General features: G+C 37.6%; 1 protein-coding gene across 1 annotated transcript; it reads left to right on the top strand.

The window, feature by feature from the left end:
* The first annotated feature begins 41,605 nt into the window (after positions 1-41,605).
* Positions 41,606-82,995, top strand: LOC135619296 (UPF0613 protein PB24D3.06c-like). Its single transcript, XM_065121184.1, has 9 exons — positions 41,606-41,946; positions 51,848-51,924; positions 52,990-53,095; positions 57,805-57,897; positions 57,984-58,049; positions 69,055-69,200; positions 80,675-80,783; positions 82,449-82,513; positions 82,619-82,995. Exons 1-9 carry the CDS (start codon positions 41,740-41,742, stop codon positions 82,764-82,766), a joined length of 1,017 nt encoding a protein of 338 aa, XP_064977256.1. The 5' UTR covers positions 41,606-41,739; the 3' UTR covers positions 82,767-82,995.
* Positions 82,996-144,179: the final 61,184 nt, after the last annotated feature.

The raw sequence follows: 144,179 nt of genomic DNA, 5'->3' as shown, positions 1-144,179 counted from the left end.
GGTGCACGATGACCGTCTGTAACATTCTCCACCACTTAATCTATCGACGCCCTCATCGACGCTTGTTGCTAGTTGTTGATGATTGCTTCTTCATGTCGTAGGGCATCTTTAGGCTCCCAACTGGCTTCAGTTTGGGGAAGCTTTCGCCACTTCACCAAGTACTCTATATGCTCAGCTCTATTGGGTAGCTTTATCTTGCGATCTGCTAGAATGGTTTCAACTCGCTTCTCGTAAGAGGCTGTGGTGTAGGGTAGCCGAGTTGAAACACTTCAGGAAATATCTTGCGGATCTGAGTGGTAGGCTTTTAGGTTGCTGGCATGAAGAATATTGTGAATTTTGAACCACGTCGGTTGCTGCAATTTGTAGGAGACGTTGCTTGCCCTGCTGATAATTGGGAAGGGCCCTTCATACTTGCGCACCAATCCTTTGTGGACTTTGTTCCTAAAGAATTGGAGTGATACTGGTTGGAGCTTTACCAACACCAAATCGCCGACCTTGAACTCTTGTGGTCGCCTTCCCAAGTCTGCCCACTTCTTCATCCGTTTTGCCACCTTCTCCAAGTAAGTCCACGCAATATCTGCATTTTGGTGCCACTCCTTTGTGAAGTGGTAGGCTGACGAACTACTCCCAGTATACCCAATTGTCAGGGTGTGAGGAGTTGATGGTTGTTGTACTGTAATGATCTCGAAGGGGCTCTTATTGGATGCAGAGCTCTATTGCAAGTTGTAGGAGAATTGGGCAATATCCAACAATTTCACCCAATCTCGTTGGTTGGCACTCACATAGTACTAAAGATATTGCTCCAAGAGCGAATTTATCCTCTCAGTTTGGCCATCCATCTAGGGGTGGAGACTTGTAGAGAAGTATAACTTGGATCCCAACAGTTTGAATAGCTCGGTCCAGAATCATCCCAGGAACTAAGCATCTCGATCACTTATGATATAGTGTGAGACTCCCCAATATTTCACCACATCCTTCATCATCAGCTTGGCCGCCTCCTTTGCTGAATAATGTAGGGGAGCAGCAATGAAAGTTGCATACTTTGAAAATCGATCGACTACCGTGAGTATTGATCTGAGTCTCCCTACTAGTGGCAAGCTTGATATGAAGTCTAAGGAAATGCTCTCCCATGACCTTTCTGGTATGGGCAACGGCTCCAAAAGTCCCACTGGCTTCCGCTACTCTACCTTGTCTTATTAGCAAGTGAGGCATGTTTGAACATATTCCTCCACATCAGTCCCCATCTTCGGCTAATAGAAGGCCCTCTCTACGAGAGCCAACATTCGATGAATACTTGGGTGTCTAGCCTAAAGGGAATCGTGACACTCTCTTAAGAGTTCACGCCTCAAATTGTTTACTCGAGGAATATAAACCATATTCTCCTTTGTGTACACGAGTCCCTCCTGGACCCAAAATCATCGTGTCTTGCCTTCTTTTATGAGCTGTATCAGGATGACTGCCTGGGGGTCACTATACAGTACATCCCTAATCTTGGAAAGGAAGTTGGAGTGTAACTGACTCACTTGGCCTCCGCCCTCCAATTATATGGCATTCACGTGTCCACCTTCCGACTTAATGCATCGGCCATGACATTTGCCTTTCCAGGCTTGTACTCCATTGCCATATCAAATTCAGCCAGGAAGTCCTGCTATCGTGCTTGCTTTGGGGAAAGTTTCTTCTGTGTTTGGAAATAGCTCAGAGTGATGTTATCTATCCTCAGCACAAATCATGATCCGAGAAGGTAGTGTCGCCAAACTTATAGGCAGTGGATCACCATTGTCATCTCCTTCTCATGCACTGGATACCGTCGCTCGGTCTCATTGAGCTTGCGGCTCTCGTAGGCCACCGGATGACCCTCCTGCATGAGTACTCCCCCAATAGTGAAGTCTGAAGCATTTGTATGGACTTTAAAAGGCTCCCCATAGTCTGGCAATTTGAGCATCGGTTCTTCCATAACAGTAGCATTCATGTCTTAGAATGCTATTTCACATTTGTCAGACCACTTCCAAGGCTACTCCTTCTTCAACAACTCTATCAGTGGAGTTGCACACTTCGAATACCCCGCTATGAAGCATCGATAGTAGTTGACGAAACCAAGGAAGGATCTCAACTCTAGCATCTTCTTTGGAGTTCACCATTCCACAACCACTTGCACTTTTGATTTGTCCATCCGAATGGAACCATCACCGATTCGATGCCCCAAGAATAAGATCTTCGTTTGGGCAAAGTAGCATTTCTCCCTTTTCATGAACAAAGTGTTCTCCTTGAGAACCTTGAAAATTATTCGAAGGTGCTTGACATGCTCCTCAAGCGTTTGACTATAGACGACGATATCATCCAAGTAGACGACCACGAACTTATCCAAATACTCCTTGAATAGCTGATTCATGAGAATGTAGAACGTGGCCGGAGCATTAGTTAAGCCGAAAGGCATCACCAAGAACTCAAACACTCCATACCTGGTCACACAAGTAGTCTTCGCTTCATCGCCTTCAGCAATATGCACTTGCCAATACCCCGACCTAAGGTCGAGTTTTGAGAAATACTTGCTTTGCATAACTAGTCGAACAAGTCCGCGATGAGCGGGATAGGATACTTGTTCTTCACTATCACTTTGTTGAGGGCTCGGTAATCAATGCATAGTCGGAGGCTCCCATCTTGTTTCTTCTAGAAGAGAACAGGAGCTCTAAATGGTGCTTTAGAGCTGCAGATAAGACCACCACTTAGCAGTTCACCTAATTGCTTCTTGAGTTCTGCCAACTCTGGCAGGGACATGCGGTAGGGTAGTCTCACTAGAGGCTTCACTCCTGGTTCTAGCTCGATGTTGTGATCCACGCCCTTGCGTGGTGGAAGAGTCTTCGGCAACTCGGGTGGCATAACATCATTGAACTCTTTCAGGATGTTCACCACCACTACAGGTTCTTGAATAGCCTTCTCGTTAAGTGGCTCTAGCTTCATAGTAGCCACGAATGTTAATTCACCTTTTTGCACTCCTTTCTTCAGTTACAATGTCGCTATATGTTGGGGTTCTTTGGTTCCTCTCCGAGAGATGGGAAGCACGCAGGGGTCTTCACCTCCCATCATACATAGGGAGTTTAGGAATGGCATAGGCACCAACTTCACCGTGTGCATGAACTCCATTCCAAGAATCACATAGAAGTTGTCCAATGGCACCGCCATCATGTTGGTGTTCCCGCTCCATGTTCCGATCTTGATGGGAACTCCCTTTGCCAACCCGAAGATTCGCTTGGCCTCCAAGTTCACTGCCTTCATTCGACTTGGGCTCTTCTCCAAGATCAACCCAAGTCGCTTTGCTTCTCGATCGATAATAAAGTTGTGGGTAGCGTCCGTGTCCACCATTGCACAAGTTGTTTGGCCATTAAGCTTGATGTCTACATACATCAGCTTGCCACTTCCTTCTTTTTGTTGCCTTGTCTTCAGGTTCTCCACCACTTGACCCCGCATGGCATTCAACAAACACATGGCTCCCATTTGGGGTCCTTGCGACTCCTCATCGTTGTTGCTGGCTTCATAACTACTCGAACTAAGAGTGATAGCCTTGCCCTTGTCCGATTTGAGAGGGTGGATGGAAACTGTTAAAGCATTGAGTGCCTATTTTTGTGGGCACTCCCTCACCATGTGTCACCCTCCGCACAAGAAGCATCCGCCAGGTTTCGAGGCCTTGCCTTTCGGGCTTGGCCCTTTGTGGGAACTCTTCTTCTTTTGTTTGCCCTCGAGCTCCTTCCCTCGAGAATATTTTGGAGGGTGATTACTTGAAGATTGTTTCCTTCTTCTCGGGTCTTCGGAGGAAACGAAGTCGGTGAGCCTTTCTACGGCAGCAATTGCCCCGACCAAATCGGTGACATTCCTTCGATGTTGTTCTTGTTGCGCCCATGGCTTCAAACCATCAAGGAAGCTAAACAGCTTATCCTTCTCGGACATGTCTTGGATGTCCAGCATTAGCGCAGAAAATTACTTCACGTAGTCTCGGATAGAAGTATTTTGGCGGAGTTGTCTCAACTTCCTTCTTGCGACGAACTTGGTGTTCTCTAGTAGGAACTAAGTTCTCAACTCCCACTTCAAGTCCTCCCATGTGTCAACTCGACACCGACCTTGTTGGATCTCCTCCCAATGGGTTCTCTACCAAAGTTTTGCATCTCTGTTCAGATACACTGTTACTATAGAAACTTTGGTATCTTTAGAATCAGGCCTCGTAGCTCGAAAGTATTATTCCATGTTGAATAGAAAATTCTCGAGCTCTTTAGCATCTCTAGTCCCTCCATAACCATGAGGCTCGGGTGCCCTCAAGTTTTGTGGCAGTGCAATGCGGGTTTTGCTTCCTCCCGCATTCAGCGCCCTTGTGAGCACGGTCACTCTCGAAGTGAGTTCCGCCACAACTTCTTGCAAGTGTTGTACGGAGTCTTTGGTGTCATCTGACAATCGATCGACTAGGGCCTCCACCTTGTCGATCTTGGACTCCGCTTCCTCTTGCGAGCTCTCTACCATAACAAGCCTTTGTTGGCCATGGCAGAGTTCCTCTACGCTCACTTCAAGAACATCCAAGCAGGTTTCCGCCATTGTGAGTCTCTCCTTGTGACTCTTTTTCCAAGTTGGCGCTCCAGATTGTGCCTCCTCTGCTCGTAGAGAGTAGCCAACTTCTTGCTCATCATGATTGTTGTCGCGCTCCTCTTGAGCGGCTACAATAACATAAGAGCGAGTGTGCACATGCAGCTCACCTACGGCTACTTGGGGCAAGGGTCCGGCTTGCCCCGCCTTACTTGATTCGCCATGATGCTTTACCATGGCGAAGTTGCGAAGTGTTGGGAAATCTTGGGGGCGACATCATATATGCAGCGGAAGAACAAGAAAACAAAATCCCTGCTTCCCAAAGAGATGTTTGCCGTCGTGCGAAGATTGGTGTGCAAAATTCGTAAAACTTAAAACTGGGTATAGAGTAGATCGTGTTACCTAGCGAGATCGTATATCCCTGTTTCCTTGCAGATCTTTAGGAGAGGGTGAAGAAGGTCAAGCGTCCTCCTCAATACTCCAAACGAGGTGGAGAGGGGAAGGAGAATAGGAGAGGCAAGCAAAGGCTCTAGCCTATGAGACTCTGAATCCCTCCTATTTATAGAGGTCCCTTGTCAAACCCTAATGGATTCTTGCCTAGTGGGTATTGGATCTACATCCAATAACCCAAGCCTTTTAGATTAGTGGATCTCTATCCAATAATCTCTCATGGGCTCTTATTGAATCTCGTCCATAGGATCCAATAATTCAGGGGCTTATTGGATATCTGATAAGACAAGGGCTCAGTAGGATATCTCATATCTGAACCTTTACTCATCGCAATGCCTACCATATGTGTGTGACCCTCTAGGCCCAACATCGAGCTGGCCATGAGTCATACCTATCAGAGCCCCTTCTAACTTAGTAAATTATTATCTCTGTAATAATTCACTTGACTCATCGACTACGGACGTACTAGGCCACTACGCCATAATCCCCAGACGATATAGGAAAATCCAATCTATTGGACATGTCTGTCCTCAGTTACCATGTACCTATAGCCCCTCATCCATCTAATATCCTAGAGACCGTATATCGAGCATGGTGCTGTCAGACCTATATGGTTTCTACTCGAGTCTCACTCTAATCGGATTCTCCCAGAGAACTCTTTCTCTCTCAACCCGAATGACCCTGGCCAGGGATTTGTCTGAGCAAGAACACATGGGATATTTCTCTCATGACGCCGAGAGTGGATGATCCTCTATCGACACTCAATAGCCCTCGTAAGGTCGACTACCACTCACAATGACCAGTTGTACTAGATCTGGGACAACCAAACCTATAAGTCTGGTATCAAAGAGTGGAGCACTCATCAACCATCCAACATTCCATAAGAGGATCAATCAGTGAACTCATTCTCCAATGAACACCTATACTGTATCCTTAGTGTCCCTACATGAGCAGCTATGAGACCAACTGCATCAATCATATGGACAGGTATATAGCACACCAGTCTGTCTGGTTATCACGATGTCCCTCTCGAGTAACCTATGACCGGGATTATTTAGGATCTGTGTTTAAAGGTGAATCGATCTCATTATCGTGATCTCATCACGATTCGATTCCCATTGCACAAATCCATGGACATCACAATATATATATGCATATATGCAATAATTATAAAGTGATATATGCCAAAATATAGTAAGCAAAAGGATTTTGTATCAAGTCATACGTGTCATCACTCACGTGATTGGCTTACTGGGCACCTATGACTAGTAATCTCCCACTTGACCTAAAGCCAATCACCTATGTGTCCGATCCCCATCAGACCCTTGTGACGCTCAAAGACAATATGAGACAACGACTTTGTCAGTGGATCTATAATGTTATCTTCAGATAGAACTCTTTCCACTGCTACATCTCCTCGGGTTACGATCTCTCTGATAAGGTGGAACCTCCTCAGAACATGTTTAGATTTCTGATGAGACCTAGGTTCCTTCGCTTGAGCAATCACCCCGTTGTTGTCGTAATAAAAGGAGATCGGCTCCTCGCTACTCGGCACGACTCCCAATTCTATGATGAACTTCTTCACCCAAACTCCCTCCTTTGCTGCATCTGATGTAGCAATGTACTCTGCCTCTATGGTCGAGTCAGCAGTAGTATCTTGCTTGGAACTCTTCCAGCACACTGCTCCTCCATTCCAGGTGTACCCATACCCTGAATTCGACTTGCTATCATTGACATCAGATTGAAAACTTGAGCCTGTGTAGCCTTCAACCTTAAGGTTATTACCTCCATATACTAGTAAAAGATCCTTAGTCCTTCTCAAGTATATAAGGATACACTTTACTGCTTTCCAATGCTCCAAGCCTGGATCCGCCTGATACCTGCTCGTGACACTCGGAGCATGCGCTATATCAGGCCTAGTACATAGCATGACATACATGATAGACCCTATTGCTAAGGCATAAGGTATCATATACATGTTTGCCCTTTCTTCAGGAGTCTTTGGGGACATACTCGTAGAAAGCCATATCCCATATCTCATCGGTATGAGATCTCTCTTGGAATTTTTCATGCCAAACCTTTTGACAATAGTTTCTATATACCTGGACTGGGATAAGCCAAGCATCCTTTTGGATCTATCTCTATAGATTCGAATCCCCAAGATATAGGATGCTTCCCCTAAGTCCTTCATAGAGATGTATCTAGATAACCAAGCCTTTACTATGGATAGCATTTCTACGTCATTCCCAATGATCAGGATGTCATCCATATATAACACCAAAAAGGTGATAGCACTCCCACTTACCTTCCTGTACACACAAGGCTCATCTTCGTTCTTAACGAAGTCATAAGATCTGATTGCCTCATTAAATCTTATGTTCCAACTTCGGGAAACTTGCTTTAGTCCATAAATGGATCTAAGCAACCTATACACCTTATCTGGGCAGTTCTTAGACACGAATCCCTCAGGTTGCATCATATATACCTCCTCCTCGAGGTTCACATTGAGGAATGCGGTTTTCACATCCATCTACCAGATCTCATAATCAGTGTGCTGTAATAGCCAATAGAATTCTGATGGATTTTAGCATTGCTACGGGTAAGAAGGTTTCGTCATAGTCAACACCTTGCCTTTGACGATACCCCTTAGCCATTAGCCTTGCTTTATAGTCTCTAACTTTCAATCTACTCTGATCTTTTTCTTAAAGATACACTTGCAATCGATGGGTACAATACCTTCAGGCGCATCAACTAGGTTCTAAACCTTGTTGGAGTACATAGAATCCATCTCAGAATTCATGGCTTTTTGCCACTTCCCGGAGTCTATACTCATAATAGCCTCCTCGTAGGTCTGAGAATCAATATCCTCAACATTCTCTCCTCTAATATGTCCCACATATCTCTCAAAAGGATGGGATACTCTATCAGACCTACGTAAAGTTGAAACTTGTGTATTAGGTACCTGAACAGACTCGGGCTGTAGAGTGATGCTTGAGCTCGGTTCTCCAATCTCGCTCAACTCTATCATTCTCCCACTATCTCCACCAAAAATGTGTTCTTTCTCAAGGAACACTGCTCTCTTAGCTACAAAGACCTTTTGGTCCTCGAGATGAAAGAAATAATACCCACAAGTTTCCTTGGGGTATCCCACAAATTTACATTGCTCTGTCCTTGATTCTAATTTATCAGGGTTGTGTCTTTTAACGTGGGCAGGGCAGCCCCAAATCTTAACAACCTTAAGATCAAGCTTCTTCCATTTCCATATCTCATATGGTGTAGACACTACCGACTTAGTTGGAACTCTGTTCAAAAGGTAAGCTGCGGTCTCTAGGGCATATCCCTAGAATAAGATGGGTAGGTCAGCGAAACTCATCATGGACCGTACCATATCTAATAGCGTACGATTCCTCCTTCCAGAGACACCATTGAGTTGAGGTGTAGAAGGAGGTGTCCATTGGGATAATATCCCATGGTCCTTGAGGAATTGAGTAAATTTTGTACTTAAGTACTCACCTTCTCGATCTGATCGAAGAGTTTTGATACTCTTTCCAGTCTGGTTCTCCACCTCATTCTTATACTTTCTGAATTTCTCAAAGGCCTCAGACATGTACTTCATTAAGTATACATATCCATACCTTGAGAAATCATCAGTAAAGGTAATGAAGTAGGAGTAACCACCAATGGCATGAGTTGACATGGGTCCACAGACATCACTATGTATGAGTTCCAATAGCTCAATGGCTCTCTCTCCAATTCGACTAAATGGAGAGTTGGTCAGTTTTTTCACGAAGGCAAGGCTCGCAAGTTGAATATGACTCATATCCATCATGTAGCAACTTTTGAATCATTCCCTCATGGATGTGACCTAGCCTACAATGTCATAGGTATGCACTGTTCACCTCATCTCGTTTCCTCTTAGACACACTTACATTCATGATATGTGGAGTAGTGTCTAGCATAAACAAAGCTTTATGCAATATTCCTTTCATCAATCTCCCCTCGACTTTACTAGAATTTATATTAAATTGTAGATGTGATAAGCAATACTAGTATCCAATACCAATGCACTATCACAAAAATCTGACAATTAGAGATTGATCATGAATGTACCTGAAGCTTCTCCAAGCTTCTATTTCACCCTCTCTGTAAGGTACTCTTTGCAGTTCCTCTTCCAATGTCCATCTTTGCCATAGTGGAAGCACTGGCCTTTGTCCTTTGCTGGGTCTTTCTTAACAACTTTTACTTTACCTGGTATGTCCTTGCCCTTTCCCTTCTTAAAGGACCTTTCTGCTTTCCTTTTCTTTCTGGTCTCACTAGTATAGAGAATTGGCTTCTCTTTCTTCATAGTACTTTCTGCCTCCCTCAATATATTGAGGAGCTCTGGGAGAGTCACCTTAAACTTGTTCATATTAAAATTCATTATGAACTATGAAAAGGAATCTAGTAGGGACTTAAGCACAATGTCCATACACAAGTTATCCTCTAGGACCATTCCTAGACCAGTAAGTTTCTCTATCCACTCAATCATCTTTAGGATATGATTCTGAACCGGTGTCCCCTCAGTCATCCTTGTGCGGAAGAGGCTCTTAGATATCTCATATCGCTGAGTCCTTCCCTGTTCCTCAAACAATTTACGGACATGTAGGAGAATGGATCTGGCATCCATCTTTTCATGTTGTCTCTGTAACTCAAGAGTCATAGAGCCCAACATATAGCACTGAGCAAGAGTGGAGTCATCAATGTACTTCACGTAGCGAGCGATCTCATCCTCGTTTGCCCCTTCTTCGGGCGCATGCATCACTGTATCAAGGACGTACATGATTTTCTCCGCTGTGAGAACAATTCTCAAGTTACAGAGCCAATCCGTATAATTTGGACTAGTGAGGCGGTTGACATCAAGTATGCCACGTAAGGGATTTGAAAGCGACATTTTCTGAAAATAAAGATGTAGCAGAAATGAATAACATGCAGAATTTGTAAAAAATAAACTATCAAGATATGGACTTCTATCTTAATATGCTCCCACTATTTTACTAACGAGTCATGCGACACCCTCAGCACGTGAAACGGAAGTCTCCGACAGACTTCTAGTGGGGATCAGGATCCAATCAGCATCTTAGTGTAACCTCGAGGGACTCGACCAATCACACTAAGCCTAAAAGGTAGGCAACTTTTGTCGATCACAACTCCTTGTGATTCCCGTCCTATTCGGCCTTCGAATCACCATGGCCTCGAGGGACTCGACCAACCATGATGCTCGGTTAAGTCAACACCTTCGTTACAAGATGAGTCTGATTTGATGATATACCCTCGAGGGACTCGACCAAGCATACCATGTCCTCAGGTCACCGGTGACATCTCTATGTCATAAGTAAGATAGTGAATCGCGATATAGGTGAGTCTCGAGGGACTCGACCAACTCAACCTACATCGAGAATCGGTTCCTACTTATAACGATGGAAGGCCACGTGGGTCAATCTAATTGCCTAACGTTTACCGACTTAATATTATCGAGAGAGATGTTTCTATGATTTGGTCTCCTAATATGACATGTCACACATATACATATTTAATATATATCTACATCGCATGTAAATATATATACATATCTAGTATGTGTATAAGCAATCACATCAGATGATCATAGACCACAACATAATGTGATTAGGCCCAAGCTAGTAGGCCTAATCACTCACATCAAGATCTATGTGTGCAACGGTGCATCTCCATGCCCTGTGATCGTCCATCTCGTCCTCGTCGGTTCCGTCGACATCTTGATGCATCTTCATGCATCGCGATCGTCCGTCTCGTAGGTCCCGTTATCGCATCCATGCTCCTGCTGCGCCTCCTCATTTGATTACAACTTAATCATAGGCACGCAGGCCCGACAATAAACGAGAAATATAATGGAGGCTCGCAGACTCCAATAATAATAATCACAAGTACACATATCACACGGTCCATGATCATCCGTCTATACATCATACATCACATGTATAATTAATCATCATCATGTAGGAGTACTAGATAATGATAAAAATAATAATCAACTAAACCTTTTAATTAATTAGTATTTTATGAAATTAGGGACATATATGGAATTTCTGAATTCATAGGGGTATTTTCATAATTTAGATAAGAGATAGAAACTAAAATTTCTCAAATTCCAAGGGTCAAAACTATCTTTTGCCCAGAAAACCCTAATGCCCTACTCCCCTTTGCTGCTGCCGCCGCCACCACCCTGCTGGCGGCGGCCTGTGCGGCGGGGCGGGGGCGCCGCCCCTATAGGTGGGTGCCACCGTGGGTTGGCGCCCCTGCGGGTGGCACTGCCCCCGGGAGCACTATACCCGCAGGTGCAGTGCCCCGTCGGGCGGCCACCCCTACGGGAGGGGTTTGCCCTAGGAGCAGCGGTCGCAAGCGTCGTTACCCTGTGGCACCTCAGCCCGCGGGCGCTGCGGCTGCAGGCGCCTCGCCCCGCGGTTCCTCTGCCCGCAGGTCCAACACCCGCAGGCGTTGCCCTTGCGCGCGAGCACAGTGCCTGCACGCAGGTGGCCGCCTTGCCTGTAGCCCTACCTGCTGGCGCCGTGCGGCAACGACCGTGGGTGGGGCACCCGCAGGCTACCAGCCCCATCGGCTGCAAACCTGCTGCAAGCAGGCCGCCGGTCGGCTACTGTAGGTGCAGCCCTGTGCTGCCTACCTTCAGTTGCGCTGCATGCATGCAGATCGAGGATAACAACTATTGCTGCCCTTCCTTATTTATGTGTCCATGATTTTGACGTCAAAAGTTTCTTCAAAACACAACACACATAGTTCAAAACCAATCATTCGCACGAACAACTTGGCTCTAATACCATTGTTGGGAAATCTTGGGGGTGACATCACATGCGCAGCGGAAGAACAAGAAAACAAAATCCCTGATTCCTAAAGAGATGTTCGCCGTCGTGCAAAGATTGGTGCGCAAAATCTGCGAAACTTAAAACTGCGTATAGAGTAGATTGTGTTAACTAGGGAGATCGTATATCCCTGTTTCCTTACAGATCTTTAGGAGAGGGTGAAGAAGGTCAAGAGTCCTCCTCTCTAGCGATGATCCATATAGCAGGGCTGCGACGACGCTCCTCAAAAATCTAAGAGAGGTGGAGAGGGGAAGGAGAATAGGAGAGGCAATTAAAGGCTCTAGCCTATGAGGCTCTGAATCCCTCCTATTTATAGAGGTCCCTTGTCAAACCCTAATGGATCCTCGCCTAGTGGGTATTGTATCTGCATCCAATAACCCAAGCCTTTTAGATTTAGTGGATCTCTATCCAATAATCTCTCATGGGCTCTTATTGGATCTTGTCCATGGGATCCAATAATTTAGGGGCTTATTGGATATCCAATAAGACAAGGGCTCCGTCGGATATCTCATATTCGAACCTCTACTCATCACAATGCCTACCATATGTGTGTGACCCTCTAAGCCCAATATCGAGCTGGCCGTGAGTCATACCTGTCAGAACTCCTTCTAACTCAGTAAATTATTATCTCTGTAATAATTCACTTGACTCAACGACTACGGACATACTAGGCCACTACGCCGTAGTCCCCAAACGATACAGGAGAATCCAATCCATTAGACCTGTCTGTCCTCAGTTATCGTGTACCTATAGTCCCTCATCCATCTAATATCCCAGAGACCGTATATCAAGCATGGTGCTATCAAACCCATACGGTTTCTACTCGAGTCTCGCTCTAATCGGATTCTCCCGGATAACTCTTTCTCTCTCAACCCAAATGACCCTGGCTAGGGATTTATCTGAGCAAGAACATATGGGATATTCCTCTCATGATGTCGAGAGTGGATGATCCTCTATCGACACTCAATAGCCCTCGTAAGGTCGACTACCACTCCCAATGACCAGCTGTACTAGATATGGGACAACCAAACCTATAAGTATGGTATCAAAGAGTGGAGCACTCATACAAGACATCCTTGGTGTCTCAAGTCTAAGGACTAGATACACCACTAGGACTACGGAATCACTGTTTGAGAATAAGGCATCATCAACCATCCTGCATTCCGTAAGCGGATCAATCAGTGAACTCATTCTCCAATGAACACCTGTACTATATCCCTAGTGTCCCTACATGAGCAGCTATGAGACCAACTGCATCCATCATATGGATAGGTATACAGCACACCAGTCTGTCCGGTTATCACGATGCCCCTCTCGAGTAACCTGTGACCGGGATGATTTAGGATCTGTGTTTAAAGGTGAATCGAGCTCATTATCGTGATCTCATCACGATCCGATTCCCATTGCACAAATCCAATGACATCACAATATATATATGCACATATGTAATAGTTATAAAATGATATATGCCAAAATATAATAAGCAAAAGGATTCTGTATTAAGTCATACGTGCTGACACTCACGTGATTAGTTTGCTTGGCACCTATGACTAGCACGAAGTTCCTTCGCTGCTCGCTCGAAGTGCTTGCCCGCTCTGATACCACAATGTCATGGCCTTAGCTGGAATTGCCTAAGGTGTGAGACACCCTTACAGCCAAGACGCGAACTTAGCTTGCGTTGCTTAAGTCGCGAGGCACCCTTGCGGCAAAGATGCGAACTTAGCTTACATTGCCTAAGTCGCGCTTCGCCCTTGCGATATTGCTCCACAAAGATCAGCCCACTTGCAACCTCTCGCAGGTCCCAAAGGACCTGTAAAAGAGAAAGTTGATTAGTTCGAAAGAACGAGTCACGGACAAGTTGGGACGTCTCGCGAAAAGAGGAAGCTTTACAAGAAATTCAGTGAGCACATTGCATGCACAAGAGAAAAGAGGGAGAGGGGGAAAACAAGGACTATAGAGGGTTGAACGAACAGCTGCAAGTCCACAAACAATTGCTCATCGGGTGCCGGATGTGACAACAAGTTCCCGTTAAGGTAACGTGAGAACTTGTGAAAGGTTGTTCAACGCCCAACACTATACCGAAGCTCCATCCAGCTCTGTGCCACCCGGGGTGTTCGAAGGGACTGAGATGACTGACGTTTTGGTGAGCGGAGGCGGACTGCAGAAAACAGCCCGTGGCACACAAAAACAGAGCTGTTTTGGGTTGTTTTGGGGCTGTCTTGCTCGGTTCGATGAGCGATCGCTTGGTAACGCTGCAACTTATTCAAACTTATATTTTTACAAGAAAAATGACTTAAAACCAAGGCAAAATATGCTGCCAAGAAGCTGTACATGTGGATGTGAGCGACGAACGGTTCGTTGAATGGAGTTGTTGCGGGTGCGCGATGACCGTCTATAACAAGTTGGCACTTAACTGAGTTAGTGGGATTATCTCCCAATCCTAACTCAACTTAAGGTCTAACTATGATAATTAAAATATTTAAATAGGTAATATTTGTTCGGTATGTTGATTGTTCTCTCGACGATCTTCAGACGAACATCTTGGCAAACTTCCGACGAACTTCTGGTGAACTCTTGACAAACTCTCAGCGAACTCCTAATGAACTCTCAGCAAACTTCCGATGAACTCTTAACGAGCTCCTAACGAACTCTTGGTGAGCTTCTAGCAAACTTCCAACATATTGTCCAAATCTTCGACGTATCGTCCGATCTTTGACTCCGGCCCAAAATCTGCTTTTTGCCTTACCACTATCATAGTTAATCCTACACACTTATCTCAACATATAGATTAGATCAAACAATTTACCAATTGATTTCATCATCAAAATTCAAAATTCAACAATTACTTATCTTAAACCCTATGTTTTTACCTATAAAAGGACATGACCTCCTAGGGACTTAGTGCGAATAATTGATTATGTGGATCTATAGATATATGATATTATTGAAAGATTACAAATCTTCTCTTATATCATTTTAGTCACGTGAACCAGTCAATGAGAAATTATAGATCTTCTCTCATCTTTCCTATGTCTTTAAATTCATCGGTCATAGTAATTTTGAGAAGGATAGGAAGAGAGAGAAGATGTATCTAGTTCTCTTTATAGATCAATATCACTATATACTTTAGATGTGATGATGGTGCACCTACAAATCAGATAAAAACTTTCTAAGAACAATCAAAAGGTACGTATCATAAATTTAGATATATTATTATTTAATTTTAAATTTTGATATTAAAATTTTTTGCATAATAGCATAAGCATGATTTTTATCCTCATAATTGGTATTAGAGCCATAGTTGTGAAATGAAATACTTTATGTCTATTTGTTAGTATCTTTCACTCGCGAAAAAGTGTTAATCGATTTTTATTTACGATGCATGAACAATTCGTCTATATTGTCAATTTACTTTTTTATTCAATCCATCCTATCACCTGCTTGTAGGTAATATAACGTTTCTCGTGCTTAATTAATGGACCACTATCGATAGCCTGTTGTTGACAAGGGCAGTGGCCTTCAGTGGTTGCCAACCTAGTCATAGGTAATGATTGTGTGTGCAATGAAAGCACTGTAGATTGTGGCAACTACGGCGCATTCAACGGTTGCAGTGGCTATGTAGTGTCGCTGCGTGCGACGACTATGGCGATTGCCATTATGTGCAATGGTTGTAGTGATTATCGCTGCCTACAACAGCTATGTTGGTTGCAGCAATGCTATTGTGGTGGCGTTTATTAACCGTGGCCAGCATCACTGAATGTCGAAGGTAGACGAGGTCATTACGGGACGTGTGTGCACAATCGTGTCATGATGACCATGAGGATTGCTAGGCAGTGCGCTCGCATAACCATGCATGGGTGGGGAGGCCATGGGCAAGCGACAATTGCGATGCCTCACACATGACAACGGTTGCACCTCATGTAGCGGCCATAGAAAGGGATAATTTAGGTTTTTATAAAAAGATAATTTTACCCTCATAAATAAGATAATTGAGATATATGTCCCTAAGTTTACTTTCTAGTTCTACCCTTATAGAAGTCAAAATTTTCCTCCAAATATCCTAAGTGAAAAATTATAGTTTTACCCTTTAAAAATTATTTTTTTTAAATTATATCCTCAATTATAAAATTGACTAATTTGATTACTTGATTGGATTTAGATTCAATCAATCAAGTCTAAAATCAAATTTAGGAAAAATTAAAATTTTGATAGTTTTTTTTTATTTTGATCGATTTTAATTTTTGACTAAGTTAATTGGGTTGATATTTAGCCAGCCTACTTAATTAAATAGGATTAATTGATCTAATTTAAGTTTTCATATAGAATTTTAAAAAATATAAATTATGATTTTCTTTGATATTTTTCTCATTATTGATAACATTTTACATTTGATAAATAAAAATATAATTATTATTCTTAGATTTTTTTTTGGTTATTCCCATATATAAGTTTAATATTATGAAATAATATTTATTTTACATAAAAAACATGATTTATGGTTTATTATAATTACAATTATCATATAAGTTTTTTTATGTTGATTAATGTTTAATAATTATTATAATTAGAATTTTATTATTAAACTATTTTAACATAAATTGGATTAAAAATTTTGGTAAATATTATTTGTAACTTATAACTCTAACTTTTATCATAAAACTTTTAAACTATAATAAATCTTATAAAAATGGGATGTTAGACTTATAATTTATAATAAAACTTTTATCATTTATATAATATTTTAAACTATATTTTATATTATTGTATTAGTCTTGTGGTAGCTAAAGAATTCTAAAGCAATAACCTATGAAATTAAATTAAAGAATTAGTCCTAAATGATATTAAAAATATAATATTTATAATGACATATATAATTAAAAAATTTAGATAATTCTAAAGGAGAATTTACTTTGAATAATTATGTGATAGGGTAGGATAATGCTATTTTGGATATCCTTATAGTTTAAGGTTGTATACTCAAATATAGTAATATTATTTTATAAGAATAGTAGTAGTTCTCCCTAGATAATTTTGTGTGAACACTAAATATATCAATATTTCACTCAAAAGTGAAATAGAGATGATATTAATATTTCAATATTACTTGAAAAACTCAAAATGGCTTAAGCATATACAATTTACATTTGGTATGTTAGATCTTGATCATATCAGTTGAAAGAATAACAGACTTAATTATTAAAAAAATTGTAAAACAAATAATTAAGATAAATAAACAGAAAAGGTCTAAAAGACTTAGTATTTTGATAATTGCTAATAATATTTAGACTTTATAATAGCATACTAGAATATTTAAATATTAATTTAAATTTACTAATAAGTTATTGGCTGACATATTAATAAAAGAAATGACTAAATTTTAGTATTATAGTATTTGAGGAATTCAAGATTATATTCTTAATATAACTAACAAAGTTGTAAGCTCAAGAATATTAAGTAAGAATGTAGTTGAGTTCTTTCTCTTATAATTTATTTTTAATTCTATTTCTTCCCATTTTGACTCATTTAAAATTCACTATAATAAAATTAAGAATATGTGTAATTTTAATGAACTAACTAGTATATATATTTAGAAAAAAATAAAATTAAAATAGAAAAGACTCATAATATTTTAGGTACTACTCAAGGAGTGAGTAATAAAAAAAAAAGTTGAAGCATAAATCACTTGAATTTATAAATATTATATAAATTCATAAAAGGAATCTTCATAATAAAGTACTACTTTTTGGGCGAGGAAGGTCATGTGTAGAATAACTATAATATTTGATTTGAAAGAGAAAGACATAATTCTGACCTTTGTATGTTTCAAATCAAACATTACATAAATCTTTCTTCAATATTTAGTGGATTAATTCTAACACTTCAACATATGATACTAATAATAGATATTTAATTTAATATAAAACTAAAAAAGAATGAAATATTTATCATTATGAGGAATCATTTAAAGTGAAAGCGATAGTAATTGATACTTATCGCTTATGCCTAGAAACAATACATTTGATAGATCTTGAGGATAAATATTATGTTCTTATAATTCTAAAAAATTATTTATTTTGGTAAGTAAGAGTAATTGGATTAAGTATAAAGTATGTACAAAATAGTTGTCTACACAAACCATAGACGAAAGCTTAAAACCTCTTAGAGCAGTCTAGAAGAGTGCACCCCACCTCAAAAAGGTGGAATGGTCTCACTCCACCAAACTCATCTCCAAGAATAGTCAAGCAAAAATGTAGTCATGACTATTTTGGGAAACCTAGGAAGGCATCGCATGCATAGTGGAAATAAAATACAAAAATTAGTTTCCCAAAAGAATGATATAGAAATGTTGTGCAACAATTAAGAGTAAAAAATGTAGATTCGTGAGACGTTCTTACCTAGGGGAGATCGTATATCCCTGAAAATATAGATTCAAGTCTGTAGATGAAAGAGGTCAGATCTCTTCCTCTCTAATTGCATTTGTAGCATATTACTTGTTCTTTCTTGGGTTCAACTTTAGTTTTAGTGTTATTTTTAGATTTATTTCTTTTTATAAATTTTTTGAACTTTCTTGTCAAGAGTGTCAAGTCATCATCATAGTCCTCATCACATAAATTTTCTTTCAAGTGGTCTTCATGAGTTCTTAGTGTCATATTCTTCATGTTCTTTGAAAGGTTGTTCTTAAACTCTTCATGAGCATTATAAATCATCTCATAAATTATTAGTAACCCGATAAGTTCTTCCAGAGGGAAGTTATTCAAATTCTTGGCCTGACCGTTACTTTAGGGTCTCAACTCTTTGGAAGTGATCTCAAGATTTTATTAACAAGTTTAAAGTTCAAAAAATATTTGCCAAGAGATTTTTAAACTATTGACGACATTCGTAAAACAGGTATACATGTCAACAATAGTTTCACTTGATTTCATCTGAAACAATTCATAAGTATAAACTAAAAGATTTATCTTTGACTCCTTTACTCTACTAGTGCCTTCATGAGTAATTTCGAGTATGTGCCAAATATCAAAAGTCATTTTACAAATAGATACTCGATTGAACTCATTTTAATCTAAAGTGCAAAATAAGGCATTCATAGCCTTGGCATTTAAAGCGAAAGTCTCTCATTTTAATCTAAAGTGCAAAATAAGGCATTCATAGCCTTGGCATTTAAAGCGAAAGTCTTCTTCTCCAACTCATTCCAATCGTTCATCGGAAGAAAAGACTTTTGAAAGCCATTTTTCATAATGTTTCATAACTCAAAATCCATAGAAATTAGAAAAATCCTCATTCTAGTCTTCCAATAGGTGTAATCCATCCCATTGAACATGGGTGGACGTGTAATTGAATGACCCTCTTGGTTGCTATCAAATATCATCTCTCTTAGGTTTCAAACCAAACGAGAGTGACCTTGCTCTGATACTAATTATTAGGATCTAGAGCGACACTAAAAGGGGGGGTGAATTAGTGCAGTGGAAAAATCATCAATTTTTTACAACATTCATTCGTTAAAAACCAATTTCGAAAAGTGCTTGACTTTAGAGTAAATGAACTAGTAGTAAAAAGCAGAATGGAAATGAGCACACTGGAATCTATAGTGGTTCGGTCATTGTGACCTACATCCACTTCTGATTCCTCCTCTATCGAGATCATCGACATCCACTAATGGTCTTCCTTCAATGGTCGAAGACTAATCACCCTCTTTACAGCCCTTTCTCCCTTTCACGGGTTTAGGAGATAACCCTTACAAGGCTAACACCTCGCTTGAATGATCACAACACTAAAAAGGGTGGAGGAGGACTTTTATCACTTTTACAATACTTTTAACACCCCAAGACTTCAAGATATTGTTCACACTTTCATGCCCTTTCATGCAAAAAAGGGTGGGGTATTTATAGGTCTCAATTGCTTCAAAATTAGAGCCAATAATTATCTCATCCCGAATTTTTGGGGTATTGGCAGTACCACCGCCTAACACTCTGACGTTGAACAGTACCATCGCTTGACAGAGCTCGGAGACCAAGCTCTGGTGATACCACCACCCATACCACTTGGGAGACTGAGTCTGCAGGCGGTTCCACTGTCGGCCATGTAGTTTAGCCCTGTTAAGAAACAGTTGGCCCCTAACTGAGTTAATGAGATTACCTCTCAATCCTAACTCAACTTAAGGTCTAACTACTATAATTAAGACATTTAAATAAGTAATCTCTGTCCGGTATGTCGATTGTTCTCTCGGCGTTCTTCCGGCGAACTTCTCAGCGATCTTCCAGTGAACTTTCGACAAACTTTCAGCGAACTTTCGACAAACTCTCGGCGAGCTCCTGATGAACTCTTGGTGAGCTTCCGGCAAACTTTCGGCATATCGTTCGAATCTTTGATGTATCATCTGATCTTTGACTCCGACCTAACATCTGCTTTATGCCTTACTACTATCGTAGTTAGTCCTGCACACTTATCTCAACATATAGATTAGATCAAATAATTTACCAATTTATTTCATCATCAAAATCTGAGATTCAACAATAAGGATATTCCTTGCCTTTGCTAGTTATAATAATTTAAAGTTATTTCAAATGGATGTTAAAAGTGCTTTTCTTAATGGCTTTATTTTCGAAGAAGTTTATGTTGAACAATCACTCGGATTAGATAATGCTATTTTTCTGAATCATGTTTTTAATTTGTCTAAGGCTTTCTATAGTTTAAAACAAGCTCAAAAGGCTTGGTTTGAAAGACTTAGTTCCTTTCTAATTAAGAATAATTTTTTAAAAGGCAAGGTAGATATTGTTGAATCTTGGATTTTGATGATGAAACTAATTGATACTGTATCTGGTCTACGTTTTAAGTGACGCAGGAAGAATTATGTTGGGACGGAGTGGGACATGTCAGAAGATTAGACGTCGAGCCGGAGGATCGGTCGACGTATCGACAAAAGGCCTCGAGCCATGGGATCGGGCATCGGGCCAAGAAGAGCAGAAATTACACTAAGGAAATCAGAGTTGTGGGGGTTAACTAGCCGATTGGGCAATAGGCTACAAGAGAGGAAGATGCGCCAAAGAATCAAATGAGGCATTGATGAACCAATGACATGCTAGACAATATTTGATTAGCTTAATAATAATTATCTAGATTAAAGTAGGTTTTAAGTGCATCGGATTAACTACAATAGTGATCAAGGCATAAAGCAAAATGAAGTCTCCGAGTCAAGAATGAGATTTCGTTGGGAGTTCGATAGTTTGTCGAAAGTCTGGACGTTCATCGAAAGTTCTTCCGGAATTGACCGAGAAGTCCAGGAGCTTATCAAAGAAGGTCATCGGAACTCGCCAAGAAGATCGTCATAAAGTCCAGGAACTTACCGGGAGTCTGTTGGAACATTACCGAGAGATCGTCGGAAGTTCGCTGGAAGATCGCTAGAAGCTCGTCGGAAGAAACCTAGACTTACCGGACTTATTTAGCTTAGTATATGCCTTAAAATTTATAGTTAGCACATAATTGGGTTAGAATTAGGCCAACTCAATTAGAGGCCAATTGCGCCCAAGTTTGGGTTGTGTTGGGCCAAGTGAAATGCCTAAATAGTGACTCAACATATAGCACCATCGGTGGCTCAGTCTACGAGGTATAGTCTCCGAGATTGTATCAGGTGATGGTGCCACCAGTCTAGACAGTGGTACCTCCCAAACACAGTCTTTTAGGTAGTGGTACCGCTAGACTGGTGGGTGGTATTATCTAGTGTTAGTGCTGCAGGCGGTGGTTCCGTCAATACCTAGAAAATTGAGGATGAGACACTTTGAGGCTCCAAGTTTGAATCTACATAAGGCCTATAAAGATCCATCTCATCTTTGATTAACATACATAAGAATTGAGAGCAAAAAAGTAGAAAAATATTATTATAATCTTATGAGAACTCCTCTCAAGCTCTAAGAGTTAGTGTGGTTTAAGAGAGGAGAAAGTGAGGGTGTAAAGATTCTCTCTTGAGCTTGCAAAAGGAGAATAGAGTTGTAAGAATGTGATTGGTCTTCAACTGTTGAAGGAAGACCATTAGTGGATACCGGTGACCTCGACGGAATAGGAATCGTGAGTGGATGTAGGTCACGACGACCGAACTATTATAAAATTCAGTTTGTATTTATATTTGAGTAATTTACCTTTACTGCAAACTGCTTTACTTGCCTACTACTTTCACTACATATATGAATGAGATTTCAAGTTAAATACATTTCCAATATCGATTTTATCGAAAAGAAGATTTTTTGAACCGATATCGTTTTTATTCGCTGCACTAATTGACCCCCCTCTTAGTGTCGTTAGTGCCGACTTGATCCTAATAGATACCATATTATTTATTAAATATTTTAAAAATAATTTTCTTATAGTTCAACTTTATGTTGATGATATCATTTTCGGTTCTTCAAATGAGTCTTTGTGTGAATCTTTTGCTAATAGTATGAGCCAAGAATTCGAAATGAGTTTAATGAGTAAATTAACTTTTTTTCTTATGATTACAAATTAAGTAACTTAGTATGAAACCTTTGTTAGTCAAACTAAGTATGTGTTAGATCTATTAAAATGATTTAATATGAATAGTTCTAAGGCTATTAATATACTAATAAATACTTCCACAAAATTAGATATGGACATTGATAGAAAATATTTTGATCAAAAAACTTGTAGGGGTATGATATGTAGTTTGCTATACCTCATAGAAACTAAACTTGATATTATATTTAGTGTTGGATTATGTGCTAGATTTTAATCTAATCTCAAGTAATCTCACCTAAAAGCTATTAAGAGGATTTTCAGATATTTAAAATGATCTTTTAATTTAGGATTATAGTATCCAAAATTAAAAAAATTTAAATTAATTGCTTATGTCGATGCTGATTTTATTGGATGTAGAATAGATAAAAAAGCACATCTAGAACATGTCAACTCTTAGGTCATGCACTTATTTCTTGGTCTTCCAAGAAACAAAATTCTGTTGTATTATCTAAAATCAAGGCTGACAGTAGGTGTATATTGTGCATAAGTTATTTGGATGAAAAATACTTTAGAAGACTATGGACTTTACTTGAAAAGCATTCCTATATAAAATGTGATAACACTAGTACAATATATTTAACAAAGAATCTCATTCAATACTCTAGAACTAAACATATTAACTCTAGACATAATTTTATTAGAAATTATATTAATGATCATTACATATCTTTAGAATTTATTGGTACAAAGCATCTACTAGTATATATTTTACAAAACCATTGAAAAAGGAGCAATTTGATTTTATTACAAGAGAAATAGGCATTTTAAATCTTCCAAATGCAATGTTAAATCTTTCAAATGCATGAATGTTTATTATATATTTTTCGGATCATTATCTTGATTTCTTAGTTTTCATGTCTTAAGTTTTCTTTCAAATCAAGATCATATCCTTTAACACTTCCTTTTGCTAAAGAGAAGATTTTCTTTGGAACGAATCATGATCCTTCTCTTGATTTCTCGATGTTCTTAACTTGGAGCTTTCTCTTGAATCAAGATTGCTTACTATGATTTCTTCCTCTTACTATTTACAAAAGAATATATTTGATTCATGGATTTTTAGTATAATTGATCTTTTATGTGATGTTCATTTCCGATGAATCCTTTCTCTTTCTATTTACGGAAGTAGAACTTTGATTCATAGACTTTCGGTACTTATGACTTGATTTTTTATGTGATGAATAAGTTCCTCCCTTCTTCTTCTTCTTATTATTATATTTTTTATGATAAAGGGAGAAAAATACTTGCTAATATATCAAGAAAAGCAAAAATGCTAGCTTGCACATCTCAAGAGAACCGAAAGTGTTTGCACATCTAAAGAGAAGTGCTAGCTTGCCTATTTCAAGAAGCAAAAGTTGTTATTTTGCACATCTCAAGGAGAAAAAAATTTGCTAAACTCCACATCTTAAAACTTGCTAGTTTGCATGTTCTAACTTGCTAGCTTTTCTCCTTTTTGTTGATAACAAAGGGGGAGAAGTAATGATGAATGATTGAAAATTTTAATGTTTTGATTTCATGTATGTTATGCCAAAGTAATGTTGATTTATTTTTGGTATTATACATGAAGTGATGATGAGTCATATATGTTATGCCCAAAGTGATGTTGATTTATTTTTGGTATCATGCATGAAGTGATACTGAGTTGTAATGTTTTGAAACTATGATGTATATAATCAAAATTGTTTCACTTGAATTCAAAAGTTACTTTTTCTTTTGAATTCAAGTTTGCCTTATTTTGATATGGCATATATATAGGGGGAGTTAAGGTTAACTCCGTCATCAATTAATTGTCATAATAAAAAAGAGAGATATTATTGAATCTTGTGTTGAATCTTGGATTTTGATGATGAAATCAATTAGTGAATTGTTTGACCTAATCTATGTGTTGAGATAAGTGTGCAAGATTAATTACAATAGCAGTAAGGCATAAAGCAGATGATGGGTTGGAGTCGAAGATTCGGACGATGTACCAGAAGTCTATTGGGAGCTCGTCGAGAGTTCATTGGAAGTTCACCAAAGGCTCATCGGAAGATTGCCAAGAGTTCGTCAAAAGATCGCCGAGAGTTCATCAGAAGATTATCGAGAGTTCATTAAGAGTTCGCCAGAAGCTCATTGGAAGTTTTGCCAAGAAGTTCGCCAAAGGTTCGTCGAAAGAAAATTTGACATACCGGACTAATTGCTTGCCTTAATCTTAGTTAGAACATTAGTTGAGTTAGGATCGATAGGTAATCCCACTAACTCGGTTAGGGGCCAACTGGGCCCTTAACAAGGCTAAATTGGACCGGATTGAACAGCCCATTTAGCATTTGAAATCACGACTGGAGGTGGCACCGCTTGGCAGACCCGGTCTACCAAGTGTTCTCGGTGGTGGTGCCACCAAGACTGGGCGGTGGTACCGCCCCTTTCGAGCGATGGTACCGCCCCTGTTAGGTAGTGGTACCGCCAGAGCTCAGTCTCCGAGCTCTGTCAAGTGGTGATACCACCCGGTGTCAGGTGATGGTACCGCTAGTACCCTAAAAAATCAGGATAAGATACGTATTGGCTCCAATTTTAAAGCCATTGGGGCCTATAAATACCCCACCCTTTTTTACATGAAAGGGCACAAAAGTATTGGCATAATCTTGAGTCTTTGAGGTGTTAAAGTGTTGTAAAAGTGCTAGAGTACTCCTCCCTTTCTAAGTGTTGAGATCATTTAAGAGAGGTATGAGACTTGTAAGGTTATCTCCTAAACCCGTGAAAAGGAGAAAGTGATGTAAAGAGGTGTTTGGTCTTCGCCTATTGAAGGAAGACCATTAGTGGATGCCGGTGACCTCGATGGAGGAGGAATCAGAAGTAGATGTAGGTCATAATTACCGAACCACTCTAAATTCTAGTTTGCTTTTCTATTTGTGCAATTTACATTATTGTAAACTTCCTTAACCTTCACTTTGTACTCTTACGAAAGCTTTCAAGTTCAGTTTCTTTCCGAAATGGATTGAATCGAAATGAATATTTTTCAGAATCAATGCTTTTTTCACTACACTAATTCACCACCCCCCCCCCCCCCCTCTTAGTGCCGCTCTTGATCCTAACAATTGGTATCAGAGTAAGGTCACTCTTATTTGGTTTGAAACCCAAGAGACATGGTATTTTCCGGCAACTAAGAGAGTCATTCAATCATGTTGAATCTCAGATTTTGATGATGAAATCAATCGATATGTGTTTATATTTTAATCTTCGTTTTGAGTGACATAGGATGATTCGATCAGGATGAGATAATTAAAGCAGGAAAAATCATGTTGTGTCAGGAGAAAACATGTTAGAAGATTAGACGTCGAACCGGTGGATCGGTTGATGTATCGACAGAAGGCTTCGGGTCATGGATTCAAGCATTGAGCCAAGAAGAACAGATATTGCGCCAAGGATATTGGAGTTGCGAAGTCAAATGGCCGATTGGGTAATAGGCCGCAAGAGAGGAGAATGCGCCGAAGAATCGGACGAAGTGTCGAGGGACCAATGACATGCCAAACAACTTGATTAATTCTTAGTATTAATTGTCTAGATCGAAGTATGTTTTACATGTGCAAGATTAACTACGATAGCAAGGCATGAAGCAAAATGAAGTCCAAGAGTCAAGGACGCGACTTCGTTGGGAGTTCAAGAGTTCGTCAAAAGTCCGGATGTTCATCGGAAGTTCTGGCAAAACCAGCCGAGAAGTCTTGGAGCTTGCTAGAGAAGCTCATCGGAACTCGCCAAGAAGATCATCATGAAGTCCAAGAGCTTGCCGGGAGTCTACTGAAACATTATCGAGAGATCGTCGGAAGTTCGCCGGAAGAATAGACATAGGGACTTGTTTAGCTTAGTAAATGCCTTAGGATTTCGTAGTTAGCATGTAATTGGGCTTGGATTTTGGCCAACCCAATTAGGGGCCAGCTAGGCCTATGTAAGAACTATGTTGGGCCCAATAAGAGGCCTAAATAGTATCCCAAGAAGTCTCATCGTCGTGGCATAATCTTCGAGACTATGTCAAGTAGTGGTACCGCTAGTCTGGGTGGTTGTACCACCCTTGGCAAGGTGCCAGGCGGTGGTATTGCTAGACTGGGCAGTGGTACCGCCCAACACTACCCCCCAAGCAGTGGTACCGCCAAACCTAGGCGGTGGTACCGCCCAGGGCAGTGTTAGTGTGACTGACATTGGGCGGTGGTACCGCCCGTGCCCGGGGAACCCAGGATGGGAAAGTTTTAGGCTCCAAGTTTGAATCAACTTGAAACCTATAAATACCTCTCTCATTCCTGATTAAAGAATACAATCATATAGAGTTCAAAGTAGAAAAACGCTATAGAAATCCCTTATGAGAATCCTCCTCTAGTTTGTGTTAGAATTCTGTAAGAGGAGAGTGAGTGCTTATAAGGGTTGTCTCCTAAACCTGATAAAAGGAGAAGAGGGGTATAAGAATGAGGTTGATCTTCGCCTAGTAAAGGAAGATCATTAGTGGATGCCGGTGGCCTCGATGGAAGAGGAATTGGCGGAGTGGATGTAGGTCACGACGATCGAACCACTATAAATTTGTGTGTTCTTTGGTTTGCATTTTTGTTTAGCATATTACTTTAACTGCAAACCTTCTTACTTGCTCTTTACATCCACTACGCATCTTTCGTATGCTTTTAACCTATCTTTACGAAAATGCTTTCAAGTTAAGTTTCCGAAATCAATTTTCGTCGGAAACATTTTTTATCATACGAAGATTTTACGAAGTTGACGTGATTTTACCACTACACTAATTCACCCCCCCTTAGTGCCGACTCTTGATCCTAACAATTGGTATCAGAGGCTCGTGATTTCTCAATTGGTTTAACACCTAAGAGAAATGGTTCTTTTCGGCTTTCAAGAGGGTCACTCTCTCATTCGTCCTCCTTTTTTCGATGGGACGGACTACACTTATTGGAAAACTCGAATAAGAGTTTTCTTGCTTTCATTGAATCTCAATTTATGGCACATAGCTAAATTCGGTTTTAAAAGGTCTTCTCTTCCAATGAAATATTAGAATGATTTGGAGAAAAAGATGTTTTCTTTAAATGCTAGAGCTATGAATACTCTATTTTGCGCCTTAGATAAAAATGAATTTAATCAGGTTTCTTTGTGCGAAATGACCTTCGATATTTGGCATATTCTCAAAATCACACACGAAGGCACGAATAGAGTTAAAGATTCTAATATTAACCTTTTAATGCACGATTTTGAACTTTTTCATATAAAACTAAGCGAAACCGTTATTGACATATACACCTGTTTTATGGTTGTCGTCAATGGTTTAAAAGCTCTTGGTAAAACTTTTTCAAATTTTAAACTTGTTAGTAAAGTTTTACGCTCACTTTCTAAAACTTGGGATTCAAAAAGTAACGGCTTTACAAGAATCAAAATATTTGAACCATTTCTTTCTCGAAGAACTTACGGGTCATTGATGACCTATAAAATGATGTGCAATGCATGTGAAGAACTTGAGAACTACCTTCCAAAGAACAGGAAGGATTTCAGACATAGAACAATTGAAGACCACTCAAGCATAAGCTCAAGTGATGGTGAACTTGAAATCCTCACAAATAAATTTAAAAAGTTAATGAAGCAAAAATTAAAGAACAAAAAGAACGTAACTATTTGCTTTGAACGCAAGAAGAAGAACACAAATTGGGATGAATTGAGCTCCTCCGAAGATGAGGAGAAAATCAACAAAGGCGAAGTGGCAAACTACACTTTAACGGCTTTCGACGATAAGGTAATCGAAACCCCCTTAATTTATTTCGAAATTACATGATGCTTTTCATGATGCATTTCCTTTTTCTATTTATTTAGTTTTAAAAAAAATATGTTTTTTAAATTGTATGTTTAAAAATGTAATAAAAATACAAAAAAATGGGATCATGCTAGTAATTTCGAAAATGAAAATAAAAATTACATGTTTAATAACAAAATGATTTTGTTTGAAAATGCCTTATGCCCAATGAAACCATCATTGATGAATATGCTTTATGTTTAATGGTTTCTTTGGCTTGTTTGTCATGATGAATATTTTAAAAATAAATAAAATCATGTTTGATTTAAAGTAATGCATAATGATCATGCTTAATGAGTTTTTCTTTCGAAATGATGCATGATGATTTTTGTGATTATCAAACTTTACGATCTTTTAAAAGTTCTTTTTCGACGTTAATGAATGATGCATGGATTTGACATAAAAGAAAAAAACAATGATATATGACATCAATCAATAAGTTGAAACAAAAAGAGAGGAAAGTATTTTTCTTGAAAATTATTTTTCCTCTATCTTATTGATTTTGATGAATCCATTTGTATCATTTTTACGAATCTCTTGGACTTTGAAAATAATTTTGATGCTTTAAATTTGAATATTTTTTTATCCAAATCATGATCTTGAATCCTTGATATTTACAAATTAAGATTTATTATGAATCAAGATTTTTCATTAATTGTTCTCCTATGATTGTTGTTGGTATTTTATTTATAAGGAGATTTAATATATGAATCATGTCTTTTGGTATTTATATGATCTTATCTCTCATGATTTATTTTTGTATAACTTCTTGTTTTCATCACCTAATTAATTTTTCTTGATGAGATGAAATGAATATGATGAAATAAAAATATGCATGAAATATGGGATGTAATGTAATTTGACATCATGATTTAAAATGCTATAATTTGTTACCAAAATGATGTATCATGAATACTTTAGTATCATGTATGATATGCTCATAATGATGATTGATTTATTTTTCGGTATCGTAAATGAAAAATGAAATATAAGGTTTTAAAATTATGCATGTTTTAATTTGAATATATAATCATGCACAAATAAGATTGATACTTACCTTTGTTATAATCTGAAAATTGATGTAAAAGATTTTTCCTTCTATTTGATAATGATATAGGGGGAGCAAATTTTGCTAGCTTGCTAGCTAGCTTGCATACTTTAAGAAGAAAGCAAAAATTGTAAGGAGAAGAACTTGATATCTTGAACATCACAAAAAATTTGCTACCTTGCATGATGTAAAATTTGCTAGAATTGCTAGCTTGTGATCTAAAAAGAAGCAAAGAGTTGCTATCTCAAAAGAAGCAAAAGTGCTATCTTACGAATCTCAAGAGAAGCAATGTGTGCTAAGTTACACATTTCAAGAAGAGGCAAAAATTACTATCTTGAACATTATAAAAAATTGCTATCTTGCCTATCTTAAGAAGCAAAACATGCTAAACTTGCACACCTAGCAAAAGTTACAAACTTGCATATTTCAAGAAACAAGAGTTGCTTTCTTGAACATATCTAAATTGCTAGCTTGCATGATGTAGAACTTGCTATCTTGCACATCGTAAAGAAAAGCAAATATGCCAACTTGCACATCTTTAAATTTGCTAGATTGTATGTTGTAAAACTTGCATATCTCAAACTTAATAGCTTGAATATTCTAAGCATGATGTAACACTTGCTAAATTTTCTAGCTTCAAATTGTATGATGAGAAAACTTGATATTATGTTTTTCATGCAATGAGTTAAACTTATATTTCCAAACACATGAATAGTTGGACTTCTCTTTTTTGTTGATGACAAAGGGGGAGAAGTATGTTGATGTCAATGCATGATTTGATCATGATAAGGTTGCTTGGATTTTTAAATCCAAGTGTTTCTATCAATAAGGCATATTGATAGGGGGAGTTTGTTTAAACTCCGGGAGTTAAGGTTAATTCCATTGTCGATTAGTTGTCATCATCAAAAAGGGGGAGATTGTTGAATCTCGGATTTTGATGATGAAACCAATCGATATATGTTTATGTTTTAATCTGCGTTTTGAGTGACGTAGGATACTTCGATCAGGATGAGACAATTAAAGCAGGAAAAATCATGTTGTGCTAGGGGAAAACATGTAAGAAGATTGGACGTTAGACCGGTGGATTGGTTGACGTATCGACAGAAGGCTTCGGGCCGTGGATCTGGGCATCGGGCCAAGAATAGTGGATATTGCATCAAGGATATCGGAGTTGTGAAGTTAATTGGCCAATTGGGCAATAGGCCGTAAGAGAGGACAATGCGTTGAAGAATCGGACGAAGCGTCGAGGGATTAATGACATGCTGGACAACTTGATTAATGCTTAGTATTAATTGTCTAGATCGAAGTATGTTTTACATGTGTAGGATTAACTATAACAGCAAGGCATGAAGCAAAATGAAGTCCTAGAGTCAAGGACGCGACTTCAATGGGAGTTCGAGAGTTCGTCGGAAGTATGGACGTTCGTCGGAAGTTCTAGCGGAACCAGCCAAGAAGTCTCGGAGCTTGCCAGAGAAGCTCATCTGAACTCGCCAAGAAGATTATCGTGAAGTCTAAGAGCTTGCTAGGAGTCCGCCGGAATATTGCTGAGAGATCGTCGAAAGTTCGTCGGAAGCTCACCGGAAGAATAGACATAAGGACTTGTTTAGCTTAGCAAATGTCTTAGGATTTTGTAGTTAGCACGTAATTGGGCTTAGATTTGGGCCAACCCAATTAGGGGCTAGCTAGGCCCATGTAAGAATTGTGTTGAGCCCAATAAGAGGCTCAAATAGTGCCCCAAGAAGTCTCACCGTCGTGACATAGTCTTCGAGACTATGTCACGCGGTGGTATCGCCCCTAGTAGGGTGTCAGGTAGTGGTACTGCCAGTCTGGGAGGTGGTACCAACCAGCACTACCCCCCAAGCGGTGGTACCGCCCGTGCCCAGGGAACCCAAGATGGGAAAGTTTTAGGCTCCAAGTTTGAATTAACTTGAAGCTTACAAATACCCCTCTCATCCTTGGTTAAAGAATACAAGCACAAAGAATTCAAAAGTAGAAAAATATTGTAGAAATCTCTTGTGAGAATCCTGCTCTAGTCTAAGTGTTAGAATTCTATAAGAGGAGAGTGAGTGCTTATAAGGGTTATCTCCTAAACCCGGTAAAAGGAGAACAGGGTTATAAAAAGAAGGTTGATTTTTGCCTAGTAAAGGAAAATCATTAGTGGATGCCAATGGCCTCGATGGAAGAGGAATCGGTGGAGTGGATATAAGTCACAACGACTGAATCACTGTAAATTGGTATGTTCTCTGGTTTGCATTTCTATTTAGCATATTACTTTAACTGCAAACCTTCTTACTTGCTCTTTGCATCCATTACGCATCTTCCGTATGCTTTCAAGCTATCTTTACGAAAACGTTTTCAAGTTAAGTTTCCGAAATCGGTTTTCGTCGGGAACATTTTTTATTATACGAAGATTTTATGAAGTTGACGTGATTTTACCACTGCACTAATTCACCCCCCTGCCCCCCCCCCCCCCCCCCCCCCCGCCCTCTCTTATTACCAACTCTTGATCCTAACAAATCACACATTTGCCCATGTTCAATGGAATGGATTACACCTATTGGAAGACTAGAATGAGGATTTTTCTAATTTCAATGAATTTTGAGTTATGAAATCTTATAGAAAATGGTTTTCAAAAGTCTTCTCTTCTAATGAGCGATTGGAATGAGTTAGAGAAGAAGACTTTCACTTTAAATGCCAAGGCTATGAATGTCTTGTTTTGTGCTTTAGATATAAACGAGTTCAATCGAGTGTCCATTTGTGAAATAGCTTTTGATATTTGACACACACTCAAAGTTACTCACGAAGACACTAGTAGAGTAAAGGAGTCAAAAATTAATCTTTTAGTCTATACTTATGAGTTGTTTCAAATGAAACCAAGTGAGACCATTGGAGACATGTACACCCGATTTACGGATCTTATCAATAGTCTAAAAGGACTTGGTAAAAGTTTATTGGATTCTAAATTTGTTAATAAAATTTTAAGATCCTTTCAGTTGGGACCAAAGTAACGATCATCCAAGAGGCCAAGGACTTAAATATCTTTCCTCTCGAAGAACTAATCGGGTCACTAATGACCTATGAGATAACTTGTAATACTCATGAAGAGCTTAAGAACAACCTTCTAAAGAACAGAAAGGATATGACACTAAGAACTCAAGAAGACCACTTGAAAGAAAATACAAGTGATGAGGACTTTGATGATGACTTGGCACTCTTGACAAGAAAGTTCAAAAAATTCATAAAAAGGAATAAATTTTAAAATGACACTAAAAATAAATTTAAACCCAAGAAAGAATAAGTAATATGCTATGAATGCAAGAAGTTGGGACATTTTAAGAGCGAATGTCCCTTAGCAAAGAAAAATCAACCAAAGAAGAAGAAGGCTCTTAAAGCAAAATGGGATGACTCAAGTGCATCCAAAGAAGAGGAGCCAACCAACACCGAGTAAGTTGCTCACTACGCACTAATGGTTATCGGAGATGAGGTAAGTAGTTTATTAGATGCAAATTTATTTTTCAATGAGTTTTTAAGTGCTTTTCATGAACTATTTGATGAATGTAGAACCTCGAGTAAAATGTATAACTCTTTGAAAAAGGAGCATGCTTCTCTTGTTAGTGATTTTGATAGACTGAAAATTAAGCATGATGATAGTTTAGCTCCTTGTACAAAATGTGATGAATTAGAAACACTTAAAAAGGAAAACTTGCTACTCAAAGAAACCTTAGAAAAGTTTGAGCTTGGTAGTAAGTCCTTGAACATGATTCTTGCCAATAAGGGTTAAGTTCATAGAAGAGGCAAAATCGGATTTATGAGTAGCTCTCACCAAAATCCAACAACCTTTGTTAAAGGCCCTACCTTGCATGTATCACCCTACACTAAATGTAACTTTTGTTGTAAACTTGGATATGTTGCCTATAAATGTTCACTTAAGAGATATAGTCCACACAAATTGATTTGGGTTCCTAAAGGAACCATAAAGAACTCTATGTAAAATAATAAGTTGAGTAGATTAATTTTTGAGGTACCAAGGTCAAATGGCTACCTAAAAATCATTCTTTTTTGTAGAAATATTTTACTATCATAAGATAGGAGTAAGAGATGGTACCTTGATAGTGGATGCTCAAGGCATATGACCAAAGATCCATCTCAATTCTCTAAGCTCACTAGCCTAGACAAAAGATATGTCACATTCGAAGACAACAAGAAGGGTAAAATCAATGGCAAAAGAACCATAGATAACAAATCCAACTTTTTTATTAAAGAAGTGTTATTGGTTGATGGCTTAAAACATAACCTTTTGAGTATTAGTCAATTATGTGATAAATGATACATTATTAGATTTGAATCCAATACTTGCATTATTAAAAAACCACACAAATACACATCTATGATTGCCTTAAAATAAAATAATGTATACACTATCGACATTGATGATCTTTGTAATGAAATGTGTTTTTCGGTTTTGAATGACGATGCTTGGCTTTGGCATAGGTGATTAGGTCATGCTAATATGAAACTAATCTCTCAAATCTCATCTAAAGAACTTGTAAGAGGAATTCCTCACATTAAGTTCATTAGAGACAATGTGTGTGATGCATGTCAACTAGGAAAACAAAAAATGGTAGTTTGAAACTAAAGAACTAAATAAGCACATCTAAACCATTGCAATTGATCCACATAGACTTGTTCGGACCAATTGTACATCAAGCCTAGGAGGTAGCAAATACACCTTTGTCATCATGAATGATTATAGTAAATGCACTTGGACTTACTTTTCGGCACACAAAAGTGATTGCTTTAGGTATTTTTCTAAGTTTTGTAAACTTATTCAAAATAAAAAGGGTTTTATGATTTCACCAATTCGGAGTGATCACAGTGGTGAATTTCAAAACTATAATTTCTAAAATTGTTATGAATATAATGGATACAACCATAATTTCTCTACTCCAAGAAATCCTCAACAAAATGGAGTAGTAGAAAGAAAAAATAGAAATTTACAAGAAATGACAAGAACCATGTTTAACGAACATAGCCTACTCAAATACTTTTGGGCCGAAGCCATTTATACAGCATACTATGTAATGAATAGGGTTCTAGTAAGATCATTATTTTCCAAAACTCCTTATGAATTATGGAATAACAAAAAACCCAACGTTTCATATTTTAAAGTTTTCGGTTGTAAATGTTTTATCTTGAATGAAAAAGATGCCTTAGGAAAGTTTAATGCAAAATCTGATGAAGGAATTTTTCTTGGCTATTCTTCTATTTCTAAAGCATTTCATACTTTTAACAAAAGAACTTTGGTTATAGAAGAGTTTATTCATTTTGTTTTTAATAAAGATTTCAAAGTTAAGAAAAATAATTTTGATGATGATGTTAATTTTGATGCTTTGAATTTAAATGAAACCTTTTCTTCATTTAGCAACTTGGATGCATCTTCTTCCGAAACATCCTTACCCAAGTAATGGAAGTATATAGATGCTCATCCTAAGGAGCTAATCATAGGAGATACATCTAAAGAGGCTCAAACTCATTCTTCTCTTAAGAATTTTTATGCCAATGCCGCTTTTCTCTCCCAAATTGAACCTAAATGCATTGACGAGGCCTTGAAAGATGATTCATGGGTTATCGCAATGCAAGAAGAGTTGAATCAATTTGAGAGAAATAAGATGTAGATGCTTGTTCCAAGGCCAAATGACCATTTAGTTATTAGTACTAAATGGGTCTTTAGAAACAAGCAAGATGAATTTTGTATTATGGTTAGAAATAAGGCTCGATTAGTGGCCAAGGGTTTCAACCAAGAAAAATGTATCGATTATAAAAAAACCTTCGCTCTTGTGGAACGATTAGAAGTCATAAGGATGCTCATTACCTATGTTAGTAGTAATAATTTTAAGTTGCTTCAAATGGATGTTAAAAATGTTTTTCTTAATGGCTTTATTTCCGAAGAAGTTTATGTTAAACAACCTCCCAGATTTGAGAATAATAATTTTCCTAATCATATATTTAAATTGACTAAAACTCTCTATGGATTGAAGCAAGCCCCAAGGGCTTAGTTTGAGAGACTTAGCTCATTTCTTATCCAAAATAATTTTTCTAAAGGCAAGGTTGATATCATATTATTTATTAAATATTTTAAAAATAATTTTTTATTGTTTAAATTTATGTTGATAATATTAATTTCGATTCCATGAATGAATCTTTATGTGAATCATTTGCCAAAAGTATGAACCAAGAGTTTGAAATGAGTTTAATAGGTGAATTAACTTTCTTTTTAGGCTTGCAAATCAAATAACTTAATGATGATATTTTTATAAGTCAAACAAAATATATATTAGACTTGCTAAAATAATTTAATATGGATAGTTCAACGACTATCAATACTCCTATGAGTACCTCCACTAAGTTAGATATTGACGAAGGTGGAGAAAGCTTTGATAAAAAAACTTATAGGGGTATGATAGATAGTTTACTATACCTCACCGCAACTAGACCAGACATTATGTTTAACGTAGAACTTTATACTAGGTTTCAATCTAACCCCAAGCAATCTCATTTAAAAGCTGTAAAAAAGATTTTTAGATACCTAAAAGGAACTCCTAAACTAGGATTATAGTATCCAAAATCTAAAAATTTTGAATTGCTTGGTTATGCCGATGCTAATTTTGCTAGCTACCAAATAGATAGAAAAAACACATCCGAAATATATCAATTTTTAGGACACGCACTTGTCTCTTGGTCTTCAAAGAAACAAAACTCGATTGCATTATCCATAATCGAAGTTGAGTATATTGCAGCAGGTGCATGCTGTACTCAAGTTATATGGATGAAAAACACTTTAGAGGATTATGAAATTCACCTGAAGAATATACCTAAAAAGTGTGATAACACAAGTGCAATATGTTTAACAAAAAATCCTATTCATAACTCTAGAACTATTGACATTAAACATCACTTTATATGAGATTATGTTAATAATCATGATGTAATTTTAGAATTTATTGATATAAAACATCAATTGGCCGATATCTTTACAAAACCTATAAATGAAGAACAATTTGATTTAATTAGAAGGTAGTTAGGAATGTTAAATTGTCTAAATGCATGAATTTGTTGTATTTCTTTTCTGGACTATCCTTCTCTTAATGTATTTCATGAATGAGGCTTTCATGAATCTATTTTGTTTTTATCTTCTTTGGTATCAAGTTTACTTCATACCCTTGCTTCATTGCTTAATGATTTTTGATACACTTAATCACTTCATGGATTTCATTGACAAATACATCTTTCACGGGTTTAACTCTTGTAAATTTTTAATGAGAAACGGTTATGAATTATGAAGTTCTATTCATGAATTTCTTTTTTCATGTGATACTCCTCTCCCATGAATTCTTTTTTATTCTTCTCATGAAAGATGAATTTTATGAATTTCGATGAATATCTTAATCCTTGAAAAATGAATATTAGTGTGTGATGATTACTTGCAAGAATGACGATATGATTTCACATGATATTTTGAATCAAATCATTTCACAAATTCGATTGGATTCCCTCCTTACCTTCCTTCCTCTTCTTCATGCAAAGTTTTGATGACAAGGGAGAGAATCTATCTCTTTAATGTTGATAACTTTTAATGTTGTTGTGATCACTTTAATGTTGATAACTTTTGATGTTAAGAACTTTTGAATATTACCATGCAACGATGCAATATCGATTAGATAAATTAGTATAAAACTTGCTTGAATTTTTACCACACTTGCATTGTTGAATTATTCTCCTTTTTATTGATGACAAAGGAGGGAAATGATACCAAAATATGGCAATGGCATTATAAATATATGCAATGTATCTTATCGTAAATATGCTTGTATCTTATCATAAATGCTTGAAATATGATTGGAATTGTCAAATAAAAATACTTGAAAAATATCAAATGTTTACTTGAAATATACCGTAATGTGGCATAATTATTTATGTGGCATGATTACTTTTAAATGTTTCATTCCTAGTATCAGATTTCGTATCAAATTGTTATGATGAGGTATCATGAGCTTAATTTGCTATTTATAATTGATACCATGATGAATTGTTATTTGTATCATCTTTCAAAATTTGAAAATGGATACATGGTATCATATTTTGAATCGAATCATGAAAAGTATCATGTTGTGTATGATTGAATAATAACTTATCAGTTTGATGCTTGAATTCAAAAGTCTTGAATTCAAAAATATCTTTTCTAAAAATATGACATATAGATAGGGGGAGTTAAAGTTAACTCTACCAATTGGTTGTCATCATAAAAAACAGGAAGATTGTTAAATCTCATATTTTGATAATACAATAAATTGGTGAATTATTTGACATAATCTATGTATTGAGATAAGTGTGCATGATTAACTACGATAGCAGTAAGGCATAAAGCAGATGATAGGCCAGAGTTGAAGATTCTAATGATGTACCAGAAGTCTGTCGGGAGCTCGCTGAGAGTTCATCGGAAGTTCGCCGGAGCTCATCGAAAGATTACCAAGCGTTCGTCGGAAGATCATCGAGAGTTCGTCGAGTTTGCCGAAAGCTTGTCGGAAGTTTTGCCTAGAAGTTCGTTGGAGGTTCGCTGAAAGAAAAATTGACATACTAGACTAATTGCTTGCCTTAATCGTAGTTAAGATATTAGTTGAGTAAGGATCAGAAGATAATCTCACTAACTCAATCAGGGGCCAATTGGGCCCTTAACATGGCTGAATTGGGCTGGATTGAATAGCCCATTCAGCACTTGAAATCACGGCCGACGGTGTCAGAGCTTGGCAGACCCAGTCTCCCAAGTGTTTTGGGCGGTGGTACCACCGACAATTAATGCTACCAATAGTGGTACCGCCCCTGTCAGGCGATGGTACTGCCAGAGCTCAGTCTCAGAGCTTTATCAGGCAGTGGTATCACCTAGTGTTAGGTGTCAAGCGGTGGTACCACCCAATAATGGTGATGGTACCACTAGTACCATAGAAAATTAGGATGAGACACTTTTTGGCTCCAATTTTGAAGCCATTTGGGTCTATAAATATCCCACCCTTTTCTGCATGAAAGGGCATGAAAGTATTGGCATAATCTTGAGTCTTTGAAGTGTTAATGTGTTATAAAAGTGCTAGTATACTCCTCCTCCCTTTCTAAGTGTTGAGATCATTCAAGAGAGGTGTGAGACTTGTAAGGGTTATCTCCTAAACCCGAGAAAAAGAGAAAGCACTATAAAGAGGTGGTTGGTCTTCGCCTATTGAAGGAAGACCATTAGTGGATACCGATGACCTCGATGGAGGAGGAATGAGAAGTGGATATAGGTCACAATGACCGAACCACTCTAAATTATAGTTTTCTTTTCTATTTGTACAATTTACATTACTACAAACTTCCTTAACCTTCTCTTTGCACTCTTACAAAAGCTTTCAAGTTTAGTTTCTTTTCGAAACAGATTGAATCAAAATAAATATTTTTCGGAATCAACGCTTTTTTTTTTCTTGTACTAATTCACCCCCCCCCCCCCTTAGTGCCACTCTTAGATCCTAACATCTTGAATTTTGATAATGAAATCAATTGATTTATAATTTAATCCATGTATTTATGACTATCTATGATCATGGAAAGACAAAACAATTAAAGAATTAGATGTTAGGCTAGAGTCAAATATCGGGCATCAGGCCAAAAGAATCAAACAATATGCCAAGAACGGATGGATCGAGCATTACACCAAAGGTTTAGACGATGCACCAGAAGCTCATCGGGAGTTTGTCAAGGGTTCATCGGAAGTTCACCAGAAGTTCAGATGAACAATTGACATGCCGGATAACTAAGATTGCTTGTATTATAATTGTTTCAATCTTAATTATTATAGTTAGGTGTCAATTTGAGTTAATTTAAGAAATAATTATACTAACTCAATTAAGAGCAAATTGGGCTCGAATCAGGGTTGAATTGGGCCCGATGGATTACCTATTCAGTGACCTGGAGCCACATTAGGTGGTGGCACTACTAGGGCCGGCAGTGGAACTACTTGAAGCTTAGCCTCCCAAGTAGTTTGGGTGGTGGTACGGTCGGTAGTTAATTCTGTTAGGCGGTGATACCACCCAGGCAGAGCGGTGGTACTGCCAGAGCCCAGTCTCCGAGGTTCTATCAGATGGTCATACCACTCAAACTAGTGGTAGTACCACTAGAGCAGGGTTGTTAGGCGGTGGTACCGTTAATACCTTAGAAACCCAGGATAAAATACTTTTTAACTCCATTTTTGAAACCATTTGGGGCCTACAAATATTATAATTTTTCTTACTTACCCAAGTAAAAAAATTTAATAAAAACTTATGATCCAAGTGAGAAAACTATGAAAAGAAGAATATGATCCAAGTTAATCCTCCTCTTCTCTAAGTGTAATTTTTATTTAAGGGAGGACTGAGAAAACTATAAATATTATCTCTTAAACCTATGAAAAGAAGAATATAGTTGTAAGAGGGTAGTTGATCTTTTATCTATTTAAAGAAGATTAATAGTGGGAGCCGGTAACCTCAATGGACAAGGAATTAAGAGTTGATATAGACCATGATGATTGAACTATTATAAATTGGTATACCTTTTATTCTTTGTCTTTTTCTTTATATTACTCACTGATTTGACTGCTCGTACTTCACACTTTCTCTAAGTTCAAATGTATTTTCGATACAATTTTATCGAACAAAGTTTTCAATTTTATCGAACAAAGTTTTCAGATCTTCGACGTTTTTACGTAAGCACTAATTTACCCCCTCTTTAGTATCGATTTTGGTTATAATATAATATTCTCATTAGGTCTTACTAAATAAGAAAATTATTCATCCTTCTTTACCATAGGATAAAACTATTTCTTACATTAATTTTTTCATGAAAATATATATAAAAATAACTAATGATATTTTTATTGAATTTTTTATCATCGAATCTTTCAGATTTTGATAGCAGTTTGTTGAGAAGAGAAAAGACTTAACTATCAAAAAGTAAAATCATAAAAATCAACAAATAGATAATAAAAACCAGAAGACACAATGCAAGATTATATGGTTTGGTAACCCGTGTTTATACCTACGGAGAAAATTATATTTAAAAAAAATAAGTTTCTTTTTAGTCAACCCAAGCTGAAAATTACTTGAACACCCTCTCCCAAGTGTCCGTAGACCTTAGTACATAAAATATTAGGGGCATTCGAATTAATTTTCTCTATCTTTTTCCTACTAAAACATTGAGATTCATTTAATATTATAAAATAAATAAAATCTGGCTCACTGATCTTTATAACACTTGAAATTCAGTAATTTGAATCTTATTAAAACTGTCAAAAAAAAAAAAAAAAAACACTTGCCAACAAGAACCGTTATCCCACATCAAAGAACTAAAAGTTTGACCGAGATCAAAAGGATATTGGCTCTAAATAGGTACTTTTATTTTGTTTGCCATAATGAGAGAATAAATAGGTCTGATGATGATTAGCATAAAAAGTTGAGGTCGAGTGAATAACTTTTACAATCATCAGGTACTCATAATGTCATTAAAAATTTGATTTTGACGCACCTCGATGTAGAAACTAAACATGAAGGTTTTACATTTAATGGAACAAGTTTTGAACACTAGCGAACCAAGAGACTTTTGATGGTCATGATAACAAGCTGGATCAACGAATCGTGTGTTTTTCAGCACCAACGTTTTTGGCCTCCGTCACCCTTTTTATTGCGTCAGCAGATTGCTACGCTGCCTTTATTTATTATTGAACTCCACCACATATACTGGTGGGTGGGAGAGTCGAAGAAAGAGGAGTTTGAATCAAAAAATTAGATCAAAAAAGTGTTGGACGATTCTTATCTACTTCTAAGAGGTTAAATCGAATTAATCGGATATGCAAAAGACGGCAAACGCAAATTGAGATCTAACTGATGTTTTCTTTTAATTGCTTAATTCGGTCGGTTGAACTCCAATTTTAGTTCTGCTTGCTGGCTGATCAAATTAAATTAATAAAAATGAAAATGAAAATGAAAATATTTCTTGTCGCATTCGAATGCATGGCTCAAGTCGCATATCAGCCGGCACTTAAGTCTTCAAATTGCGGCTGCCATGTCAGTTACTCCAGACTTAAGCCGTGATGTTGAGCCAGTCAACTTCTAATTTGTCACGATATTGATTGTAATATCTCGTCAGATCCTATCCGATCCGATCCGATCCGATCCGAATAATGGTGTCTTCGATAATTCCATCGACTCAGTAAAGTCTGCAGGTAGTCATAATTAGGCAATTTCCAATCCTTTAAAAATATTAATATAATTGCCCGTTCAGAGCTCTCCTGCGCAAAGCAAGCGGCATTTAGATCCTCCATCCATCATCCCCTTCTCCTTGTATGTACCTCCAACGGTGACAGCATCGAAGAGGGGAAGATTAGATCGGGCGCGATGGATCCCTCCGTCACCTCTCCGTCTTTCTCCTCATCCGCCTCGTCTTCCTCCTGGTTCGCGGGCATTGTCCGCGGCCGCTCGATCAAGTCCAGCTCCGGCGGCGGCGCTCCCTCGATCCCCGTGTCCACCGATGGGGTTGGCCCGGGGAGTCGTAAGAACCAGCTCCGTGGTACTCTGTTCAAGTACGGCCCCAAGCCTATTCAGGTACAACAATGTTTGAGAAGTAGGATCATATGCTTATGTCCTTTATCGCATTCTTGCTTGTTGTGGATTAGAAGATAACTCTGGTTCATATCAACGATCTTCCCGTCTGTGTGGTGTTGATGTTTGAATTATTGATGCGTGAATCGAAGACTTCCTCTTTCGGTTGGGCCGCAGGCTAGTGTTGACTTAGGTTTTCTTGAACGATTTTTGAACCAATCGCCTGCATGACACTTCCTCCTTCGAAACCTAAATTATCTTCCGTAATTAGTATTATCTTTGGTTTGACTCTATTTGGAAGGAATCTTTTGAATTTCATGTAGGCATCGCAAACTTTTGATTCTTGTATCCATCTCCTTCACTGTATCTTTGGGTTTTTCTATTGAGAGGATGAAGTTTTGACGGCGATATATATGTATGTATATTCGAGGTTTCCTCCTAGTATGCCTTTAAGTTAATCTACTAGTTCACTGAAGACCCATTTAAGTCATCAAAGAAAACGTCTTTCATCTTCTTTGCCTCTTGAATTATTGTGACCCTTGGATCACAAGTATTTTCCTCATATAATTAGCATTCTAATATATTTTGTCAAGTGTCTTCAAGGAATTTTTGATGTCGGTAAATGTTGTTTATATCTTTGACAGATTCAGTTGGATCTTTCCATATTAATTTTGTGAGTGAACATGAGTTTAAATTCCTTAACTTGATTTAGTGCCATTTTGGGTCTCTTAGGAGGCCATGTATATGTGTGATGTCAAAATCCAAAAATCCTATTAAATTCATTGTAAGCATTAAAAGAACAAAGCGTCTTTTTCCATTTCCCAGGGGCTTTGATGGTCGTAATTCTGTTTTCTTGATTCTTTTCTTTATGTTGAATCCATTCTTGACATGATATGCCAAAATTCTTAGTTAATGGGAAAGAGATTTATGAGCATCCAAAGTTGGGTTCAATGTTCACGACACACTAGTAGATGATGCTTGGGTTTTCTGAAAGGCGATTCAGAACTTGTTTGCAAGAGAGAAATGGAAGTCAAGCTTGCTGACTTGATGATCTAAGAGGAGAGATCGAGAGAATAAAGCTTATGGCTTAAGATCTATAGTCAGGCACCAGAAAGATGTCACTCAAGATTCAGGATGTTACGTGATGATCACCTAATATCCAATCTCCAATTTAAGAAGACCACCTTAAGGTTGGGTAGGAAGCTTTCTTGTGGAAGCTGAGGATAAATTGAAAAATCGTGAAGTAAAATATTTAGAGAAGTTTCTGATGATGGGCTGAGGTGGAAAGAAGTTGAAGGGCATGAGAACCAATGGTTCAAGTTGGCGAAATGAAAGAGGAGTGCAGAGTTGTTGCCCAGATCATTGTAATAGAAGACCATCTTGCCATTTCCTTTGACTTTGATAGGATATTTCCCCATCCATCATGGGCCTTCTTTCTTTGAGTGAAGAAGGTGTCCTCCAAAAGATAAATTGAGAGAGAGAAGAAAAGAGAAGAAAGAAATTGAGAGAAGGCAAGAATGGGACTGAGAGGAACTGTAAAGGGTTTATTGTTGGCAATGCAATTAAAATTTTTTTTTATCCCTGTAGGGCTTGTTAGATCTTTCTGTATAGACTTTCATAACTTCCATTTCAAATTGATATGCAAAGTGGAACATAACAGGACTTACACCACACATGCTGAAAGATTCGAGGAAGCTGTTTTTGCAACCAATTTCAATTTTTTTCTCTAGCAAGGGCATTCTTGGATTGTCAATGGAATTTTTTCAAGAATTCTGCAATGACATTAAATAGGACATTCTAAGTGGATTTGTGGAATTCTATCATGCCAAGTGTAGTCTTCAACATTTTAATTATGGTTTTATCAATCTTATACTAAAGACTAAAATTGCTTCTAAATTCGTGAACTTTAAACCCAATTTTCTCCTTAATTGTTCACTAAAAATTTTCAAGTAGGTTCTTGCTTCAGGCTAGTGAATGGTTTTCCATTTTTACTCTCTACAAATGTGCCTTCATCATGGTCTAAATTCTAAAATACTACTAGATAGATACATATCATCAGTCCAACCAAGTGCTGGTTTGGAATGTGTAGCTCAGTATCACTCAATATATCAATCATTTTTCTTTTGTTATTTTGCTAAGCAATGCAGGACAGTACATGTTGATATATACCCTAGTATCTCAATTCTGTACCAATTTGACAGGTTTTTCAAATCATAAATTCTTGGCCTTCATCTATGTGATTGTTTTTGATAGGATGTTTATTTTTTTTTTCTGATTTCATGCCCCGATATTGGAATACTAATTGAATTTGATAATCCTTTTTTGACACTGTCCTTAGTGATGAGCACCATTTAGGTCTTTATTCATGAAACTCAGCTAGGATCTGCAGCACTTCGTAGGCCCTTCTTTTTATTTTTATATTCTCGTCTCTCTTCTCTTCTATGCTATATCTCTCTCTGCAATTACATCTTTAAAAGGGAAAACAACTAATTGACTTATATGACATCTAAGTTAGAGCTTCTGGACACAAATTTGACAAAGGAATCTAAAGATTTTCAGATATTGTCTTTCAAAATATAAATTAAAATACAATAATATTCCTAATTTTAGGAGTTCTTGGAGGCCATTTCCAATGGTCAATTTTATAGGAGTCCTAATTCTGACTTGACATGGATGTAGCTCAGTAATTCACAGATGGGTAAGATAATCCTGTTATCCTATGCCAACTAGGAATGACACTATTACCAAATCAAGTGGGTCTGATTGTCGTCAAATCATGAGTATAGCCGGGTAGATGATAAGGAGGATTTTCATGTCACCAAAAGGTGCTACTTAATATCCTATTAATGATTTGGTTGTTGGGATCTAGCAGAGGGCCCTCCCAAATAATTGTCATCAAATCATGAGTATAGCTGGGAAGATGATGATGAAGATTTTCATGTCAATGTCACCAAAAGGTGCTTCTGAATTTCCAATTGTTGATTGGTTGTTGGGATCTAGTAGAGGGTCCTCCCAGATAATTGTCATCAAATCATGAGTATAGCTGGGAGGATGATGATGAAAATTTTCATGTCACCAAAAGGTGCTATTGAATATCCAATTGTTGATTGGTTGTTGGGATCTATTAGAGGGCCCTCCCAGATACTATGGGTCCCAAAGCCAACTTGGTTTGGCTATTTAGATTAGGTTTCTTGACCATCTTCTAGGTTGATTTCAAGGTTAGGGAAGGTGTTATTTGGGTTAAGGAATTTTCTGAGCATCCAATACAAAGATGTAAGTCATTGCTATAAGTACATGGTCCACATCTTGACCATAGTGGCTTCTTCCTGTATCGTCAAGATGGAGCATCTGTTGTGGTTCTGAGGCTAAAATATATGTAGTACAACCTCATTGGACAAGATTTGCAATATCATGGCTTTAAGGCCACAGATAAATTGATATGTTATTCTGTCATTCACAAGCCGAACAGGTTATTGTTGAAGCTAGACTTTAAGAGGCTTTCAATACATCTCACGGAGTTTTCTTTCTATTAGATGCTTGGGTCTTTGGGTCTAAATGTTTCTCTTTGTTAAGAGATATTTTGTTCAAACAAATATTCAAGCCTTTCGATGACACTCGTAAATAGTTTTGTTTGAACAAAAGCCTTATGCAAGGAGATGCTTTGTCCTTGTTGCTCTTTATGTTGATTGAATTTCCTTTTTCAGAATGCTTTCTAAGTCAAGGGATCTGGGCCTTATTAGTGGAATTAACAATGCTCATTTTCCCAATAATAACTTTGTGTCTTCAATTTGCACATGCTACTCTTGTTTGTGCAGTTTAGTCGCAGTTTCTAAGTTAACCTAAGATTACTCCTATTCATTTGGAGCAAGGCAATCTTCCTAGGAAATCAATTTACAGTCAATTGCAAATTATCTAACCCTTCTCTTCCTTATCTAGGGCTTCCTCTTAGACTTGGGCCTTTAATCAAATGAGGCTGTAAGGTAGTTTGAGCTTAGGCTGGGTAGTTAGAATAGCCAATTTTAATAGAAGGAAGATTGATTCCTAATTCACTGCTTTAAAATTTTCTCACTTATTATCAAAAGTGGTTTATCAAAATACCAAATAGTATTAGGTCTTTCTCTCACAGAGGTGTAAAGATACAAAAAATGGATCATGTTTATCATACTGGTCAGTAATTTTCAAAGGAAAAATTAAAGTAGATATGGAATTATTATTAACGAGGGGGTTGGTTGTTGGCCAAGAAGTAGTGGCGGCGGTGGTCGCTAGCCGGGAAGCAGCGACCCTTTCTCACTGCGAGAAGGATGGGTGTGGCTGCTGGCTTTCACCTCTTTTTTTTTTTTAGATAATAGTTACAGCAAGGTGTTGTGAGAAATTATAGCGAGAATGTCGAGGATCGCCGCTCTGATACTAAATGATAAGACCCCTAGGATTTTATCGTAGAAGAAGAGGGAGAAAAGGGATGATCACATCGAGGGGATCGATCTCCTAAGGTTTGTCAAAAGACTGGATAATATTTTATTGATTGCTGAAAAGAAATAGATACATTCCTATTTATAGAGTTTTACCCAGAGTCCACCAGGACTTGGACTCTTAATAAATAAATATCAAATAAACTCCTATCCGACTCTTACTGAATTAGACCAACTCAATAAAACATTATTCAAAGCTCATAAAATAAAGGGATCCTAACACTTCCTCTTCTTTTATTGTCTCGGTAATAAAACACAAAGGACGTTGAGGATCTCTTGCCTTATCAAGCAGAGGATCCTCTTGGTTCTCTATCGCTTTGACCCACTCTAATATCGGCTCTGAATATTCGTTGTAGAAATAGAGGTTGATAGGATTAATCTCTAGTTCCTCTGGCTCTTTCTCCAGCTCGGCACATTGCAACCTTAGCTGTATGTTATAGTGGACATATACCAGTTTCTCCAAGCGTCTATACGATAGTCTGTTGCGGACTTTAGTGCGAATCAATACGAACATTGACCAATTACATTCGCAACCACTAGATGTTGTTGTTTGTGAAAGTACACAAATGACAACTTTCCTTACATTTGGTGCATTCCCTCCATATTATAGACACTATTCGATTGCAAAAAGATATAAATAAGATTTTATTAGCATAACAAATATAGTTAATAATCAATATGTGTAATTTTCCTTACTAGGATTAATAATATAATGACACGATACAACTACAATATCAGAGAATGACCAATTGAATCTCGGAATAATCGGCCCTCCATAATAGCATTGGTTGCATCAGTAGTATTTGACAAGAGTCGATATATAACACTTCTTAGTGCTGTTAGTAAATCATTTTGCGTTCCAAAAGTATATTGAAATTGAATTGTCGAGTTTAGATAATACGCTGCAAGACATAATTTTGTTAATAGGAATTTTTTATACAATAAAAATTATGAATTAAATTATACTGAATATGAATTTACCTACATTATGGATATCTAGGTCCATATGAACTTCAGCCCTACGATCAATGATCAGTAGGTATTAGTCGGTCTTAAAATCATCTTTGAATGCTTTCTTAACCTCTTCTCTTGATATGTTTAAGATAAGGCATCTATGGACGCTTGTCCATATCGACCTTACGGAGGACAACATAAAGTGGTTCCATACTTTTTATGAATTCAATCACGATCTTCCAAAATCCAGAAGAAAGAATGATCTTTTTCATTTTCTTTCGATCGCTTAATCTTGAATACCTAGAATCAGACCATTCCTATGAGGTGATCATTGCCTTGAGGCCTTGCCTCTTTTGTTGTAATGACTTTAAGATAATGAAATTGGTAGCAAACCGAGTGACTTGAAGTCGGAGTATCTCACCCGAGTGATTCCTACACCATTGCCAATGTAGTCATAATAAATATATTGTCAATGATGACGGTTCCCATCCATCTTTTAGGCATGAGCCCAAGCATCATTATATGGCTATTCCTTTAGTGTCATGTTTCTATCAAATTTAAATCAAATAAGCTATAAACATGTCAAATACCCTAATAGGTATTAAAGATGTTGAATTGACCCAATATCGATTAAATTTTGATTAAATCATCATTAAAACCACTAATCGCAGCATTAAAATTTTTTATTAAAACTTAATTAAACCTATTTTACCATAATATGTTAAATACATAAAAGCAACAGTAAATACATAATTTTGATCAATTATAGGTCAAATTACAATTGGAATCATCATTAGATATAATAATCACACAATTATCATAATTAATTACCTACTAATTATTTATCTTTGAATATTTTAAATATGTCAAACACCTTAATAGGTATTAAAGATATTGAATTGACTCAATATCGATCAAATTTCGATTAAATTATCGTTAAAACCACTCATCGTAGTATTAAAAAACTTTATTAAAACCTAATTAAACCTATTATACCATCACAAACATATGATCCAATACTTAATATGCATGAAATATAAACATTTGACCTATTAAGTATTTAATTTTAAATAAATCAATATTAAACACACTAATCACAACATTAAAGACCTTAATTACTCCCTAATTAATACTATTATACAATCAAAAGAATATCAAACAATATATTAGACATTAAGTCAGACATCATATAGAATACGCTTAATCATCTTATAAATCAATAAAAATCTAGAAAGTGAATACATATCTCTTGATTAAAAAAATTTTCCTCTTAATCCTCTTAAATTAGTTCTCTTAAATTTGATTCAATCCACAAATCATTGCTTTGTTGAGTTTAGGAGAGTGAAAATGTGAGAATAAGAGAGATTGTGAGTAAAAATTAGTTTAAGAGAGTGTGAGAGTGAAATGGATTGAAAGAGGAAGAAGGAAAGATTTTGAAAACCCTTTAGAATGCCTCCAACAGTCAAATTGACTGTTTGAAGATCGTTATCAATCGTTATCGATCGTTACCGCTCGCTACAAGTCGGTAATGGTCGAAATCAATCGATACTGCCTGGTACAGGTCGGGAACGGTCGAAATTCCAGTCATTACTGCCCGATACAACCTCGTATCGCCCGATACGAGGCCAAAAATATGATACCGCTCGGTAGCAAGTGGTCTGCATGTTGATAGGTTGGCAGGCCGATACATATTGCCCGTACCAGGCGGTATGGTACAAAATTAAAAACCCTGATATCAATCATATTGTACAAAGATAATATAGTATTAGATTACCATCATTTAACTCGTACAAAAACTGAAAACTTTTAATTTGTAGCTTGTGAGGTAATGCTGTGTCCTACATGCATAGTGTAAGATAATATAAAAAGCAAGGAAGATAAACATTTGGAACATCCTATTCCTATGATGTCTACTTTCGTTTACAGGTTCACTACTTTCTAATTCTTCTCTGTCCTCTCCCTACATTATTTTATCCAAGATATACAGTTTCGAATAATATCGTCTGGTATGGGCGGTACATACCGGTCCAACAATAAACCGGTACGCGGACCGTCCAGTATATATATATATATATATATATATATATATATATATATATATATATATATATATATATATATATATATATATATATATCGAACGGTATACTACTCAGTACATAGTACCGTATTGTATCGAGAGAAGGTCGAAATTTCGGTATGATACGATATTTTAATCCTTGATTTTATCTGTACTATAGATGATACTGAGTGAGAAATATTATGCCCAAGGTTTTTAATTTCGAATAATACCGCTCGGTACGGGTGGTATGTACCTGTTCGCCAGCAGATCGGTATGCGAACCGCTTGCTATCGGGCAGAATGTTGGATCTCACCCCGTATCGGACGATACGGGGCTATATCGAGTAGTAACAGTCGAAATTTCTATCGTACATGCCCGACACAAGTTGGTAACGATCGAAATCGACTGTTATCGACCTGTAACAGTGTTCCAATGGTCAAATTGACCAATGGAGCCCTTTCTCATGGGTTTTTAAACCCATCCTCCCCCTTATTTCATTCCATTTCACTCTCACACTCTCTTCAACTACCTCAAACTCATTTTTTCTTACATTCTCTTTCTTATTCTCACATTTGCACTCTCCTAAACTCTACAAATCAATGATTTGTGAATTCAATCGAGGCTAATTTGGAAGGATTAAAAGGAAGAACTTTTTAATCAAGAGTAGTACGACCAACAGTAGTACGATGATAGTTGGTCATACTTCTCCGAGCAATAGTATAATACGGACCATCAGATCAGTAGCGAAAGTAGAAGCTCTGACATTCACCAATATATGCCTCAGGAGTTGCCTCGGACAAATATGATTTATGATGATCAACCTATGATTATCACCACATTGATGCACTAATGGCATACGGTGTATCAATACACTATAACGTGGGATCAATTTTAGGATTGGGTCCAACAAACATATCATATTGATATGCAGATGTATAGGATCAAGGATCCCGATCCACCACCTATGGAGACCCATCGTTCGTTTTGGTGGTATAATCAGTAATCAAGTATATCTACATATGTGATTTTTTAATTCATTTGAATTTTAAAGTTTATATTATAACAAAATAATCTAATAATTCAAATGATTTTTCTGTAGATATTTCAATATTTACAGAAGGACAATTCGTAATGGATCGAAATATGAACCTTGCACAAGGCTATTCCTGAAAGCTCGAAAAGGATATGTGATACAATTCTTACCTAATTTACATTGATTTTGCTAAACTTATACTATTACTATATTTATTTCTAACTTAAAAACCCTATCCTAACTTTTTTTTTTTTTTCAAGTATTTTCAGAGGATTTTATGCCGAAATTAGGTGTACCACTTGGTACACTATACCGTATCGTATTGAGCAAAGCTTGAAACTCCGGTACGGTACGAAATTTCAATCCTTCATTATGCCGACCTACGATTTTGATTTCACATTGCCTACTTTCGGTTCAATAAGTGACTTAATGCATCTGAGGTTTGGTTCATTAATTTGCAACTTTTCTTTACATGCTTGGCATTAATCCAATACTTGAATGGCACTTGTATCAAGATTTAAGTTTATGAGATTGGTTCCACTAAATTGGGGATTAATGACTGTTATGCCTAAAACTGAGGCCTGTAGCTTTTTTAGCTTTGAATCCTAATGCATGTGCTATCCACATTCTAGATCTAATGCAAGGTGGGTAATGGAAGATCCAACGACAACTTTGGAGGACATAAATCCTTACCTGTGATGCTGTTCACATGAGCTTTTCCTTGATCAATATTTAAATACCAACTTTGGAGAGACGATGTGAACATCTGATCTTATAACTTTGTCAAACCTTCAACGCAGTCTTCTTGATTCTGAATTGAAATTTGGGCAAAGGTGGAAGTGACCTGTCTTGGATTTATCTAAATGGAATTTAGGCACATTGTGAAGCATGGTTTTGAGCTTTGGTAGGTTCTGTCCCATGCTGACCACATCCTTGCATGCCAGAATGGTATTGATGCAAGGGTCTATGCTATACCAAAATTTGTATCGATACACCTTCATGCATGTTGTTGCCTTGAGCCAGTTAGCATGGACCTGGCGGCTTGCTTTGAAGCACAGGCTGTTGTATTTTAAAATGTTGTGCATATCTGTGACTGATTATGCTTGCTTGGTGAAAGCCAAAAGTATCTAAAGATTCTAAACTGCCATGATATTATATTAGTCTAGAGAATTGATACATGTTTGCATTCTTCAGTTGAGAATGATGATTTTCATTTGGCTGAATAGTATGTTCTCAATGTTCTAATTTCCTATGCAAAATGCTAAGTTTTTTATCAATCTGATACTATGTACAATATACAACTAGAAACTGGAGAATATCAATTCATAAGTGGGTTGTGGCAAAATTTAATCCATAAGTGGATAATATTTACTCCTATTTTTGTAGGTTGCTTTCAAAACTGGTGAGTTCAACCAACAAGTCATTTTTGTTGGTGGTTTGACAGATGGATTATTGGCAACTGAGTATGTTTCTTTTAATTTAACATGCACTTTTTGTCAGAGTTTTCTTGTATCTAATAATTGTTGTACCTGGTTGTACTATGCATCTATTGGTATCAAAATCAAGTCTAAATGCTTGGCATACTTGCATTTGTAAATATCACCTACAGGAATAATTTGGTTGGATAGTATTTAAACTTTGAATTTTACTTCAGTTCTGGTCGTGTCATTCACATTGAGCAAATTAATTTGTCAATATGTAGTTTGACCTGATTATTCACAATACATAAGGTTCTTCCGTTCGGCAATTCTAGGCCTCTCTTCCTCAGCAAATTAACCCCTCATTTTCTCTAATATCCTGTGCATTGTGGCCCCTTGTTCCTCTTATGGCAGAGCTAGGAGTTATTTCTTGTTGCCTCAAGATTTAGATGATGACCAAATCATAACATATGGTATATTCGTTGATCATGTAACTGTCTCAACCAGAGCTAAAATTTAAATTCAATCCTCAGCAGATCATTTTATCAAAATTTAGTAATAAAGAAACAAATTCAATTTACTAAAACGCTTATGGCATGAATCATCATAACTGATGCAACACTCATTGCCATGCCTCCTTATTTCCTTGGTGACAGTGCTGCTGCCTCCTCTTACTTGTCCTCTGCCACCTTCTCCACCTTTTCTTTCTCCTTTTCCTCCTTTTCCTCTATCTCCTCTGCCTCGTCTGTCTCATCCTCCTCTTCTTCCTCTTGCTTTGCCTTCTCCTCCCCTGTCTTCTTGGAATCCTCTCTACTCTGGTCTGGATGATACCAACCCCCACTTCGGTTTGGTATGCCTGCTCTGTATCAGTATTCAGTACCATATTGGTTCAGCTGCCAGCTGGTATTGATATTGGAACAAGATTTTAATCCATGTCTTGAACAGGAGTGAATTAATATGAATCAATTTGAACCATAATAGGCAAATTATAATTCCCCCAAGCTTTTAGTTCTATTTTCTTTATATTGTTGAAGAAGATAATACAAGTTTCTGTATAGTGCTCTTTTATTTGTATTATGCCAAATTCAAGAAACCCCATTATTTTTGCAGATACTTGGAACCTTTATCTATTGAGTTGGAAAATGCAAAATGGTCCCTGGTGCAACCTTTGCTGTCTTCATCATATATTGGATATGGCACTTCCAGCTTAGATCAAGTATGACTTCCTAAATTTATTACTTGTGTAATTGCTATTCTTTTTTTTTGTTAAATTCGGTTTCTTTTATGTGAAACATATAAAAACCACAAAAAAGATCCTCGTTTGACTCCATACTACATGTATTTCTGCTTCATTCTCCTTAAGATGTCTCATGAACTTAGTTTAGCCCATTAAAAATAAATGTTATTAATTCCCTTGACTTAACTAAATTAAACTTGTTAAAATACAGTGTATGAGCCTATGAGGTTATAGTTGCTTATGTGTTCTCTCTCACCCATCATAGATGATGATCATAAAAAAATAGAGCATAATATTGAAATTATCTTATTGTAATGGATCATCTGGTCCAAAGTATAACTTGACAGAAGTTTATATGATCAGGGTAAGTTTATATGCGAATATTAGCACATGGGTTGATCATCACCAACATCATGTCGTTGGCACTTGGAATAATCAATGACATATAGATGCCTAACTATCAAGGTTCCCCTTCTTATGTTGCTTCATCTTGAGGGATTTCTTATCTGCCAATCTCTGACTGCATTTTTAATTTTTGTGGGGCATTTATGTATTTGGCCACATTGGGAAATCACCAACCAAAAGCATCTTCAGTATTGATATTCGCTCCACCATTGCCATTGCAATCATAATGGATGTATTGTCAATGATGATAGCTTTCTAGACGTTGAGCATGTTACCATGCCAAATCTAATCCCTAGTTGATGGTAGGATTTCTTTAAGTGCATGGTTAGTAATCATGTGTCAAAGTCTATTTTATTCTTTGGTCCATCATCTCTCTATTGCCAACATCATTCCCACAAACAATGCCAATTTTAATTGCCAAAAATTCTGGACCAACAAGATGTAGATGGTTTAGTAGAGCCATTTGCAAGGATTGAAATTTCGTACCGTATCGATGTTTTGAGCTTAGCTCGTTACAGTACGGTACTGTGTATCGAGCAGTACGCCTACACCTAATTTAGGCATAAAATCCTTCTAAAATACCTGAAAATAAAAAAAAGTTAGGATAAGGTTTTTAAGTTAGAAATAAATATAGTAATAGTATAAGTTTAGCAAAACCAATGTAAATTATGTAAGAATAGTATCATGTATCTTTTTCGGACTTTGAGAAATAGCCTTGTGCAAGGTTCGTATTTCGGTCCGTTACGGATTGCTCTTCTGTAAATATTGAAATATTTATAGAAAAATCATTTGAATTGTCAATTCATAAATCGTTGCTTTGTAGAGTTTACATGAGTATAAATATGAGAAAAAATAAGTTTAAGGTAATTTAAGTGAGTGTAAGAGTGAAATAGGGGAGAAGATGAGTTTAAAAACCCATGAGAAAGAGCTCAAACGGTCATTTTGGCCGTTGAAGCACTGTTGCAGATTGGTAATAGTTGAAATCGATTGTTACCAAGCTGTGCTGAGCGGTAACAATCGAAATTTTGATTGTTACCGTCCGATATATCCCGCATAGTCCAATACAGGGTGATATTGAGCATTCCACCTGGTAGCGGACGGTCCGCGTACCGGTACGTACTGCCCATACCGGGCAATATTATTCGAAATTAAAACCCATGGCCATTTGGATGATGATTGGGGCTTATGGTGGGACTGAGAGGGAACTTGGTCTTTCAATGTTCAAGTCAGCTTGTTGGGAGTGAAGATGCAGCAAACCAAAAGTTATAATGTTAAAGTTTGTGCACGTTGCCTTGATGTAAAAACCCCCTTTATAGGCATGGATGGTTTTCTCAGAAAAGGAGATTGCTTCCTTCTAGAGATGTCATGATAGGCAAGTAGGTAGTGATAGTACACTTTGTTCGATGGGTTTTCATTGTTGAGGATACTCCATCTGTGGGCTGAGATCAAAGAGAGTCAAAATCCATGAGCTAAAAGTGAATAGCCGAGTGCCCTCTTTCTTGGACTATATACCTAACACTATTGCAATTTGAAGTTTTGGGTTTTCAAGGTGATATGGTTAATTTATTTCAAACTTTTGGAAATTTAAAAACAGACAGTGATGAACTGATGATATTCTATGTTGCTTAAATTATATAATGATTGAACAAAATCTAAGATATGAGACAAGTAATTTTTAAGATCCATTTGGTATTATGTTTACAAGATCAACTATAGGTTGTATTCAGTGATTTAAAAAGCGTTATGCACAAAGGTCTGAAAATGCCCAAGGCGCTTGCCTAGGTGCCCGCCTGAGCGAAGCAAGGCACTTTAAAATATTAAAATAAAAAAAATAAAAAAATATAATTAACAAATAAAGATTAATAGTGCTAAAATCTAAATAGAGACTATTATATGCTAAAAGTAGTTAACAATCTACTATTAACAGTATTTAATCTATTGTTAACAATAGTTAGAGAGGAGAAAAGAGTCACTAACAGTGGAAAGTGGAAAAGGAGAGGGCGGCGGTTACGGATGAACTTTTGGATGATAGTAGTAGCGATGGAGGAAGCTGCGAATAGCATCATCAGTGGCGGAGGAAGCTTCAGATGACAGTAGCTGTGATGGAGGAAGTTGCGAATGACAATAGCAAAGACGGTGAAAGCTTCGGATGGTGATAGCGGCAATGGCAGAAGTTGTGGATGCTGACATCATGGGTGAAGGAAGCTTCAGATGTATCCGTTGGTGGTAGAGGAAGCTGTGGGTCCTCTCCGTCGACGGTGGAAGGAGCTACACACGGAAGCAACGATGGCGGAGGGAACTACACACGAAAGCTAGACCTTTGGACCCGTCCATCGATGGAAAAGGAAGCGTCAATCCTATACGTCAGTGGTGAAGGTAGTGGTAGAGGAAGCGATGGCAGTGAAAGCAATGGCTGCGCATGAAGTAGGGTTTATGGCTTGGGTCGCACGGGGGAGGGGGGGGGGGGGGACGGGGTTTACATGTGCAAATTTAGTAACATTATATTACTTGGTTCAATCGAAGTGGACGCTGACATCATGGGTGAAGGAAGCTTCAGATGTATCCGTCGGTGGTAGAGGAAGCTGTGGGTCCTCTCCATCGATGGTGGAAGGAGCTACACACGGAAGCAATGATGACAGAGGGAACTACACACGAAAGCTAGACCTTTGGACCCGTCCATCGATGGCAAAGGAAGCTTCAGTCCTATGCGTCAGCGGTGAAGGTAGTGGTAGAGGAAGCGATGGCAGCGAAAGCAATGGCTGCGCATGAAGTCGGGTTTATGGCTTGGGGTCGCGTGGGGGGGCGGGGTTTGTGTGTGCAAATTTAGTAACATTATATTACTTGGTTCAATCGAACCATCTAAGCTATTGTTCAATCGAATGCTTTGTTTCAATCGGGCTCTCGCCCGACGCGCCCTGCACCTGGGTTCAAGTGAGTGCCTTGGTGGTGTTTCATTGAAGCGCACTGTTTGGTCGAGGCTTGAGGTGCTTGGGCCTCGCCTCACCTCACCTGAGTGTCTAGGCGAGCACCCGAGCACCTATTTAAACCCACCATGGTTGTATTTACTTATTCAAAGTAAAGAGACAAATAAAGACTTGCACATGTTGTTTATTGAGTTTTTATATATTCAGTGGATTTGAAATGGGAAAATGTTATCTAGTTTTATAATGTGCTGATACTGTATATGCAAGATAGAGTTGCCTTTATTGCAGTACAAAAGAGAGTGTTTAGTGAGTTTTCTATCACATGATTATCATCAAATGTCACCTTCAAATCCTTATTTTTTTGGCATTGGTAGTGTATGAACTTTCTAGGTGTGTTTTTAATAACTTCTATCATGTGTTTTCTATTTGCTTATGTTAATATTTGCAATGATGAGAATCTAATTGTGATTAATCTTAAATTTGATCTAATATATTTTTAGAAATAAGGTATTTTACTAAGCAGAAATTAGACCATACATATGAAATATGATTTTGACCAATACCAAGGAAAAATGGTATTGTAAGAAATGAATAAACTTTGGATGGAAAAGTTTTAGGTATACTGCATTTGTTGCTTGGTATGAATGGGAGATTGATGAAGATAATATATCATAAAATTAAAATGGGTTTGGCTAAAGTGGAGACAGGTTAGAATGTTGTATGACTATCATGTGTGTGCCCTTAGAATCCAAGGAAGATTTTATTAGACAATTATAAAACTAGCTATATGGTTAGAATTTTGGGTAATTAGGAAACAATATGAGAAGAAAAAGTTATTGACTCTTAAAATGTGGATTGAGATGAATGTGTGCAGTTACTAAAAAGAGAATAAAATATAGTTAACTTCATGATTAATTAAAAATATTTTGATCAAGAATAAAATGTGATTAAAAAAAATTTAAGATGACATTGGTATAGTCAATGAAGTCTTATTTATGTAGCTTAGAAAATTATTAAGGGTAGTTTTGATAAAATGAGGGAATACCATTTAAGGTAATGGATATATCCAATGGAGACTTATAAATGCATACAGGTTGGAGGAGGTAAATTGTTTAGGATTAATGGTGTGTGGAGCATTAGAGGTAGACCAATAAAAATATTATTAGAAACAAATAAGCTGTATTTCATTATCTCTTATTTTGACTAGTGATACTTTCAACAAAGCATAATGTCAAAAAATATCCATGTAGCTGACTAAAATAACTGGGATCTTATGGCTTGTTATTTTACAGCATAAGTTATATGTATTTTCTTTTAACATTAATATGCTTTACTTTTATCTTGATTTCTATCTATCAGGACTCCTTAGAGCTGGATCAGTTAATTGGTTACTTGATAAATAAGGAAAACTCTGAGGGTGTTGTGCTGCTTGGGCACAGTACTGGTTGCCAGGTTGTAACTTGTGAATTTTATACGAAGTTTTATCTATTACATGTATGCCAGTGCAAGAAAATTTTTCACCAATTGATATGGTACAGGATATTGTGCATTACTTAAGGACAAATTTGGCATGCTCCAAAGCAGTTCGTGGAGTAATTTTGCAGGTACCTTTCTTATTTGTGCCAACTTTTTACTTGGTGTCTTGTAGGGTGTGTTTTAAGTTCAAAGAACTTTTTAAAATCATAGTTACTTTTTAATTTTTCTTACTTGGATGAAATTACTTTTATGTCTATTAGAAACAAAGCTACATGAAGCTTGATGTCCAACTTTAGCAAATAACATGTCTAACACTTCAAAATTAACTATATGTAAAGAGTAGATCTTCCCGTGTCTGAACTCAATACCCTTGTGCACTAAGTCATCTATCTATGATGAGTATAAGGGCTTCAGACATAATGTTGAGTCGTCCAAAGTTGTATTCAATATTCACGAATCACTAGAGCAGCGTTACCTGGAGTAGAAGCCATGAGATACAAATATGAGCTCAATGCTTCATCCCACTATGATCTGACAATTATATAGGACCTTTTTAGTTCAGGTGCCTTCCACTTTGGGGCATCCTAGCTGTAGAGATGCTTAGGGTTTAGGTTAGAGTGCCAGTAGAAGGCAGCATAATAACACTAAGATGGGTAGGAGTGGTAGTATGCAACATCCTTACGTCGGGGGCATTGGGATTTTCAGCTCTTGATAAAAATAAGGTTTTTATTTCTTCTTAAAGGCCAAAAACAGTATGACCCATAATGGTCGATAGTGATCCATACTGACATGTAGTATATTTCAAAATTGGGATCTTATTGGTCCGGCCAATGGCCTATACAGACTCTAGATCGAGATTTTAATCCTTGCTATAAACAATATAATAAAATGAAGAGTTAATCATTCCACAACTTGTCATGAATTTTAGAAAGTTGAAGGCAACAATTTTGGTAATCCTTACCTTGGGAAGGCCAAGAACCAAGAAAAGAAGATAATAATTAAAAAGAAAAGCCCTCAAGAGCCTCTCTCTAAAGAGGAGGGAAAAGCCTACCATTCTCATTATTAACTCGATTTTGCCTCAGAAACTATGTATGTAAATCATTCTTCTTCACATGTAAGAGATGAATAGTGATGTGACATTACAACATGTAATGAGAATAAAAAAGTATGATTATAATTGGAGGATATTTCTCCATCCCTACAACGTCAATATGCTTATCGGTTGAGAAATAATGCTGGTTGATGGAGAAACAATTAAGAATCTCTAATTGCAGATTGGCATGAGTTGGTGGTCCTCTTGGTCATCTGGAGAAGATTCTTGTTAGGCCTTTAGTGATGGCAACACTGAACATAGTCCAGATAGGTCTCGTTGGGCAGTAAACCCACACCAAGGCAAGTGGTGCCACTAGGATAGTGCCGATTTGGCTAGTGGTGCAACCGCTAGTATTCAAAGTTGTTCATTTTAGGCTTTGCTTTCCTTCTAATTAAGTATTCAATTCCAGTTTTGTGCATGTGATATATGTGTATATCAAAATATAATATTGAGCAAATTCAGCCATGTAATAACTCATGTTGGTAGAATAATTCATGTATAAGTACATCTTTTGAGTCCATTATCTGCTTGGTTTTTGGTTAAATTTTCCCTTTGCTCACCAATTGTGTCATGAGTCTTACACTAATATTGATTCTCAAACAAGTTATATCATCTAAGGTTTTTAATTTCGTACCATATTAGCGTAACGACCCTTGCTTGGTACGGTACGTACCAAGCAGTACGCCTAAAAGAGGTATACAACCCTCCGAAAATACCTGAAAAAAAAAGAGTTAGCTTACGGTTTTTAAATTAGAAATAAATATATATTTAGTATAGTTTTAGTAAAACTAACGTAAATTAGGTAAAAATAGTGCCATATATCTTTTTCGGGCTTTGAGGAGCAGCCTTATGCAAGATTTACAATTTTGATTCGTTTCGGATCGTCCTTCTGTTAATATTGAGTTATCTAAAAAATATTATTTGAATTGTTAGATTATTTTGTATATAACTTAAATTTTAAGATTAAAATGAATTAAGTAATCACATGTGTAGATATACTTGATTCTACCACCAAAACGAACGACGGGCCTCCACGAGTGGTGGATCGGGGTCCTCGATCTCGATCCTATGTATTTGTAATTTTGTATATCAGTATGATATGTTTGTCGGACCCGATCCTGAAATTGATCTTGCGACATAGTGTTTTGATACACCATATGCCATTGGTATATCAATATGATGATTGTTATAGGTTGATCGTCGTAAATCACGTGTTCGAGGCCACTCCTAAGGCATGTATTGGTGAAATAGAGCCAGAGTGAAAATTAAACTCTTAAATTTTATACAATCCACAAATCATTGTTTTGTTGAGTTTAGGAGAGTGAAAATATGAGAATAAGAGAGATTGTGAGTAAAAATGAGTTTGAGAGAGTTTAAGAGAGTGCAAGAGTGAAATAGATTGAAAAAGGGGGGAGAAAAGAGTTTAAAAACCCTTTAGGATGCCTCCAACAATCAAATTGACTGTTCGAAAACCGATATAAATCGGTAACGGTTGGTTTTGACCGTTACCACCCGATATAGGTCTGTAACAGACGAAATCGAATGGTACTGCTCGTTACAGGTCAATAATGATCGAAATCGACCGATACTGCTTGATACAGGTGGGTAACGGTTGAAATTTCGATCGTTGCTGCTCGGTACAGCCCCGTATTGCCCGATATGTGGCCAAAAATTTGGTATCGCCCGGTAGCGAGCGATCTGCGTGCCGATAAGTTGGCGGACCAATACGTACTACCCGTACCGGGCAGTATGGTACGGAATTGAAAACCTTGATATCATCCATCAACTAGGTCCTTTAAAATAAGAATGGCAAGGAGTTTTTAGTGGAACAAGAAAAAGAGGTTGAATTACAACTTCATCATTGTGGTTTGACATTGAGACAAGTGTCACTATCAGATTTTTCCTATCATCTCAATGCACCAATTGGATTGTTGAAACCATGTGTTAACTTGTTGAAAATGCATGCTAATTAATATTGATAGTTTTATTATCATCTTTATCATCATATCCTTCCCATGTTCTTCGTGAAGTTCTATCTCTTAGAAGATTGTCGATGTCTCCTACGTTGAAGACCTAATCTTGTGTAGAATCTGGCAGCTGATGTTAGTTGTTTCTAAGACTTGGTTGAAATGATATCAGATTCCATTAAAATTCAGTCAACAAAACCCCAAATTGATAAACTTTTAATGTGTCAAGTTTTAACTCGATTGTTCTTCATTTTATATCAAAACATATTAGAACTGTAGCAGAGCCTGGGTATCTGAACTTAGATTTTCAACTGAATCTGTACCAAATCGATAGGATCCTTCCTTTCTGTAATGGACCTTCCTTTTTCAAGGACTAGGAATTTCTCAATAGAGATTTTAGAAGAAAAAAAAATTTAGAGAGAGATAGACAAGAAAAGAGAGATGTAGGATAATAAGATCGCAGAGATAGAAAATAAGAGATCGATTATAGAGATTTGTATTGATAACTCTAATTCTTCTATGCCTTTAGGGCTTACAAGAGCCTTATTTATGAACTCTCTCATTCATTTTCTCGCCTATTCATATATTAAGTACAACTTAGAATGGTTAACATCACACAAGTTGACATATGGAAACTTAATCCAATCCCAACAAAATCTGCACAAAGTAACTTTCTTATATCATATGCATAATGGAACAAATAGTTGCTACTGTGACTTTAACTAAGCCTGTAGAGGCCTTCTAAAAAGAATTAAAATGGCAATATGATGATAATACCTAGTTTAAGTAGGGCACAATCAGATTTTGACTCGGGTCTTTGCTTATATCTGGTCTGGGTGGATCATCTTCATACTTAGCTTGGATGCTAATATTTGGCTCCACCCAAGTGATCTAAGACCAAGTATAATTAGAATAACTTGTTAAGGCTATTAAGTGCTGGTTTTAATGGAGTCTTCTGAACTAATAAATATGTTTTTAGGCCATTAGAATTTTGCATCATGATTGGTTTCACCTGACTGAATCCTCTTATGCTAACCTGAATCATATCTAAGTGGGGTTAGATAAACCCTAGCCACTCTTTTTATAGGATAGAGGTGGCTAGGTGGGGTTTATTACAATCTCACAGGGTTTTTATTAGCTGCTTCTTGGTTGAGTAGGACCAAACCCTGTTAGGGTCCTATTAAGCCTGTCCTCTTCAAATTAGCCTTGTCCTTAAGGCTGAGGTTCCATGAACTCAGGGAACTGGGTCTTCAGCTCCTCATATGATTTCCATATGGCGTCTTCGAGTGGTAAATTATTCCAATGTACTAGTACTTCAGTAGAGGGACGTCGACGACACATCACGATTCTGCGGTCGAGGATGGCTTGTGGTTGGGCTTGAATATCTCCATTATCACTAGTGTTGGGCAGTTGGATTTGGGTTGACTCGTGTTCTCCCAACTTGGGCTTCAGGCATGACACGTGGAAGACTGGGTGAATTTTTGGTATCGTCAGGCAATTTAAGTATGTACGCCATGGTTCTAATACGCTCTATGATCTGATAGGGCCCATAAAAACATGGGGATAGCTTTATGGAGGCTTGTGTATTGATGGAGAGTTGCTTGTATGGCTGTAGGCGAAGATAAACCCAATCTCATACTGAAAATTCTCTTTCGCTTCGTCGTGTGTCGGCTTGTTGCTTCATTCTGGCTTGAGCGGTAAAGAAATTATCCTTTAGCAACTGTAGGAGTTTGTTCCTGTCAATTAAATCTTGATCGTTATGATCTACCTTTGCCGAGCCAATTACATACTTTGGAATCACAAGGGCTGGCCGACCATACAGTGCTTCATATGGGGCACATTTTGTAGATTAATGATATGTAGTATTATACCACCATTCGGCCTAGGGAAGCCATTTCGCCCACTCCTTTGGCTGGTCACTAGCGAAACACCGAAGGTATGTCTCTAAACACCTGTTCACCATCTCTGTTTGGCCTTCAGTTTGTGAATGATATGCTGTGCTCATCTTGAGTTTGGTGTCCTGTAATTGAAATAAATTGGTCCAAAATTTACTGGTGAAGATCCTGTCATGATCACTTACAATGGACCTTGACATCCCATGCAGTTTAACAATATTTTCTATGAAAATCTGAGCAATATTAGCAGCAGTGTAGGGATTTCGTACAGCACAAAAATGAGCATATTTCGTAAGTCGATCAACTACCACGAGGATTGTGCTTTTACCTTTGGAAGGTGGCAGCCCTTCGATGAAGCCCATAGAGATGTCAGTCCACACCGAGTCCGGTATGGGTAGTGGTTGTAGCTTCCCTGGACTCGCCACTATTTCACCATTTTGTTGTTGACATACATCATATTGTGCCACATATTCAGAAATAATTGTTTTCATCTCTCTCCAATAAAAAATTTGCTTCGCTCTTTTGTAAGTTCTCATAAATCCGGAGTGCCCTATTGAAGGTGTGGAGTGCATTTCGTGTAGGATGATTTTGATACAAGGGGAGTCGGGTATAAGCACAATACGACATTTGTAGCGTAGATCCCTCGGATCCTAAGTGTAGTGGGCTATTGTGCTTGGATCCTCCTCTAATTTTTTTATGATGTTGTTGATCTCTAGATCCTTCTTCCATTCCTCCCTAATGTCCTTGAGGACGCCAATGGTAGGAAGGGCGATGGTTGAAAATTTAGCTTGCTCAGGTAGCCATGAGAGTGCATCTGCAACAATGTTTTCTTTTCATTTTTTTAAAATAATTTCATAATAAAATCCTAGAAGCAATGATTTAAAAAACGCTAGACGCCAAAAGATGTTAAGGTCCAAAAACGCCCAAGGCGCTAGGCGCTCGCCCGAGCGAAACGGGATGCTAAAATATAAAAATATATAATATAATTAATAAATATAATTATTTAAAATTTTAAATAAAAATATGCTATTAAATTAAGAAAATCTAAGATATAGTATATTAAATATATACTATTGTATATTGTTAACAGTATATAGTATACTATTAACAATATACAGAAGGAGAAGGAAGAGTGTAAGGGGGTGCTGATTGAGAAAAGAGGAAGCGACAGCGGCAGCGGGAGTGTAAGGAGGCAGCGGCAGCGGGACGAGAGTGTAAGGAGGCAGTTGCAGCGAGAGCGGGAATGTAAGGAGACAACGGCAGCGGGAGTGTAAGGAGGCAGCGGGAGCGGCGAGCAGTAGGAGCGGGAGTAGGAGCGGCGAGCAGCGGGAGCTGCGAGCGGCGACAGCGGTTGCGAGCAGCGATAGTGGCAGCGGTTGCGAGTAGCGACAGCGGCGTGATCAGGAGCAGCAGCGGCAATGAGGGTTAGGGTTGGGTTGTCGCTGATATCGGTTTTAGTTGGTTCGATTGAATCAACTAACCATCGGAGACCGAACCAGACCTAAAATCCTAGTTCGGTCACCTGGTTTAACCCAGGCGCTCGCCCGAAGTGCCCAGCGCCTAGGCTTGGGCGAGCGCCTCTTTGAAGCACGCCGCCTGGAAGTTTAGCGAGGCGCTCGGGCCTCGCCTCGCCTCGCCCGAGCGCCTAGGCGAGCGCCCGAGCACCTTTTTAAATCGCTACCTAGAAGTTTGGTTACCCCTTTTTGCTGCTCAGGGGATGATATCTTCTGCTCCAAAAAGTATTTGAGGCTTTTATGGTCAGTTTTAATTTAAAATCACCGGCCGATCAGGTAGGGTCTCGACCTCGTTACTGCGTGCACAATGGCGAGCATCCCCTTATCATATATTGATATTTTTTTATGGGAGGGAGACAACGCCTTGCTAGTGTATGCTAGTGGTCGACCATCTTGCACGAGAACTGCTCCAATTTCGACTTCGGATGCGTCGACCTCAATAATGAAGGGTCGGCTGAAATCTGGTAGCACTAGCACCGACGTCGTTGTCATGGCTGCCTTAAGATTGTCGAAGGCAGTGGAGGCTTTGTCCGACCATTGGAAGCCATCTTTTTTCAGTAGAGAAGTAAGGGGTGCACTGATCTTCCCGTAGTTCTTCACAAATTTTCGGTAGTAGCCCGTTAGTCCAAGGAAGTGAGTCTCAAGAGCAGCGCTGTAAATGAGAATTTTATCGAAAAATACCAGCATAAATTTGCGAAGAAAGTTCTGAAAAATATCATTCATGAGATTTTGGAAGGTTGAAGGAGCATTAGTGAGTCCAAAAGGCATTACCAAGGATTCATAATGGTCGTTATATGTTTGGAATGCAGTTTTTAGAATGTCATCTTCACATATCCGAATTTGGTGGTAACCAGATCGGAGGTCCGACTTCGTGAAGACTCGAGCTCCTTTTAACTCATCAAGCAGTTCATCCACCATTGGTATTGGGTACTTGTCCTTGATGGTGATGCCATTTAAAGCTCGGTAGTCGATGCACATCCGTCAAGTTTCGTCCTTCTTGCGTACAAGTAGCACCGGTGAGGAATAGAGACTGTAACTTGGCTGAATCACCCCTGTTCAAGCATCTCTTTTACAATCTTTTCAATTTTATCTTTCTGGAGGTGAGGAAAATGGTACAGGCGAGTGTTCATTGGTGGTTTGCCCGGAAGAATTGGAATCCGATGGTCATGTTGTTGGGTAGGAGGAAGACCGCACGGTTCAGCAAAAATGTCGGTAAATTTAGCAAGCAATTAGACGAGATTTTGACCTTCAATTTCTATTTTCTTCCTCTCTTGTTGCTATTGGAGATGCATTAAAAAGCCATCATTTACCTTGTGTAAAACTTTCTCCATTCGTTGGGTCGAAACGGTGGTTACGTTGCTTCCGTGCTTCCCGTGTAGGATGATCTGTTTACCTTTGCAGTAGAATTTCATAATTAATTTGGAAAAGTTCCAAGAGATGTCACCTAGGGTCGTCAGCCATTCTATGCCAAGCACGATCTCATAATCATCAATTGGTAGGAGGAAGAAGTTGGTGACAATTTCTTGGCCTTGCAGTAATAGTTTCACTTGCGGGCATCTTTGGTCGCACTCTAGGGTTCTGCCGTCGGCGACCTTTACGTTGAACTTGTTGCAACTTTCTATGTAGAGCGTCATTCGAGCAGTAACCTTACTCATTAGGAAGTTATTAGTGCTGCCTGTGTCAATGAGAACAGTGATCGGTTGTTGTTTGAGAAGGCCTCCAACTTTCATCGTTTGCGGGTTTGAGTAGCCGGCTAGCGCATGTACCATAAAGTCGGTCGGTTGTGGCTCTTCTTCCGCATCTTGTTCAATGACCTCTTCTTTTATTGGTTCAATCACAAGAATTCTCCTTTTTTTACAGCGATGCTCGCGGCACTATGGCTCGTCGCAATGCTAATATAACCCCTTCGCAGATTGCTCCCGAAGCTTTTCTCTTGTCAACTTTTTTGGTGTAGGTGCTCGGCTGACAGTAGGGGGGCTGAGGGCTTCGGTATTGTTGGTCAGGGAGCGACCCTAGTCCACCGGGCTTCATGGTTCAATCGCTCCTCTTGAAATTGTGCGAAAGAGATGGCTGCCATAAGCGTGCATAGTTGTCGCGTTTTAACTTCTCCCCGGATCTCCGGCTTCAAGCCCACAATAAAGGTCCCCAATAGCTATTTTTCAAACAAATCATGAGTTTGATTAGATAACATTTCAAACTTGGTTTAGTATTCCTGAATGGTGGAGGTTTGTCGGATCTTTGCTAGTTGTCCGTCAATGTTCTCGTAATCGGTTGGTCCGAAGCAGATCAACAGTCCTTCTTTGAATTGTCACCATGAGAGGACTCTATGAGTGTGTTCAAACCAGTCAAACCACTATATGACATCCCCTTCAAGATGTATAGCTGCAAATTCCACTATAGATGCATCCGTGGCTTTGTGGTACTGAAATTATCGCTCCGCCCGCAAGATCCAACCAATCGGGTCTCCTTCCCAACTAGGGAAGTCTACCTTCATGCGTGGATAGTAGGGATCGGTCACAGAGCCTCCCCTCTCCTAGAAGTCATCTCTTCGATTAGAGCTCTCTCCTTGATGTGATTTCTTTGGGCTTGGTGGTTGGCCCAAACTGAGTTCAGTAAAGAGAGTCCGAATCTTATCCTCCATTCGTGTCTCGAACACTTCGAATTTAGCATTGATTGTCTCCTCAGATGCCATAGTATATGCCTCAAAATCTGTAATGTTAAGATCTCTCTTTTGTTATCAGGTTAAAGACATGTATTGGCTGAGAGAAGTGGTTGTGGTTTAGGCTTGTTTTGTGGTTGTTTTGTAAGAGCAGAATTGTCGTCGAAGAAACAGCGGTTTCATGATGAAATTTCTAGCAAAAACCAAGAGATTTGAGGAGGAATTTTAACAACAAAATCTCGGTTTAGATAACAGTAATGATGACAAATTTGATGAAGAAGATTTTGACAGTATAACTGCAAGGTAATCAGTGTAAGTTACGATAGCAGAATTTTTGTCGAAAAATTCAGTTTCACAACGAAATTTTCAGCAAAAACTGAGAGATTTGAGGAGCGAATTTGATAGCAAAATCTCGGTTTAAATAACAGCAATGATGACAAATTTGATCAAGAAAATTTCGACAGTATAACAGCAAGGAAATCGGTGCAAATGGAAGCCAAGACGATCTATGAAGCGTATAAGAAATTTCGTTCAAAAATGATAGCAAAGAGATCGGTTAAAGGCAACAATATGCGACTGAAATTTTCTACAACAATCCTTTGTTCGCAATGATGATAACTTTTATGACGAAAGGAATTCGTAGCACGGGATAGATAAAAAGACTTCTTCTTGGTATTTTGAATGGAAAATTACAGCAGCAAAAGGTATTGGTGATAGGAGAATATCATATCTTTTGATGCAATTGGAGATGACGGCAGTAGATTGATTTGATCTACGGCGGAAGATGACGGTGGAGATGGCGACGTCAAGAGCAATTGTGGGAATTGCTTAGCTGGTGGTGGACGGCAGGGGTGGACGACAGGGGTGGCAACAAAAGCAGCAAGATCGCTACTCTGATACCAGATGATAGAACCCTAGAGGAATTCTATGTAGATTGATCTTTGAGGGGGATCAATCATTGGAATGCTATAGGTTTTCCACCCTCCTAGAAGTCAGCTATATAGCTACAATTGTACATAGATCTTGTTCTCAAAGAGATGGAGGCTATATGCTTATATAGGGCTCCAAACCCTAGCCCTAAGTGTTGCTTCCTAAGTGAGTTACCCCATTTGCCCTCAACCCTAGTCGATCGGCCTAGTAAAAGGGGAGGGGGGAGGGGGCGGCGACGGCGGCTAGGAAGCCCAAATGTCCAAATGTAAACCCCAGTCACTCTTCTTTATAGGATAGAGGCGGCTAGGTGGTATTTATTACAATCTCACAGGGTTTTTATTAACTGCTTCTTGGTTGAGTAGGACCCAACCCTGCTAGGGTCCTATCAATTAACAATTAACTGGTCAATAACCTCAATACGGAGGATAAAATTTGTGGCCTAAGTCTGACATCCTTCTGTTTCATGGATATTTTTATTTTCTTGGAAGCCAGCAGGGACCTTAGCAATCGTCAACCAGAATGAGGAAGCTGACTGCACTTAAAGACCTTGATGCATAGGAGCTACGGTTTCTAATTAGACAAAATTTCTTTATATTTCATCAAGGAATTCTTTTGGGGAAATTGGGACTCTTTGAATTGATTGTGAAGATTCATGAATCTGGCCTTTAAAAGATGGTTTGGATAAAATGAGCTTGCAACATGTGAATATTCTAATTAAACATTTCAGCTCTTTAATTGGTGAAAATTTGGAACTCAACTCTGTGAAGTTTGTGTCTTTTGTAAGCAGTATGTTAGGCATATTCTCATGCGAGAGGTTTCTTTCTTTTTTAGGTTGAAGATTGATTCAATTTTCTTGTGCATGTTGTTAATTATGTTCATTTGCTTTTAGAAACGAGTTAAGATTTGGTGTTTGTTGCTATTGCTTTCCTTATGACTGCATTAAAAGGGAAGTATTCAAAGATTCTTCAAGAATTTGAATCTAAATTAGTTATAGCTACCATGCTGGTTAAGATAATCACATTACTGATGAAATCTTCAAAATACTGCAAGTTATTCTAACATAATCAATGATCAGGCCCCAGTCAGTGACCGAGAATATCTAGCCACTCTGCCTGAAACTGCTGAAATGATAGATTTGGCAGCAACAATGATTGGTGAAGGTAGGGGAATGGAACTAATGCCACGGGAAGCAAATCCAGATGCGCCAATAACTTCATACAGGTGAAAGTATCTTATTGATTTAGCTTTTTTTCAATACATGTATTTGTATTCTATTGATATCTAGTGATCATACATATCTGCATAATCATGTATGAGTACAATCTTGGTGTGATGCTAAGATTGTGTTTTTTGTGAATTATAGAATGCATAATCTTACAAGGATAGACTTAGGATACATGCAATATGGTCTTTATAATCACATGGATGCAAATTATTGAATATGATAGATGACATTGATATTTAAAAGACAAGGTATCATATTATTTGAGGTAATATTGCTTATCATCAAGCTGAAAATATAGTAATCAAATTTTATGACAATGAGTTTCTTTGATTTGTGGATTTGGAAAATTGAGCCTTTTTTAAATGTGGATTAGGGATATCTCTTACAATGCTTAGATCAAGATCAATAAGTTGTACTTTTAAAAAACTAGCATCTAGGATACCTTCCTTGTAGAAAGAAAACATTCTGTAGTAGGGGATAGTCTCATCATATTCATTGTTGACCATGAATGCAAGGGCCTATTAATTCCAACTTTTGGTGATGTAATCTGACTCGTGATCATGTGATGATGTTTACTGAAGTAAAAGGCTCAGACAAATTGGTTGTGCTTCAAAATAACTTTCATGAAATTAGCACTGAGGGCAATCTTTAGCTTCTTTTCTGTATCAAGTTTGATAATAACTGGAGCTGCTAACAATTGAGAAGATCTGATGGCTGTATCAGTGGTTCTAACATGGCGATTGCTGTAATTGGGATGTTTCTTCATCTAGATTGATTTTACCTTGATCTCAATCATTGCAGGTTCGTCTGTTGATGTACGCTTAACCTTTCTATGCTCTAGTCATCCAGCATAGGAGAAAGCTACAGATCATCTTGATCTTCATCTGAATCTTTGTTCTGCTTATCTTCCTGTGAAGACTGTACTTACTTTTCTTCTCGTAATTTTCAGATTTGTCATCTTAAAATGCATGTGCTATTGCAATTGAAGTTTCTCTGAAGTTGCCTCCACTTTCTTTAAATTTTCTTCAGATATTCTTCGATTTTGAAAGCTAGCTGAAAATAACTTTTTGCAATTTAAGATTTGCTGACTTGAATGATTGATTTGCATAATCTTCATAATGTTGCTTTTCTCTGTCATAGACTGCCATTCATAGTAATAATTATCCAGCTTGTCACAACGTTTCTTCAGATTCTTTTGATGCTTGTAACATCGTTTCTGATCTGCATTGGGCTGGCCATCATGGCATCACATTTGTATCACATCATAGTGCCAACTCTAATGCCACTCATATAAAATGATATGTGGTGGTAATTAAGGAGGCAGAATAGAGGAGGAGAGAGAAATTTCAAATGGTTTGAAGAGTTTCGAAGGAAATACAACATGCATTGAACTTTGTGGCCATACATCATGTATAATCTTTAGATCAAATTATGTCCCCTAGTAGAGCCAAAACGTACTATTGTGCGTATATGGAAGCATGTAATAGCTACTTGATGTAGAAACTGAAATCACAATTTTTTTATAGTTATTATGTTTTGTTTGTAAAATTATTTTGGAAAAGATATCCTAGAACTATAATTAGCTGATGGAATCAATTCCAAATCTAATTTTAAGCTAAGATTTAACTTTTGAAGTGATCGTTGATCTATGAAGTGTCTTTGGGAAATACAAGTTCTCTGACAACTCAATGCCCTATGTGAATCATTTTTCTATTCAATGTTGTAATATCCTTCATTTAGAGCATCCCATTTGTGATTAAAACTTAGTGCATTACAAGCAAAGATTTAAAATCCAGTATCAACACGTGCTGGTTCCTCATAAGATATTGGCATCCTGCAGTATACTAGCTGGTACAGATGGAATAATGAACAAAGAAATTTTGGGTGAAGGGAAAAGGGGACAAATCTCATGGTCCTCTCTTCCTATTCTTCATGTTCTTTCCTTGTCTTGTTTTTCTCAGCTAAGGTTATGTGGTGCATGGGGAGGAATCATGAGTCACTATCTCACAATTATAATAAACCTTTTGACTGATTTTTAGTAAAAATTGGTCCCAGTCTAATGAACTGCTGGTCTGCAAACTGGTCTGTGACAAGTTCTTGATTTGAACTGGAATACAACACCTGTACCAAATGATGTACCATGATATGAAACATAAAGCATTTTATGATAGTCATATAACTGGATCCTTAGTTTCTTTGCCTTCTTAATGTACCTAATATTCTCTTTGGTTATCAAGTTATATATCTCCAAGTCTACTACTTGAATCAAATTTTAGTTAAGATACAGATTATGAACCAAAGCTTTGAATCCTAGTGTGCTAAATCATCAGTAGGAGAAAAACACACATCTAAGTACTAGACATTCAGGTTTCTAGACATGGTCAATTTGAAAAGACTAAAGATATTTCAACTAATTATATATCTTCAACTAAGTTTATAGTGCTATGAATCAAATTATGACTATAAGATTATTGCGCACTTAATGCTTTGAAAATTTATTTAACAAAAATTTGAGATCCAAAAATATGTTTGATAAATGAAGAACTTTCTAGTACTAACTTTTAAGAATAAGTGTGATATCTAAAACCAAGAACAGTCCTATCGTGGATAGGACCTGTACCAAGCAAGGGCCAAATTGGTATGTACATTGACATAGGGTACACTAATATGTATTGATTTTATGAAAATAAAGAAAAAGAAGAGGAAGGCACCATGGAGGAGGAGAAAGGAGGAAGAAAAAAGTAAAGGAAGAATAGGAAACAGTGGACGGTGAGGAAAGAGGAAGAGAAAGGAAGAAGGGGAGATAGTGTATGAAGACGATCAAGAACGAAGAAGACGAAGTGGTGAAGGAGGACAAGGAAGAAGAGAAGGAGAAAAAAAGGGTGTTCCGAGGAGATCGACAGTACCAAACAATAGTGGTGGTAACATCGAACGACAACAGTAGTGTCGATTCCACACAACTTGCGAGAAGAGGGCTCGTGTTTACAAGTCCTAATTGGTTTTTGTATTGAGTTGGATCAAATTGTTTGAAACGAGGTGGTCCATGTAAAGTTTACAATTTCAGTCCGTACCGATGTACCGACTAATGGTCGGTATGGTACAAATTGAGGTGTACCAATGGTATACCCAAAAAACCTCAAAAATAATTCTAAAAATACCTGAAAAATAGAAAAATAAAATTAGATCAAGGTTTTTTAAGTTGAAAATAAATATAAATTTAGTATAATTTTAGTGAAAATAATTTAAATTAGGAAAGAATAGTGACATATCTTTTTTGGGCTTTGAGGAGTAGCTTTGTGGTATGTTCTAAATCGTTCTTCCGTTAATATTGAATTATCTACAAAGAAATTATTTGAATTGTTAGATGTGAGTGAGAATGAGTTTGAGAGAGTTGAATAAATTGAGAGAGTGATATTGAAAGAGGGGAGATGAAAGGATTTAAAAACCCTAGCTTATGGTTCAAATGATTAATTTGACTATTTGAAATATCATAATCTTAGCTCTTGATCGGTAGTGGTCAAAATTCGACCGTTACCGACCGGTACAGGTCGGTACGATTAGATTTTGATCGGTACAAGTCGGTAACGGTTAGATTTTGATTATTACCACCCAATACAGATCTCGTATTACCCGATATGGTGTTAGGTTATGGTACGTGCCAGTAGAGGGCGATCCGAATACTAGTCCCCTGTCAAACTGATACGTATCACTCGTACCGAATGGTATGGGTTGGTACTGCAAACCATGGTCCATATACTGATCCATGTTTGTATCAGTACATATTGCTTGTTTCATATCGGTCTGAGCAAAACAAATTTCCTTATCTAAAACTATTCTAATTATAAAGGAGTTAACTTTGGGAAAGAGTGATTGAAAGTAAAAAAAAAAATAGAAACAAATATCTTCCAAAATCAGTTTGATTTTATGCTTGGAAGGTCAATTCAAGCTATTTATTTATTAAGATAACAAATGAAAAAGTATAGAGAGAGGAAGATGAACTTGCATATTGTTTTTATTTATTTTTTTTCTGAAAACATAACTATATATTACTTCAAAAGCCTATTACAAGCTACTCCTGCTTATCTAAGCACAAAATGTTCCTAACCTCTGGATACCAATCTGAAGTCCAAACACGGTCAGCCTAGGACTTCTTGGTATGACCAGCTAGCCAATGGGCACATCTATTGCCCTCTCTACAAAAGAAAAGGGAGGGCAGCAAAAAGATCCCTAATGGGATTTGTCAAAAACCAATGAGGAGGCTCTTCCTCGTTCAAAACATTTACAATCCATTCTGCATTAGTCTCTGTGAAGAGTTCTGTTACACCCAATTGAATGACAGCTTCAACACCTTTCTTGATGGCCATAAGTTCATGGGCCCAACAGCTACCTGCAGTAATTTGCCTCCAATAAGCTGAACCACAGCATCACTGGATCGAAGCACGAATCCTGCCCCTCCAAGTTCAGTTCCAGCCTCAAAAAGCACCATCAACATTTTGTTTTGTCCCACCTTCATCCGGTCTTGTCCATTTGACTTGAATAGTGCATCTCTCCCTACTAACCCCTTAAGGCTGGTCTATTGCAAGGCTATCATAAAGATATGAAACAACTCTATATGCAATACTAGAATGATTGCACTTAGTTTTTTTGAATACTAATTCATTTCTGGCCATTCATATCATCCAAAGCCTATTGGCAATAAGAGTTCTCACATATGAGTTCTCACATCGAAAGCCTATTGGCCATTCATATCATCCAAAACCTAAGGGGAAGGATCAGATCCCTCCCTAAGCCAACTACCCTCACCCCAAGAGGAAAAGTAAGAGAAATGGATGTGACAAAAAAATCCCACACTTTAAAGGAAAAAGGGCACTCAAAGAATATGTGTTGTTGGCTCTCAGGTATTTGAGCAGAAATAACAAGGGTGAGGTTCACAAATTCGGAATCTAGCCAACCTATTTGAAGTGTTAAGTCTGTGATGCAAAAGCTTCTAACAACACAAAATAATGCGAGGTAAGGCAGGAATACTCCATAGGGTTTTCCAAAGGATGGGTCTCCTTGAGGGTGAAGGGGGGGGGGGTGGGGTGGGTGGGGGAGAGTAAGAATCTATATGCTAGTTTAGTTGATGGTTGCCCTTCTATGCTCCAAAACCAACGGTCATCATTAGGGGAGGAAGAAATGCTCATGTCAAGTATGCATTTTACAATTCCTGGATCAAACAATTCAGCCAGGGTTGAGTGTACCGGCTCTGTTCCTTGTACTTAATTTGCTTGATATTTGGTCATTGAAGCAATCAAAGGCCTCTTTTGGCATTCTTGGGGGGAAATCATAGTACTCATTTCCTTAATATTAAAGAAGGCACAAATCTCAGCTTTCCTTTCTTTGGTGGTAAGCTTGGGAAAGTGAATTTCAGATTTTTGAAAGTTAATTTTCTGATTGGTAAAGGCTGCTAGTGGAAAACCCTAGCAATGGCATGACAGGACTTTTTATTGGCCCTAAAGTATAAGAGAATGTCATCGGCATACATCAAGTGAGTCAACTTGAATTTGTGTTTGAAGTGAAAAGGGGTAAGGCTAGTAGAATTGACAGTTTAACAAGTGAGAAAGAAGTTGGGCAACTAAAATATATAGATAGGATTGAAGAGGATTAATCACCATTAATGCAGCAAGTGAAAGAGGGAGATGGCGACACATTCTATAATCTAAGTAATAAATTGAGGAGGAAAATTTAAGGCTGCCAAGGCATCACCAATCACCTTCCATGATAGGCAATCATAGGCCTTTTCAAGGTCAAGTTTAGTCAAAACAAGAGGGTTCTTCCCCTTAGAACCATAGAGGGAGTGGGCCAATTCTTTCTTGAGCAACCATAATGTTATCATGGATCTTACAACCTTTCATAAAAGTCGACTGCTCAAAGGAGATTAGTTTATCTAGGAAAGGTCTGATCCTATTGGAAAGCATTTTGGCAAGAATATGATAATTGATGTTGCAAAGGGAGATAGATCGAAAATCCCTCACCAGAGGGTTCTTGCATTTAGGAATGAAAATAAGGAAAGTATTTGTCCAATCCCGATGAAGAACTGCAGAGTTATGAAACTAAGGGACTGCATTAAAGAGTCTTTCACAATATCCTAATAATATCTATAAGACTCAATGGTGAATCTGTCCATCCCCGGACTCTTTCCCTACCAAGAGAGACAATAGAAAGCCAAATTTCCTCTTAAGAGAAAGGTTTGATCAGATTAGATGCCTCATGACTCTGAATCCCACTCAAAGGAGGCCATACATGAGTGGGGTGTAAGGAATTATCATCCAGCCAAAAATTGTGGTAGTACCTAGTAAACTCAAGCATGATAGTTTTAGGGTGGTCAACGATAGCGCCACTTACCTTAAGGTGATGGATGAAAATTTTCCTATAATGCCAAGTAATAAGATTGTTACGGTCTCCCTTATTTATCCCCCTAGTTTTAGCCTTACACCACCATTTGGTATTAATCTGTCTAGTGATAACTTGGAGATGGTTGTAAAGACAGATCATCTTGGTGCTTTCAGACTCAGAAAGTCCTGAGCTGGACTCTTTATTTTCAAGCACCAAAATATGCTCGTGAAGATTAGAGGAGATATCCTCCAACTTCCTAAGGCAGCTCAAATTCCAGTTAGAAAGAATAGGTCTAAAATTCTTAAGATTCATAGACATAGGCCCACAGGGAGATAAACAAATAGATCAATAGTTTCTAACTAGGCTGTGAACCTCCTGGTTTTTATTGATTTAATGGAGGCTTATTACGGTGGATTTTAGCAAAAATTGTATATCTACTAACTATGTTGATATTATAAAAGTTGTGTGATAGTACAATCATTATGGAGTGTCCCTAATGAGTTTTCCATTAATATAGGACTACATCAAGATCTGCGTTAAGTCTTTGTCTTTTAACATTGGTAATAGATGAACTTATATTCATATTCAGCGTCAATCTCTTTAGTGCATTTTATATATGAATGATATTAGCTTAATTGATGAGAGTCTAAATAGGAATTAATTCTAAATTTAAGTTATGGAGGTAAATTTTGGAAACTAAATGTTTTAAGTTAGATAGGACTAATACTGAATATATGAGATGTAATGTAGACTTGAGGTATAATTAAGTTGAATAGCCCATAAGTTTCTATAAAGTAAAAGTTTTAGGTACCTTGGATCAATCATTCAACAAAATGAATGGATAAATAAAGACATCATTAATAAAGACTAGATATTTAAAATGGAGAGGGACATCAAGAGTTTTGTGAAACCATCATGTTCCTTTTAGATTTAATAGAAAATTCTAGAAGATCATTGTTAGACCATTATTAGACCTTTTATGGACTTTGAGCATTAGGCAGTTAAGAAACATCATATATATAAAAACTTTGTATCACTAAGAAATCTTTTTGGTAGATACATGGAGAATGTTGAGGTAGATATGTAGAGTTCAAGGGAAAGATAGGAAAAGAGATTATTTCATTTATGAACAATTATGTTTGGATATAATATATGATAAGATATAGAAGAATCATTTAAGATAGTATGGATATGTGCTAAGAAGACCTATAGATTGTTAGGATCTCTTTATTTTTTGAGCTTTGAATAATGTTTTATTGAGTTTGTCTAGTTCAGTAAGAGTTGGATAGGGGTTTATTTGATATTTATTTATTTATTAAGAGTCCAAGTTCTGATGGACTCAAGGGTGAAACTCTATAAATATGGATGTATCTGTTTTTTTTCACCTATCAATGAAATATTATTATAGTCTTTTGATAAACCCTAGGAGGCCGATCCCCTCAAAGTGATCAATGAGGCCGATCCCTTTAAAGTGATCATCTCTTTTCTCCCTCTTCTTCTACAATAAAACCCTAGAGGTCTTATTATCTGGTATCATAGCAGAGATCCTCGGCGTTCTCGTTGTAATTTCTCACAACACTTCACTGCAACCATCATCATCATAAAAAAAAAAAAAGGAAGCCGATAGTCGCCCCATCCCACTCGAGCGAGAAAGGGCCTCCGCCACTGCTCCTAAGCCTCGGCAATCTTGCTGCAGTTCCTCATCCCACCTTCCGCGTGGCTACCCTCAGTCATGCCTTATCTCGCCACAATCGCCCTCAATCGTGCCTCATCCCACCTTCAGCCGCAATAGTCCTCAGCTGCGCCTCCGCCGGAGATGGCACTACTAGTGTCTCCTTCCATCAACGCGCCTCCCAGCCCTTAATAGCCATTGCAGCCTCAGCCCTCGGCCGTGCGATCCCCGCGTCTTCCCAATCGAGCCCTTCCTTGCTCTACATCCGCTGCTAACCAACCGCGTAATCACGGTGGCTTCCTAATTTGCCCCTTCTTTCCTCCCCTTTTTCTTCCCTCCCTCCTTTGCTCTCGCTACAGACATCGCCACACAGAGGCTATGGTTTTCGCAAGGACCCTTGGCGCTTCCACAACCTTCTTCTTCCCTGCAAGCCAGCATACCACCCATTGTCGCCCTCTGCCAGGATCGCCAACGCCTATCCCAACCGCATGGTCGCCAGCGTTCCATCCCACCGTAGCTGTACGATCACCTCCCAACGACCGTAGTGAGCCCTCGGCAGCGTTGCTACTAACCGCACCACCATCACTGCCTCCTAGCCCTCAGCAATAGCGATCCCTCCACGTAGCGATCGCAACGAGCATCACTGCCTCCTAGCCCTTTGCAGCAACGACCCTCCACGCAGCAACTGCTGCGAGCCCTCGGCGATGTTGCTCCCAACTGTGCCACCATCGCTACCTCCCAGCCTCTCGGCACCTAGGGCTTCATCGACATCCTCGCAGCAACCCTTCACTCCCACAGTGCTGCCATCGACTGGCTTTACAACAACAACACTAAATAGGGCAGTGTTGATGCCCTTGACCCGACACCATAAACATGAGTTGGGGATTACAGATCTGTAGTCCAATGCAATGACTAGCCTTGGAAATTAGGATTAAGAACTGGCTGCAGGAAACCCTTAATGATTTCAAAAGGAGCCTATTTGAGAGCTTCAGCAAGTTTCAGCAATTTGAAAGTTCAAGTCTTACATTGAACCGATCTAGAGATACAGGAAAAAGGAACCAAGAACAGTACACAAGCTACCCACGCATAAAGATGGAATTCCCAAGATGGGAAGATGGAGATCCGACTAGTTGGACCTCTAGGGTAGATAAATTTTTTCGTTTTCATAGAACTCCAGAAGAATCCAAGGTGGAAATAGCTTCAATCCAACTAGATAGAGATGCAATCCAATGGTATGATTGGTACGAAACCTGCCACGGGTCCCCTCGTGGGAGCAATTCAAGAGAGGGCTTCTCATTCTCTTTGGACCATCTGAATATGAGAATGTTGATAGGCAGCTCACTAAAATTTGTCAGATTTCTATAGTACTAGAATATCAGAGCAGATTTGAACCAAGATATGCAATTTTGAATAATACCGTCCGGTACGAGCGGTATGTACTAATCCGTCAGTTTACCGGTACACGGACCGCCCATTATCGAACGGAACGAAATATATATATATATATATATATATATATATATATATATATTAATATATAAATAAATAAATATATATATATAAATTAATATATAAATATTTTATAAAAGGCGACGTCATGTCGCCTTTTTCGACGACGTCGCCTTATATATATATATATATATATATATATATATATATATATCGAACGGTATACCGTTCGGTATATAGTTTCCTACCGTACCGAGCGAATGTCGAAACTCTGGTACGGTACGAAATTGCAAACCTTGATTTGAACGATTGTCAAATCAAGCCAAAGACTGATCTGAATGACAATTGGTGGGAATATTTATTGAAGGACTTCATCCAGATATCCGGTGTGAAGTCAAAGCTCGTTAATCCCGCACTATAACAGTTGCAATTTCATTTGCACGTTTGCAAGAGGAAAAAATCAATGGGGAAAATCGTCGAAATAGAAGTGATAACAAACAGATGATCAGCAAGCCACCCGCTCTATCTATTCCCAATTGAAGCCCTAACACTCGAAAACTAACCCGAGAAGAACTCGAGGAAAGATCAGCGAAGGGTTTGTTTTGGCACTATGATAAAAGGTGGAGTAGGGAATACCAATGTAAACAAGTGCAACTTCTGATAATTGAACCAATTAGGGAGGAATCAGAAGCTGACAATGTGGACTTCGATCATGAAGGTATGGATTCTGATGAAGATGTTGGACCTTTCATGCATACAGTGCATACATTAGCCAGCTACTCTAACCCGCAAATTATAAAAGTTGGAAGAACTTTGGAACATCAGCGTATATAGTTTTGATTGAAATTGGTAGCACTAACAATTTTATGGATAGTAAGGATGCTGACCGATTGGCCTACCATACTGAAGGCTGTGACAAATTCGAAGTAAAGGTCGTTGATAGACGGATTTTAACTTGTGATAGTAAGTGTTCGAAGATAAAATCGATTATACAGGCTAGGAGTTGCTTGTGGATTTCTTTTTGCTACCCTTGGAAGACTTCGAAGTGGTGCTTGGAATTGAATGACTATCAACCCTGGGTGATGTTTCTTGGAATTTTTCTTAACTAATTATGAAGTTTTTTATTAATAGAAAGCAGATGATCCTAAAGGGAAGACGTGGAAGTAAGGTCACAACTACCACTAACCATTAGATGAGGAGGGTTCTTTAGAAGACTACAATGACTACTACACTAAAAGACCAACCTATTGCTTACATTATCAAGAAGTGGAGACCATACTTTCTTGATCAATAAGTTGTGATGCGTCATAGTATCTTGTGACTCAAGTGTTGAAAGAGAAGCTCCCAGAGTTTAATGTTGCTTAGCCTTGAGAATAAGGCTGATTTGAACGGGGAGGAATTGTTCGGATTTCTTTATTTTCTGAGCTTTGAATAATGTTTTATTGAGTTTGTCTAGTTTAGTATGAGTCGGATAAGGGTTTATTTGATATTTATTTATTTATTAAGAGTCTAAGTCCTGATAGACTCAAGGGTGGAACTCTATAAATATGGATGTATTTGTTTGTTTTCACCTATCAATGAAATATTATTCTACTCTTTTGACAAACCCTAGGAGGCCGATCTCCTCAACGTGATTAAGGAGGTCGATTCTCTCGAAGTGATAATCCCTTTTCTCCCTCTTCTTCTATGATAAAACCTTAGGGGTCTTATCATAGATGTAGTTAAAAGATATAAAATAATTAATATTAGTGATATGAGGAGAGATAGAGCGAGTTGTGAAAATTTTTTATTAAAAACTATAAATAAAGATTTATATATTTTAATTTAACTAAGAATATGATTTTTCATAAAGCTCCCTGGTGGTAAAACATCCATGTAGCTGATCTTATGGTCTTGTTGTTTGTTATTGTTATTATTTTATGGTTTTACATATGCATCATGATACTCTTGCTGACTTAATAGAATATTGTAAAGGTACCACTCCCTTTGTGCTTACATGGGAGATGATGACATGTTCAGCTCAGATCTCAGTGATGACCAGTTGAGGTTGAGACTTGGTCACATGTCAAGTACCCCGTGCCAGGTTTGTTTTCTTTCTCCTTTTACCATTTATTTAATGGTAAAGATAGACAATGCCTATCGGTCCAATTTCACCTTGCCTTGTTCGGTAGTTTATAGTTTGTTTGGGTTCTGTATTCCACTGAAGTTTAATTGCCAACTATGTATGTGATAACAATCAGTACTTTGACTCATTTGATGTATTGAATTTTGTCATTTACCAAAGAGGAAAAAAGTGTACTTTAGCTTTTAAATAATGATTTCAATCTGTAACTTGAACTTTGATCTAGTTGATCAATAAATATGAAGAAAGCATACATCTGAAAACCAATCTCACCAAGACTACTAAACTAGGGAAACATAATTTGGATCTCTACTAATACTATTAGAAGAAAACATATGAAATTATTTTTTTAATTTTTTCTGATATTTTATCAAATTAAATTTGGATATCTACTAATTCTTTTAAAGGAAAAGGCAGATGAATGCCAGCTTATTTCAGAAGAAAAAAGAGAAAAGAAAAGATTTGAAGGAGAGGAGGAAAGCCTATGTAGAAATAAAAGGTCTTGGCAGTAGGTCTCAAAACGAAAGCCACCAAGATAATATACTCATGTTCCCAGTCATCTGTTCCATTATGTCAATCAATATATGGACTGGCAGATTACACTAAGACTCCCATCCTGAATAGTTATTGATTTTCCTACAATGTAAACTTTTTGTCTATTTGCACCACCCACTAAAAAGTGATGTTGGAACATGCATTTAATAGAATAGAGATTCTACTGAGTAAGCTTGGTAAAAGATCATAAAAACAAGATCTGGCCAACAAATTCAACAGAGCATCCACCAACACAATAAGAGCATCCCCCACCTTTGTGAAAAAGAATCCTTTTAGAATATCATATAATCTCCTAACTATTCCCCTGAGGAAGATAAATCATCCAGCAATTTCCTTTTGTTGCCCTCATTTCAGACTAAAATATTTTGTTATTTTCTAGTTAACTGGTGTAGTATAATAGGCCTTATTACACTATTTTTGTTTGTAGATTACTTCTTTTAATCTAAGGCAGATTTAATAGTACACAATACTTCAAATGTGTCTTTCTACTTCAGTTATTCCTTCTTCTTTCTTTTAAGTATGAATAATTTCTTCTGATGTCCTTTCCTGTTAAATAACAGCTCCATCTGTATTTCAGTTCTCTTTATGTTATCAATCACATAAACTTGATCTATTCCTAAATCTTTGCATCCATCAAACTATTTTCATCAATAAATATTATTCAACAAGAACTACCTCATTAGATATGTTAACTGAACTTAGCTGTTATAAGTACAAAAGGTTGGGACCTGAAACTCATTAAGTCTTCATCATGATCAGGAGTTCACCAGTCTCACTGCCTAGAATCAGTATCTGTTGCACCAGATATCTCTTTTAAAATATCAATTTGTGTACTTGAAAAACTTATCTATTGAGAAACCCTTTGAATCATCTTACTTGGGAACTCTATTGTAGCCTCCTTTTTAAGTTGTTTCCATTGTCCAAAATATTGATCTCCTTTTAAGTTACTAATGATAATATGTAGTTAATTTTTTCTTTTGTTGTTTTATGTCTGAAGATGGTGGTGTCATTTTACTCATGTGCCAAAAGGATATCCTGGTGATGTTTGCTTTTCCATGACTTATGCTGCAGGTTATTTTCTCCATGGCTGATGAATATGTGCCGGACTATGTAGATAAGAAAGCACTGGTAGAACGGTAATAGTGATGTCCTTATCTAACGATTTAAGATTCCACCTGATTCTTGTGAGTAGTCCACTTCTCTTAGAGGGAAATAGATTCATTGTTTAAAAGATTTTGCAGACTCTGTCGAGCACTGGGTGGTGCAGAAAAGGTCGAAATCGATTGGGGAAATCATGGTCTCTCCAATAGAGTTCAAGAGGCTGTCCAAGCCATCATGGACTTTGTTAAGAGGGAGGGACCAAAAGGATGGGATGATCCCTGGAGCTAGCAAGCGTTTTATTCATCGTCATCTTGTTTCTTTCTTTCTTCGATTTTTTTCCCAATATGTTTTGTAACATGCTCTCCAATTTTAGAGTTCCCTGTTATAAATTATTACCGAGTTTTATAGTTAAATTGTGAATATATTTGTCATGCTGCGTGTATTTGATTGTATGACTAGAAATCTTATTCTAGTTTCAATGTATTTATGTATTTATTGGATCTTTTGGTATCAAACGAGTTTAGTTTCACTATGTATACAAATTTCGTCAACCATCTTTATTTTGCATTTTAGTGATGAAAAATCTAGAAATATGATAATACATTAGATCGTTCATCGTAAAAGAAGAGTGGCAACAAGGGGTTTCGTAAACCCGAACTAACAGTCAACACAAATATTGAAAAGGAATACCTCAGATCTTTCCCTTCATCGGTCTCCCAATAGCTAATGTGTCCCGTGGCTATGTTTCAGTCCAGAGGTCAATCCATTTTGGCTTTGCCCAGGCCAAATCCATTCCAAATGGCAGAAAATCCTATGGTTATGACGCATCGGAATGTATGTCAATCTCAAGCAAGTAGAGTACTAGGAACTAAATTATATGAATTTAACATTAGCCTACTAAATACGAGATCATGATACAAGTACAAATGGAATAACATCTTTTCTTTATGATTTGAGAATTAATAATGGATTTAAGTTAATACGATTGTGAGATTTGAGTGCAAGATAAATTTCTTTCTCAAAACCTATATAAATACACATCTATTCAATAAATAAAGACTATCCCTTTCATAACATATTTCTTAACTCAGAGTTTCTCTTGCCTCGAGAAAGACTTCCCCTTCTCCACTGATCTTTCACTATTGGTTTTCTCCTCTACTCAGCAATCCTACTCAGATCTGTGACACAGCCTCCTCAAATCAGTTTTCTCAATCGGCATTTTCTTCCTCACCCGCAAAGCGCCCTAAATCGATTCGCCATCATTAGATCAGCTCACCTCATTAATCTTGGGGATTCATCTTGTCCGTTCGGTTCCAATCACTCTTTGGGCTTCCAAATCAACTGAAGCTTGCCTCAGATCCATTGCTTCTTCTTTTCCCTTTCTGATTCCCCATGTTCCCTTGTGTTGTTGTTGTTACTGCCTACTATAGGAAAATTTTGGAGTGACTTCGTATGCACAGCAGAAAAATATTAAAAAAAAAATTGTAAAAACTCACAAAAATTAAAAACCAAATGTAAGATATTTATATTATCTAGAGAGATCATATATCCTTAAATTCCTACGGATTTGTAGGAAAGGATGGAGGAGGTCAAGCGTCCTCCTCTCTAGCGATGATTTATATGACAAGGGCTGCGAAGACACTCCTCTAATCGGTGTCCAAATCTCCACACCTGTTGTTTGAGGAGGAGACGGGGAGAGGAAAATAAGATGTGGTAACCAATAAGCCTAGCCTATGACCATTTGGTTCTTTCATATTTATAGAGACCCCTTGTCAATTTAACTATAATGGATCTTACCCTATTAGGTATTGGATCTTTATTTAACTACCCAAGTCTCTTGGATTAGTAGATCTCTATTTAATAATCTCTTATTAGCTCTTATTGGATCTCATCCATAGGATCCAACAATTCAAGGGCTTATTGGATATCCAATAAGATAGGGGCTCCGACGGATATCTCATATTTGAACATCTACTCGTCGCAACACTTACTATATGTGTGTGACCCTATAGGCACAATATCGAGCTGGTCATGAGTAATACCTATCAGAACTCCTTTTGGCTCAGTGAATTATTATCCCCATAATAATTCAGTTAACTTATTGACTACAGATGTACTAGGCCACTACACCGTAGTCCCTAGGGGAATCCAATCTTTTGGACCGATCTGTCCCCAATTACCATATACCTATAGTCCCTCATCTATCTAATATCTTAAAGACCGTATACCGGGCATGGTGCTATCAAGCTCATATGGTTTCTCATCGAGTCTCGCTTTAATCTAATTCTCCCGAAGAATTCTTTCTCTTTTAATTCGAATGACCTTGGCTAAGGATTTGTCTGAGCAAGAATACATTGGATATTCCTCTTATGATATAGAGAGCGGATGATCCTCTATCGACACTCAATAGCCCTCGTAAGGTTGGCTGTCACTCGCGATGACCAGCGGTATTAGATCTAAAACTTTCAAACCTATAAGTTCGGTATCAAAGAGTAAAGTGCTCATACAGGACATCCTTAGTATCTCAAGTTTAAGGACTAAATACACCACTAGGATGATAAAATTATTGTTTGATAATGAGGTATCATCAACCATATAGTATTCTATGAGCAAATTAATCAATGAACTCATTTTCTAATGAGCACCTACACTGTAGCCCTAGTGTCCCAACACGAGCAACTATGAGACCAACCACTTCCATCATATGGATAGGTATACAGTACACCAATATATTCGGTTATCCCGATATCCCTCTTAAGTAACCTATGACTAGGATTATTTAGGGTATATATATATATATATATATATATATATATATATATATAGCAACAAGTAATATAAAGTGAAAAAATATTATAATAAAAATAAGAAAAAATATTGCATGTCATGTCACACATGCCATCACTTACGTGATTGGCTTGTAGGGCACTTATAACTAGCAATCTTTCACTTGACATAAACCCAATCACCTACATATCTGATCCCTATCAGACCCTTGTGACACTTAAAGACAATATGAGATAAAGACTTTGTTAGTGGATCTGCAATGTTATCTTCGGATGGAACTCTTTCCACTACTACATCTCCTCGGACCACGATATCTCTAATAAGTTAGAACCTCCTCATAACACTTCTGATGAGACTTGGGTTCCCTCCTTTGAATAATCACCCTGTAGTTGTCGTAATACAAGGGAATCCCTTGTTGCCCGGCATGACTCCCAGATCTGTGATAAACTTCTTCATTCAAACTCCCTCCTTTGCTATATTTGACACAGCAATGTACTTGTTAGAACCCTTGCAGATTCTAAACTTGGGGTTGATCTCTTTAGTGGATCGGCCTCCTTGGAACTCTATAGGGGTTCCTCCCTCCAAGTTGCTGCTCAAAGGCTGCAGAAAAGATTCATCTATTGCTTATGAAAAGAGGAGGAATACAAGACTATTTATAAGGCTTCTAAACCCTAACTCCTAATAGGACTCCTACTTCTAACCAACTTCTAATAGGACTCCTACTTCTAACCAACTCCTAATAGGACTCCTACTTAAGACTCCTATTCCTTTACAACTCCTTATTCTTTTCTAAGAAACAACTTCCTAACCCTAGCCGGCCTCTTCACCTCTTTAATAGGGGTCGGCTTAGGTAGGTTTTACATGAATTTCCCTCTCAATTAGGACTCTCCAAGCTAGAGTCCTAACAGACCCGCCCTCTTTAAATCAGCCTTGTCCTTGAGGCTGATGATTCATGAATTCTGGGAATTTGATTTTTAAGTCGTTATAGTTCTCTCAAGTGACATCTTCTATTGGTAGGTTCGCCCATTGTATTAGCACTTCATTAGTGGGTCATCGTCATCGAGTCACGATCCATCGATCAATAATGACACTTGGTTGGGTCTGGAGTTCTCCTTGGGTAGTCTTATTTGGTGGGTGGCTTTGGGCTGTCTCCAAGCACCTATTTACAACATTCGTCTGGCCATCGGTTTATGGGTGATATGCCGTACTCTTTTTCAATTTAATACCCTGCATTTGGAATAACTTTGTCCAAAATCTGCTTGTGAAGATGCAAGTAGAATTTGTCATAAGCATAATGCATCCCTTATAGTATAATTCTTTTAAGTCCCAATTGTAATGAGCCACAGAGCTTGGTGCTTCCTCCAATTTTTTTATGATCTTAATGGTCTCCGAACCTTCTTGACATTCCATCTTAATATCCTCAAGGAAGTCACTAGTCGAAAGTGAAATGGCAAAAAATTCAGCTTGCTTAGGTAGTCGTAAAAGCGCATCTGCAACAACATTCTCTTTCCCCTTTTTGTAAATTATTTCATAATCATATCCAAGAACCTTTGTTACCTATTTTTGCTGCTCGGGGGAAGATATCTTCTGCTCCAAGAGATATTTTAGGCTTTTATGGTCGGTCTTGATTTGAAAGCATCGCCTGATCAAGTATGATCTCTACCTCGTTGCTGCGTACACAATGGCAAGCATCTCCTTATCATATGTTAACATGTTTTGATAGGGGGAAGACAATGCCTTGCTAATGTATGTAAGTAGTCGACCATCTTGCATGAGAACGTCTCCCATTCTGTCTCCAGATACATCGACTTCAATGATGAAGGGTCGGTTGAAATCTAGTAGCACTAGCACCGGCGTCATCGTTATGACTGCCTTAAGTTTGTCGAAGGCAGTGGCGGCTTTGTCTGACCATTGGAAGATATCTTTTTCCAGTAAAGAAGTAAGTGGTGCACTGATCTTTCTATAGTTTTTCACGAACTTACGGTAGTAGCCTGTTAAACCCAGAAAGCCATGTAACAATTTTATGTTCCTCGGGGTAGGCCAGTTTTGCATTGCTTCAATTTTGAAGGGGTCCACCATCACACCTTCCTCTGATATGATATGCCCAAGATATTCCACCTTTTGTTGAAGAAAGTAAAAATTCGTAGTGGCCATTGTGTGTTCGAAAGGCAATTTTTGGTATGACTTCTTCGTACACTCGTATTTGATAATACCCGGATAGAATGTCCAGCTTTGTGAAGATTTGTGCTCCCTTTTATCTAACAATTCATCTACTACTGGAATAGGGTATTTATCCTTGATGGTTATGCCATTGAGAGCTTGGTAATCAATGCATATTTGCCATGTTCTGTCCTTCTTGCATACAAGTAGCACCGGTGAAGAGTAGAGGTTGCAACTTGGCCGAATAACTCCTATTTTGAGCATCTCTTTTACAATCCTTTCTATTTCATCCTTCTGGAGATATAGATACTAATATGGCCGAGTATTTGCTAGAGATTTACCTGAAAGAATCATTATATAATGATCATGCCGACGGGTAAGAGGTAGGTTGTGCGGTTCGTCAAATATATCTGAAAATTCAGCAAGCAAAGGAAGTAGGTTTAGATCTTCAAATTCCATTGGCTCTCCCTTAGTTTGCTGCTCAAGTTGTACCAAAAAGCCACTGTATACTTTATGTAAAACTTTCTCTATTTGTTGTGTGCAAATCGTTGTTACGTCGCCCCCACGTTTTCCGTTTAGTATCACCTGTTTCTCCTTACTGTAAAATTTCATAATTAGTTATATAAAATTCCAAGAAATATCACCTAATATCGTCAACCATTTAATTCTGAGCATGGCCTCATGATCATCAAGAGGGAGAAGGAAGAAATATGCAATTATCTCTTGGTAAGGCCTCATGATCAGCAACAGTTTCACTTGCGGGCGCTTACGATCATACTTCAAAATCCATCCATCGGTGACCTTAACGTCAAACCTGCTACAATTCTCGATAGGTAAGGCCATCTAGATAGTAACCTTACTGTTTAGAAAGTTATTAGTAATGCCTGTGTTGATGAGAATAGTGATCGGTTGTTGTTTGAGAAGGCCTCCAACTTTCATCGTTTGCGGGTTTGAGTAGCCGGCTAGTGCATGTACCGTAACTTCGGTTGGTTGTGGCTCTTCTTCTGCATTTTTTTCTTCATGTTCAAGGCTCTCTTCTGGATGTTCAATGACCTCTTCTTCTATTGGTTCAATCATAAGAAGTCTCCCTTTACTACAGCGATGCTCACGGCTCCATGGCTTGTCACAATGCCAATATAACCCCTTCGCATATCACTCCCAAAGCTCTTCTCTTGTTAACCTCTTTGGTGTAGGGACTTGGTCGATAGTAGGGGGGGCTGAGGGCTTCAATATTACTAGTTGATGAGCGACCCTAGTCCTCCTAGCTTCATTGTTCAATTGCTCCTCTTGATGTCGTGCGAAAAAGATGGCTACCATAAGCGTATACGGTTGTCGTGCTTTAACTTCTCCTTGGATCTCCGACTTCAAGCCCTCAATGAAGGTCCTAAATAGCTATTTTTGAGACCAATCACGAGTTTGATTAGATAACCTTTCAAACCTAGTTTGGTACTCCTGAATGGTGGAGGTTTGTCGGATCTTTGCTAGTTGTCCGTCAATATTCTCGTAATCGGTTGGTTTGAAGCGGATCAGCAGTCCTTTGAATTGTCGCCATGAAAGGAATCCATAAGTATGTTCAATCTAGTTAAACCATTATATAGCATCCCCTTCAAGATGTATAGCTACAATTTTCACCATAGATGCATCCGCGATTTTGTGGTACCGAAAATATCGCTCCGCACGTAAGATCCAACCAATCGGGTCTCCTTCTTCCCATCTAGGTAAGTCCACTCTCATGCATGGATAGTTAGAGTCGGTCATAGAGCTTCCCCTCTCTTAGAAGTCATATCTTCGGGCTTAGTGCGATTGGGCAAAGCTCTCTCCTTGATGTGATTTCTTTGGGCTTAGTGGTCGACCCAATCTGAGTTCGGTAAAGAGCGTCCGAATCTTATTCTCCATTCTTGCCTCGAAGGCTTCGAATTTAGCATTGATTGCCTCCTCAGATGCCATAGTATATGCCTCTAAATATGTGATGTTAAGATCTCTCTTTTGTTGTCAGGTTAAAGGCATGTATAGGTTGAGAGAAGTGATGGTTGAAAGGGTTGGTGGATCGGTGGATGTAGGCTATGATTTAGGCTTATTTTGTGGCTATTTTGGGTGCAGTTTGAGAGTGTGGTTTAGTGAAGTTTTAGGGCTGTGGATGATATTTTGGATCTATGGTAGATGGCAACAAATGTTTGATAGAAATCAGTGGAAGTTGCAGCAAGTATGTGCTGTCTTGTAAGAGCAGAATTGTCGTAGAAGAAACAACGGTTTCTCAACGTAATTTCCATCAAAAACTTGAGAGAATTGAGGAGAGAATTAATAGCCAAATCACAGTTTATATGACAGCAAGGATGTCTAATTTAATCAAGAAAATTTCAGTAGTATAACAGCAAGGAAATTGGTGCAAGTTGCAATAGCAGAATTCTCGTCGAAAAATTTCAGCGGCTTACGATGAAAATTTGTAGCAACACAAAATCATTTTTAGAGATGAATTCTTTAATAGATCAATCTTAAATGGAAGCCAAGATGATTTATGAAGTGTATAAGAAATTTCATTGAAAAAAATTACAAATAGAGGGTTAAGGCAACAATATGCGGTTGAAAATTTCTATAGCATAGATTTTTAAGTATAGCAGATTGGATGTAAAAGATCAGTAGTTTATATTGAGAATTTTTTAATAAAAATAAAGGGAAATCCACTATTAGGAAGTGTCAAAGCTATCATAAAAATTTCTTAGATTTTTGGATAGAAACAACGTAGTATCAAGATCAAACAAACAGTGCTATGCGGCTGAAATTTTACAGTGCAGATTTTCAAGTATAGCAGATTAGACGTAAAATATCAATGGTTTATATTGAGAATTTTTTGAAAAAACTAAAGGAAATCTGCTGTTAGGAAATGTCAAAGGTGTCATAAAAATTTCGTAGAGATTTGGATAGAAAAAACATAGTAGCAAGATCAAACAGATGGTGCTATACGATTGGAATTCTGCAATATATCTTTTGTCGTAGAGGTGAAAACTTTATGACGAAAAGTTTATGCAGCAATATAGGAATAATTTTTTTTGAGATTTTTAAATAAGGATAACTAAATTTCAGCAGCAGTAAGATAGAAAACCAAAACCTATTGCAATTCACGGGGAGATCAAAGGATGATCTATGGTGGTGGAGATGACGACGGAATTTGGCGATGATCTTTTAAGCAATTCTGGGAATTACTTTGGACAGTTGTGGAGGTTGATGGATGGCTATGGAAGGGAAGTGAGATGCCAAGAATGCTGCTCTGATATCAGGTGTTAGAACCCTTGCAGATTCTAAACTTGGGGTTGATCTCTTTAGGGGATCGGCCTCCTTGGAACTCTATAGGGCTTCCTCCCTCCAAGTTGCTGCTCAAAGACTGCAGAAAAGATTCATCTATTGCTTATGAAAAGAGGAGGAATACATGACTATTTATAGGACTTCTAAACCCTAACTCCTAATAGGACTCCTACTTCTAACCAACTCCTAATAGGACTCCTACTCAAGACTCCTATTCCTTTACAATTCCTTATTCTTTCCTAAGAAACAACCTCCTAACCCTAGCTGGCCTCTTCACCTCTTTAATAGGGGTCGGCTTAGGTAGGTTTTACATGAATGTCCCTCTCAATTAGGACTCTTCAAGCTAGAGTCCTAATAGTACTCCGCCTATATGGTCTAGTCAGCAGTAGTATCTTGCTTGAAACTCTTCCAACATATTGCTCCTCTATTCATGGTGAATATATACCTTGAATTAGACTTGCTATCATCAACATATGACTAGAAGCTTGAGTCCATGTAGCTTTGAACCCTGAGGTTACTTCCTTCATATACTAGTAAAAGATCCATAGTCCTTCTCAATTATTTAAGGATACACTTTATTGCTTTATAGTGCTCCAAGCTTGCATCCACCTGATACCTGCTTGTGACACTCAGAGCATGCACTATATCATGCTTGGTATATAGCATGACATATATAATAAACCTTATCGTTAAGGCATAAGGTATCATATCCATGTTTGTTCTTTCTTTAGAAATCTTTGATGACATACTTCTAGAAAGTGATATCCCATGTCTCATCGGTATGAGACATCTCTTGAAATTTTTCATGCTAAACCTTTTGACAATGATATCTTTGTACCTGGATTAGGACAAGTCAAGCATCCTCTTAGATCTATCACTATAGATCTGAATCTCCAATATGTAGGATGCTTCCCCTAAGTCCTTCATGAAGAAATGTCTATATTGTTAGGATTGTATAGGCACTAAGAGGGTGGGGTGAATTCGTGCTTTCGAAAAATCATGTCGATTTGATAAATTACATTCGACAAAAGTTGATAATGAAAGTGAGCTTGATTTAGAGTAAGTGTAAAGTGGAGTGAGTAATAAAATCAGTAAACAATAAAGGTAAACTGTAAAGGAAAAGAGCATATCAAATTTATAGTGGTTCGGTCATCGTGACCTAGGTTCACTCTCGATTCCTCTTCACTTGAGGCCACCATCTTCTACTACTAATCTTTTTTCAACAAGTAAAGATCAACTACCCTTACAACTCTTTCTCCTTTTGACAGGCTCAGGAGACACTCCCTTTTGACAAGCTAACCCTCACATACCTCCCTTAGATCTACTTCTAAGCTCAAGGAGGAGGGAACTCAATGTTACGACAAAGTTTTCTTAGTTTTTTCCTTAAGAATTCTTGCACTTTTCTTGCTGCTCAAGTGAGATATTTATAGGCCCCAAATAGTTTCAAAAATGGAGCAAAAAATTTAAAGTTTTAGGTCTTTCGGGCATGGGTAGTACCATCGCCTGCATTGAGTGGTACCACCACCTGCCAGTTTGACACTAAGTAGTACCACCACCCAATTTGGTGGTACCATTGCTTGATACACTAACACTAGGCAGTACCACCGCTTGATAACTTGGAAAAGTGTGCTTTTGATTTTTCTAGCTCATAGGTGGTTCTACCTAACCTTGGGTCACTGAATGAGTCTTCCACTTGGTTCAAAATAGTCTTAACTCAAGCCCAATGAGCCCTTAATTGAGTTAGCATGGTTACACCTAAAACCGACTTAAGTAGACTTTAAGCTTCGACCAATACTTAATTACAATCATGAAGCATACGTTGTCCAACATGTTATTGGTACATCCGACACTTTATCCGATCCTTCGGCATATTATCCTCTCATTCGATGTATTGCCCAATCGACATATTGACTTCTCGCAACACCCAATCATCTTGGCGCAATGTCTGATTCTTGTGGCCCGATGCTCGAACTCATGGCATGAAGTCTATCCTCCGGCACATCGACCAATCATCGAACATGATGCTTTCGGCCCAACGTTAGATTTTGCTTCCATGATTCAAGTCCACGATCAAAGTTTTTCCTATGTCACTTATCTTAAATGTATATTAGTTCATAACTTCATCAATTGATTTCATCATCAAAATTTGAGATTCAACAATCTCTTCCTTTTTTATGATGATAATCAATTGATAATGGAGTTTAAACTAAACTCCCCCAATTAACATGCCATATTGAAATGAAGTATCATTCAAATAAATGATAACATTCAAATCAAAGTTGAAACAATTTTAATCATGAATCACATCATATGTAATACATTATATATATCATCATATTAAAATTATGAGTATTGTATACATAATCATAATTACAAAACATCAAAGTACACCATGCATGATTCAAAAAAAGAAAAGTTCAACTATTAAGTTTTTGAAACATGCAAGTTTTATATCACTTTAGAACATGCAAGCTAGCAAGTCTTAGAGATGTGCAAGTTTAGCAATTTTTGCTTCTCTTGAGATGTGTAAGTTTAGCAATTTTTGCTTCTCTTGAGATGTGCAAGTTTAGCAATTTTTGCTTCTCTTGAGATGTGCAAGCTAGCAATTGTTGCTTCTCTTTTGAGATGTGCAAGCTAGTAAGTTTTTCTCCTTGAAATGTGCAAGCTAGCAAGTTTTTTTCTCTTTGAAATGTGCAAGCTAGCAATACTCTCCCCCTTTGTTATTGTCAAAAAGAAGAGAAGAATACAGTTTTATAATTCTTTTCCCTTTACATCAATTTTTAAATCATGATAAAGATAAATAACGAAGTTAAATTTACATCAATATTTGAATCATAAAAAATAAAAGATCAAGTCATGAATACCAAAAGACCATGAGTCATTTTTAATAAATTTGTTATTTTGTAAATAGAAGGAATGATAGAAAATGATCTTGATTTAAAAAGAAAACTCAAGTCATAAAAATTGAGAAATCAAGATCATGATCCCAAAAATATATAAAAAGATTTTAGACATTTGGGAGATTTAACAATTTACCTAAATTTAACATTCAAGTTAGTACTTTTGGTTCTCTTGAGATGCTAGATATTTTCTTTCTCCCATTTGTCATTGAAAGAAAGAAGAAGAGGGGAATAATATAATGGTGCAATTAATTTCCCTTTACATCAATTCTCTAAGCATCACATAAGGTATACAGCCATAAATACAAAGGAATTATACATAATGAAAATCGTGAATGAAAGATATAATATCAAAGATCATGTGAATGCCAAAAGACTTGATTCATTTTGATCTCTTTTAAAAAAAATGAAAAGAAATCTTAGGAGACCGAATAGTAAGGGAAATCTTAAGTCATGAATCCTGAAATAGATATTCTAGTAAATAGCAAGAAGGAATATAGGAGAATAAAATATTTTGATTCATGTATAGGAAATCTTAAGTTGTCAAGATCATGATTCATATATTAAAAAAATTTCAAGTTATAATTCCTAGAATTTACAAGAAAAATCATAATTCATATAAAAAAAATCTCCTCTTAAATAATAAGAAGAATGATACAAGAACACATAATAAGAGATCTGGATTTATAAAAGATTTCAAGTTATAATTCTAAGGAATCAAGAGAAAAATCATCATTCATTTAGATAGTACTTCTCTTTAGTAAATAACAAAAAGAAATCTTGGTAGATTAAAGATCTTGATTCATAAGGAAAATCTCAAGCATCAAGTTCATGATTCGGATAAAACTCATTCAAATTTAATTTGTCAAATCATCAAAATCACTTTCTTAGTTCAAGAGATTCATAAAATAAATTCATCACTAAGAATCACTTGTTAAAAAATTGAAAAGCTTTAGAGATATTTTCAAGAAAAATGCGTTCACTTTTTAGTTTCAATTTATGTGATTTATTTCATACAAGCATGCCTTTGCTTTTATGCCAAATCCATGCATCATTATTTAAAATCAAAAAATAGAAAATCATCACAAAAATCATCAAGATCAATAAACCATAAATCACAAAAATCATCATGCATAATTTCAAAATATAAACTCATTAAACATGATTTCAAATCATCATTACATTATTACATCATTAAATCATCAAGCATGGTTTCAATAAACATAAAGTATCTTCAATCAAAATCATTTTGTTTCGACTAGTGAGTTTTATGAAGTGTGTTGGATCTCCAGTCATAAGTCTTGAGCATCTATTATCAAAATTTTATTTTTGCTCATAGCTTTCGATTATAGAGATGTCTATAAGAAAGGTAGGTTTCCTTTAGGTACCCATTTGACCTCGGGTCCCTCATGGTTAGATCTACCTATCTTAATTTTTGACATTTGGTCATTTATGGTTCCTTTAGGAACTCAAATCAATTTATGTAAGTAATACTTTTTAAACGAACATTTATAAGCAAAATGACTATATCTACCATGAAAATTATACTTAATCTTAGGGGTAATATGCAATGTGGGTCCTTTAATAAATAAAGTCGGTTTTTGTTAAGTGTTTCTATTCACAAAACTGATTCTTACTTTTCTATGTACATGACTCTTATCGGCAAGAATCATGTTTAATGATTTGCTACCAATTTTAAATTTTTCTAAAGTTTGTTGTAATACTACATTTTCTTTCTTAAGTAAGTCTAATTCTTCACATTTAGTGCAACAGGTTAACATGCAATTACATACTCATTTTTTAATTTATCAAAAGTACTAGAGAGAGAAGTATGATCCTTGTTTAACACTCTATATTTTTACCAACTAATTTAAAATCATCATATAAATCATGAAAAGTATTTAATAATTCATTATAAAGTAAAGGGGTTTTGGTTGAGTCATTTATCTCATCATCGAGAGCTATCAAAGTGTCACCACTTTGTCTTCGGTTTGCTCCTCGTCTTCGGATGCACTTGATTCGTCCTAAGTCATCTTGAGTGCTTTCTTTTTCTTTGGCAGCCTCTTCTTTTTAAGTTCATTTTTATTCTTAGATTCTTATTTTATAAACTTTTTAAATTTGCTTGTGAGGAGTTTAAAGTCATCATCACTTGAGCTTTCGCTCGAGTGGTCTTCTTTTGTTCTAAGTACCAAATCCTTCTTGTTCTTTAGAAGGTTGTTCTTATGTTCATCAAGTTTATCATGTGCCTTGCACATCATTTCATAGGTCATTAATGACTCAATAAGTTTTTCAAGCAAAAAATTATTTAGTCCTTTGCTTCTTGTATTATCATTACTTTTGAATTCTAATTTTTAAAAAGAGATCATAAAACTTTATTAACATGTTTAAAATTCAAAAAATATTTGCTAAGAGCTTTTAGACTATTGACAACATCCATGAAACGGGTGTACATATCAACAATAATTTCACTTGGCTTCATTCAAAATAATTCAAAATCATGTATCAAAAGATTTATTTTAGACTTTTTAACTCTACTTGTGCCTTCATGTGTAATTTCAAGAGTGTGCGAAACGTTATGTGTAATTTTACAAATCGAAATGTGATTAAACTTATTTTTGTCTAAAGTATAAAATAGAGCATTCATAGCTCTAACATTTAAAAAAAAGATTTTCTTTTTCAAATCATTTTATTTGTTCATTGAATTAGAAAACTTTTGAAAACTATTTTCAATGATATTCCATAAATCAAAATTTATTGAAAGTAAGAAAACTCTCATACGTATTTTTCAATAAGTATAGGATGTTTCATTGAATATGACGAATGATAAAGTGACCCTCAAGATTGCAGAAAAAAGCCATCTCTCTTAGGTATTAAACCAACAGAGAGAAACATGACTCTGATACCAACTGTTAAGACCATATCAACACTAAGAGGGGGGGGTGGGGTGGGGTAAATTAGTGCTTTCGAAAAATCACGTTAGTTTGAAAAATTATGTTCGACAAAAACAAATAAAGAAAATGAGCTTGACTTAAGTGTAAAGTGGAGTGAGTAAAAAAATCAGTAAGTAATAAAGGTAAATAACAAAGGAAAAGAGCACACTAGATTTACAATGGTTCGATCGTCGTGATCTACATTCACTCCCGATTCCTCTTCACTCGAGGCAACCGGCTTCCACTATCAATCTTCTTTCAATAACCGAAGATCAACTACCCTTGCAACTCTTTCTCCTTTTAACAAGCTCAGGAGAGAACCTTTATACCACCTTTTTATAAGGTAACCCTCACACACCTCCCTTAGATCTACTTCTAAGCTCAAAGAGGAGGGAACTCAATGTTTTGGCAGAATTTTCTTAGTTTTTTCCTTAGGAATTCTTGCTCTTTTCTTACTACCCAAGTGGGGTATTTATAGGCCCCAAATGATATCAAAGATGGAGCCAAAAAATTAAATTTCTAGGTCCTCCGAGTACGGGCGGTACCACCTCCTACACTGGGCGGTACCACCGCTTGCCAATATGACATTGGGTGGTACCACCACCTAGTCTGGTGATGCCACTGCTTGACACACTAACACTAGATGGTACCACCAAGCAATCTAGCGGTACCACTGCCTAATAGTCTGGAAAAGTGTACTCTTGACTTTTCCAGCTCATAGGTTATTGTACCTAACCTTTGGTTACTGAATAGGCCTTTCACTTGACCCAAAATATTTCCAACTCAAGCCCAATGGGCCCCTAATTCAGTTGGCATGGTTACACCCCAAACATGACTCAGTTAGACTCTAAACTTTAACCAAGACTTAATTGCAATCATGAAGCCTACGTTGTCTGGTATGTCATTGATACATCTAGCATTTCGTCTGATCCTTCAGCACATCATCCTCTCATTCGACGTATTACCTAATTGATATGTTGACTTCCCGCAACACCCGATCATCTTGGTGCAATGCCTGATTCTTCTGGCACGATGCTCGAACTCATGGCACGAACTTTATCCTCCGACACGTCGACTAATCATCCAGCATGATAATCTTTGGCCCAATGTTAGATTCTGCTTCTATGATTCAAGTCCATGATCAAATTTTTCCTACGTCACTTATCTTAAATTCATATTAGTTCATAACTTCATCAATTGATTTCATCATCAAAATCCAAGATTCAACATAAATAACCAAGCCTTTACCATGGAGAGCATTCCTACATCATTCCCAATTATCATGATGTCATCCATATATAATACCAAGAAGGTAATAGCGCTCCCACTTACCTTCCTATTCATATAAGACTCATCTTCGGTCTTAACAAAGTCATAAGATCTCGTTGCTTCATCAAATCTTATATTCCAAATTTGGGTAGCTTGCTTTAGTCCATAGATAGACCTAAGCAACATGCATACCTTATCTAGACTATCCTTGGGCACGAATCCCTTAAGATGTATCATATATGTTACGATCAAGTTGGTACTAAGAGAGGGGGGGGGGTTTGGGGGGGTTGGGGGGGTCGGGGGGGTTGGTGAATTAGTGCAGTGGTAAAAATATCGATTTTAAATTTTTGTTTCGATTAAATCCGATATCTGACAAATTCCATATAGGTAATATGTTTAACTTGAAAGTGTATGGAAGCGTAGTGAAAATAAAGTAGTTTGCAGTAAAGATAAATTATGTTGAATCTCGTATTTTGATGATGAAACTAATTGATATGTGTTTATGTTTTAATCTGCGTTTCGAGTGACACAAGATGCTTCGACCAGGATGAGACAATTAAAGCAGGAAAAATCATGTTGTGCTAGGGGAAAACATGTCAAAAGATTGGACGACAAGCCGAAGGATCGATCGACGTATCGACAGAAGGCTGAAAGGTCATGGATTCGGGCATCAGGCCAAGAAAAGCAGATATTGCGTCAAGGATATCGGAGTTGCAGAGTCAACTAGCCAATTGGGCAATAGGCCGCAAGAGAGGACGATGCGCCGAAGAATCGGACAAAGTGTCGAGGGACCAATGACATACTGGACAACTTGATTAATGCTTAGTATTAATTGTCTAGATCGAAGTATGTTTTACATGTGCAGGATTAATTATGATAGCAAGGCATGAAGCAAAATGAAGTCCCGGAGTCAAGGACATGACTTCGTTGGGAGTTCGAGAGTTCGTCGGAAGTCTGGATGTTCGTCGGAAGTTCTGGCGGAACCGGTCGAGAAGTCTTGGAGCTTGCTAGAGAAGCTCATCAGAACTTGCCAAGAAGATTGTCGTGAAGTCTAGGAGCTTGCTGGGAGTCCACCGTAACATTGCCAAGAGATCGTCGGAAGTTCGCTGGAAGATCGCAGGAAGCTCGCCGGAAGAATAGACGTAGCGACTTGTTTAGCTTAGCAAATGTCTTAGAATTTTGTAGTTAGTGCGTAATTAAGCTTGGATTTGGGCCAACCCAATTAGGGGCTAGCTAGGCCCATGTAAGGATTATGTTGGGCCCAATAAGAAGTCCAAACAATGCCCCAAGAAGTCTCATCGTCATGGCACAGTCTTCGAGACTATGTCAAGCGGTGGTACCGCCAGTCTAGGTGATTTTACCGCCCCTGGCAGGGTGTAAGGCGGTGGTACTATCAGTCTGGGCGATGGTACCACCCAAGGTAGTGTCAGTCAAACTGACATTAGGCGGTGGTACTGCCCGTGCCCGGGGAACCCGGGATATGAAAGTTTTAGGCTCCAAGTTTGAATCAACTTGAAGTCTATAAATACCCCTCTCGTCCCTGGTTAAAACATACAAGCACAGAGAGTTCAAAAGTAGAAAAACACTATAGAAATCCCTTGTGAGAATCCTCCTCTAGTCTAAGTGTTAGAATTCTATAAGAGGAGAGTGAGTGCTAGTAAGGTTTTTTCCTAAACCCGGTAAAAGGAGAAGAGGGGAGTAAGAAGGAGGTTGATCTTCGCCTAGTAAAGGAAGATCGCTAGTGGATACCGATGGCCTCGATGGAAGAGGAATCGGAGGAGTGGATGTAGGTCACGACGACCGAACCACTATAAACTATTGTGTTCTCTGGTTTGCATTTTAGTCTTTCCATTTACATACTGCAAACTACTTAGATAGTCACTACACTTCCTTATGCTTCCAAGTTATTAAGTTTCCGAAATCGATTTTCAACGTCGAAAATGGTTTTATCGCAACGAGGTTTTTTGAAGACATAGTTTTTACCATTGCACTAATTCACCCCCTTTTTTAGTGTCGACTCTTGATCCTAACAATTGGTATCAGAGCCTCATGATTTCTCATTTGGTTTAACACCCAAGAGAAATGGCTCATTTCAGCCTTTAAGAGGGTCACTCTCTCATTCGTCCTCCCTTTTTCAATAGGACGGACTACATTTATTGGAAAACTCGAATGAGAGTTTTCTTGCTTTCGTTAGATTTATATTTATGACACATAATTGAAAACGGATTTGAAATATCTTCTCTTCCAATGAACAATTGGAATGATTTGGAGAAGAAGTCATTTTCTTTAAATGCTAGAGCTATGAATGCTCTATTTTATGCCTTAGATAAAATGGAGTTTAATCGGATTTCTTTGTGCGAAATGACCTTCGATATTTGGCATATTCTCGAAATCATACACGAAGGCACAAGTAGTTTAAAAGATTCTAAAGTAAATTTTTTGATGCATAATTTTGAGATATTTTGTATGGAACCAAGAGTGACTATTGGAGACATATACACTCGTTTTACAGATGTTGTCAATAGTCTAAAAGCTCTTGGCAAATGTTTTTCGAACTTTGAACTTATTAGTAAAGTTTCACGATCACTTTCTAAAACTTGGGAATCGAAAGTAACGGCAATACAAGAAATAAAATATTTAAATATTTTTCCACTTGAAGAACTAATCGGTTTATTTATGACATATGAAATGGTGCACAATGCATATGATGAACAAAACCACCTTCCAAAGAATAGGAAGGATTTGATACTTAGAACAATTGAAGACCACTCGAGCATAAGCTCAAGTGATGGTGAACTTAAACTCACTAAGAAATTTAAAAAGTTAATAAAACAAAAATTAAAGAATAAAAAGAACACAACTATTTGCTTTGAATGCAAGAAGAAGAACAAAAATTGGGATGAATCGAGCTCCTCCGAAGATGAGGAAAAAATCAAGAAAGGCGAGGTGGCAAACTACGCCTTAACGACTTTTGACGATGAGGTAATCGAAACCCCATTTATTTACTTTGAAATTACATGATACTTTTCATGATGTATTTGTTTTAATTTAGTTTAGAATTAATTTTCTTGAAAAGCGCATGTTTAATAATGAAAATAAAAAAAATAGGAATCATGCTTCTCATTCTAGTAATTTTGAAAATAGTAATGAAAATTACATGTTTATGATAAATAAAATGATTTTGATTAAAAATGTCTTATGAAATCATGTTTGATGATATCATGCCTAATAAATTTATTTTTTAAAATTATGCATGAAGATTTTTGATATTTATGGATTATCAACTTCTACGGCTTTAAAAGTTCTTTTTCGGTGTTAATGTATGATATATGTTTTTATTTTACATAAATGAAAAAGGCATGTTTCTATGAAATAAATCACATGAATTGAAACAACTAAAAAGAGAAAAATATTTTTTTAAAATTTTTTTTTCTCAATCTTATCAACTTTTCACTAAGAGATTGATAATAACATTGTTTGTGTCTTTTTGAATTTCTTGAAAGTAATGTTGAGATTTTGATAATTTTGACGATTTGAATTTAAATGAGTTTTATCAAAATCATGAACTTGGTTTATTGGAATTACTTGAGATCTTCTTTATGAATCAAAATCTTATATCTCCTACGTTTCCTTTTACCATTTACTAAAGAGATCTATAAAACTAACCATGATATTGATAATTATGTTTTGAAACTTTATGTAAATCAAGATCATTCACCATGACTTCTTGCATTTTATTAAAGAAATTATTTATCAAAATGAATCATGTCTTTTGATATTTACATGATCTTTGATATTTTATCTCTCATGATATGATTTTTATGTACAAATCCTTGTTTTCATGAAATATTTATCTCATCACCGAACTAATTCTTCTTGATATTCTTTATGTGAAGATATGAATGCATGAAATATTCATGAATTTGAAAAGATACATATAACACTTATGATAATGATGTACATGATGTATTGCATATGATGTGAATCATAATTAGAATTGCATTGACTTGAACTCAATCTAAATTCAAGGTTTATCTCATCTATGACATATTGCAATAAGAATGATACTTTATTTTTGTCATAATTTGAAAATTGATAAATTACACCATTGTTTTTGTTATTCCCCTCTTTTTGCTAATGACAAAGGGGGGGAAAGAATTCCTAGCGTACAGATCACGAAAAGAGGCAAACTTGTTATCTTGATAATCTAGAAAAGGAAGCAAGAAGTTGTGCTATCTTGCAAATCTCAAGAGAAGTAATGTTTGTCAAGTTACACATTTCAAAAAGAGGCAAATAGTTCATCTTGCACATCTCAAAAGATGTAAAATTTTGCTAAATTTTTATGTAAAATTTGATAGCTTGCATACTATAAATTTGTATACCAAAAGTGTTATCTTGCCTATCTTAAGATGCAAAATATGCTAACTTGCACTTTGCAATGGAAGAAAAATTGCTAGCTCAAACATTACAAAGGAAGCAAAAATTTGCTAGCTTGCAACTTGCATATTTCAAGAAGCAAGAGTTGCTTTCTTAAACATCTCCAATTTGCTAGCTAGCATGATGTAGAAGAAGAGATATCAAATGTTTCCACTGTAATAAGCTAGGTCATATGAAGAAAGAGTATAGGTTTTGGAAGCGAGAACAGAATGAAATGAAGAAAAATGAGAAAGAGACCAAAACAGTTTCTGCTGAAGGTAATATCATTATTGTTTGTGATGACGGTTGTGTCAATCTTGTAGCTCAAGATAGTAACTGAGTAATTGACTCTAGTGGTTCATTTCATGTTACTTCTCATGGTGATTTTTTCAGATCTTACACTACTGGTGATTTTGGTAATGTTAGAATGGGAAATAATAGTACATCTAAGATTGTGGGTATTGGAGACATTTGCTTGAAGATCAGTATTGGGAGCAAATTAATACTCAAAGATGTTATGCATGTTCCAGATATTTATCTTAACTTGATATCTACAAGTAGACTTGATGATGAGGGCTTTGCATATTATTTTGGTATAAGTAAATGAAAACTCACTAAAGATTATCTAATTGTGACAAGAGGAAAAAAGCTAAACTTTTTTTATGTCATGGAAGCTAAGCTATACAAAGGAGAGATTAATACAATTTAAAAAGGTGAAAGTATAGATCTTTGGTACAAGAGACTTGGTCATATCAACGAGAAGGGACTTCAAACTCTTGCTAGAAAGCAGCTCTTATCAGAGTTACAAGGTACATCTCTTAAATCTTGTGATAATTGCTTAGTTGGAAAAACACATAGAGTTTCCTTTCATACATATCCATCATCTAGAAAATCAGATATTATTAATTTAATTCATACTGATGTTTGTACTATGCAAACTAGAACTATTGGAGGTGCTCTTTATTTTATTACTTTTATTAATGACCATTCTAGAAAAGTGTGGGCTTTTGCTTTAAAATCTAAAGACCAGGTACTGATATTTTCAAAGAGTTTCATGTCAGTGTTGAAAGAGAAACTAGCAAAAAGTTAAAGTGCGTTCGATCATATAATGGTGGCGCGTACAGGGGTCATTTTGAGAATTATTGCAGGTTCCATAGTATTAGGCTTGAGAAAATAGTTCCTAAAACTCCTCAGCAGAACTGTATGACAGAAATGATAAATAGAATCATTGAAGAAAGGATTAGGTATATGCTTTCCCATGCTAAGTTACCAAAGCCATTTTGGGGGGAGGCTTTGAGAACTATAGTTGACATGATACATCTTTCTCCATCTGTTTCTCTGAAAGGTGATGTTCCAAAGAGAGCATGGAGAGGAAAAGATACATCTGATAATCATTTGAAAGTCTTTAGGTATAAAGTATTTGTTTATATTCCCAAAGATAAAAGGTCCAAGCTTGATAATAATACAAAAGTATGTATCTTCTTGGGATATGGTCATGAAGAGTTTGAGTATAGATTATGGGATCCAGTGAATAAGAAGATTATTAGAAGCAGAGATGTTGTATTTCTTGAAGACCAATTGTTTGATGATGGTGATAATGTTGAGAAGCCAAAAACCTCTGTTTATATTCTTTGGAGTTTGGGTCTAGTTCCTTCACTTGTAGTTCATAATGATCATGGGGGAGATGAACAAGAAGATCATGGTGAGAATGTCAGTGATGAAACTCCTACAGTTGATGATGTTGAACCAACTGAACAAGTACCTCCACCACCAGTTGAGATTCCATTGAGAAGATCCACTAGAGAGCGACAACCATCTATCAGATATCCTCCACATGAGTATGTTATGCTTACTGACGGGGAGAGCCAGAAACTTACTAAGAAGCTATTCTACATGAGCATAAGAATGAGTGGGTTAAAACCATGCAAGAAGAGATGAGATCCTTACTTGAGAACCACACTTGTAACTTGGTAAAGTTGTCTAAAGAGAAGAAAGCTCTCAATAATAAATGGGTTTACAAATTGAAGACTGAAAATAATAGCTCACAATAAAGATACAAGGCATGACTAGTTGTGAAAGGATTCAGTCAAAAGAAAGGTATTGACTTTGAAGAAATATTTTATCTAGTTGTAAAAATGTCCTATATCCGAGTTGTTCTTGGTTTGGCTGCCCGTTTGAATTTAGAAGTTGAGTAACTTGATGTGAAAATAACATTTCTTCATGGTGACTTAGAAGAAGAAATTTACATGGAGCAACCAGAAGTTTTCAAAATCAAGGGAAAGGAAAATCTTGTGTGAAAACTTAGGAAAAACTTATATGGACTCAAATAGGCACCTAGATAGTAGTACAAGAAGTTTGATTCCTTTATGATGAGCTAAGGGTATGATAGAACCACATCTGATCATTGTGTGTTTATGAAGAAATTTTCAGATGATGATTTCATTATTCTCCTACTATATGTTGATGATATGCTGATCGTTAGCCATGATGATGGTAAAATTGAAAAATTTAAAAGATAGCTAAGTAAGTCTTTTGCCATGAAAGACTTAGGATTAGTGAAACAAATACTTAGCATGAAGATTCTTCGGGATAGGAAGAAAAGGAAGATTTGACTATCTCAGGAGACTTATATTGAAAAGATTCTTGAAAGATTCAACGTGAGTAAAGCCAAAGCAGTTGGTTCTCCACTTGTAGGTCATTTCAAGCTTAGTTCAAAATAATGTCCTAGAAGTGAGAAAGAAAAAAAAGAAATGTCCAAAGTGTCTTACTCATATGCAGTAGACTGTTTGATGTATATTATGGTTTATACTAGGCCAGATATAGCTCATACAGTAGGAGTTATCAACCGATTTCTCTCTAATCGCGGAAAGAAATATTGGGCAGTAGTGAAATGAATATTAAGATATCTAAGAGGTACTTTCAGGTTATGTTTATATTTTGGCAGTGATGAACCTGTGTTAGAAGATTACACAAATGCAGACATAGCAGGTGATACTGATTCTAGGAAGTCCACTTCGAGGTTCTTGATGACATTTGTAGGGGGAGCAGTCTCTTGGTAGTCAAAGTTATAGAATTATGTTGCTCTATCAACCAACCACAGAAGCAGAATATATAGCAATTACTAAAACTTATAAGGAAACTTTATGGATGACAAAGTTTATGCAGGAATTGGGCTTGAAACAAGAAGCATATATTGTTTACTATGACAGTCAAAGTACCATTCACCTCACCAAGAATTCAACATATCATTCCAGATCCAAGCATATTGATGTGAGATATCACTATATTCATGATATACTTAGAGTTAAAAGAATTACAGTTGAAAAAGGTGTATATCAATAAGAATGAATCAGATATGTTGACAAAGTCTTTACCTAAGAAGAAGCTTGAAGCATGTAGGCAAAGAGTGAGCTTAGTACAACCTACCATATGAGTTGGAGGGGGAGAATTGTTGGGTCCAACCCATATGTAGGCTTGGACAATTTGGGCTATAAGCCTAAATTAACAATTAAAAGCAAAAGAAAAGGGTTTTGAGCGATGTGCGTTCATGTAGGAGGGATAGCAGCGAGCGCACGTAGCAAGCGATGGCGACGCAGAGAGAGAGAGAGAGAAGAACAGAGAGAGAAAAAGGAGAGAGGGCAGCGTGAGTGTGTGTGCAGAGAATGGCAGCAGCAAATAGCGAGAGGAAAGAGAGAGAGAGAGAAAGAGGAGGAAGAAAAATAGGATTATGAGGTTTCTGCTTGACGATTAGGGGTTAAACTTTGTCAGTATTGACCCAAATTTTATGTGGAGAATCCTTGCAACAAGCTCTATAATTCTAATGGTGTTGATCTGCAATTTACCCTCTCTGAGATACTTTTTTGCTATACCCATTTTGTGAGACCTAGAATTCTCTTTGATGAGATCCATCATATATGATGATGATATGCTATTCTTGAGCCAAGATCTATGTTCTTGATGTTATTGTGATCCTTTGGTTATTCAAGAGAAAATTTACTGTAAACCTGCTATCATTACTATTGATAGTGAAAGTTTAAGGTAGACTACAGTCCCGTGGTTTTTCCCACATTGGGTTTTCCATGTTAAAAATTTGGTGTTACTATATGATTGATTTATTGCTCTATTTTTTAAGCTATTCTGGTTGATATTTTCATTTTGATATCAAGTTGATATTTTGATGAGAAACTCATTTTGATACATAAAGAGGGAAAAAAATTATTCCACTTTAACAGATTTTTTCCAACAAATAGTATCAGGATCTTTTGAGACTATGGTGCTATGGTGTTTGTCTGGTTAGGAAAGAAAGCTTGTCGAAGTTACAGATGAGATGCTTCTTTGTTCTACTATCATTTTTCAATCATGTAGTGCGTGTGAAGGGGTAGAATGATGTGATTTGTAGCCTCTTAAGGCCCTTAATTTGAATAAGTTTTCAGGTCATTTTATTCGGGGCTTAAGAGAAAAGCCTGGTCATTTCCTTCTCATGTTTTATATTCCTTTACCTTATTTTATTTGGGTAAATCTTAGATTGCTTGCTTTCTTGAAGTTGTTTTTTTTTTTTCAGGGTAAATGGTAATGGTGAAGATGGGATTCGAGTTAGGACTTTGCAAACTATCATATCTTTACCAACTAAGCTAGCCAGTATCTTCCTTTCTTGTCGAATTCTTTTTTAGAAACTGAGATTTCTAAGTCTGGTCAAGTTCCTGCAGACATACACAACCTTTTTCGAGTGTCTCTGCTTAGAGTCTATCAGATATACACAACCTTTTTCGAGTGTCTCTCCTTTTAAGAACTTCACTTGTATATCAAATGATGCTACTTGATCTGGTGGTCAGAGCATCTACTCATCTTTTATGTGAGCACCCATCTTCATCCCAACAAAAAAGGAAAAGGCGAGAATACTTACATATTTTATGTTTGAATATAAATTTCTGTTTTCAATTTACCACCCTCATTCATTACGGGATTATACATTTGAATGAAAAAAACCTGCAGTGATACCAGCTATATCTACCATCTTTTACGTGCTTGTTGACCAAAAACTCCATTTCTAACGATACTTCACATCTAAATATTAACGAATCTTAGTCTAAACATTTGCAAGTATAACTTACCATATCAAACGTGCATCTTCAGATAACAAAAGGCAGGGCAGCACAAGCAAAAGCAAAAAGGAAGGAATTTATCCTACTGAGTCAGCAGAATCCGCCTATCTTGGATCATCTGTGCATTGTGGTGGTCGAGATTTCTATACAACCTCTGCAGCCATCAACACTGATGTGAATCCTGAGAACGCAAGTGAGTTTCTTTACATATTAGAATAAGAAAAAGGGTTTTCCTGGTTTGCCTTGTAATGGAATAACTTCTTAACATAAATCATTTTGCCACTTTTTTCGGGAGAATTATGAGCATAAGACTTGTGGAGAGGGTGACTCCGACAACTCAAACATTGCTACAAGAGGTGAATGGTGGCAAGGTAATATATCTCTGTAAGAAGGCTTTCTTATCTAAATGGAATGCATTACTCAGGACATTTCATTAGTTTCATCCAACTATTCCTCTCTCAAGTTCGCTTTACTACTGAATTGAAGAATCTGTCCAGAGAAGTATCAGCTTGCATTTTATGAAGGAAAAGGTAATTTGAAGTTGTCGGCCTGGATTTAATTCTGCATCAACCTTACTATGATCTCCAGAAATAGAGATTTAGGATATTTGTTGTATGAGTCTACCACTGGCCACATCCTGCACACTGTAAGTAACCTCTTCAAACTAGTTCTTTGGCATTGTTTTTACTACCGTAGACATCTCCATAAAACAAAGGCTAATTCTTCACAATTTAATCCTTGTTTAACTTAATTGATAATATGTTTTTGTCATATTTTATCTTTTCGAAGCTTCCTCTCAGTTGTCAAATATTTTATCCTACTGAAGTATCGAGTTCAACTTGGTACAGTACTAGTATACCGAGCGGTACATCCTCGGTATATATACATATATACATGTGTATATATATATATATATATACATGTATATATGTATGCATATGTATACATGTATATATAAATATACATATATATAATAAAAAAATTAAAGAATAAAAAAAAAGGCAACGTCGTGTCATAGATAAAACTATAAACAATGTATTTAATATAATGCTCATATATGTTCGTGTCTTTTAGTTTGTTCATGTTTTGCACAACATGTAGAGGGATGGTCGAAGGCTTAACAGCCCCAATTTAGTTGGGTTTAGTAGTCATTTTAGGTTTGTAAATAAAGGTTGTGTCACATGGACACTTGTGGAAGATTTCAATCTGTAGTAGATCATTTTGGATCCTTTGTTGTACAACTATTCAAAGCTTGTGAAGTCTATTTGTAATTTGTATTGGTTATGATGTGTTTCCTGAAATGATTACTTATGGATCACAAGTAAGGCACTTTCTCTAACCCGTTTTATCTTTTGTAGGTCCTAAGGGACCATCGAAGGTTTCAGGGAGGTTGACCTTTACGAACGGACACGCAAAGGTGCCGTACGACTTAGGCAAAACTAGCAAAGTCCGTGATAGATGGTATCAAAGCAGGACAAGTACTCAGAGAAACACTTGGCATGCAAACGTGGGGAATCTAGCAGGGCTGTGTTGGGGGCAGCTAGCACACGTGATCATTTAGAGGGAAAACATGCATGAAGATGTAAGGAAAATGAGTCGTTCAGAGGAGTAGGCAACTGAGATTAGCATTTAGAGGAATGGCCAACCCTTCGCACAAGAGGCACCATGAGGATAAGCAAGTTGGGAAGAATGTGTAGCACACAAAAGTTGGGATGACCGAGTTTGAGTTATGGCTCAATGTTGGCAATCATACTTGATATTGCTCAAGGCAAGCGAGGCGCTTGGTAAAAGATGAGACCATGTAAGGTGGAATGAGTTGTTCAACCATCAAAAGAGTTGTGCAAAGCGAGGTGAGGGGAATTATTAACTCAAATAATTTGGTACTCATGCAAAGGCTTGTATACGAACGATGGAGTGTTCGTGGCCATCCCAAGTTGACCGAAACTCGATGCCTTGGAGCATTGAAACTTTCTCTTCAGAATGAGAATGATACCTCCATAGGAGGCTGAAGTATACAGTGAGTTCAGTATGCTGCTAGGCCTTGAGGGGTGCAGTGGGAGCTATATTGACATTAAGTCACAATCTAGTAAGTGCATTTGCAGGAGGTAGAACAATGCATAGTTTGTTCAGCAAGGCAAAGTAGTCCAAGGGGATGGTGGTCTTCGAAACTTTTGAAGTGAAGGAAGAGAAGAGATAAGTTGCTCCAATGGGACATATATCAAAAAGCGATAAGTCTCGGCTCTCTAGAGGGAGAACCATGTGCAACGAACCACACATGTTGAGGAGTACCTCAAAACAACTCCACAAAACTCAATGGACCGAGTGAGCGGCGAGGAGTCGTCGTATGATCTCGCTTGAGATAATGCATTGGGGGGATGCATTGCGAGATCAAGTGGGCGAGTGATCCAAGGCAACATAAATGAAGGCATACTTGGAGTTGATATAGAGATCGGACTTAATGGAAGGTTGATCCGTAGAATGGTGGGTGTAAGGATCATCATTAACTCAATGCAAATCGAGAAGCGAAGCAACTTTAGTGTAACTTAGCGAAGTACCCAAGCTGCATAGAAGATGGAATATGGAGCGGAGGTACATGGCTTTCCTTGGACAAAGGTCAAGGACATAAACCCTTGTAGAGGCAAGAGCGGGATCATGTCATTCCATGGGTCCCTCATTCTAATGGAGCGGGCTCATCCTGCATGGTGCCAAAGACGAAGGGAGCTTCGAGGCACATGCACCTTACCTCATAGAAGTATTTGATGGAGGAACTAAAGCGACTCAACTTGTAGAGGCGAAGTTGTTCAGAAGGCCTTAGCACGAGGCAAGAGGACTCGGAGGTGGGTACTCTTGAACAATATGCCATAATGCTGCCATTCAAGTTGCCATGAAGGGAGCGATGCACAATGGATATTATGCTGGTAGGGGTAGAGGCCTAGGATCCAAATAATGGTGCACCAATTTCAGCGAAGTCAGTGGACTTCAGGAGCTATTATGCGACAAACTATCCTAAAGCAGTGTTTCGTCTAGGTGTGACCTGAGAGCGGGTGGACGAAAATCGAATGTCAAATGAGCAAACATAATCAAATGTGGAAAAGGCCCTATGAAGTGTTGGTAAAGGCCACACATGGAGAGATCACAATCCGAGTTCATCCCACAATGATCAGAATGCAATGGAGATATCACCAAGAGGCAACATAGTGCAGCGGATCGTGGTGGAATAGTTCATGGCAATGCGATACATATGAATCTAGTCCCATGAGGGACTATATCATACAGAGGTATAATCGGGAGCTATTAGGAGCTCCACTTCGGTGAACAACACGATGACAAGAAGGGCTATGGATTCAAGGAGTGAAAACCATAGTATCGTAAAGTTGAGTCTTCTATGCATGTATTAAATTTTGTATCGGATGAAAGCCTTGGTCATCAACATATGGGGGCTATGTACCATTGAGGGAAAAGTTCGAATGCAAGTACCACTGAGTGCTATGGGAGGGACTTGATCATGCAGAGGTATGATTAGAGCGGCTAGAGATTTGGACTACTCCAGAGCCCATATTCGCTTAAAGGAGCCTAGCAAGTCAGAGGATAAACCTAAGTAAGCGAACGTTGTTACCAAGGAAGATAAGGAGAACAGAATCGGTGTGAACCCTGCAACATGATCGCAAAGGCCATATATGAGAGTTGCAGTCTATCTTTCCATCGACTAAGAGGAACTACTTGGAAAACATAGAGGTGTTGAAGTAGAGGGTCGAAAGGGGCGAGGAAGCGATGATAAGTCCAAAGGGACTTAGCTACCCCAAAACCAAGGATCGGTTAGAATAGAGGTGGACTCGGAGGAGTGCCATAGTGTCATAGAGGCAGATCTACTGATCGTGAAGAAAGGGACACAGATGCGAGACGACAGATAGTAGGGTCATGAGCATGGTGTTGAATCTCGGATTTTAATGATGAAGTCAATTGTCATTTGTTATCTAATCCATATGTTGAGATAAGTGTGTAAGATTAACTATAATGAAAGTAAGACATGCAGTAGGAGTTGCGCCGGAGTCAAGACCATGATCACATTGAGGGTTCGAGAGTTCAACGGAAGTCCGGACGGTCGTTGGAGGTTCTGCGGGAACAAATCCGAGAAGTCTAGGAGCTTGTCAAAGAAGCTCATTGGAACTCACCAAGTGGATCGTCGCAAGTCCAAGAGTTGGTTGGAAGTCCGTCGGAGCATCGCTGAGGGTTCGTCGAATGTTCGTCGGAAGTTCGCCGGAAGCTCGTTGGAAGAAGCGATTGACGCACCGGAGCAAGTTGCAATAAATATCTTAAGAAATATCACAGTTAGCATGTAGCTTAATAGCTAGGAATGGGAGGTGATCACATTAACTTAATCTGGGGGCAATTGAGCCCTTGATAGACCCAAATTAGGCCAAATGGATCAGCCTATTCAGATCTAGATTTCCTGAGCTCAATCTCCCAAGAAAGCTAGGCGGTGCAACCGCCTAGGTCAAGCGGTGGTACCACTTGGGCTCAGTCTCTGAGCGAGACTAAGCGGTGGTATTGCCCCTGTAAAGCGGTGGTACCACTTGGGCTTAGTCTCCGAGTGAGACTGGGCGGTGGTACCGCTTGAGCTCGGTCTCCGAGAGGTAGTATCGCCTAGTTATGGCGGTAGTACCGCCAGGACCCCGGAAATCCGGGAGATGATATATTTAAGCTCCAAATTCAAACCAGTTTGGGGCCTATATAAACCCCACCCTTTCCTGCATGAAAGGGCACCAAAAATCTAATCTTACTCTATAATTTTTAGAGCTCAAAAGTGTTGTATAAGCTAAAAGTTCTCCTCCCTCTTCTCTTCCAAGTTTCGATCATTCAAGAGAGGAGTGAAAATTCTGTAAGGGTTGTCTCCTAAGCCCGTCAAAAGTAGTGAAATTGTAAAAGGGTGGTTGGCCTTCACCTATTGAAGGAAGGCATCTAGTGGACGTCGGTGACCTCGTCGAAGGAGGAAGCCAAAAGTAGATGTTGGTCAAGATTGACTGAACCACTCTAAAATTACGGTGCCCTCTGGTTTGCATTTATTCTTACTGCTTGCCTTACTGCAAACCTCCACATGTGCTTTACTTCCTCATTACTTTTATTGTACTCCTATACGAACTTGCTTTCAAGTTAAGTTTTCAAAAATTATTTTTCGTCGGAAACGATTTCATCGTACGAACGTCATTTTAAATCATCGAAAGTTTTTCGCTGCACTAATTTACCCACCCCCCCCCCCCCCTCTTAGTGCTCTTGATCCTAACAATTGGTATCAGAGCTGGGTTAACTCTTAAACGGATTAAAACCCAAGAGAGATGGAATACGTTGGAAACCAGAGGGCCACTCTATTACATGTCCACCAATGTTCAATGGGACATATTACAACTATTGGAAGACCCGAATGAGGATCTTCCTTATTTCAATGGATTTTAAATTTTGGAATCTTGTCGAAAATGAATTTTCGAAGTCTTCTCTTCCAATGATCGATTGGAATGAATTGGAGAAGAAGACTTTCGTTCTTAATGCAAAGGCTATGAATGCCTTATTTTGTGCACTTGATAAAAATGAGTTCAATCATGTTTCGGTTTGTAAAATCATGTTTGATGTTTAGCATACACTCAAAGTGACTCACAAAGGCACAAGTAGAGTGAAAGAGTCAAAAATATATCTTTTGATACATTCTTTTAAACTTTTCCGAATAAAATTGAGCGAGACTATTGGCGACATGTACACCCGTTTCATAGATGTCGTCAATGGTCTAAAAGGACTCGGCAAAAGTTTTTCGGATTTTGAGCTCGTAAATAAGATTCTAAGATCCCTTCCTAAGAGTTGGGACCATAAAGTCACTGCTATTCAAGAGGCTAAAGATTTAAACAACTTCCATCTTGAAGAACTAATCAGGTCATTAATGACCTATGAAATGACTTGCAAGGCTCATAAAGTGCAAGAAGACATCCTTCCAAAGAATAGAAAGGATATGACACTTAGAACTTTAGAAGACCACTTGAGAGAAAACTCAAATGATGAGGACTGTGACGATGACTTGACACTTCTAAAAGGAAATTCAAAAAATTCATTAAGAGAAACAAGTTTAAAAATGACACAAAAGCACAAAGAGGTGTATCGGTCGACATATCGGTAGACACAAAAGCACACTTGACACTTCTAACAAGGAAATTGTGTCGGGGGAAAACATGTCAAAAGATTGGACGTCAGACCGGTGGATCGGTCGACATATCAACAGAAGGCTTCGGGCTATGGATTTTGGCATCGGGCTAAGAAGAGCGGAAATTGCACCAAGGATATCATAGTTGTGGAGTTAATTGGCCGATTGGGCAATAGGCCGCAGGAGAGGACGATGCGCCGAAGAATCGAACGAAGCATCAAGAGACCAATGACATATCAGACAACTTGATTAATGCTTAGTCTTAATTATCTAGATCAAAGTATTTTTTTACATGTGCAGGATTAACTACGATAGCAAGACATGAAGCAAAATGAAGTCTCAAAGTTAAGGACACGATCACGTTGGGAGTTCAAGAGTTTGTCGGAAGTCCGGACATTCATTAGAAGTTCTAGTGGAACCAGGCGAGAAGTCTCGGAGCTTGCCAAAGAAGCTTGTCGGAACTCGCCAAGAGGATCATCGCAAGTCCAGGAGTTTGCCGAGAGTCCGCCAGAACATTGTCGAGAGATTATCGGAAGTTCGTCGGAAGATCGTTGGAAGAATAGACTTACGGACTTAGTTTAGCTTAGAATATATCTTAGGAATCGTAGTTAGCACGTAATTGGGCTTGGATTGGGCCAACCCAATTACGGGCTAGCTAAGCCCATGTAAGAACTGTGTTGGGCCCAATAAGAAGCCCAAACAGTGCCCCAAAGAGTCTCATTGTCGTGGCACAATCTTTGAGACTGTGCTAGGTGGTGGTACCACCAATCTGGGTGGCAGTACCGCCCAGCACTGCACCCCAGGCGGTGGTACCGCCAGACCGGAGCGGTGGTACCGCCTAGGGTAGTGTCAGCCAAACTGACATTGGGCGATGGTACCGCCCGTGCCCGGGGAACCCGGGATGGGAAAGTTTTAGGCTCCAAGTTTGAATCAACTTGAAGCCTATAAATACCCCTCTCATCCTTGGGTAAAGAACACAAGCACAGAGAGATTAAAAGAGAGAAAATGCTGCTGTGATCATAAGTGTAATCCCTCCTCTAGCTTTAAACTTAGAATCTTATTTAGAGAAGAGAGAGTGCTTGTAAGGGTTATCTCCTAAACCCGGTAAAAGGAGAAGAGGGGTGTAAGAAGGAGTTGGTCTTCGCCTATTGAAGAAAGACATCTAATGGATGCCGCTGACCTCGTCGGAGGAGGAAGTTAAAAGTGGATGTAGGTCACGTTGACCGAACCACTCTAAAATTACCGTGCTCTCTGGTTTGCATTTATTTCCTATCATTTACATACTGCAAACTGAATCTTTACTTGCCTACTGCTTTCACTTTATATTCGAACGAGAATGAGATTTCAAGTTATCTTCCGAGTTCAATTTTCAAGTTAAGTTTCCAAAATCGGTCTTTCATCAGAAACAATTTTTTATCATACGAAAGTTTTAATCAAGATGTTATTTTACCACTGTACTAATTTACCCCCTGCTAGTCATAGGTGCCCAGCAAGCCAATCACGTGAGTGATGGCACGTGTGACTTAATATAGAATCTTTTTGCTTATTATATTTTGGCATATATCACTTTATAACTATTGCATAAATGCATACATATATTGTGATGTCCTTGGATTTGTGCAATGGGAATCGGATCGTGATGAGATCACGATAGTGAGAACGATTCACCTTTAAACACATATCCTAAATAATCCCGGTCATAGGTTCTCGAGAGGGATATCGTGATAACCGAACAAACTGGTGTGTTGTATACCCGTCCATATGATGGATGCAGCTCGTCTCATAGCTGCTTGTGTAGGGACACTAGGGATATAGTACATGTGCTCATTGGAGAATGAGTTCACTGATTGATCCGCTTACGGAATGTTGGATGGTTGATGATGCCTTATTGTCAAACAGCGATTCCGTAGTCTTAGTGGTGTATCTGGTCCTTAGATTTGAGACACCAAGGAAGTCCTGTATGAGTGCTCCACTCTTTGATACCAGACTTATAGGTTTGGCTGTCCCAGATCTAGTACAGCTGGTCATTGGGAGTGGTAGTCGACCTTACGAGGGCTATTGAGTGTCGATAGAGGATCATCCACTCTCGGCGTCATGAGAGGAATCTCTCATGTGTTCTTGCTCAGACAAATCTCTGGCCATGGTCATTCGGGTTGAGAGAGAAAGAGTTCTCCGGGAGAATTCGATTAGAGCGAGACTCGAGAAGAAACCGTATGGGTCTCACAACACCATGCTCGACATATAGTCTCTGGGATATTAGATGGATGAGGGACTATAGGTACACGGTAACTGAGGACAGACAGGTCCAATGGATTAGATTCCCCTGTATCGTTTGGGGACTACGGCGTAGTGGCCTAGTACGTCCGTAGTCGATGAGTCGAGTGAATTATTACAGAGATAATAATTCACTGAGTTAGAAGGAGTTATGACAGGTATGACTCACAGCCAGCTCGATATTGGGCCTAGAGGGTCACACACATATGGTAGGCATTGCGATGAATAGAGGTTCGGATATGAGATATCCGACGGAGCCCTTGTCTTATTGGATGCAGATCCAATACCCACTACGGGAGGACCCATTAGGGTTTGACAGGGGACCTCTATAAATAGGAGGGATTCAGAGCCCCATAGGCTAGAGAGCTTTTGTTTGCCTTTTCCTATTCTCCTCTCCATCTCCACCTCTGAGTAGGCCTGGAGTGTTGAGGAGCGTCGTCGCAACCCTGTTGTGTGGATCACCGCTAGAGAGGAGGACACTTGACCTCCTTCACCCTCTCCTAAGGATCTACAAGGAAACAGGGATATACGATCTCCCTAGGTAACACAATCTACTCTATACATAGTTTCATGTTTCGTAGATTTTTGCGTACCAATCTTCGTACGACGAGGAACATCTCTTTGGGAATCAGGGATTTTGTTTTCTTTTTCTTCCGCTGCGTATGTGATGTCGCCCCCAAAGGATTTCCCAATAGTGGTATCAGAGCCAGGTTGTTCGTGCGAATGATTGGTTTTGAACTGCGTGTGTTGTGTTTAGGAAGAATTTTGACGTCAAAATTGTTGACGCAAAAAAAGGAAGGGCAGCAACAGTTGCTGCCCTCGATCTGCGTGCGTGCAACACAACCGAAGGCGGGCAGCACAGGGGCTGCGTCTGCTGCAGCCGGCCCCCGGCCTGCTTGCAGCAGGCTTGCTGTCGGCGGGGCTGGCAACCCACGGCCAGAGGCGCCATAGGGCAGCGGCGCCCGCCGCCGCTGCTCCCGCGGGCGAAACCCCCCCATAGGGGCGGTCACCCGGCGGGACAGCATCGCCTGCGGAGGCGGCGGCGCCCGAAAGGGGCGCCCACCCGCAACGGCAGTGCTGCCAGCGGGCGCGCCGCCTGCACAAGCCACCGCATAGGCCGCCGCCGGCAAATTCCGAGGGGCAAAACTATCTTTTGCCAAGAAAACCCTAATGCGCTTTCCCCTTTTTGCTGCTGCCGCCGCCGGCAGGGTGGCGGCGGCGGCAGCAGCAAAAAGGGGAAAGGGCATTAGGGTTTTCTTGGCAAAAGACAGTTTTGCCCCTCGAAATTTAAGAAATTCCAATTTCTGTCTTTTGTCCAAATTATGAAAATACCCCTATGAATTCAAAAATTCCCTATAATGTCCCTGATTTCAGAAAATATTAATTAATTAAAAGGTTTAGTTGATTATTATTATTTTATTATTATTATTTAGTCGTCCTACATGATGATGATTATTTATACATATGATGTATGATGTGTGGACGGATGATCATGGGCCGTGTGATGTGTGTACCTGTGATTATTATTATTGAGGTCTGCGAGCCTCCATTATATTTCTCGTTTATTGTCGGGCCTGCGTGCCTATGATTAAGTTGTAATTACATGAGGAGGCCTAGCGGGAGCGTGGATGCGATAGCGGGACCCACGAGACGGACGATCGTGATGCATGAAGATGCATCAAGATGTTGACGGAACCTACAAGGACGAGATGGACGATCACAGGGCATGGAGATGCACCGTTGCACACATAGATATTGATGTGAGTGATTAGGCCTACTAGCTCGGGCCTAATCATATTAGGTTGTGGTCCATGATCATCTGGTGTAATTGCTTATACACATACTATATATATATATATATATATATATATATATATATATATATATATATATATATATATATATATATATATATATATATATATATATATATATATATATATATATATATATATATATTTGCATGCGATGGAGATATATATTAAATATGTATATGTATGACATGTCATATTAGGAGACCAAATCATAGAAACATCTCTCGATAATATTAAGTCGGTAAACGTGAGGCAATTAGATTGACCCATGTGGCTTTCCATCGTTATAAGTAGGAACTGATTCCGGGTGTAGGTTGAGTTGGTCGAGTCCCTCGAGACTCACCTATATCGTGATTCGTTATCTTGCTTACGACATAGAGATGTCACCGGTGATCTGAGGGCATGGTATACTTGGTCGAGTCCCTCGAGGGTATATCATCAAATCAGACTCATCTTGTAACGAAGGTGTTGACTTAACCGAGCATCATGGTTGGTCGAGTCCCTCGAGGCCATGGTGATTCGAAGGCCGAACAGGACGGGAATCACAAGGAGTTGTGATCGACAAGAGTTGCCTACCTTTTAGGCTTAGTGTGATTGGTCGAGTCCCTCGAGGTTACACTAAGATGCTGATTGGATCCTGATCCCCACTTGAAGTCTGTCGGAGACTTCCGTTTCATGTGCTGAGGGTGTCGCGTGACTCGTTAGTAAAATAGTGGGAGCATATTAAGATAGAAGTCCATATCTTGATAGTTTATTTCTTGCAAAATCTGCATGTTATTCATTTCTGCTACATCTTTATTTTCAGAAAATGTCGCTTTCAAATCCCTTACGTGGCATACTTGATGTCAACCGCCTCACTAGTCCAAATTATACGGATTGGCTCCGTAACTTGAGAATTGTTCTCACAGCAGAGAAAATCGTGTACGTCCTCGATACAATGATGCCTGCGCCCAAAGAAGGGGCAAACGAGGATGAGATCGCTCGCTACGTGAAGTACATTGATGACTCCACTCTTGCTCAGTGCTATATGTTGGGCTCTATGACTCTTGAGTTACAGAGACAACATGAAAAGATGGATGCCAGATCCATTCTCCTACATGTCCATAAATTGTTTGAGGAACAGGGAAGGACTCAGCGATATGAGATATTTAAGAGCCTCTTCCGTGTAAGGATGACTGAGGGGACACCGGTTCAGAACCATGTCCTAAAGATGATTGAGTGGATAGAGAAACTTACAGGTCTAGGAATGGTCCTAGAGGATAACTTGTGTGTGGACATTGTGCTTCAGTCCCTACCATATTCCTTTTCACAGTTCATAATGAATTTTAATATGAACAAGCTTGAAGTGACTCTCCCAGAGCTTCTCAATATGTTGAGGGAGGCAGAGAGTACTATCAAGAAAGAGAAGCTAGTTCTCTACACTGGTGAGACCAAAAGGAAAAGGAAAGCAGAAAGGTCCCTTAAGAAAGGAAAGGGCAAGTTCCATTTAGTGGAACTGGAGAGAGAGCCACTGAGTTGTTGGAACTCATACATAGTGATGTATGTGGACCCATGTCAACTCATGCCATTGGAGGTTACTCCTACTTCATTACATTTATTGATGATTTCTCAAGGTATGGATATGTGTACTTAATGAAGTACAAGTCCGATGCCTTTGAGAAATTCAGAGAGTATAAGAATGAGGTGGAGAACCAGACTGGAAAGAGTATCAAAACTCTTCGATCAGATCGAGGAGATGAGTACTTAAGTACAGAGTTCACTCAGTTCCTCAAGGACCATGGGATATTATCCCAATGGACACCTCCTTATACACCTCAACTCAATGGTGTCTCTGAAAGGAGAAATCGTACATTATTAGATATGGTACGATCCATGATGAGTTTTGCTGACCTACCCATCTCATTCTGGGGATATGCCCTAGAAACCACAGCTTACCTTCTGAACAGAGTTCCAACTAAGTCGGTAGTGTCTACACCATATGAGATATGGAAAGGGAAGAAGCCTGATCTTAAGGTTGTTAAGATTTGGGGCTACCCTGCACATGTTAAAAGACACAACCCCAATAAGTTAGAATCAAGGATAGAGCGATGCAAATTTGTGGGATACCCCAAGGAAACTTGTGGGTATTATTTCTATCATCTCGAGGACCAAAAGGTCTTTGTAGCTAAGAGAGCAGTGTTCCTTGAGAAGGAACACATTCTTGGCGGAGATAGTGGGAGAATGATAGAATTGAGCGAGGTTGGAGAACCAAGCTCAAGCACCACTCTGCAGCCCGAGTCTGTTCAGGTACCTAATACACAAGTTTCAACTTTACGTAGATCTGAGAGAGTATCCCATCCTCCTGAGAGATATGTGGGACATACTAGAGGAGAGGATGTAGAGGATATTGATCCTCAGACCTACGAGGAGGCTATTATGAGTATAGACTCCGGGAAGTGGCAAGAAGCCATGAATTCTGAGATGGATTCTATGTACTCCAATAAGGTTTGGAACCTAGTTGATGTGCTCGAAGGTATTGTACCCATCGGTTGCAAGTGGATCTTTAAGAAAAAGATCGGAGTAGATGGAAAGGTAGAGACCTATAAAGCAAGGCTAGTGGCTAAGGGGTATCGTCAAAGGCAAGGTGTTGACTATGACGAAACATTCTCACCCGTAGCAATGCTAAAATCCATCAGAATTCTATTAGCTATTGCAGCACACTATAATTATGAGATATGGCAGATGGATGTGAAAACTGCATTCCTCAATGGGAACCTCGAGGAGGAGGTGTATATGATGCAACCTGAGGGATACATGTCCAAGAACTGCCCAAATAAGGTGTGTAGGTTGCTTAGATCCATTTATGGATTAAAGCAAGCTTCCTGAAGTTGGAACATAAGATTTGATGAGGCAATCGGATCTTATGACTTCGTTAAGAACGAAGATGAGCCTTGTGTATACAAAAAGGTAAGTGGGAGCGCTATCACCTTTTTGGTGTTATATGTGGATGACATCCTGATCATTGGGAATGACGTAGGAATGCTATCCACAGTAAATGCTTGGTTATCTAGACACTTCTCCATGAAGGACTTAGGGGAAGCATCCTATATTTTGGGGATTAGAATTTATAGAGATAGATCCAAAAGGATGCTTGGCTTGTCCCAGTCCAAGTACATATAAACCATTGTCAAAAGGTTTGGCATGGAAAATTCCAAGAGAGGTCTCATACCGATGAGACATGGGATATCGCTTTCTACGAGTATGTCCCCAAAGACTCCAGAAGAAAGGGTGAACATGGATATGATACCTTATGCCTCAGCAATAGGGTCTATCATGTATGCCATGCTATGTACTAGGCCTGATATAGCGCATGCTCTGAGTGTCACGAGCAGGTATCAGGCGGATCCAGGCTTGGAGCACTAGAAAGCAGTAAAGTGTATCCTTAAGTACTTGAGAAGGACTATGGATCTTTTACTAGTATATGGAGGTAATAGCCTTAAGGTTGAAGGCTACACTGACTCAAGTTTTCAGTCTAATGTCGATGATAGCAAGTCGAATTCAGGGTATGTGTACACCTTGAATGGAGGAGCAGTGTGCTGGAAGAGTTCCAAGCAAGATACCACTACTGACTCGACCACAGAGGCGGAGTACATTGTTGCATCAGATGCAGCAAAGGAGGGAGTTTGGGTGAAGAAGTTCATCATAGATTTGGGAGTCGTGCTGGGTAGCAAAGAGTCGATCTCCCTATATTGCGACAACAACGGGGCGATTGCTCAAGCAAAGGAACCTAGGTATCATCAGAAATCTAAGCATGTTCTGAGGAGGTTCCACCTTATCAGAGAGATCGTGACCCGAGGAGATGTAGTTGTGGAAAGAGTTCTATCCAAAGATAACATTGCAGATCCACTAACAAAGCCGTTGTCTCAGATTTGTTTTGAGCATCACAGGGGTCTGATGGGGATCAGACACATAGGTGATTGGCTTTAGGTAAAGTGGGAGATTGCTAGTCATAGGTGCCCAGCAAGCCAATCACGTGAGTGATGGCACGTGTGACTTAATAAAGAATCTTTTTGCTTATTATATTTTGGCATATATCACTTTATAACTATTGCATAAATGCATACATATATTGTGATGTCCTTGGATTTGTGCAATGGGAATCGGATCGTGATGAGATCACGATAGTGAGATCGATTCACCTTTAAACACATATCCTAAATAATCCCGGTCAAAGGTTCTCGAGAGGGATATCGTGATAACCGGACAAACTGGTGTGCTGTATACCCGTCCATATGATGGATGCAGCTCGTCTCATAGCTGCTTGTGTAGGGACACTAGGGATACAGTACAGGTGCTCATTGGAGAATGAGTTCACTGATTGATCCGCTTACGGAATGTTGGATGGATGCCTTATTGTCAAACAGCGATTCTGTAGTCCTAGTGGTGTATCTGGTCCCTAGATTTGAGACACCAAGGATGTCCTGTATGAGTGCTCCACTCTTTGATACCAGACTTATAGGTTTGGCTGTCCCAGATCTAGTACAGCTGGTCATTGGGAGTGGTAGTCGACCTTACGAGGGCTATTGAGTGTCGATAGAGGATCATCCACTCTCGGCGTCATGAGAGGAATATCTCATGTGTTCTTGCTCAGACAAATCCCTGGCCAAGGCCATTCGGGTTGAGAGAGAAAGAGTTCTCCGGGAGAATCCGATTAGAGCGAGACTCGAGAAGAAACCGTATGGGTCTCACAACACCATGCTCGATATACGGTCTCTGGGATATTAGATGGATGAGGGACTATAGGTACACGGTAACTGAGGACAGACAGGTCCAATGGATTGGATTCCCCTGTATCGTTTGGGGACTACGGCGTAGTGGCCTAGTACGTCCGTAGTCGATGAGTCGAGTGAATTATTATAGAGATAATAATTCACTGAGTTAGAAGGAGTTCTGACAGGTATGACTCACGACTAACTCGATATTGGGCCTAGAGGGTCACACACATATGGTAGGCATTGCGATGAATAGAGGTTCGGATATGAGATATCCGACGGAGCCCTTGTCTTATTGGATGCAGATCCAATACCCACTAGGGGTGGACCCATTAGGGTTTGACAGGGGACCTCTATAAATAGGAGGGATTCAGAGCCCCATAGGCTAGAGAGCTTTTGTTTGCCTTTTCCTATTCTCCTCTCTATCTCCACCTCTGAGTAGGCCTGGAGTTTTGAGGAGCGTCGTCGCAACACTGCTATGTGGATCACCGCTAGAGAGGAGGACGCTTGACCTCCTTCACCCTCTCCTAAGGATCTGTAAGGAAACAGGGATATACGATCTCCCTAGGTAACATAATCTACTCTATACGCAGTTTCATGTTTCGCAGATTTTTGCATACAAATCTTCGCACGACGACGAACATCTGTTTGGGAATCGAGGATTTTGTTTTCTTGTTCTTCCGCTGTGCATGTGATGTCGCCCCCAAAGGATTTCCCAACACCCCCCCCCCCTCTTAGTGCTCTTGATCCTAACAACAATTAAGTAAAAGAAGAGTTGATGGACAAACTTTGTGGAGGAAGGACTCAAAACTTCAAAAGTTTACGAGACGATGCTCGTTAAAGCTCCAACAAGCATCCACCTAGTTCAAGCAGCATGAGACATTTGAGAGACTAGCGCATAGTAAAGATGGTCTTTTCCTTTATCCGAAGGATCCATAGGAACCAACAGGGATCAACATAACTCAACCAACCCCACATTAGAGTCAGAGTCATTGATGAGTTGAAGCAGCATGGCGGATCAATGTTAGGATCGAAGCGGCACTAAGAGGGGCGAGGTGAATTAGTGCAGCGGATTAAAACTTTGGTTTTGGAAAAATCTTTCGTACGATAGAAACCAATATCGATGAAAATCGATTTGGAAGCTTGATAACTTAGAAGCGTATGGAAGCGTAGTGACTAAGTAAAGAAGTTTGCAGTATATAAATGGTAAGAGTAGAATGCAAACCAGATAACACAGCAGTTTTAAAGTGGTTCAGTCAAAATGACCTACATCCACTTGCGAAGCCTTCTTCGAAGAGGCTCCCAACTTCCACTAGCAAAATCTCTTTGTAGGGGAAGGACTAATACCCCTCTTACAACCTTTACAAATGGTTCACACTCTTATAATTCTTTTCAACAAGATGGGAGGAGGTGAACACTCAAGCAATTTGAAAATAAAAACCTGCTAAAGACTTTGCTAAGACTTTTAGCTCACTCTCTTGCTTCTCAAAGGTTGTGATCTCAGCTGAGAATTGAGGGGTATTTATAGGCCCCAAGAGGATTCAAATTTGGGCTCTAAAATTTGAATTCTCTTGGGTTTCCGAGGCTGGCGGTGCCATCGCCTGTCGCTGGCGGTGCCACCGCCGAATCTCTTAGGTGCTGGGCGGTGCCATCGCTTAGATCTCAGGTTCTAGGCAGTGCCACCGCCTACACTATTTCAGCTCACTGGTTGGGCTCCAAACTTGGCCCAAACCAGTCTGAACTTGAGCCCAATTGGTCCATACTTGGGTTATAGGATTAATACCTAATCCTAACCCTAATTAATATGCTAACTATGAATTTAAAGACATTTCCTAAGCTATTACAAAGTCCGCAAGTCAAGACTTCTTTCGGCGAGCTTTCGGCGAACTTCCGGCGGTCTTCCAATAAACTCTCGGAAACCATTATACGGACTCTCGGCAAGCTCCTAGACTTCACGATTTGATCTTGGTGAGTTCCAACGAGCTTCTTTGGCAAGCTTCGATCTTTCTCGGTGAGCTCTGCGAACTTCAAACGAACCTTTTGGCGAGCTTCCGAAAAACCCTTCGGCAAGCTCCCTACTCATTCTTGGCTAGTTCCGGCAGCATTCCCGATGAACCTTCGAACTTCCATCGAACTCTCGAACTCCCAACAAATCCTTCACGCTTGACTCCGACACTTGTTTCACTTTATGTCTTTGTTATTATCGTAGTTATTCCTGCACACACAAGCTAAAACTCTACTCCGATCTAGACAATTATTACAACGCGAATTGACATTCTACTGCCCTGCACGTCATTGGTTGGCGCTTCGTCCGATTCTTCAGCGCATCGTCCTCTCTTACGGCTTGTTGCCCAAATGGTGGTTGACCTCCGCAACCCCGATATCCTTGGGGCAATTCCGCTCTCCTTGGCTCAATGCCCGATGTCCGAAGCCTTCTACCATCCAATATCCTGACCTGATCTCCTCCGGCGCAACGTCAATTCCTCCTGCGTCAACTATCTAATCATGATCGAGTAGACCTGCATCACTCAAAATGCAGTTAAACATTTAAACACAATCAATTAGTTTCATCATCAAAATCCGAGATTCAACAATCTCCGCCTTTTTTATGATGACAACTAATTGATGACTAACGGAGTTAACCTTAACTCCCCGGAGTTTAACCAAACTCCCCCTATCAATATGTCATTGATAGAACACTTGGATTATCCCAAATCCAAGTAACATTCATCACATGTTATGAAAAATATTTAAACCATCATGCAAATATATAAAATATTCAATTCAATGCATGAAGTCATCAATATACTTCTCCCCCTATGTCATCAACAAAAAGGAGAAGTAGCTCTAGCTATTTTAAAAGATATACAAGTTTTTGCAACTTGAAGCTAGATTTTCATCACAACATATAAGCACAAAAGCATAGCAAGATTCTTAAGTTCAATCATGGCAATTCAACACTTGAATTTTTGTGCAAGATTGCACTTTGCTTTTCTTTGCATGTTCTAACTAGCAAAAGCTTTCTCCCCTTTATTTTTGTCGAAAATAAGGGAAGAATACAACAAGCTAGCCAGCATTTGCCTTGAGCTAGCAATCTTTCTCCCCCTATGTTATTGCTGAAAAGAAGGAGAGGAACCAATGATTTAGACTTTTACATAAATTATGAATTTGCATCAATCAATATTTCAATCATCATATGATATATATAAGGCAAAGAAATCATGTCATGAAAGACATCAATTGTTAAACATGATATGATAATAGTCAAAATTTTCAATTTGCGATGCATGTAATACATTGCGATACTAAAAAATTTAATACGATGCTTTTAAGGATATCAACCTATTTTTGATACAAAGCATGGCAAGAGCAATTATATTGCAAGTTTTCTAAGATTTACATTTTTTGCTTCTTTCGAGATAGCAATTCTTTGTTTCTCTTTAGATTGCAAGATTTGTAATTCATTGGTAATGTTCATGATAGCAAGTTCTTTCAATGAAATGATCGAGCTAGGAAATTTTTACGATATACAAGTTTTACTACATGAAAGCTAGTAAAAATTTTGAAAGCAAATGCAAGATAGCTTTCTTGTGTAAGCTCATGATTCTTCCTTCCTATTGCAATATGCACGTTGCAAGTTTTGCTTCTTGAAATAGGCAAGATAGCTCATTTGCTTGAGATTACAAGATAACATTTCTTGCTTTTGAGATGAGCAAGCTAATAAGTTTTGCCCCTTTTTGCGATATGTACATTTGTAATTTTTTGCTTCTCTTGTCTAGGCAGTGCCACCGCCTACACTATTTCAACTCATTGGTTGGGCTCCAAACTTGTCCCAAACCAGTCCGAATTCGAGCCCAATTGGCTCATACTTGGGTTATAGGATTAACACCTAATCCTAACCCTAATTAATGTGCTAACTACGAATTTAAAGACATTTCCTAAGCTATTACAAAGTCCGTAAGTCAAGACTTCTTTCGGCGAGCTTTCGACGAACTTCCGATGGTCTTCCGATAAACTCTCGGAAACCATTCTGCGGACTCCCGACAAGCTCCTAGACTTCACGATTTGATCTTGGTGAGTTCCAACGAGCTTCTTCGGCAAGCTTCGATCTTTCTTGGCGAGCTCCGCGAACTTCCAACGAACCTTTTGGCGAGCTTCCGAAAAACCCTTCGGCAAGCTCCCTACTCATTCTTGGCTAGTTCCGGCAGCATTCCCGACGAACCTTCGAACTTCCGTCGAACTCTCGAACTCCCAACAAATCCTTCGCACTTGACTCCGACACTTGTTTCGCTTTATGTCTTTGTCATTATCGTAGTTATTCCTGCACACATAAACTAAAACTCTACTCCGATCTAGACAATTATTACAACGTAAATTGACATTCTACTGCCCGACACGTCATTAGTTGGTGCTTCATCCGATTCTTCAGCGCATCGTCCTCTCTTGCGGCTTGTTGCCCAAATAGTGGTTGACCTCCACAACCCCAATATCCTTGGCGCAATTCTGCTCTCCTTGGCCCGATGCCTGACGTCCAAAGCCTTCTGCTATCCAATATCCTGACGTGATCTCCTCCAACGTAACGTCAATCCTCCTGCGTCAACTGTCTAATCCTGATTGAGTAGACATGCATCACTCAAAATGTAGTTAAACATCTAAACACAATCAATTAGTTTCATCATCAAAATCCGAGATTCAACAATCAAAAGTTCGACTACTCAATAACAGTAGCGGAGAGTAGTTGGGAGCCAAAAGGCGTATTGCAGTTAGAGCAAAAGATTGAAGACTTAGCAAAGGCAAGGGGTTACAGTATTGACAAAGGCTTCGATGAGGACATTGAAGGAATAAGTGGGGGAGAATGTCATGGACAAAACTATAAATAGGGTGTTTAATATAATGCTCATGTATATCCGTGTCTTTTGATTTATTCATGCTTTGCACAACATATAGAGGGATGGTCGAAGGCTTAATAGCCCCAATTTAGTTGGGTTTGGTAGCCATTTTAGGCTTGTAAATAAAGGTTGTATCATGTGGATACTTGTGGGAGATTTCGATCTATACTGGACCATTTTGGATCATTTTTTATACGACCATTCAGAGCTTGTAAAGTTTATTTGTAATTTACATTGGTTATGAAGTGTTTCCTGAAATTATTGCTTGTGGATCCCGAGTGAGGCGTTTCTCTAACTAGTTTTTTCTTTTGTATGTCCTAAGGGACTATAGGAGGTTTCGAGACACTGACCTTTGCGGATGGACACGGAAGGGTGCCGCATGACTTAGGCAAAGCTAGCTAAGTCCGTGACAATCACCTTGTTTCTTCTCCCCACGTCGCTAAGGCTTCGTTACCTTAGATGAAGAGAAGGTGACATCTCTTATGTGGCATCCAGCGAGGGAGGGCGACGACGGATCGGGATCGTCGAGGGAAAATGGTGACGGATCTCTAGGTTTTTCTTTTTCTTGTCCCTATTCTTCTTTCTCCCTAGGCTAATACCATCCCGTAGTAGGCGATAACAATCGAAATCGATCGTTACCGATCGATTTCGCATGGTAACAGACGATATTATTCAAAAATAAAAATGTAATATTATTCAAAAATAAAAATGTAGATTCTATGTTTAGGCTTTCGCTAAAAATGATTACTGCTAGTGATTTTATGCATGTTCTCCATCATCTTTTTGGATACAAGTTATTACAATGAATACAAAACCAGATCGTTTGGCTTAGAGGTTATCTTTCTAGCTTACTCTTGATGAAAATTTGGTCTCCTGTAAGAAAAGGTGCTTCTCTCCTGTAAGAAAGGAGCATACTCAATTGTGTCAATTTATTTACAGCAGTCTGAGAAAAGTTGTGTTTTTATTATATTTCTATTGCAGCAGAGACACCCGGCAAAACACTGATACACAGCTTCTAATGGTGGTTTCGATTGGCTCACATCCATTTCTGTTTGATGCATCAATAATATTTCTAATTTGGGATCATTATGTCCTTGAACATCTTGGTTTGATTCAATCTGAAGCTTTGTGTCTTTGTTTGGCTCAACTAGCAGCAATAATGTGTCAGCTATTTGGTGTTGAGATCTGCATTTACGATGTTAATTATATTCTTCAAAAAGGTTCGAAATTATCATCTTGTGTCACTTTCTTGACTTCTTGATATTGTTGTTCTGCAATTTGTAGCATTATTGCTACTTGGGCATGCCGATTCTTATATTTGCTTTTTTGCTTTAAATGGGATTCCCTGTGGTCTCCTCTTTCAGCTACAAGAACATTCCTCCAACTATTAAAATTTCAGTACTTCCATTGCATCTGGAGTATGATCAAATAAATGAAGTCTCTCCATCTGAAAGATAAAAATTAAAGTTGGAACCACATATAGTCACTTTGGTGCTCCTTCATTGGTTGAATCCTTGCTTCATGGCAGTTTTTGGGAAGGCACACCCTGTTTCTCTTTTGCCTTCTTTTTCTATGTAGGATCCTTTGCTGCATTTATAAAGCTACGAAATATTGATATTCCAATAGCCTAACCATGGGTGCTCGCCTTGTTGTGCTAACAGGTGCTTGTGGGATCAGTAATCCAACAGCCATGTGGCTCATCATGATCATCAGCTTAACTGTGTAATCTGCTCTCTCTCTCTCTCTCTCTCTCTCTCTCTCTCTCTCTCTCTCTGCGTTGGTGTGGTTGTGAAATCTAGGGCATAAACTGCATAAGATCTTCACCTCCAATTTCCTTCTTATAACAAGGATGGAAAGTCACTCGGAAAATGATGTATACTTTAGTAGTTAACTATAACTTCTAATAATCTTAAAATGCTAAACAATAGTGACGTATCTCTTTAATATCAATAGACCAATAGAAATTAGTGCATTATTTGCATTTTTAGAGGAGTAATATAATGACAAATGATGAAATAATTAAAAATTTTTCTTAGGATAAAAACGATATCTAGATTTTGAATAGATTCACTATTTTCGAGTTATTTTATAATTTGAATCCATTTACTATAAATGATTGTTTCTTATGTACGGCTTTTTATAGAGTCCATGCACAATGGATAATGACCACTAATGTAGTTGATCATGAAAGTCCTTGATACTTCATCTAGAAGTATAGGTAGACTTTTGTGAATCTCTTTCTATTTAATATATCTTTTATTTTATCTTTCAATATTTTACTTGTGGTGGTTGTCACATCTCAGTTTATATAGGATTATATATGATCGAGGTTGTGCTCGATCATATGGCTATAAAATGTTTGGAAGAATTTTTTTTTTAATTTAGAAAGAAGTTATCTTGGTCACACATCATTTGAGATATGGTTTGGTTTCCAATGATAATTAATTGTGTTAATATCTACTTAGTTTCATGATCCTAAAATTCCTGCAAGTAGAAGCCTATCATCTTCAAATAGCTAAGGAAGAATTCACTCTAAAGAACAAAAGAACATGTTAGGAAAAACACGAAAGTATGATTTTATTCATGCTACTTTTGTTGATCACTTATTAATTTAGCAAGCCGAAGCTAACAAAGCAAGATAACATATCTGTAGCACTTATTTTGACCTTATTACTTGTTGGTAATATAGCACTATATGTTATATTGCACTACAGCAGCACCAACCATATTGACAAATCCAACTATGACCAAGACCTTTCTGGTGGCATGGTACGGCACAATCACTTGCAGTACCACATTGAGTCACAATATCTACACAACTTGTCTCCGACCCTTTCACTGGATTTTCTGCAACTAAACATAAAATGCATAGCGATAAGAAATTGGAGAATCATTATTAGTGTTTAAATCAAATTTAAACAATGATGTGACACAAATAAATTTAGATGAAAGATCATCATGATAAGTACCGGTGGATGTCGCAAACATGATAAGGGAGAGACCAATGAGGCCAACAGTGAGGACAAAGAGTTTAGTAGAAGCCATCTGTTTCCAGCAAATTAAGTTTTCCACTATGAGTAATTATTTCGAACAAAAGACTCTTAAATAGAATATTCATGATCTCATGAGATTTACTACACACGTGTTAAGTTTAGTACTTGCGATGGAAATTGTCAAATATTCATTGAATATATTTGAAAGCTGAACTATAAGATATGCTTCATTGAATCTTAATTTGTAAATCAATGTATATAAATTATATTCACTCTTCATGAAGTATATCAGGGACAAATGTGGCAATATGTCATATTTCGATCCAATGATGAGTTGTTTCTTGGGTATAAATTTTACTATATCATGAGGTTTACTACATACTACTCTTGGGTTTGTCTTACTTGAGTGTATCTAGGTTTTCAATTAATAGATCTCAATATATTATTTACGAGATTAGATATACTTAACCAATTTTATCCATATTTATTCTCCATATTCTATATTAAAGACAAATATATCAATAAGTTTGATCATACATTTATCCCAGTAGAGGTTGGTATTATTCATTATTATTATGTAGAAGCTTGTTTAAAGTCATAAATAGATTTTCTAAATTTGTATATCAAATTATATATTTTTTTTTATTTTTTATATAAATTTTTTAGGTTAATCAAATTAGATTTTATTAAAAAAATTTATTTCAAGTATATATGATTTAACTCAAAATTATAATGAGCCACTAACTTCATAATGATTCTTAATGAGTATATTTAAAAAATAAAAAATCTCATTATGATTGATGTATTTTTTTATAAGTTTAACTTAACTATAAGTGTAGCTATTATATTATTCGATATATATTATTCGATATTATCCTTTGAGTCATATTTATATAATAATTTTTTTATAGTTATTGGACAATTCAATAAGTTTTCATATACTATTTTGGTCTATTAATTTTGACACCTTTTTTTATTGTATTGTACCATCAATTAGAATAACTATTTTTTATAATTTAGGAAAACAATGAGGAATCATTTTGATTCCTATATCATGATTCTTGTATTAATACCACATAATTAATAAAAAAAGATAGGTTTTCTCTCTCTTTAAGATATTCTCAAAATTACCAATTATGATTATTCTACATGTTTATCAACATTGATATATCCATATTATATGGGAGTTCATCAATTTTATTTTATTGTTCATTTTAATCAAATCATTTAATGATTTGAGGAATAATAATCTCTCGAATATAAAATGATAAAGAAGTATCAATAACTTCTCAATATCAATATTATTTTTTTAGATTTTCACTCTCATTGATTCACTATTTTTCTAGAAATCTTGTATTACCATATTCAACTATCCTCTAACTATGATTAAGATAATAAAATCTATATTCCTTTAAATTTTTTTGAATAAATAATAAAATACACATAAAAAGTATTTGAATCTAATTTTTTTTAATGTGAATTGAATTGAAAATCCTTATTTTTGCAGGACAATCCTAAATATATAAATATCTCAAGTTGGGTTTTCTACTGATCCAAAACTTTAAAAAAGTTAATAATGTTAGGATCAAGAGCGGCACTAAGAGGGGGAGGGGGGTGAATTAGTACAACGGAAAATTCTCTGATTTCGTATAAAGTTCATCTCGATTCAAATCGTTTTAGAAAGATGTTGAACTTAAAACTTTCATAAGAATAAAAGGAGAAGCTCAAGGAGATTTGTAGTAAAGTAAATTACATAAAAGGAAAAATAAACCAGAATTTAGAGTGGTTCAGCCAATGAGACCTACATCCACTTCGGATTCCCCCTCTATCATTATATTACTCCTTCGGATTCACCCTTTTAAGGGCCTAGTTAGGCCTTAATTAAGTTAGTGGGATTACCTCCAAATTCTAACTCAATCTAGTGTCTAACTACAATTACTAAGACATAAGCAAAGCACTTTTGTTCCGGTACGTCAATTACTCTTCCGGCGAGCTTCCAGCAATCTTTCGATGAACTCTCGGCAATGTTCCGATGGACACCCAGTAAGCATCCGGACTTTACGACGATCTTCTTGGTGAGTTCCAATGAGCTTCTTTAGCAAGCTCCTAGACTTCTCGGTTGGTTCCGGCAGAACTTTCGACGAACATCTGGACTTCCGACGAACTCTTAAACTTCAAATGAGATCTCGATCTTGACTTCGGCACAACAGTTGATTTATGTTTTACTGCTATCATAGTTAATCTTGCACATTTTTCTTAACATATATATTAGATCAAATAATTAATAATTGATTTCATCATCAAAATCTGAGATTCAACAATCTCCTCCTTTTTTATGATGACAATCAATTGATGATAGAGTTCATCTTAATTCCCCCTATCTATATACCATACTTAAGAAGATATATTTTGAATTCAAGGCCTTTGAATTCAAGTGTCAAACCGATAAGTTAAATTCATTTAAGCTTATCAACATACATATTGTTGAATCTCGGATTTTGATGATAAAATCAATTGATGGGTTATTTGATCTAATCCATATTATTGAGTTAAGTATGCAGGATTAACTACGATAACCAGAAAATACAAAGCAAGAATACCGGAGTCAAGTTTGATGAACGTTTAAGAGTCCGAAGAATCGTCGGAGATGATGATGGAACCAACCGAGAAGAAATCGGGAACCTGTTGGAAGTTCGCCGAAGAGATCGTCGGAGGTTCGCAGAGATCACCGAGAAGTCTCGGCTACTCATTAAAGTCATCACAAGTTCGGGAGCGTGCTTGGACCCCGTCGGAAGAAGTTCGTCGGAAAGCTCGCCGGAACAAGACTTGACGCTCGCGGTTGATAAATTGCTTAGGATGTGTTTTGTTATGTAGTTCACTTGTAATTAGGATTAGGATTAAGAAGATAATCCTATATCCTGGTTAGGGGCCAACTGGGGCCAAAGTCAGATTTGGTTTGGGCTAAAAGTAAGCCAAACCAAGTGAACCGGAGAGCCAGGCGGTGGCACCGCCTGGCTAGGCGGTGACACCTCCTTGGCTGGGTGGTTGCACCGTCCAGCACCCGAGCGCTGGGCGGTGGCACCGCCTGGCTGGGCGGTGGCACCTCCAGCACCGGGAACCCTAAGAGAATTCAAATTTTGGAGCCCAAAATTTGAATCCTCTTGAGGCCTATAAATACCCCTCAAATCTCAACTGAGGTAACAACTTTTGAGAAGCATTTTGATTGAGAGAAAAGTCTTAGAAAGTCTTAGCAAGTCTTGTTTTCAATTTGCTAGAGAGTTCTCCTCATTCTTTCTTATTGAAAATTTGTAAGAGGTTGAACTGCTTGTAAAAGGTTGTAAGAGGGGTGTTTACCCTTCCATTTCAAGAGATTTGCTAGTGGAATGTGGGAGCCTCATCGAAGAGGGGCATCGCAAGTGGAGTAGGTCATTTGACCGAACCACTTTAAAAATCGGCGTAATATCTGGTTTGTATTTTATTATTGTCATTTACATTACTGCAAATCTTCTTACTGCTTTAGTTCCTTATTACCCTTGCTGCGCAACTTTAAGAATACGCTTTCAAGTTAAACTTTTCAAGTTCCGTTCTTATCGTACGAAAGATTTTGTTAAAATCGAAGTTTTAATCCACTGCACTAATTCACCCCCCCCTCTTAGTGTCGCTTCGATCCTAACAAGTGGTATCAGAGCAAGGTTATCTCTCATATTTGGTTTAACACCCAAGAGAGATGGCTTACTCCGGCATGCAAGAGGGCCACTCTATTGCACGACCACCTTTGTTTAATGGGTCGGATTACACATATTGGAAGACTCGCATGAGGATCTTCCTCATTTCTATGGACTTTGAGCTTTGGTCTATTGTTGAGAATGGATTTCAAAAATCTTCTCTTCCGATGAGCGAATGGAATGAATCAGAGAAGAAGGTTTTTGCTTTAAATGCAAAGGCTATGAATGCCTTGCTTTGTGCATTAGACAAAAACGAATTTAATCGTGTTTCAATGTGTGATTCGGCTTTTGATATTTGGAGAACTCTTGAGGTCACTCATGAAGGCACTAGCCGAGTGAAAGAGTCCAAAATCAACATCCTTGTGCACTCTTATGAACTTTTCCGAATGAAACCAAGTGAGTCCATCGAAGACATGTACACCCGATTTACGGATGTCATCAATGGACTCAAAGCTCTTGGTAAAGATTTTACTAACTTTGAACTAGTAACTAAAATCTTAAGATCTCTCCCTAAAAGTTGGGATCCAAAAGTTACGGCCATTCAAGAGGCCAAAGACCTTAAAGCATTCCCTCTTGAAGAACTCATTGGGTCTCTAATGACCTACGAAATGACATGTCAAGCTCATGACGAGCTCGAGAACCCCCTTCCAAAGAACAGGAAGGATATGGCACTCAAATCACAAGAAGACCACTTGAAAGGAACATCAAGTGATGAGGACAGTGACAATGACATTGCACTTTTGACTCAAAAATTTAAAAAATATTTAAGAAAGAACAAATTTAAAAATAATACAAAAAATAAATTTGAACAAAAGAAGGACCAAGTGATTTGCTATGAATGCAAAAAACCGGGACACTATAAGAACGATTGTCCTCAAGCCAAAAAGAGAACATCAAAGAAGAAGGCGTTCAAGGCAACGTGGGATGATTCAAGCGCATCCGAAGAAGAGGAGTCCAACACCGAGCAAGTTGCTCATTACGCGCTAATGGCGTTAGGAGAAGAGGTATGTGATTTATTTAATGAAGATTTATCTTTTGAAGAACTATCTATCGCTTTTCATGAATTATTTGATGAATGTAGAACTGTTAGCAAGAAGTTAAGTATCTTAAAGAAAGAGCATGCTTTGCTACAAGATAAGTTTAATAGTCTTCAAACTCCTCCATGCTCTAAGTGTGAGCACTTAGAAGCATTAAAAAATGAAAATTTGCTTCTTAAGGAAACCTTAAACAAGTTTAAGGTTGGTAGCAAAGGATTAGATATGATTCTTGCACACAAGGGTCACATCGCAAATAGAAATGGAATTGGATTTGTAAAAGGATTACATCAAAATCCTACCACTTTCATAAAAGGACCTACATTACATGGTTCCTCTTATATGAAATGCAACTTTTGTTGCAAATCCGAACATATTGCCTACAAATGCCTATTTAGAAAAATTAGTTCACAAAAATTAATATGGGTTCCTAAAGGAACTATAAAGAATTCAATAATAAATAACAAAGTTAGTGGGTCAATTTTTTAGGCACCCAAAATCAAATGGGTACCTAAAAATCATCCTCTTTTGTAGACAAACCCACAAGCTAGGAGCAAGAGATGGTATCTCGATAGTGGATGCTCAAGACATATGACTGGAGATCCATCTCATTTCTCTATGCTCACTAGCAAAGAAGAATGATACGTTACCTTCGGAGACAACAACAAGGGCAAAATCATTGGCAAGGGAACTATTGGTAACAAATTTAATTTTTTCATTGATGATGTCTTACTAGTTGATGGATTGAAACATAATCTCTTGAGTATTAGTCAACTATGCGATAAAGGTTACATCGTTATATTTGAATCAAATATGTAAATTATTGAAAAACCAAATCATAACATGACTATGATTGCTTTAAAACAAAATAATGTCTATACCATCAATCTTGATGAACTAAGTAATGAAATGTGTTTCTCCGCCGTAAATGATGATGCTTGGCTTTGGCATAGGAGATTAGGCCATGCAAGCATGAAAACAATATCTAAGATCTCATCTCAAGAATTAGTACGAGGAATTCCAAATATAAAGTTTATTAAGGACAAAGTATGCGATGCATGTCAACTAGGCAAACAAATAAAAACAAGCTTCAAACCAAAAAATCAAATTAGCACCACTAGACCATTACAATTGATCCATTTGGACTTATTTGGACCAATTGATACAACAAGTCTAGGTGGAAGCAAATATGCTTTTGTGATTGTGGATGACTACTCTAGATACACTTGGACCTATTTCTTAGCTCACAAAAGTGATTGCTTCAAGTGTTTCTCTAAATTTTGCAAACTCACTCAAAACGAAAAAGGCTTCATGATTTCATCAATTCTGAGTGATCACGGTGGTGAATTTCAAAACCATGACTTTCAAAATTTTTGCGAAGTTAATGGATACAATCACAACTTCTCAACTCTAAGAAATCCTCAACAAAATGGTGTAGTTGAAAGAAAAAATAGAAACCTACAAGAAATGGCAAGAACTATGTTAAATGAACATAGTTTACCCAAATATTTTTGGGCCGAAGCCATAAATACGGCTTGCTACATCATGAATAGGGTTCTAATAAGACCATCTCTATCAAAAACTCCCTATGAATTATGGAATAACAAAAAACCAAATATTTCTTATTTTAAAGTTTTTGGTTGTAAATGCTTTATTTTAAATGAAAAGGATGCCTTAGGTAAATTTGATGCTAAATCCGATAAAGGCATCTTTCTTGGGTACTCTTTCGTTTCTAAGGCTTTTCGGATTTTTAATAAAAGAACCTTAGTAATAGAAGAGTCTATTCATATAGTTTTTAATGAAATTTTCGATTTAAAGAAAAATGATTTTGATGATGATCTTTGTTTTGATAATTTGAATTTAAATGAACCCTCTCCTCAAAATAGCCATTTGAATGCATCTTCTTCCGAAATTTCTTTACCAAAAGAATGGAAGTATGTAGATGCTCATCCAAAAGAGCAAATTATAGGAGATACATCAAAAGGGGTTCAAACTCGTTCTTCTTTCAAAAATTTCTGTGCTAACGCCGCTTTCCTTTCTCAAATTGAACCTAAATGCATTGACGAAGCCTTAAAAGATGATTTTTGGGTCATTGCAATGCAAGAAGAATTGAACCAATTTGAGAGGAATGAGGTATGGAAGCTTGTTCCTAGACCAAGTGACCACTTAGTCATAAGTACTAAGTGGGTCTTTAGAAACAAGCAAGACGAAAATGGTATCGTGGTTAGAAACAAGGCTAGATTAGTGGCCAAAGGTTTCAACCAAGAAGAAGGTATCGATTACGAAGAAACCTTCGCTCCCATGGCTCGATTAGAAGCCATATGGATGCTCCTTGCCTATGCTAGTAGTAATAATTTTAAACTATTTCAAATGGATGTTAAAAGTGCCTTCTTAAATGGTTTTATTTCCGAAGAAGTATATGTCGAACAACCTCCCGGATTTGAAAATACTCTTTTTCCTAATCATGTATTCAAATTGACTAAGGCTCTCTATGGCTTGAAACAAGCTCCTAGAGCTTGGTATGAAAGGCTTAGTTCCTTTCTTATTTTAAATAATTTTACCAAAGGCAAGGTTGATACTACATTGTTTATTAAACATTTTGAAAATAATTTTCTTATTGTGCAAATTTATGTTGACGATATTATTTTTGGCTCTTCGGATGAATCACTATGTGAATCATTTGCCAAATCTATGAGTCATGAATTCGAAATGAGTTTAATGGGGGAATTAACTTTCTTTTTAGGATTACAAATCAAACAACTTAAGGATGGTATATTTATTAACCAATCTAAATACACATTAGAATTGTTAAAATGATTTAACATGGATAATTCAAAAGCAATAAACACCCCTATGAGTACTGCAACTAAGTTAGATATGGATGAAAATAGTGAAAATTTCGATCAAAAAACATATAGGGGAATGATAGGTAGTCTACTCTACCTTACCGCGACTAGACCGGATATTATGTTTAGTGTAGGACTTTGTGCTAGGTTTCAATCAAATCCTAAATTATCTCATCTCAAAAGTGTTAAAAGAATATTTAGGTATCTTAAAGGAACTCCAAATTTAGGATTATGGTATCCAAAATCTGAAAAATTTGATTTAATAGCCTATGCGGATGCCGATTTTGGCGGATGCAGAATAGATAGAAAAAGTACATCCGGAACATGCCAATTTTTAGGACATGCACTTGTTTCTTGGACTTCCAAGAAACAAAATTCAGTTGCACTATCTACGGCAGAAGTCGAATATATAGCTGCAAGTGCATGTTGTGCACAAGTCATTTGGATGAAAAATACATTAGAAGACTATGGAATTCACTTTAAAAATATTCCCATAAAATGTGATAATACTAGTGCCATATGTCTTACTAAAAATCCAATTCAGCATTCTAGAACTAAGCACATCGACGTTAGGCATCATTTCATACGCGATCATGTCCTTAACAATAATGTTGTTCTAGAATACATTGGCACAAAGCATCAATTAGCATATATATTCACAAAAGCCTTGAATGAAGACCAATTTGAATTCATTAGAAGGGAATTAGGTATGTTAAATTGTCCCTAAACAATAAACTTGTTTGATTGGATTTTCCGTAAAGTTTTTCATCTTCTTTCCATCTCTCATTCTCCTTCAAATTCCATATGACATGTTGTGAAATCTCGAAATCGACTTTGATGACTTGATTATGAATTTCAAGTTAGCGATTTGATTTAAATAAGTTTTATCTAAATCATAATCTTGATCTTGCAAAATTGGAATCACAAATAATATCTTTTGGCATTCATGAATTGATACTTACAAATATGAAAGTATTGGCATTCATGACTTGAATTTGATTGAAACATTGTATGCTTAAATTAATCATTCTCCTATGTTTCAAAAATTCTTTAAATGCCTTATGTGATGATTAAAAAGTAATGTTGAGATTTTCATGAATTTGACGATTTGAATGAGTTTGTATTCGAATTATGATCTTGACTTCGTGAAATTACTACTTGAATTTTTTATCCCAATCTCTCTCTTATACATCTACAATTTCTGTTATTCATAGAAAGAAGAGATTAGATAATATGAATGCATGCTGAATTTTCCTCTAAAATGAACTCTGCGTAAATATTTTTGCATACTTAATTTTCAATGATAAAATCGTTGTATGACAAAATATGTGCTTAAGTCTCATTTTCCTTTTTGTTGATGACAAAGGGGGAGAAAAGTGATGACTTACATCATTCTTAATAGCATGACAAAATATGAATTGCAAAATCCTTGAGAAAAGTGATCGATCGATGATTATCTTATATGCCTTGCAAAATCCTTGAAAATATCGTAAGATTGATTGATCATATTGAATGCATGTCTAAAATGTATAATCATGCAATTCAAGTTGAAAATCTTTATCTCTTGTCATAGTAAAATTTGTCTCTTATCTTTTGACTTGAAAAAGATTTTCATCAAAGTTTCGCATTTACATTATGCTTAATGAGAATAACGATAAGTTATACGGTTATACCTTATCGGTTTATACTTGAATTCAATGATGAAATTCAAGTGTTTTATCTTCTCATAATATGGCATATAGATAGGGGGAGTTACGTTTAACTCCGTCATCAATTGATTGTCATCATCAAAAAGGGGGAGATTGTTGAATCTCGGATTTTGATGATAAAATCAATTGATGGGTTATTTGATCTAATCCATATTATTGAGTTAAGTATGCAGGATTAACTACAATAACCAGAAAACACAAAGCAAGAATACCAGAGTCAAGTTCGATGAACGTTTAAGAGTCCGAAGAATCGTCGGAGATGATGATGGAACCAACCGAGAAGAAATCGGTAACCTGTTGGAAGTTCACCGAAGAGATCGTCGGAGGTTCGCAGAGATCACCGAGAAGTCTCGGCTACTCATTAAAGTCATCACAAGTTCGGGAGCGTGCTTGGACCCCGTCGGAAGAAGTTCGTCGGAAAGCTCGCCGGAACAAGACTTGACGCTCGCGGTTGATAAATTGCTTAGGATGTGTTTTGTTATGTAGTTCACTTGTAATTAGGATTAGGATTAAGAAGATAATCCTATATCCTGGTTAGGGGCCAACTGGGGCTAAAGTCAGATTTGGTTTGGGCTAAAAGTAAGCCAAACCAAGTGAACCGGAGAGCCAGGCGGTGACACCTCCTTGGCTGGGCGGTTGCACCGTCCAGCACCCGAGCGCTGGGTGGTGGCACCGCCTGGCTGGGCGGTGGCACCTCCAGCACCGGGAACCCTAAGAGAATTCAAATTTTGGAGCCCAAAATTTGAATCCTCTTGAGGCCTATAAATACCCCTCAAATCTCAACTGAGGTAACAACTTTTGAGAAGCATTTTGATTGAGAGAAAAGTCTTAGAAAGTCTTAGCAAGTCTTGTTTTCAATTTGCTAGAGAGTTCTCCTCCTTCTTTCTTATTGAAAATTTGTAAGAGGTTGAACTGCTTGTAAAAGGTTGTAAGAGGGGTGTTTACCCTTCCATTTCAAGAGATTTGCTAGTGGAAGGTGGGAGCCTCATCGAAGAGGGGCATCGCAAGTGGAGTAGGTCATTTGACCGAACCACTCTAAAAATCGGCGTAATCTCTGGTTTGCATTTTATTATTGTCATTTACATTACTGCAAATCTTCTTACTGCTTTAGTTCCTTATTACCCTTGCTGCGCAACTTTAAGAATACGCTTTCAAGTTAAACTTTTCAAGTTCCGTTCTTATCGTACGAAAGATTTTGTTAAAATCGAAGTTTTAATCCGCTGCACTAATTCACCCCCCCCTCTTAGTGCCGCTCCGATCCTAACACATATCATGATACTTATCATGATTTACCAATTCAAAATACGATGCTTCGTATTTGTGAAAATGATGTCAAGGCATGACATTCATTTTCATGTCCAATGATAACCAATCATTATTTATGAATTTCGAATATGAATTTTAACAATATGACAATTCTTGATAAAAGATAACATTTCATTAATCCATGGCAAGATATCAATTATAAATAGCAAGTTTAGCTTATGATATCTTAAAATAATGAAAGACATTTATCAAGTATCTACAATGCAATACATTTTACATATTGTTTAATATGTTAAGTTGTCATCAATTTACCATAGTTCTCCCCCTTTGTCATCAACAAAAAGGAGAAAATTCAACAATCCAACTGTTGTAAAAATTCAAGCAAGTTTCACAATAAATGTATGCAAGCAATAAATGAAAGCAAACAAAATGAGTTTCATTAAATCATGCTTCAATTTTAACAAAGAGAAGTAAGGTAGGGTTCATGAGAAAGGATAAAACATAGGTCCATGAATACAATCTGTTTTTCAATAAGAATTCATAATAGTGAAATCCATAAAAGATGCATTTGTCAATAAGTTCAATAGGTGAAGGGACTAAGTGTATCAAACATCATTACAGGATGGAGCAAGGATATGGAATAAACTTGATACGACATAAATTCATGAAAGCTCCATTCATGAAATACATAAAGATAGTCTGAAGAAAAATAACAACTCGTGCATTTGGAATTTTAACATGCCTATTTCTCTTCTAATGAAATCAAATTGTTCTTCATTTAAGGGTTTTGTAAAGATATTGACCAATTGATGTTTTGTATCAATGAATTATAAAATTACATCATGATTATTAACATGATCTCGTATAAAATAATGCCTAATATCAATATGTTTAGTTCTAGAGTATTGAATAATATTTTTTATTAAACATATTACACTTGTGTTATCACATTTTATAGGAATATTCTTAAGATAAATTATATAATCTTCTAATGTGTTTTTCATCCGTACAACTTGTGCACAATATGCACTAATAACTATGTATTCGGCTTCAGTTGTAGATAGTGCAACCGAGTTTTAGTTTTAGAAGACCAAGAAACAAGTACATGACCTAAGAATTGATATGTTCCGGATATGCTTTTTCTATCTAATCTATATCCATTGAAATCCGTATCAGCATAAGCAATTAACTCAAGGTTTTCGGGTTTTGGATACCATAATCCTATATTAGTAGTTCCTTTAATATATCTAAAGATTCTTTTAACTACTTTAAGATGAGATAGCTTAGGATTAGATTGAAACCTAGTACAAGGTCCTATGCTAAACATGATATCCGATCTTGTTGCAGTGAGGTATTATAGTAAACTACTTATCATACCTCTATAAGTCTTTTGATCAAAGGTTTTTCCACTTTCGTCAATGTCTAACTTAGTGGAGGTACTTATATGAGTATTGACAGCCTTTGAGCTATCTATATTAAACTGTTTTAGCAAGTCTAATGAATATTTTAATTGACTGAGAAAAGTACCATTACTAAGTTTAATTTGTAAACCTAATAAAAAGTTTAGTTCCCCCATCAACCTCATTTCAAATTCTAGACTTATACTCTTTGCAAATGATTCGCATAAAGATTCATTAGTAGACCCAAAAATGATATCATTAACATAAATTTAAATAATAAGAAAATTATTTTTAAAATTTTTAATAAATAGTGTGGTATCAACCTTGCCTTTAGAAAAATTATTTTATATAAGAAATGAGATAAGTCTCTCGTACCAAGCTCTTGGAGCTTGTTTCAATCCATAGAGAGCTTTAGTTAATTTAAACACATGATTAGAGAAATTGTTATTCTCAAATCCGGGAGGTTGTTCAACATAAACTTCTTCAGAAATAAAGCCATTAAGAAAAGTACTTTTAACATCCATTTGAAATAACTTCAAATTATTACTACTAGCATAGGTAAGGAGCATCCTTATGGCTTCTAATCATGCCATAGGAGCGAAGGTTTTTTCATAATCGATACCTTCTTCTTGGTTGAAACCTTTGGCTACTAATCTAGCCTCGTTTTTAACCATGATACCAAATTCATCTTGTTTGTTTCTTAAGACTCATTTAGTACCAATAACTAAATGGTTATTTGACCTTGGAACAAGCTTCCACACCTTATTTCTCTCAAATTGATTCAACTCTTCTTGCATTGCGATAACCCATGAATTATCTTTCAAGGCATCATCAATGCATTTAGGTTCAATTTGGGAGAGAAAAGTAGTGTTGGCACAAAAATTCTTAAGAGAAGAATGAGTTTGAACCCCTTTTGTTATGTCTCCTATGATTAGCTCCTTAGGATGAGCATCTACATACTTTCATTCCATGGGTAAGGATGTTTTGGAAGAATGCATCCAAGTTGCTAGTTGGAGAAAGGGTTTCATTTAAATTCAAAGCATCAAAATTAACATCATCATCAAGATCATTTTTTTAACTTTGGAAACTTCATTAAAAACAACATGAATGGACTCTTCTATTACCAATGTTCTTTTGTTAAAAATACGAAAGACCTTAGAAATAGAAGAATAGCCAAGAAAAATTCCTTCATCGGATTTTACATCAAACTTTCCTAAGGCATCTTTTTCATTCAAGATAAAACATTTACAACTAAAAACTTTAAAATATGAAACATTGGGTTTTTTATTGTTCCACAACTCATAAGGAGTTTTGGAAAGTAATGGTCTTACTAGAACCCTATTCATGACATTGCATGCTGTATTTACGACTTCGGCCCAAAAATATTTGGGTAGGCTATGTTCGTTTAACATGGTTCTTGCCATTTTTTGTAAGTTTCTATTTTTTCTTTCTACTACTCCATTTTGTTGAGGATTTCTTGGAGTAGAAAAATTATGGTTGTATCCATTAGATTCACAAAAATCTTGGAAATCACGGTTTTGAAAATTCACCACCGTGATCACTTCGAATTGTTGAAATCATAAAACCCTTTTTATTTTGAACAAGTTTACAAAACTTAGAAAAATACCTAAAGCAATCATTATTGTGTGCTAAGAAGTAGGTCCAAGTGTATATAATATAATCATCTACGATGACAAAGGCATATTTGCTACCTCATAGACTTGATGTAGCAATTGGTCCAAACAAGTCTATGTGGATCAATTGTAATGGTCTAGAGGTGCTTATTTGGTTCTTTGGTTTGAAACTACATTTTATTTGTTTTCCTAGTTGACATGCATCACACATATTGTCTTTAACGAACTTAATATAAGGAATTCCTCTTACAAGTTCTTTGGATGAGATTTGAGAGATTAGTTTCATGCTAGCTTGACCTAATCTCCTATGCCAAAGCC

The sequence above is a fragment of the Musa acuminata genome, chromosome BXJ2-8 (assembly GCF_036884655.1).
Source record: "Musa acuminata AAA Group cultivar baxijiao chromosome BXJ2-8, Cavendish_Baxijiao_AAA, whole genome shotgun sequence".
Taxonomy (NCBI): domain Eukaryota; kingdom Viridiplantae; phylum Streptophyta; class Magnoliopsida; order Zingiberales; family Musaceae; genus Musa; species Musa acuminata.
Note: the sequence above shows the minus strand (reverse complement) of the source record. Positions and strands in the feature narration are given on the sequence as shown.

Coding starts and splice junctions, on each gene's coding strand:
- LOC135619296 (XM_065121184.1), top strand. CDS start 41,740: ATGGATCCCTCCGTCACCTCTCCGTCTTTCTCCTCATCCGCCTCGTCT. Junction 41,947..51,847: donor ACGGCCCCAAGCCTATTCAG/GTACAACAATGT, acceptor CTATTTTTGTAG/GTTGCTTTCAAAACTGGTGA. Junction 80,784..82,448: donor TGTCAAGTACCCCGTGCCAG/GTTTGTTTTCTT, acceptor CTTATGCTGCAG/GTTATTTTCTCCATGGCTGA.